This window comes from Cyrtonyx montezumae, unplaced genomic scaffold (assembly GCF_038088225.1).
Source record: "Cyrtonyx montezumae isolate F1298 unplaced genomic scaffold, pur_monq_1.0 scaffold_23, whole genome shotgun sequence".
Taxonomy (NCBI): Eukaryota; Metazoa; Chordata; class Aves; order Galliformes; family Odontophoridae; genus Cyrtonyx; species Cyrtonyx montezumae.
In genome coordinates this window covers 4098867-4214241 of record NW_027071970.1, presented here as the reverse complement: position 1 = coordinate 4214241, position 115375 = coordinate 4098867, and the positions used below count along the sequence as shown (strand labels likewise).

General features: G+C 39.6%; 4 protein-coding genes across 5 annotated transcripts; 1 reads left to right on the top strand and 3 right to left on the bottom strand.

Moving 5' to 3' along the window:
- Positions 1 to 1042: 1042 nt before the first annotated feature.
- RAB36 (RAB36, member RAS oncogene family) lies at positions 1043 to 11057 on the bottom strand. Its single transcript, XM_065739006.1, has 11 exons — positions 10991 to 11057; positions 10192 to 10280; positions 9061 to 9149; positions 7608 to 7673; positions 6929 to 7030; positions 5401 to 5465; positions 4783 to 4834; positions 2961 to 3042; positions 2264 to 2354; positions 1557 to 1676; positions 1043 to 1341 (listed from the first exon to the last, which is right to left on the bottom strand). Exons 2-11 carry the CDS (start codon positions 10258 to 10260, stop codon positions 1277 to 1279), a joined length of 801 nt encoding a protein of 266 aa, XP_065595078.1. The 5' UTR covers positions 10261 to 10280; positions 10991 to 11057; the 3' UTR covers positions 1043 to 1276.
- A 3024-nt stretch (positions 11058 to 14081) lies between these two features.
- On the top strand, positions 14082 to 82497 carry RSPH14 (radial spoke head 14 homolog). Its single transcript, XM_065738988.1, has 6 exons — positions 14082 to 14389; positions 15080 to 15182; positions 15374 to 15492; positions 79813 to 80038; positions 81228 to 81361; positions 82224 to 82497. Exons 1-6 carry the CDS (start codon positions 14191 to 14193, stop codon positions 82463 to 82465), a joined length of 1023 nt encoding a protein of 340 aa, XP_065595060.1. The 5' UTR covers positions 14082 to 14190; the 3' UTR covers positions 82466 to 82497.
- GNAZ (G protein subunit alpha z) lies at positions 20827 to 68416 on the bottom strand. Of its 2 annotated transcripts, XM_065738986.1 has the most exons (4): positions 68344 to 68375; positions 68149 to 68247; positions 47419 to 48689; positions 20827 to 22144 (listed from the first exon to the last, which is right to left on the bottom strand). In XM_065738986.1, exons 3-4 carry the CDS (start codon positions 48139 to 48141, stop codon positions 21800 to 21802), a joined length of 1068 nt encoding a protein of 355 aa, XP_065595058.1. In that variant the 5' UTR covers positions 48142 to 48689; positions 68149 to 68247; positions 68344 to 68375; the 3' UTR covers positions 20827 to 21799. The 2 variants fall into 2 exon arrangements, with proteins under 2 accessions (XP_065595058.1, XP_065595059.1); XM_065738987.1 differs by lacking the exon at positions 68149 to 68247 and having other exon boundaries at positions 68344 to 68416.
- Positions 82498 to 88515: 6018 nt separating the features above from the next.
- On the bottom strand, positions 88516 to 114250 carry SLC5A1 (solute carrier family 5 member 1). Its single transcript, XM_065738927.1, has 15 exons — positions 113425 to 114250; positions 111121 to 111192; positions 105323 to 105427; positions 102960 to 103019; positions 102499 to 102603; positions 98603 to 98708; positions 98302 to 98382; positions 97046 to 97266; positions 95908 to 96043; positions 95335 to 95442; positions 94202 to 94352; positions 93427 to 93595; positions 92240 to 92455; positions 91877 to 91979; positions 88516 to 90603 (listed from the first exon to the last, which is right to left on the bottom strand). Exons 1-15 carry the CDS (start codon positions 113509 to 113511, stop codon positions 90383 to 90385), a joined length of 1941 nt encoding a protein of 646 aa, XP_065594999.1. The 5' UTR covers positions 113512 to 114250; the 3' UTR covers positions 88516 to 90382.
- Positions 114251 to 115375: the final 1125 nt, after the last annotated feature.

Below are 115375 nucleotides of genomic sequence, written 5' to 3'. Positions count from 1 at the left end.
TTTTTGATCCAGCCTGTATGGCAAGTACCAGCAGCATGCCCAAAGAGCACGATCGACAGTAAGTATTCAGTAATGTTGTCCTCTTATGGTAAGCAATTTGGGACTTAACAAACATGTCTACTTAGGAAAAGTCCACCATCTCCCAGTTATCTAAATCCACCTATACTTTTAAAACTTTTCACAAGTTGGCGAAAGTTCTTTCTCTGCTATTATAGCTTCCATTAAGCAGTGGAGCAAATTACTCCTATCAAGTGATCAAATTATCTTGTCCAGTAAAGGCAGATAAAGTTACTAAAAATTTAGCAAGAGTACCGAATATAACCTTACCAGCTCAGAATTCCTACCACAGGGAGGCACGGCTGCGAATGAGACTGCATATGGTTCCAAAATCATGTTACATTACTATAAAGGGGAAAAAAAAAAGAATATAATGCCAATGATTATTGTTAGCAACTAAACAGAACTGTGGTGTAGACAATTTTCACAAAGATCAGCACAAAGAATTCTGCATTCGTCATGCACCATTCTTTCATATTCAACATGCTGAAAGATTACAGCATTATTATCTGGTAGCATTTTTAAAATATTAAGCAGCCAGGATAAAACAGCAAAGTTCCTATCAGGACTTCTCCCAGGCTTCTAACTATCTGCATACTGGGCTTTGATTCTCTAATGGAAAAGACAAAAGCACAGATTCTTCTGTGGATAGAGAAATCACAATGAAAACTATGCAGCCTGTGTTTGTGTACTTTCATAACTGTTTTTTTTTTAAGTGGTGTTTTTGTTTAATGAATTTGCAATGCATAAAAGCAAGCTAGAACAATAATTTTATTCTATGGTCTTTTTTTTTTTTTAAGGCAAAAAACATGGAGAACACTCTTTATTGTGAACTGCTGTTTGAATTCTGCTCCCATGAGAATGCAGCTTCAGTATTCAAGTGTTCTAGAGAATTAACAAAACCCCACATGATCACATTACATAACTTTTGACTACCAGTTTTTCTGGCAGACAGGTGAGCACATGGTGCTGGCAATGTCTACTTGCATTGAGACAAGGATGTCATACTTCTAGTACATGGAGAAAAGCACATATAACATTTGTACGTGCAGCACAAGTCTTCAACAAGAGAATTCTCAGAAAGGAAGTTTGAATAATACTTTTTTTCCCCTCATTTCTAAAAATACAACTTATTATTTCTGCTTTGAGAGCTTTTGTTGTTGCAGGTGCTCTATGCTAAACTACGGAGAAGAGTGGCACTTGCAGAAAGAGTTGGAATTCAGCAGCAACTTGAGCTTTCTTGAGCACTGCCTTCTGGGATTTCCATCAGTTTCTGTTCCAGCCCTGTAAAAGACAAAAAAAAATGTAAACTCAATTCATAAGAAATAATATCATCCAATATTAAAGGTAACAAGAGCTGAATGAAGCCCCAGTTACTCAGGTAGGCATTGAAGTTAATATTGCTTGCATTTGTGTGACACAGGCTTGAGCACTCAAAACCCTCCCCAGTCCTTGAGATCATAAAAACACAAAATACAGGCAAGCAAAACATAACATACTGATGAGGTTTCCTGTCCCAATTTGAGCCATGTGCTCCGTGCTTTTCTCCAGTTCCCTTATCATGGACTGTTCAAAGGCCAAGGCAGCCACTCGGGAAAAGAACTCTTTGACATTTTCCCCTAGGAAGCAGAACAAAAATGATGCACTTTTGTTTCACAACTGCACATCGGTGCGTGATCAGATATGAATAAGCACAGCTGTGAACAGACCACTGCAGTACTGGGAAGGATCGGACATCAGCAATCTGTCTTCTGTTCTGATCACTGCAGGTAGAATTTCTCTTTTTTTTCCCTCCTCTAGAATAATGTACCCTTTTTCTGGTCTGTTTTTTGTTTAGTTGGTTGTTTTTGTTGTTTCTTTGGTTCTTTTAAATTCAGCAACATAGAGGTTTCAGTTTTTAGCATAATATTTTCATTCCTAATCAAGTAGAAGTGCATACATGTGTTTACATAATTATCTATGAATTAAACATACATATACATTGCAGTAGCATAAGCACACCTTTCTGTAAACACAACAATGAAAGCACACATGCAGATGCTTAAATAAAATTCAACCATTAATAAATCTGAAGTCTCCAAAAACAAAATGCAACAAAATAAAAAAAAAATGCCTTCATTTCAATGCATAAGGAACTTCAACTTCCTTTCACTTTAACATTAGCTTCTCTGGTTACATTATGTTTATGTCCTTTGTAGTAACTTACCTGTTTTGGCTGAAACTGACCAGTACTCTGCCTGCATGTCGTTGGCAAATCGGATAGCATCTAGCTCTGTCCTTTCACAAACAGCATCTGACTAAGTAAAAATCAAAGAACACCTTTAACATAAGAAATATGCTAGTAATAATACAGAAGTAGTGCTAGCACCCATGCTGTGATACTTCCAGTTTTTACAGTAGCACCTCTGTCCTTGTCCAAGAACTTGTGCACTCAGGCACTACTGCTGAAGTGTTCAGATGCTTGGAAGAGAAATTACTTTGCATTGCTTTTAAATTGAAAGTCTCCATCTATCTTCTATTACACTGAAGCAAAATAACTAACAAGCTGTATCTAACTATAGAGTTTGGTAGAGGTCAATACAGAAAAGAGCACAATTACTGGTCTTCAAATTTTTATTACAATCTGTTGTTTTTAGCAGAAAGTTACAGGACTGACTAATTGTAATGACTTTTTTGGTTTAATCCTTCTTACCTCTGTCTCACATCATTTTTTTCTACTCTATTTTTAGCATGCTCAAATACAAGGATTTCTCCCCCCACCTCCTGCCTTTTTTTATTTTTTTAAATTTCTCATCTCTTTTCAGACTTCTCGCCCCTTTAGTAGATTTTTCTTCCTTGTACTTTATTTCCCCACTCATTTGCTATCTGTGATCAATCCTATCAGTATCTTGCTATTTGCTCACCACCAAATCTTTTTTTGTTCCAACCAGAAAGATGAAAATTGAATTTGGATCATTTTCCCTCAAAGCATCTTCCAGCCACTGCCTGAAAAGCAGAAGAGAGATGAGAAAATCAAACAGAGGAGGTATGGAATATGTGAGACAGATAGTAGGGTCACAAGAAAAAACAAAAAATGAACTTATGTGAGGGTGTCAAAAGTCTCTTCTCTTTTTTTTTTTTTTTGAGATAGTAAGGGAACAGGAGCTATTCCAACTCCACTGAATACATACATGCCTTCCTCTACTGAAAAGTGGAAACACACACTGTAGACTGTAAATTCTACAATAATGCTAATACTCAGAGATGAGTATGAAAGTACTCAGTATAATGGAAGAGGAAAAAGTTTTGATAGTGATGTGAGAAAAAAATTAAGAAAAAGGGAGAAGCAGAAGAAAAAAACTATGAACAACATAGTAGATTAGGCTACAAAGAGGAAAAAAAGAATGTAATAACCTCTCCAGAAAGATTATAAACCATCTCCCTAGGTTGCATGACTTAACTCATAAGTATACTCAATAATTTAATATAGAATTTAATTTACAATTAATCAACGATAATAAATATTAATTATTTTTAATTGATTTTTTTATAATTGTCTATTTTTGTTACTCTGGCAACCAAGTTCCTCTGAACTCATCCAACACAAGTCAAGGAGGGGAAAGTGTGTGGGGGGTGGAAATCATGTTTACTTGTTTCAATTACTTTCAGCCAAGCAGAGACACTAATATATATATGTCCTATGTAAACGTGTTAATTACCACAGCAGTAGTCTGAGGAAATGCTCTACAATGCACTTAAATAAGTACAAGTTGTAGAAAAACACATACCTGCTTTATAGTCACAACAGTATGTTAGAACATACAAGCTCTCAGCCTGGAGACAACAGTGTGGATCACAGATCCACTGAGCCTTTTGCTGCCTGCACTCAAAGCAGAGCAAGTTTATGCACATCAGCTAGCATGCTGCTATCAAGAAACCATCTCGTAAATTTTGAATTAAAAAATGCAAGGTCTATATAGGTATTGCTTTTTTTTTTTTTCCATTTTGATAGCATGTCTCTCAGAATGAGAGGGATAGTGTGCCTGAGAGGATCAGACTAAACATTAGAAAAAAACTTCACAGTAAGAAGGTCAAACACTGATACAGACTGCCTAGAGTGTTGGTTGATGTCCCATGTCTGTTAGTACTCAAGATACATTTGGATAACGTTAGCAGGTCTAATGAAAAGTTAGAGCACATTACTGAAATAGTCAGGCAGTTGGACTAGATGGTCCTTGGGAGTCCTTTCTAGTTGAACTACTCTGCTGTGTTTCAACACAATCAGTACAGAAACTAGACAAATAAAAAAATATTGGACTAGCAGTGTACATAGAAAATTAGTTGTTCTTGAGACCATGCATGAAATGCATTGCATCAGTTTCATTACCTAAATCAGATGTAAACATGTTACTCTGTTTATAGCAAATGGGGGGAAAAAAGGTGACTTTGGGGTGCACCTTCATCTCTTCCTATGTGTTTATTTTCTAAGGATACAGCTTTTCTTGAAGTGCCTTTCTCTTTCTTCTGACTACAAAAGGAATTCAAAGATAAGAAGTTCAAATCTATGTTCAGCATTTTTCTCTGAAAAATCCCACCATATCCCAAATATGTGACCATCATGTGAAGTTCATAGCTCAGAATGAAACACTCTCATGATCCAGCAACTTCTTGGCAACTACAGCCTATCCAGTGCAATTAAACCTTTCGTGAAAGCTGTAAAAGCTAAGCCAAAATACAGAAACTTACTTGGTGTGATCCAAAGTCTGGATATCAGCTAGATCAAACACTGTTATTATAACTGTAATGAAAGGACAGGAAAAAAGTAATTAAGTTTAAAAGCATATCAGAAATCTCTCCAATTTAACTAATCTTGTTCAACAGAATAACACATATATAGTAGAACAGTAGATTTAACGTGGAGGACTCAGAAGGATCCATTTGGCTGATTCCCTATCCTTCTCAAGCACACGATAAGACTGCCATCCTTAAACTTCAACTCTAATAATGCTATAGGAGGTAAAGACCAAATGCTCGTTTTATTTTGGACCATTTCAATTCCTTCAAAAACAATCCTTATCAAAGGGAACACCAGAGGTTCACACTCCTCAGCCTAGCAAGAACCTTACCTAGAGTAAAAAAAAAAATCTTTCCCCTGAGACATAAGTGCCAATTTTTAATCACTTCATCATCAGAATATTTGGAGCTTGCAACAAATGCATTCATGAGTTTTACAGTCTCTTCCTCACCCCAGTAATGGAGATCCCATTCCATTGCATGTATCTATATGTATCTTTCCAAGGAGCATATATAGCTGTATATACAATCTCCTGTTACAGCTGGGATCAAAATTAATATTGTTCTCACCCTCTGCTCCTCGGTAATAAGCAGATGCAATGCACTTGAACTTTTCCTGACCTGCTGTGTCCCATCTGTGCAATGGGGGAAAAAAAGAAACTTCAGGTTAATGAAATCAAGCGTAACCTAAGCAAACATGCTAATGAAGCAACAGACTGGTACAAGTTGGTAACACTTCTCTGGTATCACACTCTTCTCCATCTGGAACGTTATTCATTAACTTCTGATAGAAATACAGTAAAGCCCTATTACTTAATTAAGCCATTTCAACTCTGGTTTCATCCAGGGTGAATTTTTTTAACTGGTAATTTTGGAGACTGTTCTTTGAAAACAATTCAAACATTTGCATTCTGTACTGTAATATTATTTTCTTAAAACATCTCAACCCCATCTATATCATATTTGTATCTTTCTACAGTAATCTAATTTTGAAAATGCATTTTCTGCACTAATACTAGCTAAATCATACTTTCAGCTCATGCTGAAATCTTGGAACTTATGATTTGATAGTAAGTGTCAATTAACGGCACCATTAAAGAATAAATAAATAAATAAATAAAATTGAAAAAGGAAAGAATGAGCTACTTATTAATGAAGATAATATACAATTCTCCCAGCTGCTGCCAGTACCACAGAGGTCTGGGATTTTCTAACAGTGTAGTACTGCCAGTACTTGCAAATTTAGCTTGTACAGATCTCAGCAAGAGGGGGCACCAGTGCCTATCATATGGTGATGTTCTACATCAACAACAAAGAACCTGAAGATAACACAACCTAACGTTTAGTAGCCCACAAACGTTATTGCTTCAGCTGACAAAGTACTGATATATCAGTTCAGATTTTGAAGGCACCCAAGTTTCCGAAAGGCAGTGCTGAACAGAATTTTCAAAACCAAAATGGCACTAAAATCAGTGGGAAATGACTTCTGAGTGTTTTTCAGTAAATCTCACTAGCCATCTTTTTACATCTCCAGGCACTGATATTCCAGAGAGAATGTGTTTCTAAGAAAAAAGTCTTTTTTTAAGATTCATGCACTAAAGTGCTTCACACAATGAATATTATTTCTGCTCTACATCACACTATAGCACAGATAATTAAATAATGCACTTTATAGAACAATACAGTTAGCCAATTTAAAAGGAAAGGACATTATTCAGCAGAATCAGGCTACTAAACCTTAATGGCAGAATAGTACAATACTAGCACCCAACAAAATTTGTTGAAAAAGCTTCTGCTTTTCTTCAAAGAAGCTTGAGTAGAAAAGGCAGAACTGCACTGAAATAGTGCAAGACTTCCAAAATGAATTTTCTCAGACAACACTGTAATATTTCCAGGAATTAGAGATCCAAGAGGGTAGAGATTTTACATACTCATTTATTTAATTAAAACTGCAAGCCCAGGTACAGAACCTGTGTTTCAGATCATATTATGCTATGGGCATTTTTCTTTTTTAATCTTTGTACTACTAGAGCCTGTAGTAACTTAAACTCTTCCAAGTTCATACTGCATGTAGAATTTAACCCATGTTTCAACTTACATCTGGAGATTATACGGTATTCCAACTATTTCAAAACGTTCAATTTCAAAATCCACTCCAATAGTTGCCTTGTAATCTCGTTCAAAGCGATCTGTACAGAATCTGCAATGAAGGGAGGGAGAAGGATGAAATTTTATCAACATGTGGCTTGAAATAGCTGCAAAGTAACACTATCTAGGATAAATAATACAGAAAAGAATTAACTAACAGTGGAGGGGCTATGAAGTGCAGAAGCAAATATAAAAACATTAGAAACTAATTAAAAAATCAATAAAAACTAGAGAGCATAAACATCTAGTATACCCTCAGAATCAGATCAGAATCAAAACCATTTCTTTGCACTGTCTAAGAGAGACAGCACCATAGTTTTAGTTACAAGATAATATATTTTGGGTCATAAATACAGAAAGAACATGAGATTATTAGTGAGATTAATAGCTAACAAATTTACTTAGGAGCAAACAGACAATGTAATCACAAGCTACAGAAATTCAGAGCTCTGCTCACTGAACTTGCAAAATGCACAAGAACTGTTTGCAAGCTCTGGCAGATACTGCAATGTACCATATTTGATTGAATATATATTCAGTTCAGACTCCTGAAAGCTTTACTGCAACAAGTGATACACTTTCAACTTGAAAAAGAGCAGAATCAATCCATCTGCTGAAATAAACCATACCTGTTGATGAGGCTAGTTTTCCCAACATAGACGTCTCCTACCACAACCACTTTGGATATTTTCAGCCTGTCACAAGTATTCAAAAATATTTAATGCTTTAGCAGAAACTTCAGTATTCTCGCTGTAACATTTCTGATACAGATCCTTAAATTGCAAGTGTCTAATGCATCTGCAATTCCAGTTTTCCTAAATGCCACAGTGCTGTAGCAGGATCAGAGTCTTAACTACTAAGACTGAAAAAGGTCACACAACTCTGGAGCAGAACTGGCCAATTTATTACTTTGTATATAATTCCTAGGAGGCAGAAAGACTATTAGAAGTGCGTTCGAGGAAAGATTATACACTTAGCAGTTTGCACTTAGAACCATATAGCATCTATATTCTTATCAGCCCTTTAGAAGTACAAGTGTAGACCCTCCTGCCAGTAAAATTCATTGCAAGTTTTTCACTGTCTTCAATAGTACAGGATCAAGTTTTAAGTTCACAAACAAGAAATTGCCGATAACAAAATAACCCATTGCAGAATCTGTCTCTGGGGAAAAGAGAATGACTAGAGCCAATACATTTTCTGGCTATCTGCAATAACATTAATCTGAAGCTTGCTTCATGCAAATAATCCTCTTTGCTCTGGGTTCTCCCACTGAAGACAGCAGATGGGCTTGAGGTGACTCACCTACGCTCTTAAAATCGAAATGTAGCTTATCTGTTAGGAATACAAGAGGATAGAAGAGTGTAACAGTATTTGTTGACTGAAACTTGAGTTGACATCTCTTCTGCACATGATACAAAAAATGGTTTAGGAGGTTTAATATTGTTTTATATCAAAGAATAGCTTTTTAAACAAAAGACTCAATCTTCTATTGAGTGCTGTATCTGGCTGGCTATATCAGACTTAACTCACTACAAATTAAGAGAGATCTTAGAGAGAGATAAAAAAAAAAAGAATATGAAAATTCAATATTTACTTTTCATTTGATTTTTTTAGTCCAGAACCTTGCTCCAGTTTTATATCTGCCCCAAAGCCTTTATCAAGTGTTTATCAGGTACACTCATTGTGCAGTCCTTCTCTACTGGTGTCAGTACATCTGCCCTTTTCCTTGCAAATGTTCTAGGACTTGGTTTTCATGCTGACTTGCATGACCAACACTGAACACTAATTTTAAACAGTTGCTTAGTCCTTTAAACTAAGGTATCTGTTGCTAAACAACAACTCTATTTCTTCAAGTTCACTTAAGCCAAGAAGAAAAAGATCTTTAAAACTTCATGTAAAGAGAAGAAGCATTTCATTCAATTACTGTGAAACTGTATAAAAGAACCATGGAGACAGGCTTAGCTGTCTTCAATTGCACTAGAATGTTCAACACATGGGATCAGGAAAAGCTCATGAAGGAATCAGGCCATAAAGAAGTCAAAATACTTGTCTCTTGGCACACTTGGTTTATTAGAAACTTGCCCAGCTGTTCCGGTGATCTGCTGGCAAGCAGTCCCGAGCTGCGCGTGGAAGTGGTCTTTGAACTGCAGACAGGCCTCAGGAGTGTACCACTGAAGATACAAGAGAACAGCTACTGAGATAAAGTCTGTAATATTACTTATCAAGTAGTCAAATCAGCAGTGTGAGATAGAAAGGGAGATTACTTCAAACGCTTGTCAAACACGGGGATACTCTGATTTATGAAAAGGGATAGTTTGGGTTAGAAGACAGTAAGGCTGATGCACAGGTATGTTTGTTAAACTCCTTTAAACAGCTGCACCAAGCATCAGAGCCCCAGTGAACTTCCATAGTAAATACATTTGTTGATCACTGTGTACAATAATAATTATCTTAAATAATTCCAATAATCTAAGACGTTCAAGGAAAAAAAAAACCACAAGTGGGAACATGCCGCTAGCAAATCACTCAGACTATGAAGACTTTTAGATCTTGTACTTATGTGAAGCACTGATTTTATTACTAGTCTTCCATCAAGCTTATCAGGCTAAAAACGCGGAAAGCATGATTTGCCTCATATTTACTTAAAATAACAGTGACAGTTTTCATAAAATTAAAAGCTAAATACGGGGTTGAGATCAAGGATGAAAAAAGAGCAAAATCCTCTTCAAAGGATGTTTCAAACAAAATTAAAAACAGAACGGCAATACTTCGTCCTTACCTGCCCATAACCATTCTATTAAACATCAAGGATAAAACTCTTTGGGGTGTGAATGATCTTCACTGTCTGTTTTGCTACAGTGCCTACTTTGTAGGATCTACAGTATCACTAAGTTTCCTACTCATTTCCCCTCAGTGTAGGAACTTTGTAAGCATGGTAATTATTAATGTTTGGGTAAAAAAACAGATACTGTAAGATAACACTTCTGTTGCAAGAGTCACTTTCTGTTAAGGTTAGAGGAAGAAACTTGGTTTATTATTAAGTGCATCAGCACTGAATGGGAAAACAATGTCACATTCACCTCTGAACAAAGTTCTTAACGAATTTGCTGTTTTAGCAGAAGACATCAAATATACATCAAACCAAAATACAAGCACAAGGAAAAGATATGGCAGGTGATACATCCACAGAGCAAAGAGATAAAGAATGCTTACCTTAGGAAACTGGGAGATTATTCTGTCCCTGCTCACTGTGGGAACCATATGCTTTAGGTTGGACTTCATCCTCCAAACTTAGTTCAATCCTGCCACATAGAAAACATGCAAAGTGAAACAAAATATTCAGGAATTGTCTCAACACAGGAAAAACATGAAAAACAAAAAATGAACAGTCCTTTTGGACTTGTAATCCTTCCTTCTAGTACAACTGTTAGTTATCTGTCTTCATGTTAAAGAAAACACGTTTCTAATGTAAAAAGGATGACTTCTGTCTGCACAAATGTAGAAAGAAATAGCGGCTTTCCCTAAGTAGATTAATACTGACTAATTCCACAGGACAGAGAACCGTTCACTTAATTCAACACAACTGCTATCAATTTAATCCTCAAATGATTTTGCAATGCTTAATTTAAAAAGCCCGCACCTCACTATTTTAAATGCCTCTGCATATAATGCACATTTATTAATGTTAGGGGATATCAGATTTCATTAAGTATAAAGAGGAAAGGAGAAACAACCAAGTTGCCATATTTCTTGGCACATCAACAAACTTTCAACCAAGACCAACTCATAAAGAGTGAAACCTGTAGTTGGTCTGACATGGAAGAGTAACGTTCACATGAAAATCACAAATGAAACAAGATACCCCATTTGAGACACAATGATTAGGTTATGAATAGAAGCCTTGTGGGTTATTGAGACAGGGAACTCTGCGTAAGGTACCAATTTCTTACTGGCATTCAAAAGAACCTAACGAGAACAATCCTCATGCAGCAAACCGCAAGGAAGGACTCACCGTGCAGTGCAGATGCGGCAGGATCCCAGCCGCACGAGCAGCCTGCTGCTGCGTGCCCATGGCAACAGGCTTGAAACAGTTCCCTTCCTCCTCCTCTCACGGACTGAGAAGGCGGGGTTGGAATGGAGTAATTTAACTATACGCTGGGCTCCTGTTTTAGAAGAACAAACCTGTTTTAATGGCCATTCAGATTCCTATGATTGCAAACTACTCCTTAGTAAACCAAACGGTCCTCAAATCTTGCTTAACAGTGCTGTTCTCTTCTGAGGTAGGAAAACGAGAAGGATTAACCCAGCAGACAAGGAACTAATGGAGTAAGGAACTGTTACAGAGCTAATATGCATATTAACAATCATAAAGAAAGTCCGGAGGTTTTGTTTTGCTCCCTCCCTCCATCCCCGAGAATTTCAGCTTGTGAGTCAGGATGTACATACAGCTATGAGCCATTTTGAATCACATAAATGCCTCTAGTCATTACTAATCTTGGCTGATAACATACTGAACAATAAAGATAATAAAGAATAAGAAATCCCTTCACTCTTCTGTACTGCCAAAGTATCGATAATCAACTTATTTGTTTAGACTGCTAAAAGATTTTGCTGCTCATTTCACTTGTGTAAAAACTTCCAAACTTCAGGAAAAAATAAAAGCTCCCACATTCAAAAAATCATATTTTCATAATGCTGGAACAGGCTTGGACTTCTTAACATCCAGGAGACAATCTTCTAATTAAAAAATGATAAAGGACAACTAATTTTGACAAAAAAAAAAAAAAAAGTTTGCAGAATATAACAAAAAGCCTCAGTTGTTTTACAGCCATGAGCAGAGAATTATGGTCAATAAAGCTTCCAGACCTCTACTCAGAATTACCATTTTATTCTCTTTTGTGACAAATTGCTTTTGTGAGGGATCACTTCAAGCACTCATGATCTGAACCACACTGAGAGCAAACAAGCAAACAAACAAAAAATCCAGATGTACAGCTGCTGTGTTATTCAGTACCAAGGACCTCATTACAGTGTTTATTTTTAACCACGTACACGGTCCTGTCAATCACACTATTTCTGACCATTCCAAACCAGACAGACCTAGATCCGTTTCATGATGTGCTCCAAAATAATAGTCCTGAAAACAAAAGGAGAAACCCTCCTGGTCCGTAGCAGCATCACACTGACATTTCATTTCTCCATTTTCTCCTAGTTCTGGCTCAGTGCATCCTCAGCACGTACAAATCTGTCATGAGTACTTAGGATGACTCACTGCTCGTCTCCTAGAGCTCTTTCACAAACTAAACTGAGAAAAAAAGAAAATCAATTCAACAATATCAGTGAATCCAAAGTCCAGGTGGGACCAAGGTAACCAAAGAGAAGCACTTTAAAATCAAATGGCCATTTTCACTTGGTGTATTTCATCTAAATCTCTCTTACACACACACACACTAAATTACCAGACCAACAAATTAGCCACACCATTAGGAGAAACAGGCCAATGATTTAAGAATGATAAAGCTGCGGAAAATACTGAGAAACATACATCCTGAGATCCAATTTCTTTCTTCCTACAGAGCTCAGTCACAACCGTCCATGGCATCATACCCCTCCCATCAGCACTGCAGGAACAGCATCATCCAAAGATTCTGTGGATAGACAATGGATTTGAAGAAGTCTTCAACTGTGCAGAAAGCCAGTTAATGCCACGACCACTAACTAACATCATTGTGCCAAAGTATGGAGAAGGAAGAGGCAGAACACGCACCAAAAGGATGAGAGCAGAGCTGAAGGACATGAAAAATCTGTGGTCTTCTGCTCCATCCACGTGGAGAGAAGTTCACATTCAAATTTCACAAGCCTTTGGTTCGGAAATGTCTAATCCATTCAAGGAAACTAACTTCAACCTTAAATTGCTCTAAAATATCAAAATAAATAAATAAATGCATTCTTTCCTGAAGATATTTTTTAAAGCACTACTTTTCTTCTGTGGATTTTGGTGATCAAGAAACAAGAATCGATTCCAGTGCTTCACTTTAATCTGTCTGATCGGACTGACATTGGCTTCATAAGATCTAATTCAAGAACTTTGATTATAATAATTATTACTCACAAAAATAATAATTTGGGGGGGAAAAAAATCTCAGTGACTTTTTTATTTTCAGAGAAATAACCTTCCGCAGCCCAGGCTGCTCAGAGATGGTTTCTCCCGATGCTGGATCTCATCTGCCAGCCCACAGCACCCTGGTGTTGTACGATGCTGCGTGTTCCCACACCGCAGCGCTTCCCGCCCTTTCCTCACACGCGGAGCTGAGCGGCGCCGCTCCCCACGCGCCACTCTAGTAACGGACGCACTTTCCCATTCACCAACCACGCCGCTGACGCCACAGCCTCTCAACAACCACCGTCGAACGCGCTGGTTACGCTATTGACGCAAAGCTGGAAACAGCAATAGAAAGGGGCTCCCGGACGCGCAGTTTTTATTCACAGAGCGGGGCTTACGCAAGAGGCGCGTTGCTGTGGTAACCAGAACGCGGGCGCGCAGGCGCCATAGAGCGGTCACCGCGGCAGAGGCTGAGTACGGTCGTTTGTTTTGCTCTTAAGAAACAGATGCTGTTGTTAATCAGGATTTTATATATATATATAAATCTATATAAAAAATATATATATTTTTTCCGTGCAGCTGTATTTTGTTGCTGTTGGGCAGTTTCCAGCGTTGGAGGCTGTGCTGTTGCCGTGCTGAGGGCAGCAGGTGTCAGCGATCCTTTCCAGCGATCGCTACCGAGCTCCGGGGGCAGGTTTCCACTGCAGGCCTTTACAGAGTTTGGGGAAAAAAAAAGGAAAAAAAGGGCGTTTTTGCTAGATTTTGAACCCCTTTCATACACTGGAACAATTTAAAGGGGTATTAACCCTTTAAAAACACTTCTCTCACTCATCTGACAACTTTAAGCTTTCTCATTGCTGCTTGTATTATTGTTTTACAGTGATCAGTAGAAACTTAAACCAGAAAGGAAGACTCATCTGATGAACCATCCCAGCCTTTTTCACAGCTTCCTAAGAGCTCATGTATGCTACAGTTGCACCTTGAGGGGACAGAGGACAGTTTCCTGCTAATAGTGGCCAGTTTGGTACATTCACTGTCACCAAGCAGAGCCATTTTGAAGTTTGTTTGGTTTTCAAATATAAGAATAATCCTTCCCAGACAAATTAGGGATGGCAAGCACTCTTATCTCAGCCAAGCTTCCCCCCGATGTAGATCCAACAAAAGCTCCTATTGCATTTGGGAGAAGAGCTCTTCCTAAACTGAATACAGAGATACAATCTCCTGAGATGCTGACTCAGCAACGGGCACTGATGGCACTCTGTGATCTGGTCCACGACCCAGAAAACGTCTACCAGGCAGTCCAAATAGGTAAGTGGTTTGCTGCTGAAAGCTTTGACACAGTGGTGGTGACATTTTACTATGTTGCCCTGCTTTTTCCCCCTGCAATATAGATGATGAAATAAAATGTCTACAAGGATTTCTTGGTTTTAATCACTACTTTTTTTTACCATAAAAAGGTTAAGAATATTATTATACGGTGTACCTTACAGTTTTATTTTCAGAGTGCTTCTACACAGCCCTTGCTAGACTTCACAGAAATGTAGTCATCAGTGTGCAAGAAGCACAGCTTTTCTAAAACAGTAACACCACTGACATCAGTATACCTTTGTTTTTAGAGTTATTTCCTAATTCTTTGCAAGATTAGGACATAACCCAATACATAATTCAGCAGCTTGTTTCTAGTATTACCCAACACAAACTTAATTCAGTGGGAATCTTCCACTGTCCTCATCATCTGTCAAATCAGACAATTATGTGCAGATGATATATGCATTTTTATTCTAAGATTAATACACTTGAGAATTGACAACAGGGCATTTTTGGCAGTAGGTCTTTAAGTTTCTGCCACGCTTGTGGTATGACACTAAGAATTTCATCTCCAGGACGAGATGAAAAAGCAGATTGCTTGCACTTGGAATTGTGAGGTGGAAACGAGCGCTGCACTTTCAAACTAATGCTGAAGTTAAAAATACTAACATCAGTGATTGCATCCTAAAGGTTTCCTGGAAAACTTGAAGACCTTGCTGCTGCACCATGACAGCACCATCCGACAGAAGACAACAGAAATTCTCTATATAATGACAATGCATAATGTCGGCAGGTAGGTATCATTCCAGAATTTACTGAATGGTCTAGGAAGCAAAGAAGTTTCCCCTGAGAAATAAAAACAGAATTTCTAAGTTTTTGCAAGATAGAAGAAATGAAAATAAAAGTATTTAATTAAAGATTATGCACCTGTCAAATGCTTGAGTTATGTTATTCTTAGTTAAATCTGTTCTCCAATGTTTACAGGCAAGGGTTGATAAAAAATGCAGTGATACCTGTCCTCACTGAACTTTTGGATGACCCAGAAGACATCTGTCGGAAGAACACACATCAAGTGTTTGACATGATGGCAAAGTTACCTGAAGGTAGGGGAATTTTTCACTAATTAATTATTCAAATGGGGAAAAACAGATGACTTCAGTGTGCTTTCATCTCCACCTATAAAGAACTGTCTCGTACCTGTGCACATATAGATATCATCCTGTGATTATGTAGCTTAAAATAGAAACTTAGAGGGAAAGAAAACTTAATAGAAATAAACATTAAAACTTGTTTTTTTAACAGATCGGTAGTAATTATTAATAATTATTTTACAATGGCTACTGCCTTCTTAGTTCTTTCAAAACTCCCTAATTCAGTAATAAGCCTTGCTGTTCAGTCTATACTGATCTTATTTCATAGCTATAAACTTCAGATTACTGTACATCTAGTCACATCTCATGCAGGAGCTTATTAGTTGTCTCATTTTACTTAGGAATTTTCAATTTAAACAGGGAAACCACCTCACAGTTAAGGGAATACTGTACAAAAGATTTTTAGATATATGAGGCTTAAAGATGCAAAGTACAATTAATGTTATATGTAAACACCTGTTTGGCATTAGGTTCTTAAAATATAACTTTTTCCTCAAAGTTTAAGTGTCCTTTTTAAATGGTTTGATCATTTTATAATGGCTTTCTGAACAGGCTGCACAAATTCGAGCTGAAATTCTGTGACAGTGGGGTCCAAGCTGAAATTTTGATAGCTAGAAAGAGGTACTCATTTTGGCAATAGCAAGTGATGAAGAGGCATAGAAGATTAATGACTAAATATTTGTTTATTTATTTTATGTCTACTATTGCAAGTGTGTGTTGTTTACTACAAACTGAAACATTCAAGAAAATGTTGAAGTTAGTGAAGTTAAGAACAGTCAAAATGCACTCAATTAAACTTCTAAAGTATTTCAGCCATTTCAGAATTCAAGTTGGACAGAGGAAGAAGAGCTTGCTTGTTTGTTTTTTTTTAAATCCTTTTAAGTATTTACTTTCAGTAAGTCAATACAAGTTGAAGGGAATTTACAGCTAACCTATTTTTTAATGTTTTTAATGCACTATACTCCTTATTCTGCAGAACTATTCACTAAAGCTGAATGCAATTGCACTTTTAGCTAGTAGTTAGACATATATCACCTGCTTGAAGGTTTTGGTAGTAGCAGCAACAACTAGTTTACATTCACAGTTTGCAGGAATTTTTATGAGGTAAATCTAGAAAGATAATGCAGTATGTCAGACCCCTTTATTCATGTAAAGGCTGTAATATAATATCACAGTTCAGTTTCTAAATAATAGTCTTTTGTGGGCTGACTGCCAGTTCCAATGGTTTTTAAAAACCACTAACTAAAAACAAAGAGTATATAGAAAGCATTTTATTACAACCATCACTTCTGCATAGAGAAATACTGTAGCAGTAAGCAGCACTATCTCTTGGTGATGCCAAAACAAAACAAAAAAACTGCTTAATAAGAATTCCACATAAATCAAAGTATATCCTCTAAAGTAGAGGATGTAATTGTCAAACACCAATTCAGTGACAGTGTGAAATTTGAAACTGTTCTATACAAGGAGGAATAAAGTTGCCTCCTGGAATGAAAGGATTATCCAACCCCTGCTGAGCCAAGAGCCATTTCTCTTCTCAGGAGATTGCCTTTGGTTGAAGGCAGAGGTTTCACAGTAGCTCTGAAGTAAGCAGAAGTCTCTGCCATATGAAGAGCAGCTTCCAAATCCTGTTACAGTCCCTACTTAGTGAAAGTTTAAAGGACAGACTACAATTCCGAGGGACGTCTGATTTGAAACATCTCATGAGCCAAGACTGATAGCTGTTATCCCATTTTACCTTTCCCATTTTGGAGACCAGTGGCAGATAAGAATCAGGTTTTCCAAATCAAGTAATCAATAACAAACTTGTTTCAGGGAATAGTTCTATTTTTTATTAGTTTTAAATCCAGAAAGCAGAATTGGCTAATGAGCAGCATGAGAAAGTGGGGAAAAAAAAGATTTCAGAGTTAGTTATTTGGTAAATGCTGTACAACAGTGCCTTCATTACAATTTCCTTACAAATATAAGCAACAACAATTACTTAATTAGAAACCTGGTATTTTAGCCTATTTAGAATACATTTCTTTTTCTTCACTAGTTCTCAGTGTAATCCTAGTATTCACAGTGCACATATACTGTATTTATGTGGACCCACACTTTCCCTATTTTTTTTCCTCCTTATGAGAAATCTGAAGTGGATGTAGACCAGTTATTTACGTCTGTGATACAAGCTGAACTTCAGTTTCTGATCCTATACACAAAACTCTCAGCAAAGATCACACCACTTGCATTCTCTTTGCTTTAAGTATGCCTTTTTTGGTGAAATTGTCTCCTAAAGTTTCATTTCCTTAGCTGTGAAATGAGCCCAAATTTTGACCATTTCAGATTCACAGAACTGTAGGGGTTGGAAGGGACCTCTAGAGGTCATAGAGTCCAACCCCCTGCCAAAGCAGCTCCCTAGCCCAGGTTGCACAGGTAGGTGTCCAGGCAGGTCTTGAACGTCTCCAGAGCAAGAGACTTCGTAACCTCTCTGGGCAGCTACAGTGCACCATCACCCTCAGCACTTATCCAGCCCACCTCCCTGCAAAAAACAAGGCCTTGCTTTTTTCATTAACACAGTGTTATGTGGCACGGAACCACCTCATCTTATGTACCAGCAGTAAAACCTCCAGACCCACAGCAAGCGCTGTTGCAATCAGCTGCATCAGATGTTTCCTCTGTGCTACTAAAAACGCTTAAGACTTGCTCAACATAGGAGTCTTGCCTAGGATAAACTAGTCTTGGATAGCATTTTTCATACAGTATTTTTATAGTGTACTTTGACATTTTTGGGGGGGATTAAAAAAAAACAAAAAAACTGTGATCCTCAGCCTGCCAGATATATACAGTCTATGAGCAGAGCAGATTAAGAAGAGTTGTGAGCCTGACATTATTCCTCAATCCATGTAATACACCAAATGAATTATCTCTGCCTGGTAATTGTCAACTTCAGCCACTCAAAAAGTTATCTGGCTTCTCTTCATATTTACTTCTGCAGCTCATATCTAGATAACCTTGGGTGCAGCAATGTAAGGCCTGATAGTGCCTTCTACTAGGATAGGAATATGCTTTTAAAGGTGTTAGTCACAATTGAGTTTAGAAAGCAATACAAGCAAAAGCAGCTTACCCTTTCCAAAGGGATGAAATCTCAAGGACACAGTCTCCAAATAGAGATACCACTTCTGCTGCTGCTAACCCTTAAATGAGAGTGAGAATGGGCAGACCCTGGGTCTACCTCTGCTGTTCATTCGGGTGCATTGTTTCCACCTGTGCTCCCTGGGTTAGCCATGCCTTCTCACCTTGTGCTCATTCACTGTTTCAGTCTGTGGTCTAGCAATTCCCATACATCTTGTATCAATTGGAAGAAGTCAGCAACCAATAAAGCATTCCCTAGTTACACTTCTGATGTTTTCTACAGCAATTTCCAGGACCAATAGAGCAGTATGTTTCATACTAGCCAAAAAGGAACATAAGCTGTACATGTACTTGGCATATATTCAAGAAAGCACAAAAGAGAGAGAAAAGTCAGCAGCGGGAGGAAATGAAGAATGGACAGGAGAAATTACTAGGAAAACTTCAACTCTTTGTGAAAACAATTAGTTGAGATTCAAGAAGGTACTTAATGTTACTGAGTGAGTGTTATGCAAGGATAAGTGACATCAGCAATAATAAATTAAAAAAAAAGACTTTGAAAGAAATAAGTATTTTGCCCAAGATGTGTTCAGTACAGGAAAAAATTAATAGTTCTTAGCTATAATCTTTATTTTAAAGATACTTAAACCTGTTAGACAGAAATTGCGGTGGGTTGGATGACACTGGATTTTGGAAGCTTACCAGAATCTCTACTTTGGAGGATTCCAAGAGATTCAAGTTTCTCCTTCTTTACTGACTTTCTTTGTCCCCAATATTCTACCTTTGCAAAATCATAACTGATCAGATCTATGAATAAGGACTGCTTAAAGATACCGTTTTCCCTTTGAAACCTGTTTTACTGTATGAAATGGAAGTAACAGAAGGACAGATGGCCTTCTTATTGCAGCAGATGGAACTTCTCTTCTGTGAATGTCATTGTTGTTAAGGAAGCCCAGACTCATTGTAAACCTTTTACACAATTTTCCCAATTAGCCAATAAAAGTATATTGTACTACAGAAAGCAGTTTAGAATGGAAACACTATGGAAGTTTTCTCAATTCTTTCCTGTTGCTTCATCTTAATATTGATATATGGCTTTTCTCCTACGATTGCTACTAACCATCCCCAGAAAACATCTAACAACAACAGGTAGTCATAATTTTTAAAGATATTACATGGGAAGGCATCCCCTGAAACTTGCTGAGTTGGTCAGATGTAATTGCTCAATATTGAAATTTCCTGAATGCTAGTGAATAAATTGAGCAAAACATTCTGGAACAAATTAACAACACTCAACAGTCTGTCACAAACGAATCACAACATTATTCAATTAACTGCTATATCATAATACTAAGGAATGAATACACTATAGACAAATGCATTATCATTTGAATTATTTATTTTTTGAGTGGACAGTTTAAATGTTGATGTTATTAATCATTTTGTTTTAAATTTCTGAGAGCCCTTGGCTGAGATTTCTTGCACTAATCATAGTACATAGGGGAAACAAAAGTAGAAGGATATTTTCCAGTGTGCATGTGTGTCTGTGTCTCTGTGTACGTATGTGCTTTACAGTTATCAAACATATATTTACACACCAACTTTACACTGAAGTCTTTAACAAGTCTTTTCTATGGCAGGGGGAGGAATCAACTGATCCATCTGTGATTTTCCAGTATAGTCCCACAGAGTTTCTTATGCATTCAAACCTTTGCCAGAATGTTACTCCATCCAGTAGTGTTTCTTTATGAGATGAAACCTGGAGCTGAGGAATGTATCTCTTCAGTTTCCTTGACTTCACTAAACTGTAAATAATTTAAATTATTAAATTGAAATATCAAGACATTTAGTTATTGTTCATATCGCTCATCTTTAACCTTCTAATAATACATCACATTTTAAAAAATAATTAAAAACCCAACAAAAAAAGACTTTGGAGGCTATACACTACACAATCGCCATAGCTCCTGCTTCTTGGGAAGTCCGTTGCAATATTACAATTCCCAGAGTGTATTTGGAGCAGTGGAACAAAATTGTCCATTGGCAACTTTCACATTCAGCAGTCCAGACACTACAACAATAATTTAAAAAACTGCTTTGTGATTTATATTTTTTATCTGTATTAAAAAAGGAACACTAACCTACTTCTTAAATATAGTGTTGTTTTTTGTTGGTTTTTGTTGCTTTTTTTTTTTTTTTTTGTGAAACACCACAAGATTTGGCAAAAAAAGATGTAAAAGAAGACTGTTTTGATGTATAAAACTCCTTACCAGTAGAAGAAACACTGACCTTAATTTGGCCTATTCATAGAATCTTTTTTTTTTTTTTTTTTGTATTTTTGCTGCATATTTTGAAGCCTTAAACAGCAGAAAGGGCTGATAGTCAGTTTGGAAATCACAGAACAGTTGTGCACCAACAATTCCTTTAACAAGCAAGGTGTCCATGAAGGAGTAAAGCAGAAGTGTGTACACAGTATAGGCTGTGAGTCATGTGCATGTGCATACCTAATGTATGTGTATATAGTTTGGCTGTGTGTACCAGTATTGTGGGTACATGTCCATTCTCTAAAACTTTAAGTAGTATTTCGCCTAAGCACCCCTGTTCTGTAGCTTTTGATTTGAACTAGTAGTTCACCCCAACACAATCATTCTGCTTCACACCATGCAAATGAGTTCATCTATCACTCACCGGCTTTATATCTTCATGTCAGTAAAATTTTAGGACAATTGCATGAATTATTATTTCTTACATAGAACATGGTAACACTTCCACCGTAGGAAATAGAATGAAAGAAATGGAATAAAAGTGCAGTGACTGTGGTGAAAACATCTCCACAGAGTTAGGCCTCAATCTCTTTTGTTGATCTTGTTTGGATTTTTTGTGTGGTTTGTTTTTCCTTTGGGGGGGATTTTTATTTTATTTTTTATGTGTGATTTTTTTGCAGAGGAGACTTTCATTCTCCATAATGTGTATTTGTGAAAAATAATTTAGCAGGCTATGGGGGCATAAGAGGAACTGCGTACATACATCAGATTTCCCCTTTTCTCTCCTTGGGCTACTAAGCATTGCCCCATTTTTCCTACAAGAAGTGGAAATGGTTAGCCTCTTTTTCAGTTACTTCAGCAAAACAGATTAAGCCCAAGGATTCTTAGCAGAGGCCAATGTATTTGAGATTGTTCTGAATTATGACATCTGTCACTGCATCAAAGACAAATTGGATGTTACTGGTATCAGTGGCGCAGGTGAAGTGTGAGTAGATCTCCTTGGTCTCCTTGTTGCGATTTAAGTCCTCAAACTGGCGCTGGATGTAGACTGCTGCCTCCTCATACGTGTTTTGGCCTTTGTATTCAGGAAAGCAGACTGTTAAGGGGATGCGTCGGATTTTTTCTGCTAGCAGATCTTTCTTATTCAAAAAAAGGATGAGGGAAGTGTTGATAAACCAGTTGTTGTTGCAGATGGAATCAAAGAGACGCAAACTTTCTGCCATTCGACTCTGTAGGTGAGAAAACAACAGGGTCAGTAGTGTTTCAGCATAACTGTGGCAAGCACACAGAATATATTATTATTTCTATTAATGAGCAAAATGTGTTTCTAGAAAGAGCATTTGTTCTATTTGGTGCCTGTCCATCTTACCTGAGCATGATTCAGGAACCTTAATTCACTCGTTTTGATACGTTTCTCTACAGACTGGCTCTTATTATGGTTGCTATTTTTTCAATCAAGAAAGCAAGGCTAAAACTAAATGTTTGGAAAAAAATAGCTTTAAGCTGGAGGGAAAACAGAAGGTTGTATAACAGTAAAGAATACATGAGAAAAGGAACCACATTCCACTATGGTGCAACAGCTTGAATCTTGTTTGCTTACAAGTAAATGCAAAATTTGGCCAGATGAGTCTAACATCTTTGTGTGTGCTGCCCTGAACAGGCAACTCCATGATGACCAGTATAGAGTGACCAACACATTTACAAATCTGGAAGTAGCAATGGAATGCTGTTATAAACTGAAAGCAGAAATGCTTGTTGGAAATCATCCACCATTTTGTAATTGCTCAGCACTTCTTGTGCAGTTGGAGCTGTCCGTGGTGCTCTCAAAAGGCTGCTTGTTGGTATGTTTACACCAATAGGTATAAACAGATGCCAAGTTTTGAAGAGTATTCTAGCTGATTAAAATAAAAACCGTTCAAGTACTGTCAAAAGTAAACACAGATCATAGCTTAATCAGGTATTTTTCCTAAGGGTCAGTATTTTTCATCATATTCCAGTATATAATCAGATAGTTGTCCACATGAAGTGTTTCTAACGTAAGCACTCATTTTTTCTCTTAGGGGAAAGCTACTACAGTTAAGTAGCAATAAATCATTCCAAACTTTTTTCATATCAGGCAATATTTTTTCTGAATAAAAATATATGCTGTTCAGCTGTGTTCATGTACTGCTGAAAGTAGGAAATATTCATGAAATAGCTTAACATTCAGAATACATATATATATGTTTTCTGTACAGCAAAACTATTAGAAAAAAAATAGTGTAAAAACAAACATTTGCAGAACAACACATTTTAGTAAATCACTCACACAGTCCTGGTTACCAATCAGAAAAACAACTTCTGCCTATCAATAATCTTTAATCCCATCAAATAATATCCTTTTGGAATTAATTATCATTCTACAAAAACAAAATGTGAAGATTAAGTAAAATCAACAGACTGAGGTCAATTTACTGAGGATTATTTTATCTAAAACAACTTGGCAGACCAATTCCCTTTACTCTTTTGCTGCTGCAATCTGAATCATAAATGAAAATTGCTTGCTGCTTCCTTTGTAGAGGTGGGATCATCTGACACTTGAGACAACTTCATATACATATAGATTTATAGATATAAAAATGTGACTAAAAATTCTGCTTGAGGATTTACATTTTACTTTTCAGAATGCAAATTCTGACATAACATATGATTCACAAAAACATCTCAGCTCTGTTTTCCAATAATTATGCTGGTTTTGTTTTTTTTTTTCCTGAATCTGTAGCTGAATATAAATTCCTACAAGGAATTTTTAGGTCACTTGAAATGCTCTTGCTACTAACCAACTGAGAAGAAAATGTTTTAGAACTAATATAGGGGTTTTGGCCAACTCTCAGAACACTCATGCCAATGTTTTATTGTATTTAAAAAGTTCTGCATTTATTACTGTATTAATGCATCACCTATACGAGAGAATCACACTATTTTCTCCAGGTACAGTTAGATGTATAGAAGTATGTTTGTTCACTGACAGTTACCATAGTGAATGCTACAAAAATTCTGGTAAGAAAAATAAAATTTTAAAGATTATTAATAGCAAAGAACTCTACCATAAAGAGAGTTTCTGAAGGAAAAAAACCCACAAAACCAAATACATTTAAGAAATAGTATTTGACAGAAAAGCTAAAGCATGCCCCCCCACACTATTTTCCATAGAAAATTTATTTTTAATAGCTCCTCATAACAGTCATAAGTTTGCAATCATAAGTCATGTCAGAAGTTCAATTTCTAGTAGCTGTTCTACAATGCATTTTCCTGTCCAAGTTAGCAGAAAAAAAAAAACCTGCAGTCCATTTCTGCCCTTAACACTGACTTAACGTTTTACTGAATCAAGCTCAAGATTCTCCATTTTGTCTTTTTTTATAATCATAGAGTATGAAATTAACTTCCCAGGAACTAGTGACCACCATAAAACATTAATACAGAGAAGTATACAATATGCCAGAAGGACAGAATGAGATAAAACTGTGATCTGTCTTCTATATTTATTTGAAGTATTTCTAAAAATTACTACAATTTCAAGAAGAAAAAGAACTTACTTTAAGAACTTAAAAGAACTTATCAGAGAATATAAAACAAGAAGGATGCATGTTAGAAAATATAAAGTTTGTAAAATTAAATGCTCAAATGTTAAATGCTGAAATGATGATTTTCAATATATTATTCATGTAACTCACATGTTGTATGAACACCCTTCTTTCTTCATATGCCAGTCAATATTTTCCTACTCTGTCACTACTCATTCTATAGATTTATGCTTTACTATAAAATTACTATTTATGAGCTGCTGAAAAGACAGAATTACTAGTTTCTTCTCAAGCTTGTAATTACTGCATCTGAGTATTTCATTGGCTACATTTGTTTTCCCAGCATGTTGTCAGATTAAGAGGTGCTGCTAACAACAGCTTATAAATAGGAAACTACACAATGAGAAATTAGTTAGCAGGAACCCAGTAATTCTAGATACCTAGTTCAGGCACTTAAAACCTATTTTTTCAGCACATGCATTTCTTTATTTAACAAAGTTTTGAAGGTTTTTTAAGTTCTCTTTGATAGCTCTGATTTATCAGACTGTCTACAAATCAAATCACAAGGTATTAGGTACCTTAGGGAAAAGAAAGGAAGAATTTAGAATTAACCATGAAAGTGTTAATTGAAAAAAACTTATTTGTAACCAAAAAGGACCACAGATATCTAGCACAGTTATTCAGAGTGGCAATCAACTTCTTTAATCATACGAACACTCTGTTTTCCTAAAATCCTATGCTTCATTCATCTCACGTTTTCCTTCCTCCGAAGCAGATGATGATAGAGTTCCTACAGCTGACAGTTCTATTTATCATATAAGTCCTCACTAATTACATAAAATCCATTATATTCTTTGAACAAGGCCAGAAAACCTGTGGAAACATTACATTGCTACAGTCTGTGATTCAAAATATACAGAAACAAGAAGTTGAAAATACGGTCATAGCAACACTATTCTGTCATTTACTCACTCTTTTCTATTTTATTTCACCAGATCACTTAAACTGTACTCCACCTCATCCAGTATTCATGCTGCTTCACAATCTAAACATGTTTCTAACTTCACTCTTCCAGCTGTTTTTTCCTCAGACTTGTACTTTACAGATGCTTGTAACGTGCTTGTAAAATTCAGTACTATTAGAGGGTGATAATTTCTCCCTAATGATTGTCTATACTATTGATATTCATAAGTGGATGTATTATAAGGAAAATAGGCAGATCACAGGGAGAGCAGCAGTAATTGCTAAATTCTTGCCTTCTCTGTGCATCAGATTTATGTTATTTGGAGTGCAAGATTTCCCTGAGTAACAAGAAATAAAACACTCCTAAGATCTTACCATTTAGAGGTTGAAATCTTTTGCTATGGATGAGGAGATGATTTAAACTTGCAGCAGAGGCACATGTTAGTAATGATCACGTTTCAACTAAAATGTCGCCTCCAATAATAAATGCAATGTTTCTTGAAACAGTGATATTTCAGTTGCTGTCAACAGCCAATATATTAAACTTCAAACCCAAAGTAAACTTCTTTAATGTGATTTTATAAGCATGATATTTGAGCAGACCCATTGAAATTACATAAGCTGCATTTAAAATTTTCCAGTTTAAAATGGCCATTTGTTTATATTTGCATTTATATATCTACTTACACACTTCATGACAAACTTCCATTTTCACATTCAAACTCCTGTTTGTTCCAGCTTAATCTCTGCCTATGCATTTAATTTTATTTTTATTATAATTTAATTATTATAAATATTTATTTATATTCTTTTTAGGTGCCATTGTCAGTAGTCCAGGTCTTGCTCAAGAAGTCATTCACACATAATGAAGCATAATGATTAGTGCTTTGCTTTTTCTTTGACCATGTCTGCTCCATTTAAAATAACAAAAATCGTGTTTATTACATACATTACTCTGAAATTAATGCCTCCTATTTTTTTCCACAGAACATACATCTGATACAAGGAGCACAATAACACTATTTAGTAGAGCAAATACTCATCTAGAAATAGCTTCACCTACCCAGTTCTCCACATGTATTAAAATATCTTTATAATCCCTCACATAAAAAAGTAAGAAGCTGATCTGGGAATGAAGCATGGTCACCAGCAGACAACGAATCAAACTTTGAAGTGTGTGAGATGTTTGCTATCAGGAATCAATATGATGATCTCTCAAGTCAATGTACTAATGACCAAATGTTATATGTTTCTGACCTAAGTTGTTTTTTATTTCAAAACAATTTAAATTCGCACACTTGCCTTTCTACTAATGGTAAAGAGGAAAATGTTAATAGTGCTAGCTTCCCACTTGTTCTTGACATTATATTTCTGAGAATTTAAACCTGATTACAGTGATCCAGAATTTTATCTATATCATCAATGTAAAACTGTTCAGTATAAACTAGGGATTCAGTGTATATTGTGGCCTCTCAGAACTGCAGTGTTGACTTAACAATAATGATCTTTTCTGTGCAACAGTGAAAAACTGTTGACAATGAAATTCAGTTGAATCCCAAGTCTATCACCATGCCTTCCTTTGTAATGTTGTCTCATGATTTTCTAGGTATCATAGTAGACTACATATTAAGGTTCAATAGTATGTGTCTACTTTATGCTACTTGGCTTTAAGAAGCTTCTAAAAAAGCACCAGCACTCCTTGTAGTCCTTGATTCCAGATAAATGGTTTACAGTAAGAGTTTTAATCATTTTGTCTCCAGAGATGGCAGTGATACAAGAACATCCCTGAATATTTCATTACCAAAGAAGCACTCGTTTTTTTCAAATGTATCTGGTGGAAGACCAGTCAGAGATGTGGACCTCATGGGATGAGTGTTGATTTGTATCTTGATACGAAATACACATTAGGATGGCAATTTTGCAGTCATTATTTAGGCAGAACTAAGCTCCAATATAATCAGTCAGGCATCCAAAACTGAGACTTTGCAAAATTTTCTTTTTCTTTAAGCAAGGATACTGCTAAAAAAAATATGATTCCTTAAAGTGCTCCCTTCATTGTTAGTGTTTTTGCCAATGCACTTTTCTATTTTAAATATTCATGTTTTGAAGAAGAAATTGTATGTATATTCTTAGAATTCTCAGAGGGCAATGTTTCTTTGATTCACCATGGTCTTTTTCTGCTGAAGTTTCACTTGAGCTGCATTGCTCCTTTTTACTCAGGAGAAAACTGAACAAACTCCTTTCAGCCTCCACCCAACTTGAATTTAACTAGCAGCTCAAAGGGAATTTATTAAAGGACCTCTTTATAACCATCATGAATCACTGTGCAGCTGAATTCTAGTCTCAAGCTAGTTATTTTTTTAATAGATGTCATAATCTTTTGCATTAATTGTTAGAGGAGGAGAGGTGCTGGTATATAATAGGTGCTGAAGTGCACAGCTTATTTTGTGACTATGTAGTACAGGAATGTGAACACTCGGTATCCTACAGTTTTTCTCTTTCCTCTACTAATATATAGAAGGTATAATTACACTCAGGGTAGTAATAGCTCCAGTCTTGACTGCAGATTAAAACAGCAAGAGCTGTTTAAGCAAGATAACAGGATGAAGGTGAAAATACAATTTAAGCCTCTAATATTTTTATAAAATGGTATTTTTCAACTTGACTGAGAAAAGACTGAATAATCATTTTCCATTGTATACTACCATTTCTTTCATTTTACAACTAACTTACTGCACCATTTTCTCTCATGGAATTGCAGAGACATATTAGAGCTGCTCTGAAAGTAATGCCTCCTATTTTATTACATTGGCCCACAACATCAGCAGTGCAGTAGAAGTCAGCTCCAGTGGTGAAGGTTTTTACAAGTGCAGCATGCAGGCCATTGCTCATTGCTGGCAAAAACACTTAGCTGATGATGGTGACTATGTTGAAAAACTGTTTTCTAGCAGAGAATTTGCTCTATTAAATAATGCGATTGTGCTCTTTGTATCTATTTCCATGTAAATAAATAGGAGTCATTACTTCTAGAGTGACCTACATTAACCCAGTGACCTAGATCTAAATATCCCCAGAAAGAAATACATCTTCTGTATTTCCATATCTCATTCAGAAAAGAGTTTTTTAAATTTGCTTTTTAATTACTATTTTTTAGATATTTTCTGCAATGACCTCTAACATTTCAATTTTTCATTTTCTCTGACATTGTACTTCATTTTTGTCTTTGGAGATGAAATCTATCACATTAACTTGGAAATACAGATACTTGATGTTTAAATTCTCAGTGCTAAAATCTAGCTGCAATCACAGCTGTTCCTTACCAAGGACACATGAGTTTGCTGCAATATCCTTGTTTTCATATTTTGATAAAAATCAATCTTGCATTGCAAGGACACTGGAAACATTCTGTGAATGCATATTTAATATTAGGCCCATTGCTGACCAATGGCAGATTATAATACCAAAGCATTAGGCTATAGCTCCTTGGTATACTGGACATTGCCACGAAGCTCCAAAGTAAATTACTCTACTTGTACAGCACTGTTGAATAACTCTGTTATGCGATGAATAAATCTGTTATGCCATCACATATGTTCATGGGGTCACATTGTAAATGAGATCAGTAAACTGATTCAGCAAAAAAATTGCTCCTTTTGGAGAATGTCAGTGAGCAGCACAGTGAAAAAAAAAAAAGTTAGGAACTAAATCAGACTTGTTGCCAAGGCTGTGCCAGCATCAAGCTATTGTTAAGCCATGCATGAAGCAGACTGATACATAGGAAATTTAATAAGATTAATATCAGGTCCTCACTATTTTGTTCAGTGTGGGAATAACTGTATCATGTAAATAGTCATCAAAGCACAGGGGAAAAAAATCTTACCTTTCCTCTCTTCCACCCACATAACCAATGTGATTTCTTCATACTTTGAAAACAAATCTGGTGAAGAAACAACCTGTATTGCTATTTTTGCTTGCACCAATAGAAGTTATCTGAAAATTTGAAGGTGGTTTCCTAAGATCACCTGGCAGTGGCTCTATGTTGTATGCTGGCAGGGATCTGCATGCTTCTCTTCACCCTTCCACCTGCTTTCACCACCTATCAGCTCAGTATAAGGGGTCTGCTACAATCAGATTTCTGAATTCTCCCTTTAATGTCTGTACTCCTTTTTGTAATTCTGTTGCAATAATTGAGAACAGTTGTGGAACAACTATTTACCTCAGTACACAAACAATTGAAACAGAATTAGGACAAGGTGAAAAAATACAAAGCAAAGTAGTTTTCTTGTTTTCTTGTCAAGGTTTTGGGGCTGGTTCAGCCCAGTTCTGTGATTAATGGGATGGGGGGAACCCATGGACCTCCAGTACTGAGGAATTTTAAAATCTCACCTGCTTGGCTTCCAATTCTTTCACTTACTACATTTATTACAAACAGAGCTTCTGACAAAAACAAACAAACAAACAAACAAACAAACAAACAAAACAATTAAAATCTCACCACATCCCATATTTAAGCTCTAAATATATTTAAAGTACTATAGCAGTCATAAAACCTTAACATTCTTTTAATAACATAAAATATAAGTGGAATTAGGAAACATATGAATATACGTAATATATTGTACTGAACACTACTGAAATCATTCTAATAGAATAAATGGACAGCTCTATCCTAGAACATTAGCTTTTCTAATTTTAAATGTAAGCTCCAATCCTTCAATTGCTATTACATTGAGAATTGTATTATATCTAGTATAAAGACAATAAAACAACAAAAAAATCTATGAAAAAGGCAGTATTTAAGCTCACTATTAAATTATTTACTATGTAGAGACTTATTTTTTAAATACACACACAAAAATAAACACTTCAGTATGTCAGAATAACACTTCAAGCAGCAGATACCAAGAACATTGTACTGACTTACGTGCATGAAGTTGCTCCCCCAGTACTCACAAAGCACAAGGCAGATGACCTGTGCATACCACTTATGAACCATCAAAATGTTTATTAGTCTTTATCAATAAAATCAGCATGGCCTTTTTCATATTTATTGTAAATCTTTGTTTGAATGACATTCAAAAAGAGAGTAATACATGCAACAAATATCCTGAGACATGTCCACAGTGCAAAAATTATTTAAATAAATATCTCTTTTGAGACAATTTCTTTTTATAAACCAAATGCATCTGGAACTGAGAAAAGCAAGACAGATCAAGGAAGATTAAGCCACTGACGCAAGATGATAGAACAATCAGGAAAGCAGCTGAGATGAGGGTTTTATGATACAGAGAAGAACATCATAATACAGAGCAGTTTAAATTCTGTTGTTGTACCATCAGTACAGATAAGCTATTTTGAGTACCTTTCTGTGAAGTTTAATAATGAAAATTTATTAAAATAAACCCACAGCCTTTCATATACAATTTTATATTGTAATGCTGCAACTCTGGACTCAGCTCTGGGGACTGGGCTTTTTAATGGAAGTGTGAGATAGAAATACCAACACTGAATCAACATCTCACCAATAGAAACATCAAGGGTTTAGCTGAGCACTTATAGTCTGACGGACGCAGATGTCTGAATTACGTTAATGGTATGTTTAATCCAATATGGTTTGTGTCACTCTGTCTAGCAACCAAAGTTAAATCAATGAAGTTGTCAGGCAGAACAGCAGGGCACAAAACTACTATTGGAAATCAGATACTTTGCGTAAATTTGTTTGGGGATTTAGAGAGCAACAGCTAGATTGCTCATCCTGAAGGTGCATTTCTAAATGTCAGTCATATTGCACAGCTATTTACAAAAGATGGTTATTTATTTACTTAAATTCTAACCTCTTAGTGTCATCAGAGGTACCACATGCTCTGATCAACACCTGTGTAGGGAAGATGACAGAGTTACCTCTTTACATCTTTATTTTGAAGACCCAGTGCAGTTCTTATATCTCTATTTCCTAGGAAAACTTTTTGGTTTCTACCTTGCATTTTTAGACAACTGCTGAATTTCCCCGTTGTTCAGAGGAAGATTTGTTTTCATAACAGGGAAACAGTAGAAGAACAAAAAACCCATCTGTCTAGCTGTTTCAAAATCACTGATTGTTTCATAAAGAGTATGCCTTAGAATCGTATAAGATTTAAGGTAAATTTAGTCTACCTAGAAATTGCACAGAAATTGAAGGTTGCTCAAGTTTGTTGAACTTTTCATAAAGTCAGTAATCTATGGTGCATAATGAAAATGTGCAATGGAAAAGGATTGAGAAGAATACAAGAAATAAATAAAGAGGGGACTGAGGAAATAATGTGCAGATCACACCAAATGTAAATACTTGTCTACACAGAAATGATTACATTATAACTTCCTATAGGCTCTTTTCAGTGTACTTTGCTGTGAAACTGTTTCCTCTGCTTTCCAAGTGAAACAATCTTGCATTTAGGCTATCTTTGTAAATATATAAATAGTATTCCCTTTGGGCATTTATGAAGTTCAATACATCCCGCAATTTCTATTATATTTCTATCAAGCATGAGCTTTTCATTCCTTTTCTTTCAATTGCTGTTCTGACATCTTTTAAGATAATGAATAATTCACTGTCATAAACATCATGACGTTAAAGTTAACCATTTTCCACCACATATCCCTGATTTTTCATACCAGAAATAAGTATAACTGAAATTGAGTGTGAACCTAAGTTTTGCCAAAGATAATTTTATGATTCTGGTCTACAAGGGAATTCCATTTAGAGAAGAAATTATGCATATCCTATTGGTCTGTTCTCTGACTTCTACAGAAGTAAGAGACAGGTAACATGAACTTACTTACTTAACACCCCCGTAAATCATAAAATCTAGTATTCAGTCAAATGCAGATAAAGAGTTTGTGATGTCTTCCCTGTAAACAAAACAGTGTAACATCCCTATTTCTACTTCACAGATACTCATTTAACAAATCTTATAGCAAGCTTCAGTTATGTAGGATGACTTCCTCTGCTCTAACAGATGACATATCAAAATACTCATCTGAGTCATCTACCCTTCGATTTTCCTCTTTGCTTCTGTACATGTGATCCTACCACTTCCCTAACACAGATCTGGAACTTACTGGACTCCTTTATGAGAAAAAATAGAAAGAAATGTTATTTCAATTTGATATTTATCTGACCACTCCTTTAGCTTTATATTCTTATTGTTATTGAATTTTATTTTTTTATCCTTCTGATACTTATATACCAATCTGGTACTTAGTTTTTTGTTTTGTTTGGTTTTGTTTTTGTTTCTTTTTCTTATTTTAATAAACCAAGCAAACCTTTTGAATGCTTTAAGCCTCAGTCTGGATTCCTGGATAGCAAAAGCTAACCAGATGCTCTGCTCACACTGTCTCCAGGATATTTCAGACACAGCCACATTACATTTAGTGTTGTCAGCCTTGGATCATTTCTTTCCACACCTTTAGCCTCTTTACAAACTGCTCACATTTTTTAGGATCCAGTTAATATTGTTTTCCTTATTCCATATATGTTGTGGTAAGGGGCTTTTTTCTTGTTTTGGTTTGGCTTTAGATTTCTAATTACTGCTTTTAATTGATGTATGAAGAGCAGAAAATGTGCAGAGCAATCTGCTCTAGATCCACCTTCTGTGTCACAGCCAGAATTCATGCTATTGGATGGACCTCACCTGTTAGTAAAAGGCATTAGAAAACTTAGCCTACTCTGATAAATCCAATGACATTCATACCCAGTATTATCAACTAGTGCATAATCATTTACGGCAATGGAATTCCAACTGGTTCTGGCAAAAAATAACGGAAAGAAGTGCTCATTGCTATGTCACAGATGCAGTGAGAAAGCTCAGCTTGCTGGAAGCACTGCTAGCTTTGGCAGGACACAGCTGAAGCAAAGCTCATTGCTGACTGATATGACACTTTGCCATGCCATGTTGCCAGGGAAACAGCAATAGAAGAGAACATAAGGTTGGTGAAATGGAGGGGTTCAAAAAAAAAAAAAAAAGGAAAGAAAGAAAAGCTCAGAGCCTGACTGTCCTGAAGTACGTGTGTTGTACCTATGACATATCATTATATAAAATTAGTTTAGTCATAAGCCTTTTCCCCAGAACAGAGAAACAGCATGAAAGATTCTTGCTTCTAGAGAGGCTACTTCCATCACCTAGATTTTATGCTAAATAATGTTAAACTGTTTTTAATGATTTGTTTCTACATTTGGGTTGATTCCTATTTGTAAATTACAATAGGATCAATTGGCACATAATGAGGAAAAGTAAACCTGACTGGACTACATATTTTGAAAAAGATTTTTTCAGTCTGTTTGATAATGGAAAGAAAGGATGATATCAAGATCAAATAGTTAAAACATTAGTGACAGGAGTTCTCACAGAATTAATTGGATGAGTTATTCATCGTCTGCTAATTTTGCAATATAATCATGGGACACTGTCATTGGTTGACAGGTTTGAAATTCAAATGAGCCTATTAATAGGTTAAAAAAATGCATTTTGATGCTCAAATCTATATCCCAAGAATCATGCTTAAGTCTTGGCAGCACACTGGCAAAAAAAAAAAAAATCTATAGCACATGGATATACCATCTCATCCATTTCTTGTTATAAAAAAGCAAAACACTGTCATCCAATGACAAAGATCTCTTTACTCCAAAATCTCATGTTTCAGGAATATGAGATGATTTGTGGTGGGATGCAATCAAATTGAGGGGAAATGTAAATAATTTCCTAGTATTTAAACCCAGCTTCTCCAAATCTGAACTTGGAACTGAGCTCTCAAGTCAAAAGCCTCACCGTGACCTTTAACAGGGCTTCATATAGTTCTCTATTGTTTCTTAATCTTGTGCAGTATTGTACCCTGACAAACTCAGGCAACAAGCTCTGTAATGCTACACTGTACTGTGTGAAACTTCAGATTATTTGTTTTATAAATATTAAAATTGCTCTTCTCACCACAAAATGAAACCAAGCTAGATATTTCTTGAAATTATTAAATAGATTTCTGTGTGTACCTCCAGGAGTCTGGGTGCCATGGCACATAGCTGACACTCACACTGCCATATTTGATCCAAAAGAACTATAAAAACCAGAGAAGTGGGTGCAGAAAAACAAACTATTTCTTATGTACAACACCATCATCTGAGATGATACAGAAGTTTATCCAAGGATCTAGTCTTCCAGCAGAACAAGGAAAAATTCTTATTAAGGCATAATATCGAAGAATAAATATCATAAAAATACCACTGAAAATATCAGTAGTAGGTCAGACTCAACAGCAACTTTTCCATATCATTTAGAAATATATTAAACAGTGTATGCTGCTAAGTAACTACTGCTCCTCTGCTGTCCTCCACTGAAGGAATTATCCATCAAACTCTGCTACTCCCATCTTTAATTGGTTATTCTCTCAGGAAAAACCTTCCTTGTCATGGCAAGTGAAATCTGTAACAGCCTCATTTCTTTAAGAAAGACTTCATCAAAAACGCTTTTTGCAAACTAAAATACATTCAGCATCTGGATCAATTCTCCTCAGAAGGTTCACAAAAACTATTTTAAAACATGCTTACAAGTAATGTCATGTTAGTAGTAATATCTTGGGGATGATTATTTGCTAAGCACCTTGTAATATGTTGTGGTTTAAGCTGGTAGGCAGCTAAGCACCACACAGCTATTGGCTCACTCCCCTTAGTGGAATGGGGGAAAATGATAAAAAGATAAACCATATGGCTTGAGATGAAGTCATTTAAGTAGGACCGAAAAGGAATATTAGCAATAATTATAAAATAATAATGACAATGGTGTATACAAGATAAGCAATGCACAGTTCAGTTTCTCACCACCCAATGAGCAATGCCCAGCCAGTCCCTGAGCATTATCAGCCTCCCTGACCAACTCCCCCATATTTATTGTTTAGCATGACACCATGTGCTATGGGGTATCCCTTTCACCAGTCTGGGTAAACTGTCCTGGTTCTGTCCACTCCCAGCTTCTTGTGCACCTTCAGCCTCCTCACTTGCAAGGCAGCACAAGAAGCAGAAAAGTCCTTGACTCAGTGTAAGCACTGCTCTGTAATAATTGAAACATCATTGTATTATCTGTTATTTTCATCCTAAATCAAAAAGAGCATTGTACCAGCTACTAGGAAGAAAATGAACTCCATTCCAGCTGAAACCAGGCCATTATGCTTTCCAAAGAATAGTCATTTAGTATTTATCAATTTCATACATTATTTTGTTTTCTCTATCATTTAACTTTCTTGTTACTAATCTTGTCAAACCTTGTAGGGTTTTCAGTATTCAACTCTACTTCCTATTTTCTTTACTCAAGCCAGAAAATTTTCTTAGCTAAAGCTTGTCAACTGTTCCACAAATTTCTTTGTTACCAGTTTCTAAAGTAGATAGTTTTAGTAGGTGAATGAATGTCTTTTCAAAGAGGATCTTGACTTTCTGATGTCTTTAGGGCTGAATTCATTTCCTTTCCTTCACAAATTGAGTCCTTATTGATAAGATGCTATTCAGTTTATACAATCAATTTCTCTGTCCATGAAACAGATATGGTAACAGGTGGTTTCTCCCAGACAATGGCAATGTCTCATTACAATTCTTTAGGTGCTGGACAGATGCCACTTGTCCATACACACTGCTCCAATGGCTTGGTCCACCCTCCTGTTAGACAGACTTACCTAGTTTCTAGATTGATGGGCATTACTGGAATTAGTTTGGGGATTTTGTTTTTTTTTATTGTTTGGGGGCTGGTATTGTTACAGGACAACTGTGTTTCTCTTCTATTTATCAAATAATATCCATAGCTCTCCTCCTAAAGATGATTTTGAGCTTGAAGCTCATAGGATATTCAGGAGTACTGTGTCCTGTATGTTCCATTATGTAGGTAACTATGTCAGAAGCATATGATTATGATGAATAATATAACTGAAAATAAACCTTCAGACTTACAATAATATACAGTGAAAAGCATTGTAAACTACCTCATAAGTGATTGTTCATTTATATATTTTCAGTATTTTACTGATATTTACGTATTTTAGAATATACATGCTTGGACATAAGCCTTAAAAACCTCTCTGTAAACAGAAATTTTTACGAGGGAAAATACACATTACTTTCTAAACTGAAAAAAGTCAAGGCTAAAATTCAATTTGCAATGCAAAAGATCACACATATGAATTCTGAAGTCATCTAGGCTTTGCTCCCACACAAAATTCACTCTGAAATATCTTGAAATGGAAAGGCTTCACAAAAGCAAGAAATCTTCACAGTTCTGGTCAATCTTTTCCTCAGATTCCCAGAAGACTTTGCTGAAAGCATGTTTCACTTAAATCAGTATTTGGCAATATGGATTTTTACCACTGATAATAAAAGGCAGTAGTAAGGTTACACATGGTCTGTATCACAATTTCTCCTCAGTCTATTCAAAATTCAAATCATTTGCATATGACATAGGGCCTTCCAAATAAATTATAACTAGATAATTGAGAAGTTCCTTCATGGTCCCAAAGATTAGTTTTGCACTAGACTTAATGGAGTCTGTTCTGTTTCTTATTTTTTCATCTGCATTTTCATTTGAAGAAGAGGCTATAGTAAAAACATAACCTCAAAAGTAGCTATTTTTTTGTTTTTTCACTCACTTGCAATGACTAAAAACGGGAAAATAACTGAAGCCTGAAGCCACCTGCTAGTAGTTCCAGCATCCATATTTAATAATATATATATTTAATTATTGCCATATTTAGAGAGATAAGAATAAGTAAATTACACACATACACGATGTGAATCTTTTAGAGATACCTCAGGAATTCAGTCCTATGCTCATATTTAACTCACATCATTATTTACTTTGTAACTACATCTTTGAAGAACCTCCAGTTGTCTAGAATGCTGTTGCAGCTATGCACAAGAAACTTGAAAACTATCCAATGTAGCAGGTATGAAACAAAACTGAGTGCACAGATGGACATACCGGGAGACTGGCAAAGAAACTGCAATGTGCAATGCTTTTCATGGTGAGAGACAGGAGTAGTTACACAAGAACACAGATCATGTCATGCTCTCCAATACTACACGGACTTAAAAACTTTGAGTAAAGATGTGACATTCAGAAGGTGTTTCCTGTTAGTATATAAGTGCAGAATTCAGTAGTGTCAAAGCAAAAAGACAATCACTTGAAAATTTAACAGGCAGGTCATGGAGGCTAATATTATCAAAGGCCAGAAGTGACATTTTACATTAAATAAAAGATGAAGTAGGTCAATCAGCTGTTAAGGACCTTGGAAATTAAGACAAGTAATTTGTTCGATACAGCAGAGAAGGAATTGGTGTAAGGATATAAAGACCTAATGCAAAGTTCTCAGACTTCTGGTCAGAAATAATTTTATAATAAAATTAATAGTATTTCAAAGTGATCATACAAACAAATTTTGCAACCATGTCAAAAGAAGAGGCAGCTGCTACCTAATTCAGTCATATCAGGTATGTGCATGGAAATTGAGAACTACATTTGCTCTACGCTAGGCAGAAAAGCACATATAAAATTGCAGGAATTCAAACATACACAGATCACATTTGAAGATAACCGTAGATAAGCAGGAAAATACTGTTGTACAGAGTGATGGAAGAAAATATCTAAGGTGGACAAAAAAAAATGGAGAGTTCTTTTTTTCACTTTAATAAGCAAAAACTGTTTGCTCTTAAATAAGAAAGTCAGTGTTACATATGATCAACAGGCAATTCAAAATACTGGTTTGGCCAGATCTACACAAAGCATTAACTCAGGTGATTTTGTCTCTGCAGGTGATGTTACCCAGAATAAAGTGTAAGGGGAAAAAGATTGAAGTGCAAAAGCACCCCCCCCTTCCCCCCCAAAAAAAAGGGGTGTGTTGCTCATCTTATTTGCTTTCAGGGAGTATAAAGTTTAACTTGTCTCAAATACTAATTGAGTATTGTCCAGGCAACAAGTACTCTGGGCATTACTTCTGTCTTCTGCACAACTACAATGTTCTGGGATTTGATATTTAATCTCCAAGTGCGCTGAACTCTCATGAAATCAGTGGGTCAACTTCTGTGATTAAAACATAATAAGATCTAATTTATTTTCTAGCCACTAGTTTGAGACTAGCAAGACTCTATACTTGAGACTCTATACATTACCAAATGCAAATACCAGCACTTCTATGTACTTCATTCAAGCTTTATACCTTTGATTAGCCACATAACATTAATAAGCTGTTAGTTCAGCTGCAAATCTGCCCTGTTACACTCATTAGGAATTCTTTCCTAAATTCCTTGTAGAATAGTGTCAAAGACAGTGTTGATCTCAATGCACTACTTTAAACACTACTGTGATCAACAAACTAAATACTAGAACTTATAAAAAGAAAAAGGAAGAAGAGGTTCTCTGTTATAAATTCAAGTTCCCTTCTATATTATCCAAGCCCATTAGTAACGAATAAAGTGCTTGATAAAGAACAACTTCTACATCTTCAATATGAGAATTCCAGAAAATTTGATCTGGCACATTTTTTCCAGAATAAGAGTTTTTCAGTCCTGTTACTCATAGAAATAAACAAATTGCAGCACTGGTGAGCAGCACGTGAACTTGAGTGATTGCAGCACTCCCTCTGCGAAGCACAAGTTACTAAGGTTAGAAATCTGAACAGATACTAGCAATGCAATACTAGCAATGCACACTCCAAGACTGTTAGAGATAAGACAATAGTTTTTAAGCCTCCACTCAACTAAAAATGCACTGCCTATTTTTTTAAACACTTATTTCATAGACATTTGAATAGCAGACCTTAGAACAGAAGTATGTAAAGTTTTGCATATCAACATTAAATTTCTCCCTCAGAAAAGGTTCTATGTCACAGTGCTGACAGATTTTGTTCTTTCCCTGAAACTGGAATAAAAGTATTACATTATCCTGTGTAATGTTTAATTTAATGATGGTAACTTTTACTTAACGTGTCATAGATACACTAAGTTGCCAGAATATTCAGACACTTGCAGTTAAACAATCAAAACTGATCATACAAAACAGACTATTTTACCTACAGAAAGATCAAACTGACCATCCAATGCAAGTCTTGAGTTCTCGCTAATCTACTTTCAAATTCAGAAGCATTTACCATTTTTTTCTGGAAACATGACATCATAAAGAGTTTAAGCCCACAGTTATTATATCCTGTGTCAAATATGTGCAGATCTTAATTCTAGATACTACATCTAAAATATATAAGTGCAGAAATTATCCCTAAATTTTCCCCTTCCCAGTCCAAATTCATCAAGTAGATTGTTATGCATGCTTTTGTTATGGAGGAGCATGTCTTAATGTAATGTCTTAATTCTGAACCATGAGTTTGAGAAATTGAGAAAGAAAAAAGCAGCACAACTTCTTCAGGTGTTCTACAGTAGCTTATTTTCTTACCAGCAGGAGTCTGTTTGTTATTTACCTTAAATCTGGAGTAGACTTTTTTTCTGCAGCATAAATTTATTTGCTAAAATGTTTCTATTTTCTATTCTAAATGTATTCATAGGCACAAACATTTGCTTTGACATGCTGGTCTATAGAATGCTAACTGGTGTCTCATAATGAGTATTCCATTTGCAGTAAAAATTGAAGCGTTTGATCAAAATTCAGCTTAGGTTAATGTTCTTGACAATAACACCTTTTTCCTTGAAGAATCATAAAAAGGGCATGCAAAAGCTGTTCAACCATATAAGGGAAACTTGTAAAACAAAAGGATTATTTCTGGAAACTATTTTGTAGTCTTGGTTCAAACCTAAGTATAATTGCTTCTCAAACTTATCACTTAGCTCCCTTTTAACAAGAAAAAAAAATCTGAAAAACTACGTTAGCAACCAAAAACTGGCAACCTAAAGCTCTGACAATGGAGTTAAAAGTACGAATGAACTGAAATAATTTCTCATAATTGTACCGGTAACTATAACATTGTATAAAATGATACCTCAGCAACCCATTTCCTACAAGCACAGATGTGAAGGGAACAGTTGTATGTATCTTCAGAGATCTCTCATTTTATGCTAGCTTGGGCTGAAGGAGTTGGTTTGCAAAACCCAACAATTGAACAGGCAGGATGTTGTGGTTTTGTGGTTTTGATGCCGGTATTCCACATCAGAGCATCATGCAGCAGTGAAGGAGTTAATGCTGGGGGAGCAGCAGAGGGGAGGGGCGGAGCTCCGCACCGGATGCAGGCGGCGCTCGGTCTGGGCGCGTGGCTCTGGGCTGCCGTGGAGGTTCAGCACGTGTGCTTCCCCTGCGGGTCCTCCTTAGCGTAAGCTCACAGCTTTTGGTTTGAAAATTTTTCTCTCTCTTTCAATTGTTCAATTTTATTAGATTTAGTAAAGTTACCGTTCCTTCTCAGATCGTGCCGTTGTTTTCTTGTAGACCCATCTCTTCCCGCCGTTTCCCCCTCCCCCTCCCGGAGCGCGGCTCTGCTCGGGCGGCCGCGCGGCCACTGACGCAGTTTCTTTTTTTTCTCTCCCCTCTCCCTTCTCGGTTTCCTTTGGGTTACTGTCACGGACAACACCGTGACAATTATTGGTGGAGAATGCGGGCAGTGCAGTATTGGCTCTCCATTGTAAATCTGGTGCAGAGTGGACTAAGGTTTTTCATGTACCTTACAGCATGCTGGCGTCTTTTTAAGCTCCTCGCGTTCAGCACCGGAGTAGTGTGGATATACAGCTACTTTAGTGTGCTGAGGGGGTTACATGCCTCCTACCTAAACACCCTGGCTAACGTGACAGATTTTGCGGCATTTGGAACGGTTTCCAATTACTCTTTTCAGGTCTTTACCTATATTCAGGATGTCAGCCCGGCAGTTGTGGCAGCTGTGTTATCTGTTTTTCTGCATGCACTCTCTGCAATAGTAATTTACATCATGTGGAGGGAGCGTTCCTCAAAACCAGAGAGTGTTGAATGGCAGGGAAGGTGGAAAAAATTAGGAAAGAAATTAGAAGCGTGGGGACCCCCGGTGTTATGCAATTTTGATCTTGAGCACCTGTGGGACCCTGAGAAATTCAGTGAGTGTTTAGGTAAGGAGTCATGGGACTCAGGACGATCTGAGAAGGAATGTATTGTTTGGGGTCTGGCTTGTGCTTATCGAGCCATAATTGATATTCTGGAGAGAAATGGTTTCCAAACCAAGGTCCAAAGCAAAAATGAAAACCTCGAAGTTAGACCTGACCAATCACAGGAAGCACCGGTATCAGTGTCGGTTGCCCCTGTGGAAGGCCAGAAATGGACACGGCCGTCCTCGCGCCTAGAACGGAAAGAAGAAGAAGCAGAGAAAAAAAAGGAAGATCCAGGCGAGGGGCCCTCCTCAGCACCACCACCACCACCACCACCTAAAAAGGCCACTAAGAAAAGTGAGAGACACGGAGAAGACAGCGATGATGATGGAGTCACTGTTACCACTACTCGTCGGCCCCTAAAGATGACTGAAATACAAGGTTCAAGAAAGGAGTTTGTACGGCGCTCGGGTGAATCTATTGTCACCTGGTTGCTGCGGTGTTGGGACAGCGGTGCCAGCAGCGTGTCCCTAGATGGCAGTGAAGCCCGCCAACTGGCAAGCATTGCCCGAGACCCAGCTATCGACAGAGGAATTGGCAGATGTCTGAATGGAGTCGCTACCCTCTGGGAACGAGTACTAGTGGCTGTAAAGGATAGATACCCTTACAAAGATGATCTGGAGCCTAAGGTGGAAAGATGGAACACTGTGGAGAAAGGCATCCAATTTTTGAGAGAAACAGCCGTAGTAGAGATGCTGTATGATCCCAATTTCGTCCCTAACAATCCACACCAGGACCGTGATCCTGATAGAGTAAGGTGCACACCTGATGTATATCGCAAGCTCTCAAAAACAGCACCAGAGAGGTACGCAAGTACACTGGTAGCAATGTTCCATAGATTCGAGGGTCAAGACAGGAGACTCCCAGTTTATGAATTGACTATTACACTCCAAAACTTTGAACAGCAGTTTCCACCATCACGTGCTTCCATTGCAGCTATAGTAGCAGAAGAAGTAGGTGAGATTAAGGAGACACAGAAAACTATACTGGACGAACTGTCATTACTGATGAATAGGGATGAACCTGTGTCAGTATTGGAAACACCTGATGAAGACGAGCATGACGCAAAGAATCTGATGAAGCAATTTATCAAACTGTTGAAAGTCTCGGCCACGAAAGGCAACCGCCCCTCTGCACGAGCAAATGACGGCAGTAACATCATGTCACGTGTGGCCATGTGGAGCTTCTTACGAGAAAACGGAGAGGACATGAGGAAGTGGCATAAAAAACCCACTCCTGTACTGCGAGCACGGGTGAGAGAACTACAGCAGAGATCAGCCACCAATGAAATTGCTCCCGTCACTGCAGGTAACCAATAGAGGGGCCCTGCCCTCAGCCAGGGGAGGGAAAGGGATAACAGAGTGTATTGGACTGTGTGGATTAGATGGCCTGGCACATTAGAGCCACGAAGATATAAGGCACTGGTGGACACTGGTGCACAGTGCACTCTGATGCCCTCGAGTTATAAAGGGACAGAGTTGATTCATATTTCTGGAGTGACTGGGGGTTCTCAGGAACTGTCTGTGTTGGAGGCAGAAATAAGCCTCACCGGTAAAACCTGGCAGACGCATCCCATAGTGACTGGACAGGGGGCTCCATGCATACTCGGTATTGACTATCTCAGAAGGGGACATTTCAAGGATCCCAAGGGGTACCGATGGGCTTTTGGAATAGCTGCTGTAGATGCAGACAACATTCAGCAGCTGTCTGTTTTACCTGGCCTGTCAGAAGATCCGTCTGTTGTGGGGGTACTGCAAGTGAAAGAGCAGCAGGTACCTATCGCTACAAAAACAGTGCACAGACGGCAGTACCGCACCAACAGGGATTCCTTGCTCCCCATTCATAACTTGATCCGTCAGCTAGAGAGCCAGGGAGTGATCAGCAAGACTCACTCACCTTTTAACAGCCCCATATGGCCGGTGCGTAAAGCCAGTGGAGAATGGAGGCTGACGGTAGATTACCGTGGCCTGAATGAAGTCACACCCCCACTGAGTGCTGCTGTGCCAGATATGTTGGAGCTGCAGTATGAACTGGAGTCAAAAGCAGCCAAGTGGTATGCCACTATAGACATTGCCAATGCATTCTTTTCTGTTCCTTTGGCCACAGAGTGCAGACCACAGTTTGCTTTCACCTGGAGGGGCGTTCAGTACACCTGGAACCGTTTGCCCCAGGGGTGGAAACACAGCCCAACCATCTGCCATGGGCTGATTCAAACCACACTGGAACAGGGTGGGGCACCTGAGCACCTCCAGTATATTGATGACATTGTTGTGTGGGGTGATACAGCAGAGGAAGTTTTTAAAAAAGGAGAGCAAATAATCCGAATTCTTCTGGGTGCTGGTTTTGCTATTAAACGGAACAAAGTGAAGGGACCTGCCCAAGAAATTCAATTCCTTGGAGTAAAATGGCAAGATGGACGTCGTCACATTCCAGGAGATGTGATTGACAAAATCACCAGTATGTCACCACCCACCAGCAAGAAAGAGACACAGTCTTTTCTGGGTGTAGTAGGTTTTTGGAGGATGCACATCCCAAACTACAGCCTCATAGTAAGCCCCCTCTATCAAGTGACTCGGAAAAAGAATAATTTTGCATGGGGTCCTGAACAGCAGCAGGCCTTTGAGCAAATCAAGCAGGAGATAGCCCGTGCTGTGGCCCTGGGGCCAGTTCGGTTGGGACAGGATGTGAAAAACATCCTCTACACTGCTGCTGGAGAGAAAGGTCCCACTTGGAGTCTGTGGCAAAGAGCCTCTGGGGAGACCCGAGGCCGACCCCTTGGATTTTGGAGCAGAGCGTACAGGGGTTCAGAGGAGTGCTACACTCCAACTGAGAAGGAGATTTTGGCAGCATACGAGGGGGTTCGGGCTGCCTCTGAAGTAATTGGTACTGAGACACAGCTCCTCCTGGCACCTCGACTGCCAGTGCTGAATTGGATGTTCAAAGGAAAGGTTCCCCCCACCCATCATGCTACCGATGCCACCTGGAGTAAGTGGATTGCACTGATTACACAGCGAGCTCGGATGGGGAACCTCAACCGTCCAGGAATCCTGGAGGTGATCATGGACTGGCCTGAAGGCAAGAAATTTGGAACATCCCCATCAGAGGAGATACCACGTGCTAAAGAGGCCCCACCATATAACGAACTACTAGAGAATGAAAAGACGTATGCCCTCTTCACTGATGGATCGTGTCGTATTGTTGGGAAGCATCGCAGATGGAAGGCTGCTGTGTGGAGCCCCACACGACGAGTTGCAGAGGCCACTGAAGGAGAAGGAGAGTCAAGCCAATTTGCGGAGGTAAAGGCCGTCCAGCTGGCCTTAGATGTGGCTGAACGGGAGAGGTGGCCCATACTATATCTTTATACTGACTCTTGGATGGTGGCAAATGCTTTATGGGGGTGGTTGCAGCAGTGGGAACAGGACAACTGGCAACGGAAGGGTAAACCTATTTGGGCTGCTGAACTGTGGAAAGACATTGCTGCCCGAACAAAAAGGTTGGGTGTAAAGGTGCGCCATGTAGATGCTCATGTGCCCAAGAATCGAGCTACTGAAGAGCAGAGAAATAACCATCAGGTAGATCGAGCTGCCAGAATTGAGGTGTCTCAGATCGATTTGGACTGGCAGAACAAAGGAGAGCTATTTTTAGCTCGGTGGGCCCATGAGACCTCAGGCCATCAAGGAAGGGATGCGACCTATAAGTGGGCTAGAGACCGAGGGGTGGACTTAACTATGGATGCCGTTGCACAGGTTATCCATGACTGTGACACATGTGCCATAATTAAACAGGCCAAGAGGATGAAACCCCTCTGGCAGGAAGGGCGATGGGAAAAGTATAAATATGGGGAGGCGTGGCAGGTTGATTATATCACCTTGCCACGAACTCGCGATGGTAAGCGTTACGTGCTCACCATGGTGGAGGCGACCACTGGGTGGCTTGAGACATACGCAGTACCCCATGCTACCGCCCGAAACACCATCTTAGGGCTCGAGAGACAAGTCCTATGGAGACATGGCACTCCAGAGAGAATTGAGTCCGATAATGGGACTCATTTCAAAAATTCTCTTGTGGATATCTGGGCCAAAGAACACGGCATTGAATGGATCTACCATATCCCCTACCATGCACCAGCTGCTGGTAAGATCGAGCGCTACAACGGGTTGTTAAAAACCACGTTGAGAGCAATGGGTGGTGGGACATTCAAGCACTGGGAGAAGCATCTGGCAGAAGCCACCTGGCTGGTCAACACTAGGGGATCAGTCAACCGAGAGGGTCCTACACAGTCCGGCTCCCTACAGACCATAGAGGGAGATAAGGTCCCTGTGGTACATGTGAGGAGCATGTTGGGAAAAGCGGTGTGGGTCCTTCCAGCCTCTGGAAAAGGCAAACCCCTCCGTGGAACTGTTTTTGCGCAGGGACCTGGGTGCACCTGGTGGGTAATGGATAAAAATGGGGACGTCCAGTGTGTCCCACAGGGGAATTTGATGCTGGGGGAATGCAGTATATAATTACGTGTGTATGTATGTATATATATATATGTTTCTATGTAACTTATGTTATTACTGTTTGGTTATGTATAGATATGTGTTAAGCATGATGTGATGATGTGGAATAAGGGGTGGAATGTTGTGGTTTTGTGGTTTTGATGCCGGTATTCCACATCAGAGCATCATGCAGCAGTGAAGGAGTTAATGCTGGGGGAGCAGCAGAGGGGAGGGGCGGAGCTCCGCACCGGATGCAGGCGGCGCTCGGTCTGGGCGCGTGGCTCTGGGCTGCCGTGGAGGTTCAGCACGTGTGCTTCCCCTGCGGGTCCTCCTTAGCGTAAGCTCACAGCTTTTGGTTTGAAAATTTTTCTCTCTCTTTCAATTGTTCAATTTTATTAGATTTAGTAAAGTTACCGTTCCTTCTCAGATCGTGCCGTTGTTTTCTTGTAGACCCATCTCTTCCCGCCGTTTCCCCCTCCCCCTCCCGGAGCGCGGCTCTGCTCGGGCGGCCGCGCGGCCACTGACGCAGTTTCTTTTTTTTCTCTCCCCTCTCCCTTCTCGGTTTCCTTTGGGTTACTGTCACGGACAACACCGTGACACAGGACCATACAGAAAAGTGGCAATAAAAACAAGCAAGCAAACAAACAAACAAGAAAGATTCACCTGCTGTGAAACAGCACGGATGCTGGTGTTCTGGAGTATTCTAGGAACTGACACTTGGAGAACTAGCTTCCTAAATATGAAATAGCTAAAGAAGTAAGGGACTATAAGAGAAGTAGAAGCATTTTAAAGATAACTTCATAATTATGCAGTATAGATTTTAATTCTTCCTGACAGCATCTGTTTTCAAAACAAACAGAGCATGCTTAGGAACCACTAGATGGTAGAATCCTTGTTTGTTCCTAGCATCGCCCACAAACTCCTGTCTCTTAGGCATTACATTTTACGTGTCTGTCAAAAATTGCTTTAAATAAAACCCCGTGTTAAGTTAAGCAAATTGAATGCTGTTGCAAATACATAGTTGTGTACGTGTAAGTATGCTTATATACTTCCACGGTTACTGTATTTGTGTGCTGTGCAAACCAGAGACTAACAGTACCAAGGGAATAGTCACTGGATAAGGCAAGGCAACGACATAAACAAAAACAGCTGAAGAAAATTTTTGAAGTTGTTTACTAGTTAAAAGCTGCATTGGGGTTTTTGTTTTAGTGACACTTAGAATAATTATTTACCTAGATAAACCTGACAAATTTCTGTTGTCACTTGAGAAGCACTTCAACTGTAAACAAATATATTTTGGAAATCTAACAGTGAGGAAGAATTATCCAAGTAAACGGAAGAGACCAAGCCCATGAGGGTTTAGGAGAGGAAGAGGTACTTACTGTTTGGTTATCTTCATACAGCTTCAAGTCATATCCACTCAACTCCACACAGAAAATTATTGCTGTAACCCCCTCGAAACAGTGGATCCATTTTTTGCGTTCAGATCTCTGTCCACCCACATCCACCATTTTGAAAGTCAGCTCTTTGAATGTGAACTTATTTTCTACAATCCCTGTGGTCATGTCCCGAGAACGCAGAATATCTTCCACAGTAGGGATGTAGTCCAGTGCTGCAATCCTTTCTAGGTCATTTAAGTAGTATGCAGCATTATCCTCCAGGTGGTACTCGTTGGAGCGGCAGAAACACTCCTGCACACCAGGGTCTGCCCAGAGCCGTTTCATGACTCCCAGAAGCTCAGGGGTGATCTCACCTTTGCTCTCAGCTGGACCTGTCAGGGCAAAGAGCTGCACAGCATCATAAGCTCTGTCAGGGTTGTGAAATTCTATCTTAAGTGTGGCTAGAGCCCGAATGATGCGTGTGAGGGAGTCAATTGCATTATAGATAATCAGAGGTTTGTATTCCTTGCAAGCCTCCAAATTAAAGCCACCACTGTGAATGATTTTCATCTGCTTTACAATAGTACTCTTCCCAGAGTTGCTGGTACCCAGGAGAAGGAGCTTGATCTCTCTTCGCTGGCGCTGGCTTTCAGAGCGCAGGTGGCGGTCAATCCTACGGGACCGCCGCGCTGCCTCTTTCTCCTCAGAGCTTTGCCTACATCCCATGGTATAGCAGGCTGTTACAGAAAGGGAAGGCTGGAGGTTGTCTCAGTTCCTTTGTGTCTCTAAGAAGGATTTGCAGTGTCTGTCAGCTCTCGTGCCAGGTACACCTTGTATGGGGAAAAAAAATCCAATACCTACTGGTCCAAGAGGCCTGTACCACCTAATTCAGTGCCAGCAGGAGTGCAAACATGTGTAGATAGGCAACCACAGAAATAGTCTCTTCAGTAAATCTCATGGCACTCCCCTTTACAGTGCATAAACAGTGGCACATTCCTGTCAGTGAAGGGACACTTCCCTTTGCCACAGTTTGGCTAGATCCATCAAATATTCTTCTCCGTTCTGCATAATTATTTTGCTGCCTACTGTCCAAAGGCAAGGAGCTGCACTTTCACCTTCTCTGTTCTAGCCCTCGTCTTCTAACTGTATTTTCTGGTTGCTGTGGTGATGCTGCTAGATAATGCTTACACTCTTCAGTGGTGCTGCATTTGTCGTCTCTCTGCTCTCACTTCTTCAGCTGATCCAGTTCAGTTCTGTAAGTCTGTGCTTTCCACCTGCCAAACAACGAGAGAAAGAAATGAATGAAGTGAGAGACTGCTTCCTTGCTGTAAACTACTCACTGTTTTCTCCTCTTCTAGACTTCTAAACCCTGTATTATCTCAAATGGAACATACAGATGGAAAAATACATAAAGGAAAGCAAAAATTCAAAGCCCCAGCAGTAATGTAGGGACAGCTGAAACTTTCAGGCCTCAGAAAATGTGGTTTCTGAACAATAGTAAATCAAGTCTCCTTTTCAGCCTTCTGTATTCTATTATCTAAACCTACATGAAAACAAACAGTGCTGAGCTGTGTCCCAATTTCTCCCTCAGCAAGAGCTTAGGGCAGTGCTTTTCCTGCATGGTCCTGTTCTGACTGGTTTTCCAGAAGTAGAAAAATGAAACAATCACAACTACTTTTCCCAGCCTCTCTATTTATATCAATATCTTGCATTCAGATATCCTCCTGAGTTTTCTTTCATCTTTTCTGTTTTGTTTGTACTGAGCATTTAAGTAACTAAATTAGGAAGCAAAAGGAAGTGATTAAGTTTTATTCATGATTTCGTGAAAGAGAGAAAGTAACTGATATTTACTGAATATGGCAACGTATTCCTTCCCCTTGCAAGAATGGAACTGTTAAACCTCCTACCTGCATAATCAATAGCAATATATTACTATCACAAATTCTGTAAACTTTTTTCCCTAGCAAAGCTAGTGTTGTTAAGCCTCTTCTCTTCCATTTTCTTCCTACAAAAATTCTGAGAGGCAGGAAAAAGCGACCAGAAGGCAAATGCTTCAGGAAAATGAGCACAAGAAATACTATCCAAAGCAAGGTCTGAAATCTTCACAGTGACTGTTAGAGCAACTTTTATTTCCCAAATTAGTGTTTAAGCCTCCTAGTTGGAATTGTGCAAAAGGAACAGCAGGAAGCAGTTACCTCTCACAAAAGGGAACACATTGCTAACAGCTGATTGGTGACAACCTGCCTCTTTTCCTAGGGAGTGCTTGCTGCTCTCACGGAGCTCTGAGCACACCAGGCACCAGAAGTCATGCTTTCCTCATTGTGTGCTGGCCCCAGCTCACTGTATACTTGTATCTACAGGGTCTCTTCTGTGTGCTTTTTTTTTTTTTTTTTTTACAAACTAAACTGCATACCATTGAGATATCCTCAGAGGAAGGTTTAAGAAAAGGGTCAAAACCTACTAAAGAAATACTATTTCCATTGCATTTTAATAAGACTGTCTCTCAAATCCCACTGTAAGTGTTATCCTAGAAAGTCTTTTGAAGTTTCTCCTGCATGAATTCACTAGCATTTCAATATAGATGGAATGAAGCAAAAAACGCATACTGAAGAGGATGATTCCACACTAGTAGGAAAGGGACAGAATGATCCAGGCCCAGTATTTAATCTCTAGATTTCATGGGAAAAGAAACTGAACTACAACCACTTGAAGCTTCTTGTACTTTTACTTTAAGCATAATGATAAAACCTTAATTGGGGAGGAAATATTTCGGCATTCAGATATAATCATATGTAGTTTAAGTATTTGAAATGGAGCACTGGATTTAACAATAAATATTTTTCCTTTTTGAACCCCACTTACATCATGAAATGATTCACTTTCATAGATATACCTTCCCTTGCCATCCTCCTATGTCTCATTCCTACTTGCCGCAGTCTGTGAGTGAAAAAAGAAAGAACTTTTACATGATTTTTATTTCAATGTAATGTACATTATTAAAACATGTATGTTTCATAGCACATGCTTTATAGGATATTGTTTTACTGTTGAATCTTGGTTTTTGTCTTGCCAAAGTCAGCCAGCATTTTCAGCGAGGTTTTGTTTTACCTTTCCTATAGGTACCAACATAGCACAGATAATGATGCCGCCAAATAACAGTTGAAACTAAGATATAAACATTATTAATTGAGATACAGCGCAGCAGAAAAGCTTTGGCTGAGGCTGAGGAGTTGGTTCATATTTATAGCTGCATGAATTAGATTTTTCTTCAAACATTTAAGTAGAGTGAAGGTAATCAATTATATATCTAGAATTTCATTCCTCAAGTTGTAGAAACAAGTGTGAAGAACTCAGTTTGTCCTGTTTAACAGAAGTTACTGCTATTCTTCTGCTATTTATGCGTTAAATCTTTGTCACAGTCATCCTAATCTTAGCATCTGTTTTTTGCAGTTTTCTCTCTGCATAGTTTTCTCTCTGAGGATCTTTAAAGTAACTTACAGATCTCATCTAGTTTATGATGGGCCAGCAGGTGTGATGATAGAGTCTCAGTGCCTACTTTCAGATCCGAGACCTCACAGCCACACACTTCCGGGTTCTAGCGTTTTATAACAGCATCTTGTCATTAGGCAAGTTCATGCAACACAGTGCATCCCTTTTCAGCACTTTCCACTACATATTTGTGAAGATATCCAGGCATTGAAGCTTCTACCCAAAGATGACAAAAAGATCGTTGTTGATCCCTTAACATCAGAGGGAAAGGTATAAAGACTACAGACTCAGTGGATGAGGTTTACATGTTTTTCCTGAAGTTTCCTGGGACATTAGCCTTAGACAGTTGAGCTTGCTGTCTACCACTCACTCTTAAATACTTTCACTGATTCTATATTTATCTTTAAATCCCTTCCTATCTCTAACCCCGCTTAAGGCAGATATATAGTTGAACCATTGCAGACCTGGATAAAATTCATGACTACCAGGACGAGTCAGCACAGATCAGGATTGGTACACTGTATTGAGAAGAGCATTATAGTATTGCAAAAGATAAATGGAACTCTGGACACGCTCAAGAAAACAGTATATGAAATATCCTAAGAAGTTCTCCAGTGTGCCACCCATTCCTGTGACCCCTTGAGATTTCCAGATCACTATAAACATACATGTTGCCATAAATGCTTCAATCATGCTTTCCAGGTAAATTGATGGTGGTCCTGACAGGACTAACTATCTCCTGATTCTCGTCATACAGAAACACTCAGATCTATTAGAATTGCCAGCTAGGAATACACGGTAGAAGGATGTTTTACAAAGAAATAGTGGAAAACCCATAGAAAGTAATTTGCCATTACATGCAGTCTTTGTATACTTATCAGTATGTAGACTGAGCAGACAATCACAGAATCACCAAAGTCAGAAAAGCCCTCCACATATCTAATTCAAATGTCCACCTACCATTAATATTTCCCCACTAAATCATGTACCTTAGTACAACTTCTAAATGTTTCTTGAATCCCTCCAGGGACAGTGACTCAACCACCTCCCTGGGCAGCCCATTCCAGAGCCTGAGCACTCTTTCAGAGAAGACATTTTTCCTAACATCCAATCTGAACCTTCTCTGGTAAAACTTGAGGCCACTCCCTCTAGTCCTATCACTAGTTAAGTGGAAGAAGAGGCCAAACCCACCTCAGCACAACCTCCTTTCAGGTAGTTGTAGAGTTATAAGGCTTCTTCTGACCTTTCTTTTCTCCATACTGAATCATCCCAGTTCCTCAGCCACTCCCCATAAGACTTGCACTCCAGACCTCTCAGCAGTTTTGTTGCCCTTCTCTGGACACACTCCAGGGCCTCAACGTCTTCCTTATACTGAGTGGCCCAAAACTGAACACAGTATTCAGTGTTTGGGGTTCTTGTGGCCAAAGTGCAGGACCCAGCACCTAGTCTTGTTGAACTTCATCCCACTGGCCTCAGCCCAGAGGTCCAGATAGAATATAGTATCTCAAATATAGTATCTCACTGCAGAAAAATCTATGGTACATTCATAGGTGTAAACATCCCATCTTTGCCTATTGTCTGGGAAACATCCAACATACTTCAGCAGTATCAAGTTATGCTAGTCAATACTATCCACTAGCTAAGCTTATTACCCCATCAAAGTTTAGCATGCAGATTTGATCCAAGTTTCAGAATAACGTAAGAATTTATATTGAAAACAAGGCATTCTTTCTAAACCAAGTATTCAGCCCCTGCTTGTACTAAGCTAGATTGTCATTGTTAGTTAATAGCATAAAGTTTTGTGTCAGCTCAGCTATGATCAAGACCACATTAGAGTACTACTAATTATTTTTCCTTTTAGCTATGTACATCTTGCTTACTTCGGGAAGTAGGAAATGTAAAACACAAAGCATTAATACCTAAGTACTACCAACACTTAGTACACATTTTAAATCATGACCTGTTTCACTGAGTGCGAACAACCCCAAATTAGTGTGAAACGCCAACACTACCAGTGCATAATACTGACTGCTTCTTGAAGAGAGCCAAAAATACAACTGTCCTGAGTTGTGCTGATGAAAATAGCAGTGTCAGTGACTGCACATGGATCTCCTGTGTCTCAATGCAATTTAACTAAGGCTGGAACCTCCCACCGTGGTCACTTTGGAGGTGACCTTTAGACTTCCATAAAGAATGGAACATTACAAGAACAGTACAATGTATCTAACAGTGGGTGTGCAGAAAATACCGGCTGCTAGTGGAGGGAGAGAAGAAACAACACACACGGCAGCTGCTTTAGGGACATAGGAACATCAGACTCATTTAGAAATTTGTAAGCAGTAACTAAAAGCAATACCCACTCAGTAGCAGCATCAGTGGTTTGGACGCAGCTCAGGTGATGACAGTAGTGTCAGTTATGGCTTCATTAGAGTTTCTGTTTAGCTTTTATCATCTGTTCTTGTACTTCATAGGTGGTCTGTTCTTGAACTAAGACTCAGAATCCACAGTAAAAGGGGATTATTGTTTCAGAAATCTTAATCACTTCTTTAAGCTCTCTATTACTTTACAAAAGAAAAAAAATAAGCATTAAGTTTGATCATGAATAAGGTGGCAAATTCAGTATTACTTGCCCAACCTTACTGGACGCCATACCTTACTAAGACACAAGGAAATGCTGTTTAGTTATCATAGCTGAAGAAAGTTAGAGGGAATTGAAACAAGAAGACAACATGGTCTTGTGAAAGAAAAGCCACATAAAAGAGCAAAAACATGCTTGTACTAAGTTATTCAATGACAAATATAACCTAACCTGAGGTCCAAATTAGTATCTCTGTAGCAAAACCCTGAGTGCCCAACCACAGGTAATAGTGTCCTGAAAACAAGAAGGGTTTTGTTTTAAAAAATAAATAAGATAAGGTTTAAGCAGCCAGTGAAGAGTCAAAGACTCAAGTCCAAGCAAGAGGCAAGTAGAGGGTGCTCCAGTGAATGGAAGCCATAGAAAAGTTTTATCTGTGATTATAGTTAAGAAAGTACCTTAGACACATCACACAGAAATAGATCACAGTTGTGTTTGTATATTTTAGAAGAACAAAACCAGATGAGAGACAAAAATCTAAGCAAAGATTTGAAAAAGAATAAAATCATAGAAGCAGAGTAAGATTTCCAGGGCAAACTGAAAACATACACAAACATATACGCCAGTAAATCTCTGTTTTAGTGAAAAAAAACAGGAAAGGGATAGCAATTAAAGAGTGAAAGCCATGCTGAGAACAGTGAATAGATACATCTTACTGTGTCATTTTGGAAGAAAATAGCAGAAATCTGTACAGTGGAGAAAAAAAGGCTGGTAGAAAAGGATTGAGGATTATCAATTCAGAAGTTGTGAGGATGGGTCTGCACAAAGGGAATTTAATTACACTAGAAAAATAAAAGGAGGATAGCATAAGTCCATCGTGGACAAAGACAGCTGGGTGATCAGATTTCTTCCAGAATGGTTTTGCTAGAAAAAAGCCATTGCTGAGTGTGAATGAGAGCTTACAGTCAGCAAGGTGGACCTTACCATGAGAGACAGAACAAAGTTTTAGAAGCAAAGAAAGCAAAATATGAAATAGTTTCCCAATAGAATTGATCAACACTTAATTCATGGAAAGACTGAGTGAAAGCAAGGGATGAATGGGCTGGAAACACAATAGTTCAAGCTGGAAACTAAGCAACAGAGAATGAGAAACGTTTCACAGTGAATAAAAAAACAAAAACAGACATACATTGAATGAGTGTGCTTGAGCAGCAACTTGCCAACATGAGCTGAAAAATGTAGGAGTTGCATACTGGAGTTCAGAGAGTTACTCAAAAAGCATATGAAAAAAGCAACATGATGCAGGAAGGCATCAAGGAGCTGATCAAAATGGAAAAAGGTAGAAAAAGAAATCAGGATAGTGAAAGAATAAAGCCAGTAAATCTCATGACAATCTAATTCAGCAAAAAACATAAAGAAGACCTGACAAACGTGTTGAAGTTACCACCCTTACAGTAAGACATGATTGTGGATAAAAATGCTGTTCCTTGCACAAGAGAAAGAAAGGACAAAATGGTGTGAACACCAGCATAAGAGTCAGGGCTATTTTCAAGGATAAATTTGGTGGGCAGTATAGAAATCAATTTTCAGTCTTGTGCCACATAATAAATTAATCATACAAACTTTATCAAAAGGGAACTGTGAAAGTCTCAGGATCCATCTTCACAATTCAAATTAAACATGATATTACCCTCAGAAGGGGAGGTGAAGAGCGGAAGAAGTACTAGACCACAACCCAGGACAACAAACACACGCACAAGGCTAAACAGAATCCAGTGTTCTATAAAATGTGACTCACGGGAAGACTTGCATGCTACCAGGCAGATTACAGCTGCAGCCCACGCATGGAATCACTCTGCATCTCTTTTGAAATTTAGAAGCTTTGGCAGCTTTACAATCCTGCCACATGCAAGAGCTTCAGCAGGTACACCTCAGACAGCTGAGTCCTTGACACAGTTATTCTCTCTAATCCAAAGGAAACTTTAAAAAAATTACACAAGGTGAAGGAAGATATCCATGTTCTACATTTGATGTGAAAGTGCTTTGGGCTTTATCAGAAAAGCAGATTTACTTCCACATAAAACATTTCTGCAGCCAGAAGTGTCCAACATGTAAGTACAGCGTTGTACAATGACTAACTCCTGGTTTAAATATCTAAGCTGGTAGTTTTGTACATTTTGCCTTGCCATCCATATGTATATTAACTTCAGAACATTTTACATGTGAGGCGGTACTACAAATGAGTTTAGCCTTGGATGGTAAAGGCCCTCCTTTCCAAGCACTCTTCTGGCTTAAATGCAGTGCAAGTATCTATAGTTATACTCTTGACACATTTTTCACAGCTCATCCCCACAAGAGATCAAAGTTTCTTAAATAATGTTAGGTTTTTTTCTTAATCAACTTTGTTTTTTTCCTACTGAGATCAAGAATATTTTTAGTTGGCACTAAACGAGGTTGCAACATGAGTAAAGGAACTCTATTTAAGCAGTTGGGCTGAAATAGCAGCCTATGTTAAGTAACACTTCGGAATGAGAACATCTCTCGATTTTTCTCAGCAGAATAAATACCACTGTCAGTGCTAAAGGGAAAAATAATAATAAAAAACCCCAAAGCTTATGAAGTGCTATGGTTATGATCTACCTACTATTAAAGGAGAGCTTTTAGTTGTCTTCAGTGGGCATTGATACAAGCCTGTACAGTGTTTTCAGCAGGCGAAAGTAAACAATGCTTTGTATTTTAAAATCCTGCTGGCAGGATGCTTAACTATTAGCAACAGTTTTACTGATGAAAAAATAGTATTTAGTGAATGATACATGCTCCTCTTGTGTATGAATATCCATACCTTAATGACTTCTGAAAGAATAAATATGAATAGCCAAACTCTTAGATCCAGGTTTCTATATGATCTCATAATTTACTGTGTTATCTGGAGATACAGAAGTGTTATCAGCATTATTGTGATTTAAGGTTAACTTCTATTTACATGCACATGGTGCTATCCTGGGTTTCGTAGGTATTTTCTATGTTTGTTCAGGCTTAGCCAGTCTTACACGAACAGAAGACAAATCTGACCATAAAGATTCTTAAAAATAACTGTCATAGTGTGATTAATCATGAATTTAATCATGACTATAACAGCCAGGATGTTTCTGCACATTCGTAGTGCTATGCACACTTCATCACTAGCATGTGGGTCACTTTCATATAATTCCAAGAATATGTTTTTTGTCTCTAACAAAAATAAGGGAGTAAGTATTGTCTATTGGTAAATATTTGGTATTTTTAAATTCAACAGGTAACAAAATGAGCTGATGAGTCTAGACACATTTTCAGCAGATTCTTTCCCCCCCAGTAAAAGATATTATTTTTTATTCCCTATACTCCTGCTAACTCCCAACCCATATAACCACAGTTTCTGTATTTCTACTAAAACCTGTGACAACATCTTCATTAGTTCCTTAAATGCTAACTGCAAATAATCACACCCTCTGGTTGTACTAAAGCCAGAAACATTTTTGTATCACAGCTCTACCAGCATTATCTCCTTTATCAAGGTACTCAATTACAGCTCTCTCACCATTTTGTGATCCTTATTTCATTCATTTTGCTTAGATAAGCTCAAGTCATGTACTAAGAACAGATCCACTGCAACATTTAACAGTAAGAAAGAGTAATTTGCAGATTTTTTTTCTGTATGAAGCAGTCCTAAGAGCTTAAATGAGTTTCACATCGCAGACAAAGTTACTAAGCACCCCCAGAACAAGTCTGAACAGCAACATTTCAAACGTCTGCGCTTTTGTTCTCTTTACTCTCAGTGACATCTCTTTTTGACTCAAATAACTGTGATACTATCTAAAATTATCTTAAAGCTGAAAGGTGCTAATCTAGCTGTTAGTTTATTCATTATTCAGCAGTAAATCCTTAGTTATTCAATACTCATTTCTAGTATTAGCAAAAAAAAAAAAAAAAACACCACAAAATCCCTACTTATGGTATCACTGTATCATACTATTAAAATAGCACATAAAGCTACAATTCTACCACTGGATTCCTAACCATTCTAGTTGGCGTTCCACATTTTACACATATGAAATAGGCAAGAAAAAAAAGCTGAGATTTTATTTCTTTTTTCTCATTAAATATCCACTTTTGTAAAAACAAGTAAGAGAAACATAATGGGGGTAAGAAATAATATATGTGCTGGCAGCCATTCAGATTGTACCCATACCTCAACATGAAGGTCATGCACAACTGTCTCAGTAAGGCATAATAGGTCAAAACAGTGCAAAAGCTATTGCAGCTGGATGTCTTCTAATTTCCAAATTCACTCTAACCCACAAAGCAAGTTTACCAGCTATGGGGCAATACTCAGAACACTTAACAGAATGACAGTTTGTCTTCAAAACTTTGGCAAGTGTCTGAGGGCAGCTTCTGAGACCGCCCAGAGTACTCTGCAGAAGTGGGGTGGGGAGGTTTTTTTTGTGCTTCCAGCTATCTATTTTTAGATACCTCCAGTTACATATCATAGCAGTTCTAGCCTGATAACAGCTTGCAGCCTTTCAGGATCATTGTGCTGAGAAGTGTAGATTTTGGTATGCCACAGTTTAGAGCATACTTCATTCTTTTGAGATATCACAGCCAGTGTTGTAATAGGAAAAGATCATGAGCTCTGCCTCTTAGCTCCTTCTACAACTCAAACATTTTTTGCGTTTCTCCTCTTGTGACACTGAAAAATTCCTCACAGAATACTACTTACAAGAACAGCTCATTATCCAATACCAATCCTAAAAGTTACAAACATCCCAAAAAACAAGAAAAATAAAATTTCTTAACTCTACAACAATTCCAAATAAGACACCTCCCTACCTCATCTAAAAAGAGACTAAAGAAAGAACTAATCCTTTCTTCCATCTGAAAGCAATTTAAGTTTTGTTTCAAGCTCTACCAGCTGGCAGCAATCCCATTAAAAGGCAATGCCACTGAAATCCACTGCTCTAGCAGTCTCATTTCTACCTATCATTTCCATAAAGTACATCAGAAGGAAAACTGGAAGTAACTCCCGTTATCCCTTTGTCTTCTGAAGGTTCTATACCTTAGAGAAATACCCACTACAAGTAGTTTCACTGTTTTAGAGACACAGAAATAATACAGAAGTTGCAGAATAAGAAAATAAAATATCAATACAATGTTAACTTGTCTCACTGACTTTCTGGAGACAAGTTTTGTCAGCCCTTTAGAAGGAGGTAAAATTTTAGTTTGTGTTACTTGTATCTACCATCAAGTAGAGTAAATGACTGCTCTTTATAAAAGTAACAACTGCCCTTTTCATCTTTTGTGCTGGTTGCAAAAGAGAGCTTTCTCCATCAAGGTGAAATATGATTTTCTGAAATCTTTTAATCTAGGCCTTGTACTGTTTGTATTCTGTTGATCTCCACCTGCCTCTGACCAATCCTAATACTTGCTGGATAAATTATTTGTAGAGAAAAATAGGATTTCATAGAGATGTTTTATAACAAGATAAGTCTGAAATACCCTTTTAAATTAAATTTTTAAAAATATGGAATCTACAGTTGATGATTCTGACAAAACAGATGCAGACATCAAGTAAATGATGAGATCGATATGCTCTTAGTATAACTCCATCAAATTTAACTCTTTTCCACATCTTATTTGAAGACAGATAATAACCAGCATGCCTTAAAAAAATTCCATTTGCACATCATCTCTCATTGCTGAATATGAACAGCGCTGCTATAGACTGACAGCACTCCATCTGGCCTCCACTACAAAAATGTTTATTTAACACTCCTTTACAAGCACTTGATTATTTTCTTGAATTGACTTATGTAAGATTTTGATGAGTTCTGTGAATAATTCTTGACTGACAAATCAAGAGAACATTAATTATCTGGAATCCAAAACTCACAGAATCATAGGGGTTGGAAGGGACCTGTAGAGATCATCAAGTCCAACCCCTCTGCCAAAGCAGGCAATATACTGCTATATAGATAAGCTTTGGTTCGTTATGGACTACGTATACTTGAAAACAAGACACTGTCCAAATACACCAAAATACTGTACTTGGCCAAGACAGCAGGACATTCAGAATTCTCTCAGATAATACTTCCTTGTTTCATCATAACGTAGGTGAATTTCTGGGGACTGAACATCTATATATGTTTTACTCTGACATACAAACATAGGCAGAGCAAGGTAGAGCTTTATTTTAAAAATACTTTTTAAAATAATTAAGATATTTGCCCAGTGTTACTTGGTACTGTTCTGCCAACCATGTAAGGTAGTGTGGGGTGAATAACTCCCAAGGATGGTACTTCAAAAGAAATAGTATAGATGATGGTATATTTGAGTAGATCTATCAAGATAGTACACAAATAATACACAAAAGAAGATGGCTCACCTTTAAGATGACAAGGCTCGCAGGGAACTCCACATAGGAGGGATCTCCAAGAAGAGATCCTTCCCTGGAGGTGGTCAGCAGGTGACCAATCAGTGGTTCAGGCCGTGATTCAGCAGTTCCCATACAGGTGGGACAGTTTAAATGGCATTTGTATTAGTTTTGATCAGAAGACAACAATATTCAACAACAATTTGACAGCAAGAGGAAGGAAAATGTCTCAATTACTTTACTCCAAAGCTATTTCCAGTGAGGGCTAGAAAGCCACACCATCAGCAGGTGTTCTTACATTCACTCAGACTTTTAAGCAAATTTAGCCTTTCTTGATTCCAGCAACCAAACTTAAAATTTGTCTCCAGTAAGCTTTTTCAGTATATAGGAGGGACACATCTCTAGCATAATAGAAACTCTAGTATAGACTTAGAGCTGAATATGGAATGGGAACTACATTGGTTTTCATAGGCAGTGATCTGTGATTTCCCACTAATGAAAATTAACAAGAATTCTTACCTTTTCTGTTGCTCACTGCCCCAATAATATATTTCAAAACATTCAAATACATGTTTTCTTGAACAAGGTTTTTTCCTGCGTTTCAGAGGTAGTTCTATAGATGATACTGAGTAATTGTTCAGTGCTTGTCCATCTTAAAAGTGCTTTTTTGTGGCTTACTATAAACTTCCATTTGGTCAGCTTGTCCGTTTGATTCTTAGGAAAGACTGGAAGAAAGGTACGGACTGTAGGATTGTGAGAGAGTACCTTACTCTCTCAGTATTCACTTGAATGTCACTTGGGTGAAATTCTCCCAAAATAAAATACCGTTTTTAGTAGAATGATTCAGAGAGCTTGGTAAGAAGGAAGACGATTGTTTTGCTCACCGAAAACTTCACCTTTATTTGTTAATTGCGTTCATTGCACACTTTAAGAGTTCCATGTGACTTGAGTGTCCAACTTTCTTTTTAAATTGTATTTTAGTTACAGTAGGAGTTACCCATTTCCTTTAGATCAATTCTTACAAAAAAAAATCATCTTGCCTAAATGATTTCCAGATTAGGATATTGCAGTACTTATTCAGCATTCATTGTTTGCTAGTATTGGAAGACACAAATAAAAAGCAACATGAATTAGCAAAAAATACAGAGAACTTCAGGTAGTTCTATACCACACTTAGTTTAAAACCTGATTTTGTGGAAATGTTTTTTCATGACCCAGCTGTAATTTCAGAGCTGTCTGAACCTCATGATGAGTTACAAGTTCCCAGGTGTGAGCCCAAGAGGCCACAACAGCAGGGGCTTCTCCTGGTATCCTTGGCTGCTGAAGGGAGATAAAGTGCGGAGTTGCTAAGCCAACAACACAACACAGAGAGAGGCTTCTCTTGTCACAGACCAGGGGAATATTCTCTCTAAGAACTGAATTTTAGTTTATAATTCACTTGCACTGGCTGAGAACAGAACTATAACAGAATCAATAATGAAATTATTTATCTTGGTGGTAGGTTATTAGTTCACCAGTGCTTTAACTTCTACTTCATTGAATTGTCTGACACAGCAGTGTACAATTAGTCCTCTCTGGGAAAACAGAGAATTGTAAACTGCAGTGTTAAAAGACACAGATTCCTTCCTCTTGTTGATGTTGTTGCCTGATATTTTCATTTTTTTTCAGACCACTATACATTTAATTAACCTGTGCACACAAAGAATACTGTACTGATACAGGAACTGTGCACATCAGCCTAAAGAATGACCACATTCAAAACAACCATCTCCTGAATTAATATGTTGTTGAGATGACTATCCTCTTGATGTTCCTGTAACTTGAAAAATTTAAGGAAAGGCTTCAGAATTCTATTTCTCTTTATGAACACCTTTGCAAAAAACACAAACTTTACACACTTGTGTAATCACAGTCATGAGGCAAAGTTCAGATCTGCTTTGGGGAATGTTCACAGCAAGAAACATAATCAGAGGACTAATGCATCTAGTCAGGGAACGGAAACAATATGATAATGGAACAATTGTTCAAATTTGAAGTAGACTAACCTTAGAATTTTAAATACCATTATAAATGTCACTGAATTACAAATTAAGGTAAGTTTATCTGTTCATGAACATAAATAGATTGAAAAGGAGGTAAAAACATGTCTCTGAAATTACTGATTAAGGAGAGATTCTACCATTACTGTGCAATACAAAATGAAAGCACAATACCTTCTTACCAATTATAAAAATATAAAAGTATCTGCCAGGTGCAAAATGGTTTCTATTTTAGCATGCTAACTACCAAACTTAAAAGGCCAGATACTGAAAGGCATCCTGAGAGAAAATCTCCCTATCGAGAACCAGCTGGAACAAATGTTGAGGGACACTGCCAACTCACTGGTAGTACAGAGAAATGCTCTAGTGCAACAGTGTTTAGAATGGATTTCATTAATATCATAAGCATTACTTTACTAATAGATTTTATTGCTTTAAATTATATTTACAATATATGAAAGAAAAAATGTTAAGTACTATTAGTTTGAATCTCCTGCCATTACGTAAATACCAGAGACTATCAACAGCTACTACACTTTCTTTCCTCATAAGACATCCATAAACATATATGTATAAATGGATATTATATCTCCATATCCAAATGAAATTATAATTTGTTAATATATTCTAAATATCCAAATATTATGACATGAACTGGTAGATATCCAGAGAATAAACTTTTTATTAAAAACAAAAAAACAACCAAAACACAACATGTTAACATGAATTGTATTATTTTAAGCAAGACAATCTCCATGATAACACTTTTTATATGATTCTTTTGAATCATGTATATATTTGTCTTTTAAAGGAAGATATTTAATAATCAGGTACTTACCCTATTCAAACAGCAAGCCCTCTCAGAGCTAAACAACCAGCTGTGTTTTTGTTACCATGCCATGACACTTCCATCAGAATTGATTACAATTCAGTTTCGTTGTGTTTTTTCTTTCCACAACACAACTGTGTCAACTGTGTTTGTGTATCAGCATTTGATACGCAGTCTGTGTTTGTGCCATTGCATCTTGGGAAGATTAAGGTAGTCATCCTAAATTGTCTCAGTAAGGTTTGGAAATACAGAAAGCAGGCATAGAAAACAAGAGCTGAAACACACTGGGAACACATGCTATAAGTACTGCCTGGATAAAAGACCTGGGTTACTTGTACTGTTTTAGTGGAGCCCTTCATCAACAGTAAAATAGCATTGTAAAGATACAGGTAGAGGACAAAGAGAGTATGCTGGCCTACTCACTACTAAAGAAAACAAGTTTGTTAGGTAGGAGTAGTAAAATATGAAATAGGGTGAAATATCTTGTTAATTACATAGAAATTGGTTAAATTATACAATTTTTATCTTTTATAATTTACAGTATACAGTAAGAGTGGGATTCATCTGTCCAGATTTAGCATGTGCATGTTGATGGCTACCCCTGAGCTTTCCACTCTGGGCTTTCTTTGTAGTCAGTGGGGACAGTTGTCATGTGCCGAGCACAGTTCATCTCAGTCTAAGATAGTAGTCGAAAAGTAGTTTGATTAAGTGCACCAAAAGAATCTATTTTTCTCTTCATTAGCTGTAAAGGAAACCTAACCAACCAACTCATACATACATGATCTATTGTAAGTATCTGAAAGTGATGAGAATAATCCCTCCACCTGCCAAGTCCAGGGAATTACTATTGCATAAATCTACTGTAAAAATATCAGATTAACAAGATATAGGTCCTAAGAAATGATTATTTGCTTTCTGTGTTTTATCATTCTTTTTTTGCATGTCATAACTTTACATGTATTCTAATCTCATTCCATTTTGAATGGGCACATAATGACAAGTTTTACTTGTCCCTGCACTGTATGGACCAACTTCTGAATTGTGTACCCATCCTGGTTCCCAAGTGTGCAAACTATGCAGAGAAAAATTTTGCTAACTTTCTTATTAGCATGGAAATATAATGGCAAAATGATGAATACTTAGAATTTGACTGCAGCTTTTCAAATTTGCCTCTTAATGTCTTTCTATTGGCCAACACAGTCACTGTTTTTTTCACAGGCTATTTCTGATGATAGAATTGTCTGAAAATGTTCTCATACTTGTCTTTTTGATGTGATGACTTAGCAATCCAGACCAGAAACAGCCCTCTGGTATAAGGGGCTTGGAGAGAAAACAAAGGCACAGGAAAATAGAATTTATTGAATAAAATTATTACATGTCCAATGCTAAATAAAAAAAAAATAACAAATGGGGCTCTGGGAGAGTTTCTGCTCAACTGTGGATAATGCTTTGAGCAGCATAAGTTAAAAAAGAAGCAAAACAACAACAAAGAAAGCTGCAGCCTTCTGAAATTTTGCCATGTGTTTTGTTAGTTACGGTCTTAAATTCATGTAATAGTAACAAATGTTGGGAGCCTATGCAATGTAGAAATGGTGGCCCATCAGCAAGCTGTTTCTCTCATCCTACTTCAACAATACTCTTCAGTGTTACTGAAAAGCAACAGTTGAGAGAGAAGCATATTTTTCTCTACAGTTCTTATTTGAAAGGTTAAATTATGTTCTTGATTACAATGGAATAATGCTAGGATAACTTAGATTGCTAATTTATGGCAATTCCTGATTTAATTGCAGAATAAATAATTTGACCCTTCTGTGTTATACTCCTTGAATTCTACAAATCTGAAATTTGGTCTCACAATAGGACTTGAGAAGAGAATCAATTTTAGTTGGTTTGGATCAGACTAGCTTTTTACAATCATTATTCTTTCATCAATGTTGCAGTTGAAATTTGGACTTCTTAATCACTCACTGTGTATGTCCAGCTTAATAATAATGTAGTAAAAAATACAGGTCAAATTCTCCTCTTAAGGAGACTGGAGTGAATCTATTGTAACTAATAATGGATGTGGCTTTATTTTGGATACACTGGGAGCCACGAGGAACATACATTTATTTTGAAGGGCTTTGGTTTAAGTTATTGTAGAAAAATTACTTAATTACTTCAGTAGTAAGGAGTTGTGGATGAAGGTGAGAAACCTCATCCAGTATTTTAGCAATAACCCTACATTTTCTCAGTAAGATTAATATCGTAGAATCATAAAATCACTAAGGTTGGAGAAGATTGCTAAGATCATCTGATACAACCATTCAGCTATCACCAATATTGCCCACTAAACCACATCCCTAAGTGCTACATCTACCCTTTCCTTAAATACCTCCAGGGATGGTGACTCCACCACCTCCCTGGGCAGCCTGAGCACTCTTTTAGTAAAGGAATTCTTAATATCCAACCTGAACCTCCCCTGGTACAATGTGAGGCCATTGTCCCTTGTCCTGTCACAGCTAAGTGGGAAAAGAGGCCAAACCCCACCTCGGCACAACCTCCTTTCAGGATCCCCTCACCTGTTTTGTCGCCCTATTCTGGACATGCTTCTGGGCCTCAGTGTCTTTTCTCACCAGAGCTGAGCAGAGGGGATGATCACCTCCCTGCCAGTGCTGTTTCTGATACAAGCCAGGATGCCATTGGCCTTGGCCACCTGGGCACGGTGCTGGCTCATATTCAGCTGAGCATCAAACAACATCCCCAGGTCCATTTCCTCCACACAGCTTTCCAGCCAATCTGCCCAAGTTGGTGGCACTGCATGGTGCTGCTGTAGCCAAAGTGCAGGACCTGGCACTTGGTCTTGTTGAACTCAGCCCATAGATCCAATCTTTCCAGGTCGCTCTGTAGGGCCTTCTTACCCTCAGGTAAATCAGCATTTCCCCCAAGTTGGTATTGACCGCAGACTTACTGAGGGTGCACTCAATCCCCTCATCCAAATCATCAGTAAAGACATTTAAACAGGATGAACCCCAATACCGGCCCCTAAGGAACACCACTCGTGATTCATGATTAAATGATCAATACTTTGATAAACTGATAATTCACAAATCAGTGTTTGTGGTTCCAGGTAAGTCTCAGTGATTTGTCATTGAGACTGTGACCTCACTGAAATCTGCTGTAAAACTGTTCAGCACTGTTGATCCTAAGGGAATGGGAGAATCCGATCAGTGAAATAGTGAGTGCTCACACTGAGCCTGGACTGTCCCACCGACAGCAGGGACAAAACTTCCAGTGAGGCTCATGGAAGGAGGACCAAGTCTTTACCCAGAGTTGTTAGTTAGATTCAACTCACATTTTCAGTTACATTAATCTGGAGAATATCTTCTGAAATAAGTGGAAATATGGTGATTTAGCCCAGGAGAACTGAGAGCTATTTTCTTTAATTAGGTGGGGGGGGAAGGGAGAGGGAAGAGATATAATTCCTTCATGTTACCTCATTGCTACCTATCAACCAAGGTCCTACCTGCTGTCTAAATCATTATCTGCTTAAGTTGGAGAGGAAGAGCTGACTTCATCATTGAAGGATTTAAGCTTTTATTGTCTACTGAATTTTCTGTTATCCTTATCCCTCTGCTTATCCCCTTCCCCACATCTCAGCAGGTAGATTCCCTTAAGAAGGGACACATTTATTTTCTGCTTCAGTCTAGATTTCTTAATATCTAATGTACCTTTTCCATTAATGTGTAATCCAAACCGAGACATCCAGAACACTTTCACTTCACTCCTCCAGAACTATTTTTTCTAGTTATTTTTAGAATATCATAGTTAAATTCGAGCCCAGGGCCTGTAGCTGAAACACTGAGCTCCACCGAAAGCCTGATACATCAGACTGCAAGGCAGTAGTGCCTCACAAAGGGCCAGCTCTGTCACCAGCGGTCAGTGAAGTTACGAGAACATAATCCTCAGACGAGGTGGCACATTCTTCATGCAGCAGAATTTCTTCACCTCTGTAAGGCCCATTGCCAGAATGAAATCCGTGGCCTCACACGGAACCAATCTGCCTTTCTGAGAGCGTGCATATGCACACAGAAGTGAGGTTCTTTGAAAATGCACGGACGTGCTTTAGTAGTAGCAGAAGGGAGATTTCATCCTAAATACTCCATATAACTGAGGTGTTGTCTCTTGATTTCACCTGTCACTGGCTTCTTGAATACTGCAACTTCATTCTTCTGTACATGTAGGCCTACACTGGAACAGTGTCCTCTACCCAAGGACAGGGATCTGTGTTTTTGGGTAACAGCTTCCAGCCTAACGATTTGATGGAGACAGGCAGGTTAAAGGCCATCACCCCTGTGCTCTGCAGAGCTGTATCCCTGCACCTGCGTCTCTTCAGGTGGCAAACACGTGCCCTGCTGTGGAAAAGCCACTACTTTTACCTGTACCAGCACTTAAGCCATCAACTTGGATTACAAATTCTCCATCCATCAAGTCAGAAACAGTTTTCCCTGCAGAAGCACAGAGTACACCCTCATTTTTGACTTCATGATCCACAAGTAGGCATCCACAGCACCACAGTTCTGCCTGACCTGCCACATAACCCCTGCAGAAGAGTCCAGCAGCCACTCAAAGGGTGTGACCCATGGCACAAAACACAGAGCCGGAATAAAAACCAAATCGGGGCCACATTAATACCAGTAAACAGATGTAAAGGGAGCTGAATGGAAAAGCAGTGAGATTGTCTCAAATCTCACACAGGAAAGCGTTGCTGAGATAGGTCAGCAGCCTCCCGAGCAAACGCTGCAAAAACACATTAAGCAGCTTCTACAGGGAAACAGCCAGAGCCCTCAGCTCAGTGCTACTGGCAGCAATTAAACGTACACACTTGTCTGCTGATCCATATGCTGACTGAAGCGCTGGGTGTGCACGGAGGAACCCCTCACTCGAAATGCAGATACGAACAGACCGTGGAACTTGAGGCTCAGCACCGCAGACGGAGCCGTGCACAGGTGCAGACTGATGTCAGAAAACCTCCCGATCCCTCACATGCACGAACGCGGACGAGGTAGAGCACTCTCGCAACAAGCAGCCGCGGCTGCAGCGCTCGCTGCAGACCCCCAACAGCCGGAGCTCGCACCGGGAGAGCCGCACAGCCCCCGGGGCAGAGCCGGGCGCGGAGAGTCCTCTCCCAAAGGCACAACCCAATGGAATCAGTACCGGAGCGCGGAGGCTCGGCGCAGCTCGGACACCGGTTGTTGGGGTCCGGGCTAAGAAGGGCGATGGCTGAGTTTCGTGTGAAGGGCTAGAGCTGAAGCAGAGCCGAGAGGAGGCCAGCATCTCTGGAGGTCATTTTAGCCGTAGCGGCAGCCGCCCTACCCTTGCTATTTTTCCTCTGCACCCAGCAAAATACTCCTACCTCTCGGTGACGACCATCCCTTCCATCACCCGGCAACACCACCGCCGTCCGTTTCAAGATGACATCTATTCCTACTCCCTGCAGAATCCCCTTTTCCTTCTGCAAACGCACGACAGGGAAGCGCTCCTCGCGGAGCTGACGGAAGGAGGAGGAGGAGGAGGAGGAGGAGGGCAGCAGAAGGCGGCACGCACTCACCTCGGCTCCGGGCCGGCAGCCCCCGCCGCCTCAGTCCATCGCCGCAGCCCCGCGCTCCTCCCGCGGCCCTCTCGCAGCGGCCCCGCCGCCCAGCAGCAGGCGGACGCTGCCCTCCCGCCGCTCCCCGCACGCAGCCCCGCGCTCCGCCCGATGCCGCAGTACCGACGCCCGCCGGCGGCCCGCGGAGGCAGCGGCGCGGGGCGGTCCCGCCGGGAGCCGGGCGGGGGGCGCGGGCCCGGCTGCGGGAGGCGGAGGCAGCAGCTCGTTGCCGGGCCAACGGCGGGGGCTCCGCGGGCGGCGGCGCGGGGGGAGGGCGGGCGGCTGAGCCCCGCAGCCCCTCCCGTGCTGGGCGGCGGCGGACGGGCGGCTCCGCGCCCGCGTTGCGTAAGGAGCGCGCGCGGGGTCGCTCCGGCACGAGCGCGGCCGAGGCCGGGGTAGCTCCCCGCGGAGAGCGGCACAGCGCTCGGGGCGCCGGGCTGGGTGCCGCATCCGTGTCAGAGTGATGCAATCAAGGGCAAAGGGAGAGAAACCAGGCTGCTCGTTCCGCGGGAGCTGCCTGCATTCCGCTGTTTCCATCCTTCAGTTGCTCTCAGTGCTGTGCATTTGTTTTCTCTGCTTTTCTCTCCACCTTTCACTTTCCACACTTCTACGTGTGTGACTTACTGCAGCTCTATTTAAGTGACACCGAGTACCAGTTTCTCTTATCTTACTGATGGAGCTACCTATTTCTGCACTGTATCTTTCCTTCTAGCTGTGCAGGCTGCAGCTCTGCTCACGCAGCTGCAATATCTCCCTACGATGCGATTTCATAACCAGAATTTATTACTGATACGTTTCTGCTGGAGACAGCAACAGAGGCTTTCAGGCAGAGATGAAGCAGGAGTGTTTTCCCACAGCGAGGCTAACGTGATGCAGCACAGAAAGCGTCTGATTCCTGTAAATAACACCACTTGTGGGGCTGATACGGTCTGCACAGCTGCAGCATCCATGAACTACAATAAGGAAATATTTTCGTGTAATGTAGCAGCATTTCCTTTCTTGCACTGAAATAAGAGCCATGAGTCAGCGTAGCATGTGAGTCCTGTGCGTGATGAACCTCAGGGTTCTTACCACCAGAGTTTGCCCATACACCTGTGCTGGTGAAGTGACTCTGGTAAGCTCAGAGCATCAACGGATAAACGTGCTATACGTCAGCAGCACTGTTTTCTCAGCAAAACGATCATCTTCACATCATAAACTTGCCAGCTTCACAAAACAGGCAATCAGCTTTTAATCTCTACAGCATTACCTCTCAGTATCCAGCAGTGCACACATATGCGTTGATGCACTGATATCATCAGGCAGCAGACCCTTTCTAAATTCTAACAGTGCTCTGTGTCTCACAGGCACTCTGCTTGCAATGCACAAAGCCCTGCCATAGTTCTGTTGGCAGGGGAATGGAGAGGGATAAAGCAGCGTAGCTGTGGTAACTGCCTGAGTACTCTGGATAATGGGATGGAAGCACAATAACAAGGTGTACAGGTTTAATCTGCTGCTCCATAAAGAACAAGTAGTTACTATAGAAACTGTCATATTACATGTGTCCCCAGTACAGTGCTTTATATGTGAGAAGAAGCATCTTCTACACATTACCAGCTCGGGTACAAAAACAGCATCAGCTGCCATCATCCTGTGTAGGAAGAACATCGGTCAGATGCTCTTCGTCACTTAGGTGCTTTGGATTGCTGTAACAGAGCGCTTGCTTTTTGCAGTTTTGAGGGAGCACCTCCTGGTGGATGAGACCAGGGAAAGGAGTACGGGCAGGCAGGCAGTACTGCGCTGATCCCAGTGCCACGGGATGGGAGTTTGGTGAGCTCGCTGTCAGTGAATGGCAGGGCTGATACCCAGCTCATGCAGAATAACTCACCTCTCTGTTTTCTTCAGCTGCACCTTGTCCTGCACCCAGAAATTCCCAGCTGGGACCTTCCCGCTGATGTTGGTTGCTTTACATGTAGCTGAGCTCCCAGAGGAATTTCAAGAGAAATATAATTGTCAAAGTAGCACATATCCCAAAGTCAAACGGGGTATAAAAACAGAGTTCTTTACCTCAGTGCTCTAAATGATATTCTTCTGTGTAGGCAGATTGAAAAAATCACAAATACATACTGAAAGTGAATAATTTGCATTACTCTTTTTGCCTGGAAGTAGTAATTTGCCTAACAAGTAGCAGATTGGGGGAATGGTGATGATCTGGTCAGATCTCTGCTCTCCCATGTCCAGCAGGTCTCAGGCGTTCTGCCATTTGGGATCAGGTTATAACTGGAGGAGGAGCAGTTGGCTGCTGGTGTGAACGTCTCACGCGCAGCTCTGGAGCCATGAGCTGCATGAGCTTCGCTCACTTGCCAGCTGACCAGAAGCCAAGTCCTTGCCTGTTTGCTGTTGCTTTCTCTTTGGGATCAGTCAAAATAGACACTTAGTTCGAAGACAATAGTGCTAAAATAGAAATATGTTCTTAAGTGCAAAATCCCATAGGGATTTTTCTAATCAATTACCCTCTATTATACCATGACAACAACAAAATATTTATAAGCACACATGCAGTGTTCTTGGTGAATATACATGGCCAAATGATAGAGGGAGAACTGAGAGGCCACATCTGGTCTGCAATAAAAATACAATAAAGGGCATTTTCTATTTCATTCCATTTTCTGCCAAACACCCTCTTTTTAAACAAGCAATTGTATATCTGGGTTAGATATTTATAGGCGGGTCTGTGATTCTGTGTGAGCAGGAAGAACTGAACAGAACATCTAGAGAAGAATGAAAAGGCTATATTTTTATTTTTAACCATTTTTCTCACGTGGAAGAGTTTAAAATAGCATCAAGTGCAGATGACTGGAGTCTGATATTTATAACTATCTACAAATTGTGCTTTGTATCAGTGGCTGTGAGATGGTGGAAAAAAATCATGAATGCACCTTCCAGGGGTGGTGGCAGCCTCAGCTCCTTTCACTCTACCAGCCTTGCACCTTTCTATCTTGTTCTCACATCCTTTAAGGAACAGAGGGCTTTGCTTGATATGAACTGTTCGATCTTCCAATCTCTTTCATGGAGATATTTCAGAAGATGAGCCTGGAGAATGAGCTACAGGTAACACTGCAATCACTTAAGGAGCAGGACTTCTCTAGTTTTTCAACAGATCAAATAAATAAATAAATAAATTGAATAAGGGAAAAAAAAAAAACCAACCCTAAAAGCTATAAACCTTGCATACATTCCTTCGTGCTGTTATTACACATCCACTGCATATGCAGCTCACAGCCATTGGCTCAGCTGCTGAATCAGCACTTGCTACTGGAGCCAAGAGTAGAAAAACAAGCATAAGACCCAGCAGCTGGTGGACAGCTGCTTGGAGGCTTGCCTGGAGCCCTGACGGATACACTGGCTTTCCTGTGCACTTAACTTTGCACAGCAGTCCTCACTTTTCACGAGCTTTGTGATGGATACCTGGGCCCTAACTCCTCCCTGAGAGAAAAGCTAGAGATATCACAGAATGAGAGAGAGGCATGTAATTCCTTGTAAAGGAGCAATCCTCCAGGGCTGCTGTATTATATCAGTATATTAATTTATATTTAATATAAAAACATTTTTTTCCTAATTCTTCGTTATTAAGGGTAAAGGAATGGAGGGGGTGGGGAGCAACAACACTTCCAACTTTCACCCAAAAAGAAATGGGGAATCATTTAGTACAATATAGAATGAAAGAGCAGCGAAACATGAACCACTAACAATGCCACTTGTGAACAAAATATGCAGATCCTCAGGGAACTACAGGAGGTGCAATTAGAGATGGCCAAAATTATTTTAGCATAGAAACTCTACAAGAAAACAGAAAGTACCTTGTTGGATGTCCTGTGAAAGTACCCCAAGCAACAAGCTGCTGCTTGCTCCTGGGGAGCTGTCCCCCTTCTCCAGCTTTCCTGTTTGAAGATTTTCCACTCACTATAAATGATGACATGTTTGTGGAAGCAGCCAGCTAGAAGGAGGCCTCTCCCACCTGAGGACCCCTGGGAGGCACTGAGGTGTTGTTTATTTTTTGCAATAACAAAACAATAGAAAGAATGAATGTTTTGCTTGCAAACTTTTTTTTTTTTTTTTTTACTGATTTTCTTGCCAGCTGAGGGAGCATCACACTGGGGGCTTACAAGAATTGCACATGTATTTCTAAGAGGTTCACATTTCATTCTGTCCTTTACAGATGATAGCTTTGTTTCATGTGGGAACCATGAGCTATAACCATAATTCCAACAGGCATCATTATTTGTCCCTTGTATTGTTTCATAATGTCTGATTAGCAGGAATAAATTAGTAGCTTAGGGGGAAAAAAGACTGAAAATTTTGTTTGAGGGCATAAAGGTAATTCTGCAAAGTAACAGAAATGGAGCTGTGGGCATTCCAGCAGCTTTACTGCGGGGACTGGAGAAGTCAGAGCAGTTCTGTAAAAAAACTGGAGACTGCAGACAGGTTTAAGTAATTAAGTTTAGTTAATTGCACACCTTTTTGTGTTAGGCCTGTGGCTAGTTTTGTATCTACATAAAGATATTGCATATCTCAGCAGTAACTGTGGTCACTTACGAAGCGCAGAGCAGATGTACGCAGCGGTGGGCTTGGCCATCTGTAACTGCTCAGTGCCTCCTGTTCTGAAGCAGTTTTAGACAGAGGAGTGAAAACCTGTGCAAAAGATAGCATGACCTAAGACTGTGTCGGTGATAAATTGATAGTGAAACGAGTAAATATGGCTTCTGATTTTATTTACTGCTCCTGTTTTTATTTACTGCTCCTGTTTTACAAAAGAGTTCTTACTCTGTCACTGACATGCACAAACTGCGTTCAAATAATAAATGAACTGACTGGGTGATAGTCAGTGACATGGGGAAACAAGTGATGCTACCCTTACCTGAACTGATTAAATGGATAAGTACCCTATCAAGTCTTTCAATTAATGTAGCTTTCAGAGTTAGTTATAGCAGTGTTATTTTAAAAAACATTATATTAAAATGTTAGTAATTTACTGCTAAGTCATATTCCTATCTGATAGATGCCTTTAAGCCAACTTTTGTGATTACAGCTCTCTGGAGGAATTGGGCTCTCAACCCAAGACCAAAATTTCCTGGGGATCACTTCAAACCACATCATCCCGGGGACAGCCCACACTTTGGCATCTTCATATTCAATTGAGAGTTAAGAACTTTTACCCCTTGGGAAATAAGTGCTAAAATGTGGAAAGCCCTGTTGTAGGACCTCACCCAGAACAGAAGAAATTTCCATTGAGTAGTGTAAGTAGCTTTCCTTGGGAACATGGCTTTCTACAGGAAAAGTAGAATCTGCAAAGCAGCAGGCCTGTGTGGGAAGCAGAGACTGATCTGCCATCCATGAAGCTCCACTCATGTCGTGCAGCCATCTGGGCCCCAGGTCTAACTGAGATGTGTTTCATTTGGAGCAGAACTGCCAGGCCGGAGCATCTGAAGCAGAAAAGGATCTCACCTGCCTGTAGTACTGTGTGCTTCTTTTACTAAAGATTGTAGCAGTTTCAACCTTTCAATTGTGCTTATCTTGGCATGAGAGTATGCAGCATAAACTGTAGGATAAAATTAACTTCCAGCAGCTTTGCCACCATGCTAGATCAGCAAACACATCCAGGGGATTTATCAGTGCTACAGTTTCTCCAGTTTCTTTGATAGTTTCTACCAGTTCACTTTTAAATGTAGGAAATTTTCAGATATATCTGGTTCTGTGAGTCAGTCATCCTGTCAAAGTTCAGAGTGCACTTTCTCCACATCAATTATATTTCTCCTCTGGAACAAAACTGACAAAGCAACTGCTTTTATGTCTGAGCATGTGTGAAGTTTACTCAGTGGTTCCAAAAGATCCACACTGCAATGGTTATTTCACTATGTAATGTTATACAGTGACACAGAATTACATCCCCACAGATACAGCCTTAGAGAAACAGAAATTTAGATTGTTAATAAAACTGTTTATTGAGCTTAATTCATATTGCTTTAAACTTTTGTCCTTCTGTCCCAGAGGAAAAGCAGAAGTTCTGGAAATAGAAAACTTGGGATTTGTATTTCTCTCCCCTTCAAGTCTCTCAAGGTGACTGGCTTTGAGTTGGCCTTTACTAGTGCAGAACCTTGCCACAGTCCCCTAAAAGGTATTCTTCCAAATAGTCCGGAAGCTTTAGGTGTGCAGTAACTCTATCAACTGTAATTGTCTGTGGCTGAAACTTGCTATAGTAATTGCAAATGCTTTCTGAACTCTTGATGTACATGCTAGGCCTGAAGTACAAAATCCAGTGTTTAAGTTAGTGCTTGCAGGTGTGCCAGTTCAAGTTCTCTTCTCGAACACGACTAGGCCATGAGTACTAGATCTGCTCTCTTCTGTGAAGGATTTAACTCACAACAGGTACCTGCAGAAGCAGTGGAGTCAGCAGTCTGTTGCAGCTGCACTGGTCCCTTTTAGTCTCATCATTCCCTCGCATCCCCATTCCTGAGCAGCAGACAAAAAGGGAAAAACTCTGACCTGTGGAAGCGGGGTAACAACTCATGGCTGCAGCTCCACTTCTGGGGAGGTGTTATCTGAAGGGTTTAATTTTTTCTCTCAGTAATTGATCTGAGGACACTGGAGCAAGTAGCACATATGTCAGATTGTTTTCCTTCCTTCTTGCGTTTTGGCAAAGTCTCCCCTGTGGAGGAAATTAATAAATTTCAGGATGACATTTCCTTCTTCGGCCAAAAGAACAAGGAAAAAACCTCGAGGTTCTTTTCTCTCTTTAACTTTTCTTTTTTAAATCTTTCTCCAAATAAAAGAAATGTACTTTGTTAGAGAAGTAAAAGATGAGAAATTTCCTAATTTGTGCAATCAATATGCATTAAGATCAGCTGAATGCATGTTGTTTGTGTACACACGCACTCACACACTTAGGTATATAGCATGATCACGAATACATCTATATGCTATGTGACAAATTTAGGAAGATGAATTACATGGGAAGTGAAAGCAGCTACAGTTTGATGGGCGCAGTAAAAATCTGTGTTATTAACACAGATTATCAGTAGTTCTAGCTAGGGCATTTTTTATAAGCCAGCTTTGCTTAATCATTTCTATTTCACCATCATTTTGACTGTTTCCTTACTTCTGCATTTTAATGTATGAATACTGCTTTATTAAAAGAGGGAAAAGTTGCTTTGATTTTGGGATCTCCCTTCTGATGCATTACAGATGCTCAGCTATCCACAGATCAAGGATTCCGCAACACTACACCAGGGAGCGTGTCTCATTGTCACCCCACAGCCGTTCTGGTGAACTTCACTATAGGATCTGAAGCTGACATCCATCAGAATTAGGGGTGCCCATCTTAGTTAGGTTTTGATTTTACCCTGCCAGGATCACAGCTGCTCACAGTCAGAGAGCTCCCACAGCAGGCCATCCCAGCCCGTGTCCTGGGCATGTTGGTGGCACAGCACCACGCAGGGCAGAATTGCCAGTCCAACTGTGCCTGGCTCTGCTCCTCATTTCACTTATTTTACTGTGTAGTCCTGCATCTTACGTCACTTTCTGGCCATGCTTCTGATTAAAACAAACATTGAAATCGCTTTGAGTTGAAAACTGACGTTTGTGCTGAAAAGGATTTGTAATGTGATTTAATTGCTTTATGTAATTGAAAAACAAAACAAAACATCACTGTTATGTGCTGTAAATGATTCCTTTGTCTTCTACAAAATTTAATTTGTTTACATGCCCTGCAGCCATACCGAGAGAGCAGAATAAATGGCAGCGCCTCTGTGGGTCTGTTTGAAAAATGAGTGGGGAATGGGAGAACAAGAGTGGCCAGAGGGCCATGAGAAGGAAGAGACCAGTGCTAAAGATGAAAGCAGCCCAAAGCAAGATTACAGGTCCTCAGAAAAAGAAATCAATAATGGTGTTAACTATGCAGCTGTAAATACAATTATTTGTATTCTGAAAACTTTCTCCTCTAGTACTTCACTATATTCAGTGTATCTGGAACGCTCTCTGCAGCAGATAAGTCACCTTTGAAAAAGCAGCATTTAAATGACAATTTAAGGCCCTGAAGATGCCAGGATAGTACAGGAGCACTAGAAACACCAGCTCACCTTTACCTCCCATTGCTTGTTCAGTGCAATGCAGGATCTGAGACTGCTGTAATTCACAAGCAATTCAAACAACTTTCCACTGATGCTGTCTCCTCCTTTTCCCTTTTTACCTCCTTAGACCTTTCACCTTTTGATTCCCCTGGGAAACCATGATGAATTTCCCCCTGGAAATTTCAGTCTCAGTGTTAGGTAGTCTCTTTTTCTGTTTTTGCTGAGGGCCTTTCCTCCCCACCCTCTCTCTTCTCCCCTCTGAGACTTCTGACAAGGTCAAACAATCTATCTTTGTTTCTACATTTATATCCGGGAAGCTCCCTCTGGTAGCACAATAGCATGTCAGATAGGACAGTTTGATGAAAACTGTAGATAAGGAAGATCCCCGGCCTGGTAAAATAAAAGATATTAAGAGAAATGAAAACAGACTGAGTGTTCACACAAAGTAAGTACCCACTAGCTACTCTGGGGGTTCTGACCACAGACTGCACACAATTAATGGCTCCACAGCTATCCTAGACAATGCTCTGTACATCATCTTGCCAACCTATTGAAAGAGAAAGACATAAAGTGCCTTTGTTATATATTTTGCACCCAAGAATGTAGTGCAATAGCAAAGGCTAGCACCATAAGCACACATGAAGTGAAAATGCAATGAATGAGAGATGTCTGAGTCAAAGAAAGTCAATAAACATTAACTGGAAAGAATAAGTTCAAGGGCCAATGAAGGCAGACCTGTGTAGTTGAATATATTAATTGAATATATTAGAAGATAAGTGAAAGACTCAAACACAAAGATGTGAAACCAGAATGCTAAGAGTACTTATGAGGAATATGGTGAAATATAGCAGCCAAGGGAATCAGCCAGGAAGGCCTGCAAAGGAGAGAAGTGCAAGAAAGGAGGAAATGAAATCACAGATGATGGGTATAAAAACACCTATTAAGTACTTGAAAGCAAATGTAAGAACAGTAATGGAAACCTCTCTGGGAAAGAAAAAAGATTAGGTATGAGCATGAGAAATGTAGAAGAATGCTATAGCAATAGCAGAAATGGAAAACTAAAGCAAGCAGTAGTTTCTCTGGGCTCAAGCTAGAATGCTGACCACTGTGTGCAAGAGGTACAGTTTGCTTATGGAATTATTTGATTGTTTGCTGTGTGACACTGACTCCAGAAAGATCAGTATCAACATGAATTACAGCTCCCTAATGTTCCAGAAGTTCAAGTTTCCATTCTTTGCTACTCGTTCACAATCAGCATTTAATTTTGTTATTTTATCTGGAAATAGTGAAATTGTATTAAGATATAGTCCAGATATAGTTTTGGTTCAAAATATCGCTAATCATCTGGAAAGCATAAAAGAACAGTCACTTGAAAGAAGAAGTGTCATGTAAGTCTTATCACCTCTGAGCTACTACTAATCTTCCTCTGGAACTGTACCACCAAGTTTTGAGTTTCTATTTCCACAGCATCCTAGAGTGTGTAAGCAGTGACTGCAGTCTGGGTATCTCCATTTCATGCATAAAGGCCACATCGTTTCTGCTCATGGGAGAAGTTTTAGAAGTTGGCTATGAATGCTCTTTTATTTCATAGGCTATTTCAAAAGACCATTAGGAAACTTGGCTAACCCAACTGTGGGAATGATTTAGAGTCACCTGGGACTACTCTGAGCTATCTGCATGGGAGCAGCCTCTGGCAGGGTCCCCACTGCATGACTGTAAGATGTGGCAATTCCCAGCCATATCTTTGCTTTGCCCAACCCACCCACAGCCCTTCTATAGCTACTGTCTATAGTGCAAGCCCCGACAGTCCTTGTCAGGAGGGCTAACGTGGAGAGATGGAGTCAGCTGTGTGCACTTTACTTCCTTCCTGGGAATCTCCCTTTGTGTCTCTTGTCAGACCAGTATTGCAGGTTTCCTTTATGACATCTTTCTATGGGGACAGTTTGAGTGGGCTGTAGCTCATCTTTGAATTTTCTTCATTTCATTTTTGAGGAAAAATGAATACACAGCCAGGGTTTTCTACTGTGAAAATGCAATCTCTCTATAGTAACACACAGAGCCATAGCTGCAAAGATAACATTTTTTTTACTTTCCTTCCCTACTTTGCCTTTACTGGTACAAGGAAAAATCCTAATCTTTAAAACATTAGTAGCATTCAAAAGTGAATTATCTGAATCTGTTTTTCCTTATTATTTAAATTATCATAGGAACTGGCTTGCAAATGTAGCACAGGTAATAAAAGCTGTAATAATACCACTTCTGGGTAATATTTTTTCGGTATTTTCATTAGTAAAGTGGATCCTGATAAGTTAGTAACATAAGGAATGATTTGATGTCATCAAAACCTCAGAAATGACATCCGAATGACCTCCAGATTAGATCAAGAATCATGTTTTTCAACTGGTTGTCAAACTGAGGGATTTCTCCCGAGCACTATCAAAGACCATTAAAATCTCTTTCCCGCTTTCCTTTTATCTCTAACTGGGGACATTCATTTGCAAACACCTTTATGACTCTTACCCACAAAACTTCCTTATCTAACTGTATGTGAATCACTTCAAAAGGAGGCACATTTCTCTTGGCAACCAAAGCAGCAGCCTTAGCAACAAGACAGCTGGAGAATTTTATTTTCACATAGTTACTTGTGGACAGTATGTTCTGTTTCTGCATTGGTCTTTCAGTGTTGATTTAGTATTGTGCAAGAAATGGTACAAGTCAGTCCCTGGCTTATAGCAGAGACATCACTTGCAGGGCAGCTGATGATCTTTACACCTATGATGCTGTTCCCTTTAAGAAATGGTGTAAGAGTACTGGCTACTGGAAGGCTCAAAATGTGAATTTCCCCCATAACAATTACTGCAAAGAAACGTGTGAGGAAGCTGATGGTTTCCAAAACCTTGACTTCCCCCCACAGAAACTCTAACAGAGAATTATATTAAAATATTAGCTCTAAAGGCTCACATCACAGCCTGTCTTAGCATCTGTTGATGCTGAGAACAGTTTGGAAGGTTGTTAAGAAGTGACGCTGATTTTCTTAGCAAAAATAATTTTGGGAAGAAAGTTAAAGCAGGTAGAAGTGGAAACACTGGAGCAAGTTTGGGTATTACTTGGGCTGATGTCTTGGTAGAACTGTTGGGGATCCTCTACAAGAAAGCAATACTATGATGGCACTTACCAACAGACTGCTGTTGTGACAGTTTCCATGTCCTAACCCTGCACATGTGTAAGGAAATGAGTTATATATATTTTAATCTCACTAAGAAATTTCATTTACATGTCAGAATAGTAAATGCACTCACACTTTCACCTGTGTCTCCTCCTGCAGGGGCTGTTGATATCCTGCGTGCTGGTTTGATTCCCTTACTCATACTCAAATTGAAGACTGAGTTGGATGAAATCCAGGAGCTAATCCTAGGTACACTCTCCAACTGTCTGCGTATAGAGGCTTCTGAAGCCCTGGCAACTGATGCCATCACCATTCTGAAGGAAAAGCTCACACATCCCTCAGCGGCCATCAGAAGCAGAGCAGCTCAGGTCATTTTAGAAATCGGGTAAAGAAAATCTGTGGTACTTAACTAAAAAAATACTACCTTAATAGCTGAATGAAGTCCACTGGTGTACAGTGGTATTCCACGTGCACTGAAGGTGATACATTTCACAAGTAATCTCAGTCTGTATGCACGTGCAGACAGAAGACTCCTTAAAGCCATGACTGCTACAAATCACTCAGAAAGCAGAAGCTGATGAGAAGTTATTCCTTCTCCTCCTATTTGTCTTTCTATACTAGCAGTGAAATCAGGGCTTTTCCTGACACAGTACTGCTAGGAAGAAAAGTTTCCATAAGAAATCACGTGAAACAGGTAGGGAAGAAGCTCCCTTATTTTACTGGGCAGCCACTTCCTCAAAAAATTAAAGCTCTTTATATTAAATTTGTATAATAAACTGGGAGGAAGTCCATTGTACTACAATCACAAATGAAAGTGCTCAATGGATGTCTAGTTTAAAAAGGTCTGTAAATCGTGTTGTTTGCACAATAACTGGCACAAAAACCTTCCCTAATTTCCAATAATAAAACGAGGTCTTAGAGAAAAACTAAGAGACTGTAGATACAGTGAGTGATAGAAAAAAAGTCAGAACTGACCTACAGTATGGACATCCCCTGCTTTCTATGTCACTGCAATAGCAGGACAATGCTAAACATTCCCTACATTAAAGAGGCTGGAAAGAAAGAGAGCACTGACCTAGAAAAAGGATTCCTTGCATGCCACTAATACAGCACTTGGTTTAAATCTGCATAGGATTCAACAGCCAGGTCTCCAACTAAACTGCCGTTAAGACCACCAGCACTTTTCTCTGAATCCTGTTCTTTGTTACTGCCCATCAACTTTCTATGTGTCATATGAGTAAAAAATACCCAAACACCACCTAAAAATAGCCTAACAATTGTTCAACGTCCACACGTAGGTTAATATGATATAATCAGTGATGTGTCAGCAAGTAGACTTAACAGACACCAAGTGTGAACATCCTTCTCTCTTTGTGACCAGGCCACAGTACTTGCCATCTGTCTAACAGTCAGAACATTTTGACTCCAAAGAGAGCAGCACAGAGGGCTGTGTCAGCCCTGCTGTCAGAAACAGAGCAATGCTGCAGGGGGCCAGGCGTAGGGAGAAGCTGTGTGTGGTGACATGGATAGCAGACGTGGTTCAGGAAAGCATCTTAACCATCTTTTCTACACAGTACCCATCCAGAGGGAAAAAGCACAGTGTGTGAAGAAGTCATTCCAATACTGGTGAGCCTGTTGGAAGATACAGATCCTGAAGTCCAAGCTAGTGCAGCAGGAGCACTCATGTTCGCTACCATTAAACCTAAGGGTGAGAGAAAGAGGCGGGTCTGTTGGGCTGCTTTCTAGAAATCCAGTTTTAAGGCAACTTAAAAACAAAACCTGCTCCCCCATCCTGTAGCCCCACAAATCCTCAATTTCTAACAGCATGAAAGCCGTACAAGAATTAATAAGATTTGCTGACACCATAGTGTCTAGAGACTGCAGTATTCCACATTTCATTTTCCTGAAGAGGATAAATAATTGCCCCAGCTGTGTCATTTCCCTCCAGAGCGCTGCTCCAGAGGGCAACATTTTCTGTACAAGTCCAGAGATCCAGGTGCCTGGAGCTGCCCAGAATCTCCTGTCCTACAGAACACTACTTCCTGGAAACCTTTTCTGTGGTTAGAGGCAGTTTCTCTCTCACAGTTAAGAGAGGAGAGAACATTAGTAATGCTTGTCATTTTCCCAAGTAAGTTACAAGACACTGAAAATACTAACTGCTAAATGTTCAGTGTGATGAGCGAATAATTAGAATTAAAAGACTCTTAATGACAGTAGTTGTGTTCCAATCCTCCTCTGTAACTGTCTCCCCTGGCTACCAAAAACAACACAGGCATGGATCTCCGTGTTTGAATTGTCTTTAAAAATAAAAGAATGGAGGATGTTCTTAAGGGCATCTAATCCCCCCCAAAACAGTTTATCCTATCATTTGGTACCTCGTACCTCCTTAGATGTTGAAATGAAATAACAACATGCAAGGCATACAATGCTTACTAAGAAAGCATGTCCTACATCACACCACACACTCTGAGCTGCTCAAGGCTGTAACTGGGCAGGTAGTCAAAAGCAGCCATTCAAAATCTTGTTGATTACATGTAATAACATTTTAAAGCCAGTCTATTTTTCTACAGGGAGATGCTCGGCCCTGCGTGCTGAAGCCATTCCACGGCTACTGAAGTTGGTTGCTGAGGACAACAGCAAAGCCCGTCTGAGCGCAATCAAAACCCTCACCATGCTGGCAGAAGTAGCTGAGGGTCGCAGGGCGCTCCGAGAACATATAGACACGTTTCAGCAGTGCCTGAGGGACCCCAGAGAGGCAGTGAAAAGAGCCGCCGAAACTGCCATCAGAGTCATCCAATGGAAACCTTTCTGAAGATGCAGCATATCACAGAGATCTATTGCCCTCTGTTGCCTTGCTGTAAAAGTTACATGATGATAGGTGACGTTCAAAAGCAAAACTCTTTTCTTCTTTCCTCCTGAAAAGTCATTTGTCAACAGTCTTACATCAGTGTTGCAGGTCACAAGTGAAGTGATAGGGAAAAAGAAAAGCTAGCAACACTAGCAGTCCCCACCAGCAGTTATCTCCTGCAATACCGTACCAAGATTTCCCTGTGACTTAAGAAACTGACTCTTCTGGGTTTTTAATAGATATGTTGCATATATAATTTAAGCCTATCAGGCACTAATCTTTAATTATACTAAAAAGAAAGGCTCATAATTAACCTCTTGTTCATGTTACAAGAACAACAGGAACTTATAGGGGGTTTTGCTGCAAACATACATTGAACACAGGATTAGAACTATTTGGAGCATCACTGCTGAAAAAGGGATGTCAATGTCTCAGACTTCTCTGGGGTAGCCCTGGTAACACTGTACTGGGGACAGAGCCTCTAATAGGAGTGACTCTGTTCAGTTAGATTATGGAACAAACATGCCTCTACATTTGTGCTATATTCTGGTACTTTGTAGCCTGCTACAGCTGTAGTCTGTCCTCTGATGAAGAAAATCAACAAAATGGAGGTGTTGTGCCAGAATGGAGGAGGTGTTGTGCCAGAATGGAGGAGTTTTGCAGTTGTGGCTCATTTTAAAGGATTGGGAACAGGTTGAGAGGAAAATCAACCCTATACAGTTTAATCCAACAAGAGTTGGACAAGACAGTCTCCAGATGTTCCTTCTGTTAGTATTCTGTGATTAACGTCTGTCTGAGCAGAGATGAGGAGATTGAACAAAACAGAACTGAAAATGTCAGTTCCCTACTTTGAAAAATAATTTTTTCTCCTTTTTTTCTAACTCAGTGGGTTTTTGTTAAAAAAAAAGACTTACTTTACAGAATTGAATATAATATCAAAAGTTCAAGCTGTCTGAAGCAAGCTTATCCAACAAGACATAAATTGCCCAAAGGAAAATAAGGCAGTTTCTGATTTTAGGAGTTGAAAGGAGTTGAAACTGGGGAAGTTCAGAAGCATTTTACTCACTGTGTGGTCAAGGTAGATCACTAATGATATTGCAAATTTCTCTGCAGTTGCTCATGTATAACTTAAGAATCATCAAAAGAAGGGCTGGCAGGACAAATGCTGTCCGCTAGAAGTGCTGAGGACAACAAGCACTGTGCAGATGACGCAGCTCCATAGGAAGTCCCACAGTTCCACTCAGGTTTTGCTGTTGAATGGCGTTCTAGACAGAAGTTAGTGTGGCTAAAAAGAACCTGCACCATCTGTACAGAGGGGCTGTTTGTCAGGCTGCACTTCCACTGCGGGAGCCCGGTGTTCCTCCCACTGCAAACTGCTAAGTGTAATCTCACAGTAGCCACTGTAGGTGCAATTAAAGTTAAAAGATTTCTCCTTCAAAACCTAAACAGAGGGAGGATTTCCTCTCCTACAAAGATGTGATTTAAAAGCATTGAGTCAGATGGATTCATTCCCTCTGGGCAGGGTCTTGGAGGGGCTCTGCCTTTTCAGCACACTTTACGTACAGAAGGCACTCACATGTAATAGATATTGATGCCTGAGTGCATCCAGTTCAATAAGAGAGAGACAGGCAGCTTAATAACAGGGAAAACGTTCAGCAAAGGACTAGGGAACAAGAGAGAACAGTAGTTTCATCTACATTTACAAAACTGCTGCAGGAAAATGCAGTAACAATCACTTTAGCTCAAGCATCTGTCACAGCCTTCCCCTCTGTAATTCAGGTATTGCATTTCAACGACTTAGCAAAATAATTATCTGGTTCAGATGTAGGAATAAGACCATCCAGACTGAACTGCTGTGACAAGAAGAAATTTAGCTGACTTGGACCTTAAGTACCACATCTGAGCATCTCCTTGATAGTTGCTTTAGAGAACAGTATGAGCTGTTTCCAAATGAGACTCTGGCATGTTGTCTGTGTCTTGTCTTACATACATACACAGTACAAGAGTGGAGCAAAGCCTTAGCTGAGTCTGGAGTGTGATTGCTAGCCACTTCCTGCATCTCCCTGCTTAGGCTGTGACTGTTAAGGAAGAAGATGAACTTACAGCTCTGACACAGTTGTAAGGAAATAAAGCAATCAGGAATAACTCACTAATTTTCATTCTATAATGTAGCATACAATCTCTTAATGGCTTTTCTTACCAAAAAAGAAAAAAAATCCTTATGATTAAAGATTTACTTTCTCCTCCTAGGTACATTACGTCTTGAAGCTAACAGAGAACACGATGGATTGAAGTTATGCTAACACTAATGTGTATCTTCACCCTTTGATCTTAGCAAGATTTTACTTTTGTCAGTTATTGCTGAGTAATTGCTGAGTATCACCTTGTCCTTAAGACAGAGCACAAAAAGAAAAGCACATACTAAAATTCTTCTACTAGTGACGTTTTGGTAAAATGAAAAGGTCACCCATAATAGCAAGTCCGGTGCTAGGAACAGTTTTGGTCATATTCCCCATGAATTTCCCCAACAAGACAATGACACTGACATTAACGTGATCTGAAATGGACAAGCAAATAGAGACATCTAGGAGCATTCCAGTCTGTGTTCCACAATTCCTCATCACAGATCTAGCCCTAGGCATGTTTGTTGTGTACCATACATATGGGGAGTGCCAGGGCTACCCATAGCTAACTGCCCACTTTGAGATGAGCCTGCAGCCCTTAATTTGCAAGGCTGGGCAATTAATTGACACTCCAGACATCAGTAGAATGATTGGATGGATCAAAGAAACACAGCAACATGACCGACAAACGCTTCCCTTCAGACTGACCTAACTTCCAGTCAATTATACTCAGTAATAAAGTTGCAACAGACTCACCCAAATGCTAACTATCCTTTTGTATTGCTTCATACGTGTTACAAACACTTCAATTAACACGTTAGGATCTGGCACTGTCACACACTATAATTAAACTCATTGCTTCCAAAGAATGCTGTGCACATAGCAAGTCTTTAGCACTTTATGCTCCGCAGTGTTTCTACACCATGACAACATCAGCACCTCAGCTGATTTTAACATCAATGGAAAATGATTAGTCTTTGTGGCTTGAAGCCAACAATGATTAAGGCCCCAGATATAATTAATGTGGTCCTGTATCGATGCTGGAATTAATTCACTTGCACCCTGCACAAATCAAGCTTTCAAGTCAGCTGCCTGACACTTCCCAGTGACATCAGAAGAAGAGCAGACACATTCATGGGAACTTAGATCCTCTTTCACAAGTCTTGTGCACAGCATCCCACACAGGTACGGCTCATTTTGAATGCAGAACTTTTATTTTTTTCTAACAGTTTCCAGGAGATTAACAATTTTACATCTCTTTGTTCTTGCAACTGCAAACCATTCTGTTCCCATATAGACCCTGTCCTGAGAAATAGCAGCTTTTTATCTATTCAAGTTACAAAGCAAAGAGTGCTTTTGTTTCCCACCTCTGTATTTCATATTTAAAAACAAACAAACAAACAAAAACCTGAATCAAATTCATATTAAAAATGCTAAGGGAGATTTTTGCCTAAAGACCAAGTACAGAGTCCAGCTCAGACAGGTTTGGTTGACATTAAACCAAAAGAAGATGATATATTTTCTGTGGCTACATGCAAAACTAATATATTGAAGGATTCAAGCCCTGTACCTACTTTCAGGAAGACTGTCCTGTCAGTATTTGTTGATTTGAATGAATGAAAACTATTGCAGTTGTCTGATTTAAATGTCATTTGAAAAGAAGTTTTTAAATTCATAAGCTCTGATACCATATGTAAAAGCACAACACAGAGTAAGGGTGAGCAGGTGCCTACCTGAGCTGGAGGCTCTTCCAGGTGCCCCAGAGCAGGCAGGGAGCTGCTGGCTGCAGCACACACAGCTGCTCAGGCCCTGAGCACTGCCAGGTGAGCAGGGGTTGGGCACTGCAGCACCAGGGGAACTCTTCTGCAGCTTGTTGTGGTAGATAACAACAAGATCGAGTGTTCCTCAGGAGGGAAAAATAATCTGACTTGTTTTATTAATAACAAGGGCAATAACCTCAGGCAGCAGTGCTGGTTACGTAGTCTCCCTTCAGTTAGACATGGGAGGGAGCCGAGTTGTGCTCCATCCTTTACATTCTCTAGAACTGCCTTGAAAAACACACTGCATGAAAAACGCTGCGATTCACCAAGAAAATTGGTTGGTTTGGAATTGCTCATCTTTCTTAGCCACGGATTGCCCTCTGCTGTTCCACGTGTGACACCGCCTGTTGTGCCAAGCACGGGAAGCTCATTGCTGCACCATTCCCTCACATCTCACTGCCTCACAGTAACACTGCACGTCCAGAGCACAGGAAGAACGTTAATTTGATCTGAAGGAAAAAAAAGAAAAGAAAAAAAAGGAGCAGCTCTCCACCAGAACAGCTTACCTGTGACCCGCCAGCCTGGACTCACCCTGCTCCCTGCAGGGACTGCCTCTCCCCAGGAACATCGGCTTTAATGCCCCCCCAATCCAGCACTTCAAACAAATGACTTCAGGAGCAAACGCAGCTCTGTGCTCTGAATGTCAGACACCGCTAGCGACACACACCTCAGTTCCCTTTGCTCTTCATTTTTGTGCCGGTTTTACTTCATGTCATTTTTCCTTATTTTGTCAGTGGAAAAAGTGACTGGGCCAAAAGCAGAGCTCGTTAGTGATGGCAGCTGCTGCCATTTCTGTGTTCAGGACCGCCACCTGTGCTGAGAAATCTCAGCCCTGTGCTCTGTGCCATTATGCACCACGGACATTGTGGTTAAAACCAAGCTGTCATTGCTGCACCTGTATTCCAAGTTAAGCCACAGACCTACGCTCCCCCTGTAACTGTTCCACACCAGTGTCTGAGCTTCTGTCATAACAAAACTGGAATCAAACCAAATTCTAAGGTCTAAGTAGAGCATTCTTATAACAAAAGTAGTTAACGTTTGTGAGTTGCTTGAATTTGTATCCTGAGTGATACAGAGAAATGAAAACAATTGGCTTATGGTGCTAATAGGTGAATTTTTAATTGTAATGTATCTTAATTTGTATAGTCAATCTAAAATAATTCTGTATATTGAGCTTTAAGTGTCTGAAGTAAGTTTAACCCTACATCTCACCTGCCAGGATAAGCCAGGATGTTCCAGGGTCATCTAAAACAGGTCTGTGTTAATGCTGCACGTGATGCATGTACACCATACTATTAGCCAGAAATAGCAAAGGGAGAGATGTGTGATAGAAGGATTTCTACATTTCCAGTCAAACATGGGAAAAAGAATGCAGTTGGTATTCACATCCCTGCCCAGGGCAGCGTAAGTACCTTCAGGATTTTCTGAGTGTGCCTCACAGCAACAACTGTACCACTAAAAAATGAAGAAAATCCACTTTTGTCCTTCCAGTCATGATGTTGCCCTTGAATGCAACACCTAACAAACCCAGGCAACATATATTAATTTATTAATTATTAACTTATTAATCTAAAGCTGTCCATGGTAAAACTGTGTGGTCGTGTGAAATTCTACGAAACCAGAGTGCTCCAAACAGGAGTCAGACTTCAGGGAAACATCTGAACCGTGGTCCCCACAACAGGCAGCTCCCAGACCTGAACAAAAGCGCCTTGTTGAGGATGTACAATGAATGCCTCTGTCAAACTCAGAGTTAATTTTTTCAAAATCCTTTAACCCTGGGAACGAAGATACAGTGACAGTGACTGATTAATGAGGAGGTCATCTAAAGGCTGACTGGGCTACCAGGAAATCACTGGTGTTATTTGCCTTTATCCAAGTGGTTGTGTAATTTCACTGTATTTTCCCTCTGTAACAAAAATGACAATGAGGAATCTGGGCAGCCTTTGCTTGAGGCTTTCTTACTTGTTTGTCATCTATTACTTTTATGCAGAACCAAAATCTAGACACCAAATTCAGTTTCTCTGTTTTCCATTATGTTCTTCAGAAGTCTCATCATTTTGTGGACACCAAATGCTTCAAAACATACAAATACTTTAATACATAAATGACTTCAAAGTCCGTTAAATACAATTCATTCCATGGTCTTTAAATACTCTCTCATTGTATTAACTACAAGAAAAAGTCTGCACTGATATTTATATATTTAATCTGGCCCGTGCAAACCTTTTCAGTCTACTGCAGGGTTTATAATGAGGAACAGCAGAACACTTTGGTGTAGATGTAAAATGAAGATACTGTCAGAAGATGATGAATTGAGAAGGACTAAAGCTGGAGGATCTGGCAGCAACGTGTGGCACATACAGAGGTGACAGCAGCTTCCTATTGAGGTGCACCTAGCACAGGGCAGTCCTAATGCAGAATGCTGTGGGAACACACACCGCACTGAAATGCTTCGAGACAACACAGCATGCCATGATGCGTGTGCAACAGTAACAAGGAATTGTGCTGTAGCTTGACTACTGCAGCTGATGTCTTCTTTTTATATTTTATTCCCCAATAGGCTGAATTACCCATAGATTACAAGATTTATTGCTTTTTGACTTGAAGAGTTACATCCATCTTCTCCAGCATCTCCAGCGGGGCTCAAACTTAGCATGAAGAGACAGTCAGACTGACTTAGCTGATATCCCACAGCTGTGGCTGTTCTCCTTCACGAACTCACACTGTCATACTGAAATTCCATACTGCATGAATTGTATTTCTCAATGAAGTCTCCAGAAGGAAGATTTACAGTCTTTCAGAGAAGTAGTACAAAGCCCTCAAATGTTCTGAAAAGAAAAATGCAAAACCAGCACTCCAATGCTGCGGACTTTTAACGATGTTCACGGATTGTTTTGTAGCACAGTTCATAGAAAGAAGCAAAACATTAACACCATCTCCAGGATAAAGAGGTCCTAACAACTGTGGGTAGAGATTAACTTTGACATACCAAGATGGGAATCAATCAGTAATAAATAAATAAATATATATATCCACACACATACATATATTCTAATATATAATATATATGTGCATATATATAATGTATTGTATGTATATATAATACATGTATTTTGTATAAAAAGCTTCACATTCAAGTATAGATACATATCAAAATATACAAGAGGGGGACCTTTTGGAGTCAACCTCAAACAGAGGATCTATTACAAGCAGAACACCTAATAGGATAATTGAATCCTGTTTTGATCAGTTTCAAAAGGCAACGAGTTCAGATGGTTTGTGTTCCGCTCATTACTGAGAAACACAAGATGATGAAAAATATCACTGAAAATGAAAGTGGAAAAAAGTGATAATATAAAGTTAGATGTGGTATGAAACACTTTGATATATACAAAAGTCCTTCACTACTGTGCTTTGAGAGAACAAAAGTGATTTTTCTGTTGGGCCCACAATATGACCCCTCAGTTCTTTGCTGTTGTTTTGGGTTTTTTTTAGTATTCGAATTATCATAGGCAAAGGAGAAAAAACCTGAATGATCAGAAGAGAAAGGGTTAAAAATTTAAATCATATCACCGGCCTCAAAAGATCATTCACAAACCCTGATAAATGGCTCATGAAATGTGCCAATGGTTTGTGCAGTCTTGTTCTGCACCTGAAATATGAAATGTATCATGAGAAGAAAGAATATTGGATGGAAATTCTGAACCTCTATTAATCCTGGACTGATTCAATTTCTAATTGGAAATTCTCTTTCTTGAATTCCCAGTAGTCTTGATCTTTAAGACTATTGAAATTATGATCACAAAAGCAGTGAGTAAAGTACCCTGATTTTTACAAACTTAGAGCATGAAAATACTAAATGAATCTAACTGTGTATGGTTACAGCTCATTGTTTCTGCTTGACAATACAGTACAATTTCAGAACCGCAATCAGAGGCTTATGCAAAAAAGGCATGGCAAAATACAGCCACAGTCAGTAGGATGATGCCATTGATATTCACAACGTTTCTCCAAAGTGGCACTTCTGATGTGTCAGTCAGTTTCTTCTTCAGTGCTTCCTCTTCCTCCTTGCTCAACTTGGGTCCTTTTTGTTGGTCTAAGCCACAGAACCAATTGTAGGCTTTCTTTAGGCATCCTGGCTCTTCACTTTCCTCTGAAACTGGAAGGGATAGTGTTCTGGTCATGAAATGTAAGCATGGACTGCTGTGTGTACTAGAAGTTCTCCATGACTGAGCTCCTTCCTTATATTGAATATAGCACCTCTGATTTATGGTCTTAGTTGCATGGAAGCTTTTAAATACAGTACAATACTGTACAGGAATGAAGTTAATACTGTGTTTTCACAGTTCACCTGGAAAAAAGTGTAATTTTCTAAATACTGCAAGAAGGCCTTTTACAGCATGGAGACTCGATCTGATATGTGAGAAGCGGGTCATGCTGAAAAACTCAACTTGTTATCTCATTTTTTCCCTACTTTCTACACTTTTAATTAAAAACCAAATAATTAATTTTAACATATTTATGAAAAGGAACTTGGCAGCAGAATGAGAAGCCCAGCAAAGGAAGCAGGTGTTCATAGGTTCATAGGTACATTAGGTTGGAAAGGACCTACAAGATCATCTAGTCCAACCATCCTCCTATCACCATCCCTACCCACTAAACCACTAAATCAAATCCCTCAGCACCTCATCTAAACGCTTCTTGAACAGCGCTAGGGATGGTGCCTCACCCACCTCCCTAGGCAGGCCATCCCAGTGCCTGACCACTCTTTCAGAAAATAAATGCTTCCTCAGGTCTAATCTAAGTCTTACCCGGCGCAACTTGTGGCCATTCCCTCTCGTCCTATCGTTATTTATCAGGGAGAAGAGGCCCACCCCCTCCTCACCACAACCCCCCTTCAGGAAGTGGTAGAGTGCAATAAGGTCTCCTCTGAGCCTCCTCTTCTCCAGACTAAACAATCCCAGCTCCCCCAGCTGCTCCTCATAAGACTTGTGCTCCAGACCACTCACCAGTTTTGTTGCCCTTCTCTGAATGCTTTCATTTTGTCCTGCACCACGTCCTGGCTACTGCACTCTATTTTAAAGTGAATTCTCCTTGTGTCATTGCAAGTGCCACAGTTACATGCAGTTCTGCCAATGCACACCACTGCTAACCTAAAGCATCTCCATTTTTTAATCCTAGAACTAGCACCTAGCTACCTAGTGAACAAGAATTTCTCCCATCTCTTCCATTCAACACTAGGATTCATGGATTGGTAGAAAGCACCTTACTAGCCCTTCAAATCTGGGTTGGAGTTTTGTTGCTGGGGTGGGGCAGGGGCGTACTGTTCTTTGAATACCATGCATGCTATTGTCTGTTCAGGAATGGAATAGAGATTCTCAAACGTATTGGTAGCATCTCAGATACTACAACAGAAGTTATTCAGCAGTTACCTGATTCCGTATCTTTTTCATCAGGTTTCTTCTCCTCATCTTCTGCATCAAGATCAATGCGTTCCTCTTTGCTGTTCCGCAGAGCCCAGCACAAGCGATAAAGCTGCCATCAATGAATAAAAAAAGTTCTAAGCTGGGGCTTTAGGGCTTTAGTACAAAGAGACAGCATCCCAAATGTCTGTTGAGACATGTTAGATCACTAAGGGTCACTGAAGCTCTGAGACAGGCAAACGAAGATTATCTCCTTTGCTTTCTTACATGGACTATATGATATAGAAGAAATGTGACAATATACCAAGTAACAGTATTTAAAAGTAACGGTAAACTTCATTTCTTCAGGAGCAGAAGTGCAGTAATACTCACATGTACATCAGGAATCGGCTTAGTCATGAAGGAGACTGCCAGGATAACGATGGCAGAAATCCCAAAAAGAATAATTGCAAAGTAAAGGTAGTGAATCCCACAGATGATGAATGGGCAGTTGGAAGGGGCCACGCAGCTCCCAGTTCCGTAGGCAAACTCTGATATCATTCTGCCGAGCCCAGCCAGCAGCCCAAACATCAGGCCCCAGAAGGCACCCTGCAGACAGAGACAGGAGTTACCAACACGAGCAAGCTGTAACTCCTGAAGAGCTGCTGGAGGAAACAGGCATATGTTTACATATCATGTTGACTTTGGCAATTTCAGCCATTTCATGACTTTGTGAAGGCAGTAACTAATGACTGTAACACAAACCTAGAAATCTCAATTTAAAAATATTCTAGTTCTGATGGTTAAAAACAAAAAACAGTTTTAATTTTTCAGTAGTCAAAGTCAGAAGGTTTTGAAGTAGAATACAATAGTTCAATTTCTAGCTACAATAAGAAAGTTTCTGGAACAAGAAATACTGAAAATCATATAAACAATTACAATATCTAATGCAAAGCTCCAGTTCCCAACAGCTTTGATGCTTATCTGTACTACTAATCCAGCTTCGAAGAGTGCTGTGTCCACAAACACATGAGGGTTATATTAAATTCTAACTCAGGCAAAATTCCAGCCACAATCACAGATCAGTCACAGATTTCCATGAAAGGCACAAAGACTCAATCCATTTGTGGATTGTAGCTATAGGATAGGAAATGGAACATCTCTTTGTGTGTAAAGAAGCCTTGTTTTGACATACACAGGAGCAAACCCTAACCATCAGCAAATATCATTATTCTTGGTACTACAGGAAAGAAACTGAATTCCTGAATACTGAGCCTTCAGAATGTCTGAGACCCCAGATAACGTGACCAGCACGTGGTCCCATCAAAGCATAATCCAGACCTCATCCCTTCCAAGTTACTTAAACATTTCTCAATTCACTGTTCTAAAAATAAAAATTGGCAATCCCTAGGATGGATCCAAAAAGTGATGGGAAATGATGGATGAAACAACAGCGTATTTACCGAAAAGTTTGTTAACGAGTGTACAGCATTCAAGACAAAGATGAAAGGTGATGTGTTTGGTTAGAAAAAAATTACTCAAGCAACATGCAGCTTAATTATTTCCTAATCTGTACTTGCCTGCTCATTTACTCGCTTGCAGAAGATGCCAAGCAGGAAGACAGCAGCAATGGGAGGTCCCAGGAAGCTAGTAACAGACTGAATGTAATCAAAGAGCTGCCCACTTTGAGCTGACTGCACCACAGGAACCCAGGCAATGCTGACGCCAATTAAAAGCACCATGAATGCCCTGTAAACATAACCAGATATTCAATTAGCCACCTGCTTAGAAGCGTCTATCAGAAACAGCAATTAATCAATAATTCAAATGTCTATTTTGTATTTCAACCAGCAAAATCAATGAAATGGCCAGTTACCATTGAACAAACAAAAGTAATTCCAGTTGGGTGTTGTCTGTCAAACACCTGTCATCATACAGCTCATCATACAATTAAAACACAGAAGATAACTTTTTTTCCTGTGTTATGTCTAGAGATGAATCAGTAGCAAATCAGCTTGAAGAACTGGTTCACTGATGTGGAGTATCGTGCAGCATAAAGCCTACAAAGGTATTTTTAAATAGTTCCCTTTGAACAGCAGTAGGAAGCACGTGTTGAAGATTAGATTAGCCACTGTCTATTACATTGGAAATAAGGTCTGGAAATTATTAAAAATATCCAAGAAGATATATCCAGAAGATATCCAAGAAGAAAATATCCAGAAGGGAAAGCACACACGGGACTGTGTGGCCACAGGAGGCCACTGCTGCACTGCCTGAATACAAGCCTTCACTCGGGCTCTTCTTTGGAGGTGTCTGTCTGTAACACGTCTCAGGCACACTACATTTCTGCCTTACCTTCCAGCTAACATAAGCTCTTTCTCTGATGGATGCTTTCTAATTTTGGTGTAAATGTCCATAGTGAACAGTGTACTAGCACTGTTAAAAATGGAAGTTAAGGAGCTCATAAGGGATGCCAACATGACTGACAACATCAGACCCCGTAGACCTGAAAAACAAAGACACTCTATACATGAACTGGGATGGGCATTCAGTGAGGCGTGTCAGTACAGCGTCCATGCAGACCCCGTGCAGCCCGCCAGCTTTGTCTGTCTGGCACAGTGATGTGCTGATGCCCGCCTGCTGCTCTCACAATGCAAGCAGTGACTGCTGCTGAGCTTTGGAAAAGCTATTTACAGCAGTGATGGGACAATGCTCAAGCTTTTAGAACGTGGGTACTTCCTTTGTGAACGCTTTTGATTAGATGCTGAGACAAAACTACTAAGCAATACAAAAACATCTCTTGAATTCAGTGCAGCGCTCAGTTGCCTGCGGTGTATTTGCAACTCAGATGTCACAAGTTTCATTTACTGATTAAAAATCAGGGTAAAACCACTTTTCCAAGCAGCAACATAGTATGGGGAAGTACAATAGTTATTTTAATAAGACTATCTACAACACTTATGATACAATGGGGAATTATAAAGGGATCAAGGAAGTACCATGGTTTGCATAATAACATAATCTGTTTTTTCTAGCTTTCTGAATCAGCTCTTGTTTTCTGCAGAAGTTTTCTTCCTTTTATCTATACTTCTGTACAGATCAGTGCCTTATTCTCTCACTGAACAGGCGTTATATGGGACAGTGTACGTACAGGGTAATGACTTTTCCCACCTCAATGGGTTTAGAGTAAGTACTGAAGGTGTACACCTCCAACTCAGACATCCTGACAGAGCCTTATAGAAAATGCTGGCAAAGGAGGGAGCACAATTAGCACTTCATTACTCAGTATCTGCTAAATGAGAGCTGACACTGTCCGCATGCAACTATTCTGTACCTGCAGCCACGGCCAGTAAGGATCATCCCTTTGACTAACAATAAGATTTAGCAACTTTTGAGCTAAATCTCAGACTTGGGCTCTCCCTGTAATTCATTTTTACAGTCTGGCAGCCTCACCTTTCCTAAAACAACATCCAAAAATAGTGTCTTACCATTTGGCATAAGCTCTACTACCATTTTTGGATAAGCAATATTTGTGCAGCCAACTGCAGTGCCACAGGCCTCCTGGCAGACTTCAGGCACAGCACAAGCCACCACATCTGAGAAGAGGAGAACGAGACACAGTTAGTTAACATAATAACATAGCTAATATGACACAGGTCATATTAACAGTTCTGTGCTGAACCACTGGACTGACATGTTCTATATCATCCTTGGTCTGACAGCAGATGGAAGATGATTCTAAGCCTCTATCATCCCTTTCCTCTCTAAAAAGTGCTGCAGATCAAAAAAAAAACCAAACAGAATTTGTCAGACCAGAACTCAGTAACACAAGAAAACCAAGTCAAAAAACAGCGGAACACACTTTTCCTCCAACCTAAACATCTCTTCTCTGCCTGTGGATTCTTTCAGTGTAGTCAATATTTGCACACATATGTGCCTGAACAATTGTACAGTGACAGTCTAACAGGTATTTAGGGCAGAGAATAGGAAATTGAGATAGATTGCCAGAGCAGGTCTGTCAGCAAGAGGGAATTTGCATCCCTGTAAAAATATGTGGATACCTGTATACAAAATCCGGCTGATCATTCCAGGCATCACTATGATAAACATGGGCAAGAGCTTCAGGTATCCACACAGCACACATCCAGCCTTCACGTGGGACATGTTCTTGCCAGAGAGACATCTTTGGACAATAACCTGTCAATGAGACACCACAAGCACGCATGGCTCAATGAATCAATATCATTTCCATGAACACACCAAGCCACATTCCAGATACAAGGTACTCCTTAACTTGTGTGATGGTGAAAGAGCCTATGAACAATGTCCATCGCTAGGAAAACATAAAAGCTACACGAAACAACATTTAAAATAAGTAAAGGAAAATAGAGCTAAAGAGCTAACACTCTTACTTTCTCAAAAGATATTTATAAAGCAAGCCAAAGAGAAAAAAAAAGGAAGAAAATAATTACTTTTTTTTTTTTAGATTTGCTTTATATATTGTGAAAAATTATCTTCCTCAGTTCAGAAAGCAGAGAGGTCACTCTGCAGGTTGGACACTATGTACGTCACAGTTGCAGGAGTCACTTTCCTACTTTCACATCAGTGTGATCTCTGGGAAGCTGGATGGTAGCTCTTAGGGAGGAGGAGGAAGAAAATGGTGAGAGTCTCCAGACTGAAAGATCAAATGTATAAAGAAAATCCTCCCCAAACTCTGCATGCAAAGGTGGAAGCCACACAGATAGGAAACAAACTAGGATCACTGAGAGGGGAATCATCACAGCCCAACTAAGAGCGCTTGATACAAGGCTTCTTCAGTAAATGTTCACATTACAACCTCTCTCCTTGTTCTTATGCACAATCACACATTAAAAAAAAACATCTGGAAGGAATTATACACCATATCTGCTGGGCAGTTTGAACAAAAAGAACTAAAAGAAGAACTAAAAGAACACATTTTCTTGCACACAAATGGTCCCTTGGCACCAAAATGGAGCCATTTAAAATAAAGAAGGAGTTTAGAAACCAGCAGTTGGAAAGTCTCTGACTACTCTTGAAATAGCTGCCATTTCTGTGACCTGGTTTGAATACCATACTGTGGAGGAAGAAAAAAACCAGAAACAAATATCACTCTTAGATCATACTAGAAGACTGCAGAGTTTTGTGTTCAGCATTCAAGGCACACTGCTTCCACATTACCTGATCTGTGCACCAGTACCACAGAGCAATGATGCTCAAACCAAAGGTAAGCCCTGGCCATGGCATATCTCCAGTGACAGCATCTCGGAAGATGTGGAAAGAATCCTCCCGAGGCATATAGCAGCTTGGATCAATTGTACTATTTCTGTAGGTGATATTGGATGGAACTGAAGCCATATACTTCTCCATGAATGCATCGTATCCTCCTACCTCTTTAAACGCTGAAAAATAGAAAGCAAAGGTAGAGGTAAAGGATGAAACACTGACATCTCAAATACAGCCAGAGAATATGAGGAGAAAAGCACTGTAACAGGGATGGACAAAACCCTACTGAGTATGTGTCAGCACTTTCAGAAAACAGTATCCAGTGTTACGGATGTATTCACATAATTAAGGCATCAAAGTGACCTCTGTCTACAGGTTTCTATGCATCTCTCAAAGATTGATTTAAGCTCCACAGTCTCAACATCTCGCATGCACACATTCCAAGAAAATTCTTTCCACACTCTGTTAACCCAAGGAAAACCAAAAGCAGGATCTTACCTGTTGTAACAGTGGTGGATTAATCTAAGTTCAGTCAAAGACCTCTCTAGAGGAAATCTAAAGACTGAGTAGCTAGAAATGGAAAGAACTGAAGTTTGGCATAATCTTATCACGCCATCTTTCTCTCTTATGATCCATTTCTATTAGTTCTGTTTCACAGTATGCTTTCTGTTTTAAAGTGCATATGGACTTCTGGACACACACATTGTTCTATCCAGAGACATGCAAATCATATCTCTCCCTCAAGTGGCAATATAACGAGATCCACACATCCCCTACAATGCTTACTTAAAACATTAAAATTCCGGGGCTGTTTTAACACAAGTGTGCAGGTAGAAACAGAAAAATCATGCAATGTGGCCAACAGTTCTTCATTTTGAATCCAAAATATCAAGCATTATCATCTGAATATCCATGAAATTATCATCTCCTAAAAACAAAGTTACTCTCTGAATTTCTGAAGAGAATCACCAGCATCAGCAAGCCTACTTTTACCTCATTACCCATCACAAGTCCCATTCTCTCGTGGGATTTGTACAGTAACTTATGCATTCACCTGTTCTTTGGGATGGAGTGGTCTCAATGACCAAATTGCCTGGCAACAGGTCTCCATCAGTCCCTGATGAGCAGGCATATGAACTGAAATTTGCTAGTTAGGAGAATGGGTTTCCACACTGCAGGATCAATTTCCGTCTGCTCTGTAATTTACTTACCAAATCCCATGAGAATAAAAGATCCCAAAACCATGATAAATGTCTGCAGGGTATCTGTGTAAATCACAGCTGCAAGGCCACCTACCAACAAAGAGAAAACAAATACGTTTGCCCCTCTGCACATGCATCAGTGAAAATCTTTTTTCGTTTTTTTCCTCTTCTATTCTTTCATTTTTCTACCTCCCTCTTTCAAAAACACCCCTTCCATGTTCTTATTTTTCCCATCTTATCCACCTCCCCTGTTTTCTTTTTTCTGGCTTCTCTAATTTCATTACTTTATCACTCTGCCCTGCAAACTCACCTGTGATGGTGTAAAGAGCAGTAATAGCAAGCAGGATAATAATGGCCACGTACAGATTCAGCCCTATGGCCAGCTGTATAAACACAGCCCCGGAGAATATGTCTGCCTGGAAGAGATGAGATGACATTTTAGGCAGGGTGTAGGTTCTTAGTGATGGCACACAGCACATTCATGATTAGAGTACTCAGATACGCAACCCCCGCTGCAAAATGTGGTACTGCACCAAAAAAAGTGCAAAATGAAAATAGAAGCTGTTCCTCTCAGAACTGTGGTTCTTTCAGGGTAAGAACTGTAACATTTCTCAAAGGATTTCCAAGTGTTTAGCAATGGCTCACTTCATCTAGAGACAGACACTACTCACTACTGTGTGCTTCCCCACCGAGGGACTTCAACAAAGCTTTACTGAAAACTCATTGCTGTGTCCAGACTGTGTCCAGCCTCCAAGGTATGACATGGTTCTTTCTTTAATGCCAGTAAGTCTCTCCCTTTTCCTTCACTGCTTACATATGTGTGCTATAGCTAGTCTCACTAGTTCAGGACAATGGGAACTGAAAGCAAGCCATTTATCACAAATGTAAAGATCCTGTCAGAATAATTGACATGTCATTGACTAGCACAAGAGACCTCTAGCTCTTGTGCAAAAAAGGAGCTGTTTTGGGGGTAAAAAATGAGCAGGTTTCAGAAGAACAATCTATTTCTTACTGGGATTTTAATCACATTAAATGATTTCCTTAATTAGAGATACTTTGCATCAAGGTTATTTATCTAAGTTTACAGTAAGACTGATCTACCCCAATGCACTTCTAATGCATTGCCATTAGTCGTCCTTTCCTTAGAAGTTTGTCTCCTGCTGAGCATCCAAGTGAAGGATTCACACCCAATCCCACCTGCATGCCTTCTTTCTGCATCCCGTGCTCCCCATACAAGGGCATAGTAAAGGAGGTCGCAGCCTCACTTTGCACCACAAGCCCTAGCAGGCTCAGGAGAGTCTTTTATTGTCCTTGGCTTTAGTTTAGCCTACATAGCTTTAAATATTAATGGTCCTAAAATGACCCTAACAGAGAAGCATACAGTTAATTATTTAGTGTCCTGAGTAACATGTCAGCAGCTTTGAATTGCTGTCACCTTGCAGCTTCACTGCTCCTCCCTCCCATTAAGATTATTTCTCTCCAATATTTCCTTATTTCTCCACAAAGTCTTTTATTGACACTATTTAACTCTTATCTCATCTCTGAATAGGGTAAATCTTCCCATTACATGCTCTTTCTCTGAAGCCATGCACAGATCCTGCAGGAACAGTTGGCAGAATGCATTATAACTAACTTGGAACCTTCAGATATCCTTAGTGGATCCAGCTCCATCGTTAATGAACCCCCAGTGCTCTACAGTTTATTCTACACTGTGCAGTTCTAAGATGAATTTATCTACCTTTCCTTATGTTGGTAAACCTACACCTCAATTTCTCATAAACCTATTTATGGTTCCTTCAGATCTTATTTCCCTTTTGTCTTATCGTCTCTAGACCATATTCTTTGGCACCATAACCAATATCAGCAACACGGTTATAAAGCAAGACCTTGAGAGCTGCCAGGGGCTTTGGACTCACAGCACTCCACGTTTGGGAAGCATGTACACGTGAAATGCTTGTGCAGCCAGCTGAAAACCATTTGGGCTGAATGATCACGAGTGTCCTGATCTCAAGGATCAATACCTTGCAGCATAGCCTTGCCTGACAAGCAGTTTCACAAAGCAAAGGAACAATAAAAAGACACCGAAAATGTTCAGGAAAAGACAGAAACTGTAATGACCAGGTACAGATACATGCAAAGGGAAGCCAGACATCACACAGCAGTGGGCAGCATGCCAGAGAGAGAAAGCCAGGCACTGTGTGACCTGACGTATTTTATTATTCGTTGGAAAGTATCCTGATTATAACATTACTAAGGACATTAGATAATATCATAGCAAAGTACGGAAACAGCACATGAAGTAACTACCTGAAAGCATGCCACTTCTTCTAGAGGGATAAGTGGCAATTAAACTGTTAGGTGTTGTCAAGGGCAGGGCAGAAAGACATCCTTCTGCACCAAATCTCACTAAGCCCCGGTGACAACAAAGGAGTGTTTGGAAAAGCAGCAGACGAGGAAGTAAAATGCAAATCTGCAGGTTGGATAGGGCACAGGCTGACAGCACATGGCTACGTCTGGAGATGTGTCTTTGTGAAGAGAGACCTGTGCTAGCTCTGCACAGCACATCTGTCTCTACATAGCACAAAGCCAGCGGTGGTCCAGGGTGGAACAGCTCTTCCCTTCGTGCTCCCAGAGCTGGTTCATTCGAAGACAGTTTGGACCTGGTTTTGCATATCATGGTACAGAAAAACCTCCCTTTACTTCCTCTGGCAGTACCTGAAACCTCCAAAAACAGTATTCTTTTTGCAAATACAGCAAGTAGATTAGACCTCAGCACATCCTGCTCTACTGAATATAGTCACATAATGCAACAATGCAGAAAATATTTGTATACTACAGAAATCAGAGCCACATTTGTACATGGGATTGACAGTGTCAGAGTTGTTTTGGGCAGATGGGGAAGTGGTTAGAGCAATTGTACACCAGATTTTCCCCTGCGTAGCACATAAACCCTGTTCTGTGGCAATTCACCACATACATCTGGAATAACTAGATTCATCAGAAGCTGGGATAGCAGCATGGGGCCCCGCTAATTCACTGCTGTATGGATCTCTTCACTATTGCTTTGCTCCCACAAGTGCACAAGAATGTGCTTCAGCCTCGTGACCCCATGGGAAGTTTAAATGGAGAACGTGACTTCTGTGGAGTTAAGACACCCTTAGTGAAACAGGATGAAATCTCATGACTAAACTCTTGGCATGATAGAGGCTGGGAATAAAAGACTGCAAATTCAGAACCTACGTAACTCCTTAATGGGCTTATTGCAAACGTGTTGCAGAATAGGACTGAGTCATCTGATTGGAAACGTTTCTCAGCAACTCAAACTGCCAGAACTGTGTCATGTGCAACATACCTGAGATTTCTGATTATGGTAGTTAAGTACAACAACAGTAAATTTAACTGATCCTTTTGAACTATACAGAAATCCAGCTTTGGGGCCAGCCTCATAATACCAACCTGTTTAATTTATAACCTCTGCAAGGATCAGTTATCGTGAAGATGTGAGAATGAGAGCAAAAGGCCAATCTTTTAGCTTAAATTGCACTATTATCACTTAGCTCCCATGCAGAGGGCAAAGAGTAATCTGCCATGGCAACTTCTGAAAAACAACAGATTGAGGTATACCTGAACTGTGGACTTCTTCAAAATCTTAGTAGTTTCAAGACATATGGAAAATACCAGCTCTCTTCACTACTTCACAGAAGGGCAACCACATGCTTAATAAACATTAACTTTATAGCAACTTAAACTTTATAGCAACCACTTACCCATTAAAAGAATCTCTCTTCTTCTTTTACCTCAGCTGTTACCATTTCCTTTGCATTTTCCCACTCTCTTGTTCTCTAGTTTCTATCATTCTCATTTTTTTCATCGCTTTTTTGCTCTTTTCCCTCAGCTACGTGATTGCTGACAGCACGTTCACCAGAGTGAAGTATAAATATGAAGTCTTGAGGCAAAAAAATCCTGTTCCTTGGAAACCCAACAGCACTCTTTTGCAGAAAGAATTGCTCATTCTCCTTAGAATGACAGAGGGCTGATGTGGGATGCTGTGCCCAAACCATGGCAAAGAGATTCTTTATACCCCTGAGTTCAATTAGACTCAAATCAGAAACAATTGAGTCCATTGTATGAATAACACTGTAAATGGGAGATTCTTTTGTTTAAATCAACTTTGGATTGGAAAATTATTGTAGAAGTTATACTTACTGAGATCTTGGTGAAAATGTACAGGATCAGTGAAAGGACTGACAGGTAGACCTGAATCCGTTTCCCACCGAAACGCTTCCTCAGATACTCTGGCATTGTCACCACCTGTGGGGTGGGTAGATAAGGTCTCATACCACAGGGCACGGATACAAAGCAAGTTAGAGGAAGCTTTTTGCTACTTAGGTACTGTAGGAGTGGAAGACAAAGGGAGGGGAGCTGTAAATGCAGTTGCACAGAACAGCAGCTCCAGGAATCAAAGGAGAAGAGCAGAGGACTAAATAGATCTCAGGTCTCAGAAATCAAGAATATACGTACAGATAATAAAGACAAGTTCTAACATGATCAGATCTCCTGTGCCATTCATAATGGCTTTGCAACACTCCAAACCTGATCCACAAACAAGAAGAGAGAGGAAGATTAAAACAAACAGCACAGGAAAACATAACACTGTTTTCACTTACCCCAGCTTTGATGTAGATGGGTACAAACAGCCATCCTAGAACAACCACAAATATCAGAGCCTGCAGTCAAGACAAGATCAGCTGAATTAGCCTCCTCTCTCTAGACAGCACTCCCTAAGACCATTTATCAGACCAAACAGCAGATAGAGACCACTGAGACCACTCAAACCTAGTTACTTCGGGGTGCTGCTCTACCCTTTGTCTTATGGTTGAAAATCTGGGAATGAAATCCTGGCTCAGAGATTTGTCACACGTTGTGGAACATGAATTTCATGCTAAGTTTCCATAAGAAGCACACGTGCCAATACATCTTGTAGAAAAATGGCTGATTTCTGCTCATAGGTTTGCCTGTTAACATCAAAATGCCCCCCTACTAGCAATGCTAGGTCATCCCAGCTGTCCCCAGAGCATGCTGATAAAATGTAATCAGCCCACAAGTCCACGATTTCTGGGAAATATTAAAGAAGGTTTAATTAAATCTAATACCTGAGAGCTATTTGCCAGCTGCTTCATCCCAGGTACATTGAGTCAGCCTACCTTCCCTCTCAGAATCAAGTGTGCTGCAGTGGTATCTTGTGATACCAGCAATTCTAGTTATGGGGTAGAAAAGCATTTTTTATATCTCTTCAGCTTCTTTCTGCACTGAGTTTCTGTGAGATGTCCGCATGTTTTACAAGGCACATTGTATTCCAGTGATCCCACATACCATAGATATGTACCACCAGCATTTAGTAAAGTATTTTCTATTTCTACATTATCATTGCACAATGCATTTTGAATTACCATGTGCATTTTTTGAAGTATAGATCTTACTGTATTTTGGTGACAGTTTTCTGACTTGAATGGTTAGTAAATTCTCCCCAACAGAGTTATACATAATTAAATAGACAAATAAGAGAACAAAATTCTGCTGAAAATTCTACATTTTTTCTGTCCACTCAAAAGGTTGCTTTTTTTTTCCAATAGCATTACCTTCTGAGTTTTGCCTTTAGATCAAAGAGGAGAAATGGACAAGAAAGAAGAGTTCAGCATCTGCTATCATACTGATGTAATTCAGAAGTAATTTCACAGGAATCATACTGATACACAAGCACTATTGCAGTCAAACAATTTTTCTTTCAAGAGATGAATCAAATTACATAGTCAAGAGTCTCTCTCTGTCCTAACTATTTAACAAACTATGTAGTGTAACTCTCCAAACACATGCATGCATCAGTGCTTCTTCCTAAACTACAATTGTTGTACTCTGTATACTTATATTGGCCCATGGAGAATCTCCTGAGAGACGAAGAGTTAGACATGAGTATATTTGAAGAAGGTTATGTGTCCTAGAGCTTTGAATGCCACGAAACTTCAAGTAATGTTTGTTCTGTTCTCTTTCACTCCATTTTTATGCAAAGAGAGGAAGAATAAAGTTGCTTATGGCCCTAATGTTAACAAAGACAACAGATTGACTGTCTCATCATTCATTTTAGCATTATCGTTCTCCTTAAATATTTATATCATATAGGTACCTGAATATTTGCAGCAACCATTTACTTGTTAAGGAGAAAAAAAGAAAAAAGAAAAAAAAAAACAGTTCCTCATTGCAATATGTTTATTTCACTGCACATAATTAAATGCTAGGAAATCTATGTAATGCTCATTAATTCTTTTGTGTTTTGGCATAATCCCTTCCACAAAGGTGAATCAAGCATCATAAGGTCATTGTCATCCACACCCACAGTATCTGAGAATTCAAGGAAATGCATTTAATAGCTGGCGTGAATCTTGGTGCTGTCACAGTTTATACCACTGCTGATACCCCAAGCAGTTCATTTTAAGTCAGCTTGGATATTTCTGTTCTACATGGCAGCCATAAGCAGAACACATACTGTCAGAGGAAGGAGAAACTAAAAGGGAAAAGATATGTAGTATGTAGATGGTTGTGAAGGTTGTCCCAAATTTCCTGTAGCCTGTGAAGAAACCAAAGCCTTTTCAACAACTTCCAAACAGCAAACTGCTGTAAAAAATACAGTGGATTAAAAAACTAACTCTTCCAGACATCCTACAGCCCGAGAGTGCTCTCCATAAATAATTAAGTGTAATCAAACAATATAAAAAGAGGAGAATCCATTGATCTCTGGTTCAGACATTTTCAAAAAGGTTCATTCAATAGGAAAGGGCCATCGTCTCCCAGTTACTTGGACAGGGACCAAGGAAGATAACTAGTAGACAACACTGGCATTTGTAGACCCGTACACAAACAAGAATTGCCGAGTACAAATTTGACAGCATAAAATTATTAGATAATGTTATCTCAATTGACCTGTGCAGGTAATTCTGTTGTCACAAATACATTCACTCAAATGCACACCACTTACATTCCATTCGTACCCTCCGATGGCAATTCCTCCAGCTGCTGCTGTTCCTGCTATGCCCACAAAATGGCCACTGCCAATGTTACTGGCAAAGAGTGAAGCACCAATCTGGGAACAGAAAGAACAAGACATGATTCTTCAGCCCAGTTCATGACAGCTTGAAAAAATGATGTTCATTTGGCATTTTGAACTCAGGCCTGTCTAGCATCAGGTGGTGATGTTGAGAATGATTGACGACCTTGACTCCATTCAAGACTCTATCTTTCTGTTTTTCTCCGTCCCCCATCAAATCTGAAACTTTAGCTGTCATATCTAGAACATGAAGTATGAATACAATGCTGCATAAACCTTCTTCCAGCTTTACTCTATAGAGCTATGCCATAGCCAGGAACAGCACACACACTGTTCTTGCAATTCTGACATCACAAATAATAGCTTATCCTCTTTCATTTTTTATATGCCATTAATGAAACTCATCCTTACCCTGTTTCTTTCCCAACCTTTGTTTTTTTTTTCTTCCTTTCTACAGTGGCATCCCCCATTATCCTCCAGTCCTTGTGCAGACAAGCTATTCTGTTATGACAGGGAATTTCTGTCCCAAATTTCACTTTGTTCTGGTCTCTCTCTCTCTCTTTTTTTTTTTTTTCACAGATTTCTAGAAGTCCATTGTGCCCTACAGAAACGTAACCAGTTTGTCACATTAAATGTATTTCATCAGGAATGACAAGTCCTGCATCAGGCATTAGCAAATAAGTCAGAGACATTACTTGTAATAGAAAAAACTTTCTTTTAACCACTTGATGACAACAACAGTGTTTTCTCAATCATAACTGACAAGAAACCAATACAGTAAATACCAGTCATTAGTAACTGCTGTCTGGTGTTTTCCCTGCAGATGGATAATTAAACTTTACTTTAGGTTATCAGAAATTGCACTCACCAGAAAAGATTAACCATATAATCCCTGATTTTATTTAATGCATTTCCTCTCCTGTTCCAGAAGTCTGAAACGTGCTGCAAGCAGATCTAAGTAATAAAAGCAGCTAATGAAGAACTCTCAGAAGGGAATGCTACCGTGGGGTTTGTCCCAGTGCCTACAAACACAGGACACAGTGTGCAATGACTGGTAACACGTTCCCAGCTCCATCCCAATATGCTTGTGCATACTGAGCTGCTGACACCAGAGGGAAAAAGAAATTTTCAGCCTTCCATGACAGCACTCCATGGAGGGAGGAAGAAGGCAGCTGTGCTCAGTACTTAGAGCAGGAGCTGCTGAGGGCTGGAACTGTGTGATTCGTACTGCGGTACCTACGCGTGGAAGAACACCGTTTCTGAAAAGACTCCAGGTAAACATTCATGCTGCTCCCACACCACAGAGCCAGCTTTAAATGCCTAAATTCTCAAAAAGAGGTTAAGTGTCTAAAAGTACTTCTTTGTGATGTGGGTGACAGAGACAGCAAGCTGACCACATGGTGCTTCTGCCTTTGCTGGAGTGACCACAGAGCACACCGAGGTGGCACAGGTGCCCGTGTCTGACCTGCCTCTTTCCTCTGCTCAGTGCCAGCAAGATAGCAGAGATTTATATTTGAGTTCCTCTGTGTGCACGGCCGTAAGTCAGAGGAAGGGCTGAAGCTGGGGGGTGACAGGGAAGAAAACGTGGAATTGTTAGCCATTCTCAGGGACGTGTTAGTGAATTGATTTTTACACCAGATAGAGGAGGAAAAGTAAAGAGGAAAGTTGATTGAAAGGAACAAAAGCTGTTAGGAGGGAAAGAGGGCAAAAATCTGAGCTAACCTGGAACGTGGAACATTAACTCCTTTTAAATCTTTTAAGGGGTCAGGTTTTAACAAGAGTAGTCTGTTCAGGAAAAGTACTATCACACTGCAGGCAGATGATGATCATTATGTTTTTTCCATGTTATTCATTAACTGATTCACTTTGCACTTTTCATTAACTTTAGGATGCACTGACATCCTGGCACTTGCTGTTCCAAACCATATACACAATACTCTTTGCAAATCAGTGACTACTGCCAAGATAGGGTGTATACTTCTTGGTTTATGCCTTTCCTTTCCCCCTCTCAGGATCTGCTAGTACATATCATACATTCCTAATGTCTGCTTTCCTGTTTGAAAGCATTAGTTCAGGATCAACATTTTTCCTCAACCCTGAGCATGCCTTTCCTATGACAACAGAGAAGCTCCTTCCAGCAGCGCGACGTTATTTCTCTGAGTCACCCACAGAAAGTGCTTCTCAAATCCCTCTTCTCTGGACAAATTATTCCTATGCTTGAGAACTACTCTCCAGCAGTTTCCATACTTCTCTTTTAACATACAGCTGTGACTATGTCCTGTAGGAAAGGTTTTTTCCTACTGGAGTTTTATGGGATCACCTTTAGTCACTTTGGAAAAATCAGTATGCTAAAATACTACTGTGACTTTTACAAGGCTCTGAGACTGAAAGAAAGAAGTGTCAGGTTTTATTCTGCTCTCTTGATTATTCTTCAAGTTCTCTGCATTGCATTATTGCCAAATTAAAGAACACTGAGAAACTGACAGAGGGATTGGAGACACAATATACGTCAGGGAAGGTGTCTCTGTTTTTAATGAACATGACAGCTGTGGGAGCAGCTCATGCAGACTCATCTGATACCTTTCCACCTTTGTCCTCTGAGATGCAGACAACACCTCCGGGCTGGCTGAAACATTCTGACAGATTCTGTAGAGATCTTCACTTTTCCTGCTCTACTGGAGCTTTGCTTTTAATATTTTATCATGATTTTTACTCTGAAAACAGTTGGTTTCACACTATTTTTTTATGGAACTTGATGAAATAAGCTAGTTTCTTATTCTACTTCATCTAGGAAATCATAGGGTTGAAAAGGATCTCAAAGATCATCTCGTTTCAACCCCTCTGCCGTGGGCAGGGTCGCCAACCACTAGAGCAGGCTGCCCAGAGCCTGGAAGGAAGGAAAGTACAGATCCTGCATGTACCAGAGTGTTTCCTACAGCTCCTCACAGCAATGTCAGATTCATCAAGTGGAGAAAATCATGAGAGTATGTAAAACTTAACTGAATGCCGAGATAAGAGAAACTGTGCCACTGATCAGTTCTGTCAGCTTTGAAAAGAAGGCATGCAGATCTGAAGAAAAAAACTGTATTTTTTCCCTTTAGTTCTTACCTTGCTCACAGCGATCAGCGCTTCAAATACAGCAAATAGGCTGAGTGACATTTGTTTGAAGTACATTATGTCCTTGACTCTGAAATGCTTCCCACTTACTATCTATGCAGTAAATCTTTCCAGCCATATTTGAACATCAGGTGCCCACCATCTTTGCCCTGTTAACATTTGTGCCTCAGGAGCTGAGGCAATGAAGGTAACACCCAATTTTGTGCAGACAGCTGTCTGTGAAACTATGGGACCTGGAGAATAGAATTCAAAGTAGAAAAGCTCAAAATTGAGGTTTCCTTGTTGTTGATTTTCATTGTGTCTGAAGATCTGTTAACCCTGACAGGCTGGCTAGTACTGAGGCTGGCTGTTCTTAGTAACAGATGCTCATTTTCTTATAAAGGTAGAAAGTATTCTAACAAAAGAAGTTATAAGTTTAGTTTGAAATGCCCAGTGTTACAAAGCTGTGAATTTCTCTGAGCTTCTCTGACTCTCCGGAATAAAGCACAGCTGGTTATGAATATTTGAAGAGTCATACATATCTTTCCTAAAGACATTTCCCTCAAAGTATAAGAGAGCAAAACCAGCTTCTTGAAGATTCTTCTCTCATTTTCTCTAAATTGACTGCATAAGGGGAGCAGCATTTCCTACCACACAATTAACTCATCACAGATTTAAATTTCTGGCAATCATTGAGAACATAATTATGTATCTTGATCCCTAAATGACTATGGGAGCTACTGAGTTGACTCCTCCACAGCATCAAAGACAGTGATTTCAGCAAAATAACACAGAACTGACCTCAACAAAACAGCCAGAAAAGACAAGCTATGAGCTTAGTCATGTAAAATACCAAGCAACCTTCATGTCTTCGTTGGATTGAACAATCAAAGCCAAAGCTGGACAGATTTAGTCCAGGATAAATATCTTGCTCTTACTTTATACATTGAGAAATCTAATCACAGTAAGGGAAAGTATTGTGTCTGGATGTGGAGTCCTCAGTAGAGGAGAGAGACAGTTGGAGCACATCCAGAGAAGCATCGAGAAATGATCCATGAAACGGAGAAGAGAAGGACTGAAGGGGTGATCTTAAGTCTGCACTGATGAACAGCACTTCATCCATGCTGAGGTTGCACAGACTGGGCAGGAAAGAAAGATGATCCCAGCAGCAACTTCTGCACCACGGGGTCATCTATTTTGCCTTTCTGCTCAAGTAAGAGAGCTGAATCTGTTGGTTTTGTGTTGCTAGAGAATCCAATGTTTGTTAACTGCCCTTGGGTCTTAGAGGAATCATCAGGAGTTCTCTGTGCCTCCGTAGCCACAGAGAAAGTTTTTGTGGTTGGTCTTTTCTGCTTTACCCCTTCCATTTTCATTTATGCCTGCTCAAAAAAGTATTAACCTTCACTATTGACAAGTAGGCAGAATTGTACAGGGTTGAAACCAGCCCACTGATTAAACTGTCAGTCAAGCAAGTTCATTTTTCCCCCTAGAATTATGGGATTTAACTCATAGAAACTTGGAAAAGAGAGAAGGGAAACTTCTCTTTCCCTGAGCTTCCAATGGAACTTGAATTTTCTCAGACCTACTCTACCAAATGAATACATCTTTTACTGTCATTAGACTTCATTCTTTTCATATCATTAAAATGGCAGCTCCAATTCCTTCTAAAGCCAGACAAGGACTCCCTGAAGTGAAGAAGACTGATTGGACAGTAGGTCTTTGTATAACCTACTTAAAAAAAAAAAAGTAATTTAAATGTTTAGAGAACAAACGTACTCTCTTTCTCCCCCTGGCTCCTGTAACCAAATCCGTGTGGATGGAATCTTGAATCAAAAGGCTTATGAAGTGCAAAAAGCTTTTTTGAAACAACACAAAATCAGGAACATTGATGACTTCTGTTCAAGCACTTGGAAGAATGTATATTAGTGACACTGAAAATGAAGATATTTCTAAATTTTCTACTTGTCCAGGATGTCATCCTAAACAGGTACTGTATGATCCAGAAGAAACAGACAATCACTTCTAATAGCATTTCTGCCAGAGGCCTGCTGGATGGCTGCAAATGTGTTGTTTTGTGTCTATAACAGCTTTTCTCCACCTCTGAACAGAAAACAGCACCAAAGGCAAACAATGTAAGTCACAGATAATCATTAAATAAACTTAAAACTATATTTTCACAACAATTTATCATAATCTTTCCAGGATTTTCTCCTTGTCGTGACCAGAACTTGATTACAAAATTTGGAGACACTAGAGCAATTCCAAAAAATCAGTAGATTAATCTCCGTAATAACCTCTCGAGTGAGAGTACTAAGTTCAAAACATTAAAAAGAATTAAGAGAATCAAAATACAAAGCACTGGGTTTATCCACCTAGACGCCATCAGTGTATCTAAATTCAATCAAGCTGGTCACACAACTCAGAGTTCAGCACAACTTCCCAACACTTTATCCTGTCCATCAGGTGGGTTTTGAAGTACAGTTAGAGAAAGAGTTTGAAGATAAGGAGGTAACGTCTGCCTGACATAGCCATTACAGTCTCGACACCGTTGTAGGTATATTTAAGGATTAAGCATACGGCAGTGGGGGCACATACACAAGCATACATAAGTTTTATACACACATAACACTGACCGGCCACCAAACCATGCTCCGTCCAGCCAGAAAGAATCCACCCACTGTCCCTCGGTTGGTTGAGTACATAGCCTGGAGGGGGGAAAAAAAAGAAAAAGGAAGAATGATTAAACTGTATTTTAAGCATAATAGGCAAGCTATATACTGACTAAAAACAAACCGCTAAAACAGGGGAGGGTAAAAAAATAATAAAGTAGCTAGAAAGAACTAACTTATGATGAAGAAAATAACACTAAACTGTAGATAACCCTGTTCACTGCAGGAGAATTGAACTAGATGACCTGTATCTAGGTCTGTGTTAACCATTCAAGCTTCATGGCTTCATCTTTTGTTACACTAAAACCAGAGCATTAGAATAACATTAAATGTAACGGAACGATTGATCGCTCAGCTACAAGTTCAGTGTACAAATAATAACTCACATGAACACACTTCATCAGGGGAGTAATGTCTTTGATTTGAGGCACTAAAAAGGACTGAGTTTTAAGTTGTAAGTTCACAGAGCAAAAGGTATGCAGCTTTTCTCTTCAGCATTATCCAGCTCAAGCAGATATCTACAAAAATCAATTTTCTTGCTGTGGTTTCAGCAGTGCACTCATTTTCCTCTGAAGTTCAAACAAAGAAGTTGGCTAAAATTTCCTTTTCGTACACTCAGTTTGTATTTAATAAAGGATGGGCTTTAAAGGGAAGCTTCCTCCACTTTTGTTAATGACCTTGATCCAAATACTGATTTCTCATTTTCTCCACAGATGGACTTTGAATGGGCAAATACAGGAAGAAGACTTGAAACAAATAAGCCAGATCTTCTATTCTGATGCAGAAAAAAAGGGGATATGTAATTCATTTCCATTCTGCTACACACAGCAACTCAATTAAGCATTTGCTTTATTGAAAGAACACACTGTTGCTAGAGACAAATGGTTCCAGAATTACACAGAATACATTATCTGATCAGCCCTTTTCTGACACAGACCTTCGACCACAGAAATACTTAAGACTCCCATAGCAAAGGTACGGTTTCTTCCCACAAGACAGCAAGGTGTTCAGGTACACGGAGTTCTTCAGCTCTGTTGCTACATTTTTCAATCTACTGCCACGACAAAAAGATAAAGACTGGGTCGTGATCATGTTGTGTTCTCCTCCAATTTTTTGTGCTCTTCAAAACTCTGCCAAGGCTGCTAGGAAGGGATGGGGTTTTCCTGCAGCAGATTCTCTATTCTATGAAATGGACCGCTGAGATGCTCCTGGCAAGCACAGGATTACAGAAGGACAAGGCTTTCTCTCTCTTGTTAATAGTCAGGTGTTCAGGTGACCAGGAGCATTTGCCCCGAGGAAAGACAAGCCTCAGAATAGCAGCTTGGAAATTCAGTGACATTCCAGGGTTTACAGCTTTGTAACTCACGGTATTAGCTCATCACTTCCAAACAGTTCATCACCAATAGGATACTATCTGCCTTTTCCCATTAGCTGTGAAAGCACTGTCCTTTGTTTTAGGATTAGGCACTGAGTTTTCCCCTGCAGTGCTCAGCATATTCTGCCTCGCCTGCCTCCTGGGGGCAGGAGGTACAGTTCTGCTTAGATCACAAGCAAAAAGTCAAAGCCATCTCTTTCCACGTCTGAAATTGTCCCTTCCTCATAGTTTCAGCAGCACTGCTCCCTATAGCCAAGGTGCCTCTGGCTGGCAAAAAGAAAAGTCACAGCAATGCTGCATTCAAATGACAGCTACAATCCTGGCCCATCTCACTTCTCTGCTGAGAGCAGTCGGCCGCTCTTAGTCTGTCACAGTCACAGCAGCAATTTTACACTGACACTAGCCTATATTGCCCTCCTCACACACTGACTCCACCTCCACTATTTCCCTTCAACTCTCACTTCTCTGTTTCCGAAGGGTACCTCACACAGCCAATTCTCACAGCCTCTAGCCTGCTTTCTACCAGCGACCAGACACAGCTCGGGCTTTGCTGACCTGACCTCTCACAGCTGGATCCTTCCCCACACAAACCCCATTATTCCACCTTCTCCACCTAAGCAGTGGTCTCCCCAGCTCATCTTCCCCTCTTCAGTAAATACCCACATTTTCCCCACTTACTCACTACCTCAGTTAGGCACTAAGGTCTTTAATAATTATGCATTTTCATTTACTGAGCCATTTTCCTAGGATGCTATAAACTACCTGTTCATCAAGCACCAAAATAGATAGATAGATAGATAGATAGATAGATAGATAGATAGATAGATAGATAGATAGATAGAAAGACAGACAGACAGACAAGAGGACATAAAGGAAAATAAAGCCCAACATACCCATAGTCCCACTGCCAGGACTACCACAAAATAGATGACAATAACAGAGATGTCCGCAGCATTGTTGATCCTTATGTTGGACTCCATCCTGGATGCCTCTCTGGCTTTCTTCTTCTTTCTCTCCTTTTATGCTTCTTGCAGTGCTCAGGTTAATGATAAACTGCTGTCATCAAGATTCACTTGTCGTGCATGGGACACAAGTTGAAGCTGCTGCTTTTCCTCTGACAGCACTTCCTTCCCCAGTACTGTTCCCCTGCTACAGGTGCTGCGGATCTCAGAGCTCACTCCCCTTGCCAAAGGTGCTCAGGGTTTTAACATGGGTGAGCAGATGTCTAAGAAGGAATGAGCACTGAAAGGAGTGGCTTGGCTGCAATAAACCTGCATATTTACCTCACTGTGAATACCTTTTTTTTTTTTTAAGTGGTTGTACCTGTAAATCTAGTCATGGAAGATGCAGTTCTTTTAGATGATGGTGATAAACAATTACCTGTGAGGAGGAGTGACCTGACACTTGGGGAAAACCCGGGGTCCAGGAGCTGGGACACTGCGTCATCTTTCAGCTCAGCGGGATTACACAATGGAGAAGCAGCCCTGTACTTCGGGGAAGGAAACAATTTGAAGCCCTGTTTATCTCTCACAGGTAAAGATGGATACAGGTGAAGATGCATGTGAAATACAGGATTTAGATCCAGGAGCTACCTGTGCTGAATTTCAGGGTGTTCAGATTGGAGTTTTGTGCTCTCTCAATTGTGGCTAATCAGCTTAACATTCAGGTAAGTTCAAAGTACATCAGTGCTTGGGTCTGCTCTCCCATTTATTTGTTCCTCTGTCTTCAAAATAAAGCTAAGCAAAGTAACTGGTCAAAACACATGGGACACGCTGATTATAGACAGATCTTCACAGCTCAAAAGCAGGTATTTTCCCCAAACACCACCTGTGATCCTTCAGTTGAGCCAGAAGAGACTGGAGAAATCCAAGATATTTAGATCCAGAGCCAACTACAAGTGCCAGGCACATTTCTGCGTTGAGGACATTTGAAATCCTATTCTCTGGTACTGGGCAATCCGTGCTCATTCACTGCTGATGAGGGTGCCTTTCAGAAATACAGTGTTACCTGAAGTCACACTGAGCAGCACAAGCAGTGCATTACATAGAAAACACAGCAGGTTATATTGCCTGCAATGGTTATTTCCTCAGGAGTAGTAATGGAGGTCTAGCATGCTGCTGGCAATGAATTTTTCTCAGGCAAATTATTCTTCCGTAATTGTGGGTAATAAAGTGCATCAAAGTCTAACAAGCTCTGACTATGATTTCCTTTAAGAATATATTTAAAATATTGCTACTGTTTGAGAACTTATAAACAATCCTGTGCTCTGATAGCTTAGGCATCTCTCCCAAAACACATTCTTTAGTTTGTCCTACAGGTCTGTGAAATGTTAGCTGTAAAACTAACAGAGAAAAAAATTAACCCTGGAAGTTGCTGAGCATCCAAAACTCCCATTAGCTGCAACTACCCTGCTGTGAATTTCAGAGGAAGGGGAAAAAAAAAAAGACTTATTTACTGACCTTAATTATCAGGAAACAGTTTGCCTAAGATAGGCTGCAGATGACTCTTCTTTACAAAGACTGACATAGATTCCTATGGGACCTTGCAACCAACAAGTCTGTCTTTCAGGAATTTTATTTCTGCCTCAATTTACAGAGGTAAAGTAAATAAAATATTAGGCAGGAGCTTATCTATTGTAACATATCTCGTGTTCTCATCCCAATTTCTGAGGAAAAAATAAAAGATTTCAGAGAAGCTAAGAAACATGGCATCCTCTTGTCCATAGATTCTGATGCAGCCATATCAACAAGAGACCAGGGCTGAAAACAGTAATGGAGATTCAGTATCTGATTAAAAAATAATCATCATCATACAACTCCCATCTTCACATACAGTGGTACCACT

What these genes read in the sequence shown, in the direction of transcription:
- RAB36 (XM_065739006.1), bottom strand. Translation starts at nt 10,260, where the DNA reads ATGAAGTCCAACCTAAAGCATATGGTTCCCACAGTGAGCAGGGACAGA. An exon ending in TAATCTCCCAGTTTCCTAAG is followed by an intron (nt 9,150 to 10,191) that starts GTAAGCATTCTT and finishes TTGTATCTTCAG; the next exon opens with TGGTACACTCCTGAGGCCTG. An exon ending in AAAACTAGCCTCATCAACAG is followed by an intron (nt 7,031 to 7,607) that starts GTATGGTTTATT and finishes CCTTCATTGCAG; the next exon opens with ATTCTGTACAGATCGCTTTG.
- RSPH14 (XM_065738988.1), top strand. Translation starts at nt 14,191, where the DNA reads ATGGCAAGCACTCTTATCTCAGCCAAGCTTCCCCCCGATGTAGATCCA. An exon ending in CTACCAGGCAGTCCAAATAG is followed by an intron (nt 14,390 to 15,079) that starts GTAAGTGGTTTG and finishes TGCATCCTAAAG; the next exon opens with GTTTCCTGGAAAACTTGAAG. An exon ending in GATGGCAAAGTTACCTGAAG is followed by an intron (nt 15,493 to 79,812) that starts GTAGGGGAATTT and finishes CTCCTCCTGCAG; the next exon opens with GGGCTGTTGATATCCTGCGT.
- GNAZ (XM_065738987.1), bottom strand. Translation starts at nt 48,141, where the DNA reads ATGGGATGTAGGCAAAGCTCTGAGGAGAAAGAGGCAGCGCGGCGGTCC. An exon ending in TGTATGAAGATAACCAAACA is followed by an intron (nt 22,145 to 47,418) that starts GTAAGTACCTCT and finishes TCTCACCTACAG; the next exon opens with AGTCGAATGGCAGAAAGTTT.
- SLC5A1 (XM_065738927.1), bottom strand. Translation starts at nt 113,511, where the DNA reads ATGGAGTCCAACATAAGGATCAACAATGCTGCGGACATCTCTGTTATT. An exon ending in TGCTCTTTACACCATCACAG is followed by an intron (nt 98,383 to 98,602) that starts GTGAGTTTGCAG and finishes CTTTGTTGGTAG; the next exon opens with GTGGCCTTGCAGCTGTGATT. An exon ending in AGTAGAGCTTATGCCAAATG is followed by an intron (nt 94,353 to 95,334) that starts GTAAGACACTAT and finishes TTTGTTTTTCAG; the next exon opens with GTCTACGGGGTCTGATGTTG.